This window comes from Silene latifolia, chromosome 6, assembly GCF_048544455.1.
Source record: "Silene latifolia isolate original U9 population chromosome 6, ASM4854445v1, whole genome shotgun sequence".
NCBI classification, from domain to species: domain Eukaryota; kingdom Viridiplantae; phylum Streptophyta; class Magnoliopsida; order Caryophyllales; family Caryophyllaceae; genus Silene; species Silene latifolia.
Window position 1 is genome coordinate 25,956,693 of NC_133531.1, and position 144,179 is coordinate 26,100,871.

General features: G+C 37.8%; 9 protein-coding genes across 12 annotated transcripts; 4 read left to right on the forward strand and 5 right to left on the reverse strand.

The window, feature by feature from the left end:
- Nucleotides 1–2,973: 2,973 nt before the first annotated feature.
- LOC141586568 (putative cinnamyl alcohol dehydrogenase 6) lies at nt 2,974–32,145 on the reverse strand. Of its 2 annotated transcripts, none has more exons than XM_074407854.1 (7): nt 31,963–32,145; nt 31,685–31,798; nt 31,351–31,578; nt 30,982–31,276; nt 28,639–28,792; nt 27,369–27,551; nt 2,974–3,244 (listed from the first exon to the last, which is right to left on the reverse strand). In XM_074407854.1, exons 1-7 carry the CDS (start codon nt 32,055–32,057, stop codon nt 3,165–3,167), a joined length of 1,149 nt encoding a protein of 382 aa, XP_074263955.1. In that variant the 5' UTR covers nt 32,058–32,145; the 3' UTR covers nt 2,974–3,164. The 2 variants fall into 2 exon arrangements, with proteins under 2 accessions (XP_074263955.1, XP_074263954.1); XM_074407853.1 differs by lacking the exons at nt 27,369–27,551; nt 28,639–28,792; nt 30,982–31,276; ... (1 more) ...; nt 31,685–31,798; nt 31,963–32,145 and adding exons at nt 3,746–3,928; nt 4,208–4,361; nt 5,482–5,776; ... (1 more) ...; nt 6,926–7,039; nt 7,349–7,543.
- Nucleotides 32,146–50,827: 18,682 nt separating this feature from the next.
- On the reverse strand, nt 50,828–51,592 carry LOC141587905 (uncharacterized). Its single transcript, XM_074409369.1, has one exon. The coding sequence runs from the start codon at nt 51,590–51,592 to the stop codon at nt 50,828–50,830; it is 765 nt and encodes a 254-aa protein (XP_074265470.1).
- Nucleotides 51,593–82,861: 31,269 nt separating this feature from the next.
- Nucleotides 82,862–85,657, forward strand: LOC141658676 (bZIP transcription factor 27-like). The gene is made up of 3 exons (XM_074465563.1): nt 82,862–83,431; nt 84,051–84,128; nt 85,261–85,657. Exons 1-3 carry the CDS (start codon nt 83,114–83,116, stop codon nt 85,330–85,332), a joined length of 468 nt encoding a protein of 155 aa, XP_074321664.1. The 5' UTR covers nt 82,862–83,113; the 3' UTR covers nt 85,333–85,657.
- A 3,679-nt stretch (nt 85,658–89,336) lies between these two features.
- Nucleotides 89,337–92,987, forward strand: LOC141586570 (uncharacterized). Of its 2 annotated transcripts, none has more exons than XM_074407858.1 (3): nt 89,337–89,673; nt 91,420–91,863; nt 92,139–92,987. In XM_074407858.1, exons 1-3 carry the CDS (start codon nt 89,572–89,574, stop codon nt 92,802–92,804), a joined length of 1,212 nt encoding a protein of 403 aa, XP_074263959.1. In that variant the 5' UTR covers nt 89,337–89,571; the 3' UTR covers nt 92,805–92,987. The 2 variants fall into 2 exon arrangements, with proteins under 2 accessions (XP_074263959.1, XP_074263958.1); XM_074407857.1 differs by having other exon boundaries at nt 89,338–89,673; nt 91,396–91,863.
- On the forward strand, nt 92,832–98,864 carry LOC141586569 (uncharacterized). 2 transcript variants are annotated; one of them, XM_074407856.1, is made up of 3 exons: nt 92,832–92,861; nt 92,989–93,054; nt 96,812–98,864. In XM_074407856.1, the coding sequence occupies exon 3, from the start codon at nt 96,814–96,816 to the stop codon at nt 98,725–98,727; it is 1,914 nt and encodes a 637-aa protein (XP_074263957.1). In that variant the 5' UTR covers nt 92,832–92,861; nt 92,989–93,054; nt 96,812–96,813; the 3' UTR covers nt 98,728–98,864. The 2 variants fall into 2 exon arrangements, with proteins under 2 accessions (XP_074263957.1, XP_074263956.1); XM_074407855.1 differs by lacking the exons at nt 92,832–92,861; nt 92,989–93,054 and adding an exon at nt 95,904–96,137.
- A 698-nt stretch (nt 98,865–99,562) lies between these two features.
- Nucleotides 99,563–101,777, forward strand: LOC141586571 (GDSL esterase/lipase At1g20120-like). The gene is made up of 5 exons (XM_074407859.1): nt 99,563–99,887; nt 100,105–100,235; nt 100,361–100,594; nt 100,683–100,938; nt 101,083–101,777. The coding sequence occupies exons 1-5, from the start codon at nt 99,602–99,604 to the stop codon at nt 101,265–101,267; spliced, it is 1,092 nt and encodes a 363-aa protein (XP_074263960.1). The 5' UTR covers nt 99,563–99,601; the 3' UTR covers nt 101,268–101,777.
- On the reverse strand, nt 101,349–105,067 carry LOC141586572 (uncharacterized). The gene is made up of 6 exons (XM_074407860.1): nt 104,648–105,067; nt 103,304–103,438; nt 103,117–103,201; nt 102,756–102,850; nt 102,116–102,283; nt 101,349–102,011 (listed from the first exon to the last, which is right to left on the reverse strand). The coding sequence occupies exons 1-6, from the start codon at nt 104,961–104,963 to the stop codon at nt 101,851–101,853; spliced, it is 960 nt and encodes a 319-aa protein (XP_074263961.1). The 5' UTR covers nt 104,964–105,067; the 3' UTR covers nt 101,349–101,850.
- Nucleotides 105,068–106,559: 1,492 nt separating this feature from the next.
- Nucleotides 106,560–108,946, reverse strand: LOC141587906 (putative pectinesterase/pectinesterase inhibitor 51). Its single transcript, XM_074409370.1, has 2 exons — nt 108,166–108,946; nt 106,560–107,248 (listed from the first exon to the last, which is right to left on the reverse strand). The coding sequence occupies exons 1-2, from the start codon at nt 108,944–108,946 to the stop codon at nt 106,560–106,562; spliced, it is 1,470 nt and encodes a 489-aa protein (XP_074265471.1).
- Nucleotides 108,947–111,052: 2,106 nt separating this feature from the next.
- Nucleotides 111,053–113,519, reverse strand: LOC141587907 (putative pectinesterase/pectinesterase inhibitor 51). Its single transcript, XM_074409371.1, has 2 exons — nt 112,662–113,519; nt 111,053–111,738 (listed from the first exon to the last, which is right to left on the reverse strand). Exons 1-2 carry the CDS (start codon nt 113,440–113,442, stop codon nt 111,053–111,055), a joined length of 1,467 nt encoding a protein of 488 aa, XP_074265472.1. The 5' UTR covers nt 113,443–113,519.
- Nucleotides 113,520–144,179: the final 30,660 nt, after the last annotated feature.

Below are 144,179 nucleotides of genomic sequence, written 5' to 3' on the forward strand. Positions count from 1 at the left end.
GCGCAGTGCTGTCCCTTTATCGAGGGCCTCGGCTTGCATCGAATGCCAAGCCAGGATAGCTCTCTTGCCCATTTGATGAGCTGCGGATTGCTCAAATTTTTCAATGCTTTCTCCAACGGCTGGTCGGTTAGGACCGAATCACGGATGTGCGTCGAAGTAGGGCTTGATTTCCTTGCGGCGACGACGGTAAAGGCGCTTTTTCAATCGGGTAATTTTCTCGGCGGGCAACAGCGTATGGCCGACAAAGTAGATTGAGTCTTGTTGCTTGTCCTCTTCTCTCGACGATCACGGCGACCGACCAGTGGCCGAGGTTCTTATGTCTGGATATAGTGTTTCCCAAAGATCGGCACAGACGGGGGTTGGGAGAGTCCGAAGATGAGCTTTCGATTGTTTGAAAGGCGTGCTCGCTCCTCCCCCACCAAGTCTTTATTCCCCTTCAACACCTTGAAGAATGGGGTGCTCTTGTCGGTTGACCGAGAGATGAAACGGGCTAGAGCCGCCATCCTCCCGGTCAGCATCATGACCTCCTTTCGGTTCCTCGGCTCTCGACTGGGTCTAGGATCGCCTGGACTTTGTGCGGATTGGCGTCAATTCCCCTGGCACTGACAAGTACGCCGAGGAATTTACCTGCCCGGACACCGAAGTTGCATTTCATTGGGTTGAGCTTCATCTTGTACTTCCTTAGTGATCATTCATTTATAACTTATTAATGATTAAATCTTTAAAAGCCTAAAATTCGGTCCGGACTTAAATTAATCAGTCTTAGACCGGACCGGACCAAAGATCGAAACTTTAAAAACTGTGGACTCGATACCCGATCTAAAAGAATTCGGTTTGGTTTCGGTCCAGACCAAATGATTCGATCCATTTTTCCGCTCGGACTTAAAGCTGCTCACCTCTAAGAAAAATAATGTAAAACAACTTAAGAGTTCATACTTTTAACTGAAAAAATTAAAGCTAAATATATATGCATAAAATCTTGTAAGGGGCCTAGAAAATGAGTATAGGTCTCATGTCCGACCCATACCCATACCTGAAGTTTTATAAATAGACAATATTCGGCCCATATCCATACGGGTCCAAAATAAGAAGACTCATACCCGACCTATTAGGATAAGATTCAAAGAATTTAGATAGGGTTCTGAATCCACTACCGTTCCTACATGGGAAAATATTTTGCTATGTTGCTCGGACTCTTTAATATTACCTTGCGTACTCGTGTTGGACATTGGACACTCAGACGGTAGGACACTCCGACACTATTTTATACCAAAAACATGATTTTTTTTCACAAAACAACCATATTCGATACTTGGACACGCACCCGTATCGGATACTTCTAATCAAGTCCAAGCAACATAGATATTTGGGTAGAATGGCTATAAGGTAGCGTTTGAAAACACGGAATTGATTTCATTTTCATGATTTCAATTGTATAAATTCAAATGTTTGAATTCAATTCCAAATCCAATTCCAAAATTGCGTTTGAGAAACCTATGATTGGAATTGGAATTGAACTTGGGCGAGACGGATATGGGTCGAGGTTATTGGATGTTTTATATTTGAAAAAATTAAATATTGTCTTGAAAAATATTTGCGATCGGAAAAAATATCATAAATAAAAATATTTTGATGAAATTTGCTTCCCAAAATAAAACGTAAGAACTAAGAAGTGATGGAATTGAAATGACTACCATATGTCCATATGGTAGGTATTTGAAAACCCCAAATTCTAACTAGCTTGGAATTGATAAGGAATTGAGTCAATTCCAATTCAAAATTCTAGGGGTTCCTAAACACTTAAAATATCTCAATTACGGAATTCAATTTCAATTTAAGGTTCCAAAACATACCATAGAATATTAAATAGGATTCAATTTGTTCAAATGGAAGGTTAATAGGTGCTAAGGCCGCTCAAGTGATAGGTGAAAGTCTCTTTCTAACGTACGAAATTGATCTTAGATCATTATTTCTACCTCATCCTCTCGATCGTCACCACCAAGTAGATATATATGATGATGTCTTACTTTTGTAATATAACATAAGTGATGTCTTTGCTAATTTACTTTCTAAAACCTTGTATATATAATCTTTTAGCCCTCTTTTATGAGAATTTGTGATATTTTATCATTTTCTTAAACATTCTTTTCATCTTTCACTCGTATGTGATATACGCTCAACAAGTTAATATTACAGGAGAGACTATTTCAGATTTGAAATCCGTCTACAGAAACGTTATAAATCAATATCGAGCTAAACAAATCTCTGTATTACCAAATCATGATTCATTAAAATAATGAAGCAACGACTTTAAAAAATTACAGTACTAAGTAAATAATGAAATAGATGTTGCACCCTACCTATAATTTTTTTTTCTTGTCGTCAAATGAGCCATAAAGGCAGTACAATATCAAAAATAAGGAGATTCGAACTTGTAATCTATTGTCCACTAAACCTCTTTCTTAACCTAAATTAAGATATTCGATACTTAACTATGATTGTAGATCCGTACTGTAGAAGTTTTAATTTAATATTGCATGGAAGTGGTACCTATGATTTATGTTACAACTTACAACACCATCTAAGATATTTATCATAGTACTTACTACATAATCTTAGTTTAGGATAATGATATTAATGATGACATGGACATAAGAGGAAACAATCAAAAAGATGTCATCCTACCCAAATTATTTTGGCTTATTCAACAATTGATTGCTTGACGCCCCAATCTAACTATCCACTTTTCATCATACCACTTGTTCATTGCTTTCACTTCTCCAATATTTCTATTTTTAGTATCTACACCTCCCAATTAATTTGCAAGACGTTATGTTCTTAATCTTTGACTAACCGGATTAGGACAATATAATTAGGATAAAATGTTAACTATGTTTGTGATATTTACTAGATATTTAGAAGGGCATTAACTTTAGGTAAATTGAAAAGGAAATAAAAACAACATAACTGGAATGGAAGAAATATAACTTTTACGTTAATGTGAAAATAAAATAGAGCTCTCAGTATTTTGATACATAAATCATTGATCATTGGGCAAAAAACAACACAAGAAAATGAAATAATCTCTTAAACTTGTATTACGGTACATTAAAATGAGGCGTTCATCAAAGAAAAATATTTAAAATTAAATAGTTTTCAAATTCTTATTGTTGTTGAGTCGTCCCATTTCCATTTTCATTTCCATTTTCATTATCAAATCCATTTCCATTCTCATTTTTATTACCTACAATAAAAAAAATCAATACCAAATTATCAATATAATTAACTTGTAGATCAACAATGTAGCATACATAAAATTAAAATCAAATATTGTTATAAGACTAAATGAAGTTACCGCATATTATTTATTTATCTCATCATAAAGAGTTAAAGAGACTCATTGTCTTAATTATGTTTATGATAAAGTTAATTATTTTTCACTCGGGAATTACAAGATTATAGCAAAACAACAAAAATAATTTGATATAAATAACAATTTATCATTCAACATATTTCTAGCCTATTAAGCATCGGGAATGTAAAAAAACGTCTTGACTAGTCACTAGGATAATGCTTGATTATTTTGTAAAAGAAAAAAAATACTCGTAATTTATTTCAATTACTGTATGATATTAATTAACATTCCAAAAGTACCCTTCACACCAAATTAAGTATAAAGTTAAATGAGCAAGTTAAAATCCTAGAAGCATCCCAAAAGAAGAAGTTCAAAGGCTAGAAGACTTGCCAGCAATATCAATGACAAAGCGATATCGGACATCATTTTTAGAAAGACGGTCCAAAGCCTCGTTTATTTGGTCTGGTGTAACAAGCTCTATGTCACAAGTTATGTTGTATTTCCCACATACGTCCATCATTTCCTGTGTCTCTTTCATTCCACCCGTCATGCTCCCTTTTACCACTCTTTTTCCTGTTACAAAAAAATATTTACATTCCAATTGGTTAGATAATAGCTTCCATGATCCGTTCGCCGTTCGGTTTGATCCAGAACCGGATTAAAATAAAGTATGGCCCGATCTGCTCCAGACCAGATCGCGCGGTCAGGTCTGATCTTTGGTCCGGACCATTGGATGAACAAACACCCCTAGCTTTCTGGTTAGTAACTTATGCATAGTGATTGAAATAGCTATACGGTGAAAATAAGTGGAACTTGGTTATGGTAGCAAAGTAGTTTGAGAAAGAATGGTACCGAAAATGAGAGGGAAAGAGGGTAGGGCCATGGGCTTGTCAGGAGCCCCAACAATAACAAGAACTCCATTTACTTTCAACAGCTCTAAAGTTGGCCCAAGAGAGTGATAAGCTGATACTGTGTCCAATATGAAATCTAGGCTTCTTCTTTTCGCCTATTTACAAATTAAGATGCAAAAAAGTGTCAAATATTCTTCAAAAAAAAAAAAAAAATCACAAAATCGACGGCACATATCCGTCTGTAGCAAGACTAGCTGAATATAAATACAGAGATATCGGAAGATAAACGAGATAACATTATCTGATGGCAACTATTTTCATTACTCTTTTACAACAATGTACTGTAAAATCTCTATACTATGGGTCCAACGTCTTAATCTTGTAGTTGGCTGTCTAATGTTCCATAAATTGAGTCACTTATTATAAAAATAACTGCTCAGTACTGGCGCAATATCGACAGGGCCGGCCCTAAGGAGTAATTAGAGGGGCAAATGACAAGGGCCCATGTCTAGAAGGGGTCTATGAAGGTGGATTAGGAGTCTGCTAAATTGGCTATAGCTCGAGGCCTTTATCAAATACTCCCTCCCATTCATCATAATCTTCCCATTTGGTTTTGGCACAATACTTTAGGAAAAGTATTAAAATAGGAGTAAAAGAGCTATGTGGGGTTGGTGATAGGAGAGAGGGATGAATTATTAGTAGTTAAATAAAAAATTGTGGGGCCAAAACATAAAGGAAAGTAATAAAATAGGAGTAAAAGAGTTGTGTGGGGTTTGGTGATAGGAGAGAGAGAAATGAATAAAATAAGAGTAAAATTTTCTAAAAATAGAAAGTGGAATATTAGTTGAATAATCCGTTTTGGGAAAGAAGGAACATTATAGTGACTGGGAGGGAGTAAATTTTATTACATGTAATTATCAAAATAAGAGAAGTAGCCTAGTGGTTATTTATTCTAAAGGTTTGTGTTGTTTCGTTTATCAAATTGTATTAGATAGTGATACGTGAATTACTTGAAGAGAACTTTTTAAAGAGTCGGGGCCTCCATTTAACAATTTGCCTAGGGCCCCGAGATGTTCAGGACCGGCCTTGAATATCAATCACCAACTATAAGGTGTCGAAGATGTCTTAGCCTGGTGGTTAAGATGAAAGTATTATGAACATGTCTTATAGTGCTCTTATGACTCATTTGACACCATAATAAACGATATCAAGATTAAGGTGCACTTATATGTATATCAAGCATTTAATTTATGGGGGAAAAGAAGTGAATTAAACCTTCATTTGAGAGGCATCAGTGCTGATAACAAAATCATCAGCACCAAGACGTTGTTTAGCCTCAACCTCCTTAGAAGGGGAGGTACTAATGACGGTGACATGGTGACCAAATGCCTTGGCAAGCTTAACCGCGACATGGCCTAGACCACCTAGCCCAACTATCCCGACTTTCTTTGGACTCGTTGATTCCTCAAGCAAGTTGTTGTCCTTCATTGGGCTGTACACTGTTATCCCGGCACATAACAGTGGTGCTGCTGCATCCATTGGTAAACTTTCCGGCACACTTACCACATACCTGTTATACATCGTAACTAAACCTGTCAAACGGGTTTTGTCACTTACTAATAGAACAATACAATATCATGTTACTTCAACAGTTCGACTTTTCAGATATGTTTCAGAAAGTGTGATTTGGAATCAAAATTTTGTCAATTTGATATTTACTTTAAAACATTTTTTTTTTGCAGCATTTACTTTAAAACATTGTGGACATAGGACTCACATGATTAACAACAAAAAATAGAGATTGAAAATGATGTATCATAATTTTGGAAAACATTCCCCCACATTTGTATCCATATTTTAGAACATAATCCACATGCCGGAAAATTCAATTATCTAGTGCTACATTATATCAAAACTAGAACGATTGGGTAGAGAATGGGTTTATGTAGGATTTGAGAGTAAAGTCGTTCCTCCAAATAACGACTTTGCTATGTACACAGAATTAAACACAGATCAGTGTGAGAAATTCTGACATAAATAAAGTTGATGTACCAAATAGCGGTTTTACTTATGGCGTATAATTCAGTGAAATTATTGAAGTAAAAAAAGTCAGTTGTAAAAAGTAAAGCCGTTACTTCAAGTAGCAACTTTAATTGCCTCTGTCAGCAGATTTTTCTTACTAGTCTGTGTTGTTTTGTGTATACAGAGCGAATTAGCGACTTCACTCCTTATCCTACATACAAGGACCTATTCCTTACACGTTACAACTAGTTTCACCCCATCTCCATTTCCAAATTCTTTATCATTAATCCTTGCTTTACCAATTCATCCCTACAATTAAATACACTCCTCCGATCCATCTTAACCATTTGTTTATCTTTGATTAATAATGAAATACGTACCTTTGATCCGCAACGAGCATGTTAGAGTAACCACCGTAAGTAATACTACCATCCCAGAAAATACCATTGTAGGTAAACTGAATTTTATCGCAGTAATTTTCCTGATCATCCTTGCAAAATTCACAATCTAAGCATGACGCTGCCAAACATCCAACACCTACTCTGTCCCCTTCCTTTAATTTTGTCACATTTTTTCCGACTTTCGTTATTATCCCCGTTATCTCGTGCCTGTTTTTACAGTCGATAATGTGCAACTTCAAATTTTCGCGAAACCATAAAAGAAATTTTTAAAATTAATTAGAAATTTTAAAACTTACCCTGGAACAACAGGGTACATAGTGATACCCCAGTCATTTTTAACATGATGAAGATCAGTATGGCACATTCCACAAAACAATACTTTGATCGTCACGTCGTTATCGCCATTTTCTCTGATCATGAAATGGTAGCTAGGTTAGTTATTATATTAGCGGAATCACAAATTCTCATTTAAGACCGAGCTTAAGAGGATGTTAAGTAAGACTAGTGTCATGTCAACTTTAGGAGTTTAGGGTTTAGGCCATTAAATTACGATGGCTAGATAAACTAGTGTGTGGATTTGAGTGAGCTTGAGTTAGTAACTTAGTACTATATACTCCGTATATGGGATCTTATGTCCTAATAAAATCCCATACGGTTACTAATTAATAAATTAATTCAAAAGTATTTCGGAAACTATAAGCGAAATTATATACGAGTACCTTCGTTTAAAGATATACGGAGTGATTTTTCCGGATGTATCGTGAGCTGCCCATCCCGACACTATTTGTGTATGGTTCGGAGTTGTTTGAGTCATTTTTGTATTGTTGAGTTATAATACAATGTTTAAAGTTTCACTTCGAATTTATAAGCTATGAAAATGAAGACGTTGGGTAAAATATAATTGTAAATTTCATTAAAATTAAAGGTGGGAGTAGTTGGTCGTTATAAAAATGTGTTTTGTTGTTGAAAGCAATTTATTTGGTTACATAGACCCATCATCTGGAGCCATAAAAAATGAGAGATCAATTAATGTTTACACCCAATAATAATAATAATGTGAGATGAATCGAACCTTATTACTTTCTCAACTACTTATCACTGTCGTCTTGGTGTGAACTAATGTACTCTTACTCAACTCTTGCATTTTTAGCTCCCTAATTTAGTTAGTTACTTAGTCTCCTAAAAAACCGTCTCATATAATCTCAATTAAACATGTTGATTTATTTATCAAGTTAAATTAAAGTTGATTGATGTGTCGAGATAGAATTAGGCACGCGGGCTGTTGGGTCGACACATCCCATGGTCCATTGTAGCACGACATAGATTGGAACGCCAAAGACAACACGCCATTGGCCATGCGTGGCTGAAGTTTGAGAAAAAAATATCATACCTAGCCCAAGCAAGATATATAAGGCCCACTTGGACACAACACACCTAGGCACGCTCAAAATACGAGAAAATAAGGCTAATGTGGAGGATTTGCATGAGCACACCCAAGTACAACACGACACACTATGGGTCGTCGACTGTGCCTAGGTCGCCATTTCCATTTAACCAGCACGACACAACACCCACCTTCCCGTGCCTAGGCCGTGTCATTTTCTTACCTAGCATGGCAGGCCGGCACGAGGCACGACTCGGCAATACCCACTTTCATCTCTGTTGATGAGGACCGGTAAGACAACTCACCTTTTAATCAAGGATCATGGTTTGAACTTTTTTACGCGAATGGAAAAGTCAAACTTGAGAGAGTTACCCATCCATCGCCTTCCATTTCAACGTCGTGCCCAGCCTCCCATTTTGGCCCGGCCCAGACAGGGCCGGTCATGCTTTCGGGCCGTGACGTGCCAACCCGCTTGTCCCCCCTCCCCCACCGTGGTCCGCGCAATGTCTGTTCGAGCCGTGCTTGGCCCGTGAGCCAGCCGGTTATTAATAATTTTTTAAAAAAAATATGTTTCGATTTATAAATAGTTAATATAAGTAATGATTTAAATAAATGTATGTCTAATTAATGTATTTAATAAGTAAAGTTAAAATATGTATTACCAGAAGCTTGTTGATACGGAGTTCTTTTGCCTTTTCCAGTCCGGTTAATTAGGCGAGCATTTCTGCCCTCATAAATAAACAATACCCACACGAAAAAGAATAAGCTGAAAGAGTAAATTATCAATTACATCCACACTTAATCCACTCTTTTATATTTACTCACACGTCAAATTTTTTTAATATTTTACACCCAAAATAATTGCCCAGTTTACATTTTGCACCCAATATCGGATTCTGGACATATTTCCGTCAATTTTCAATTTTTTTCGGCAAAACAATAATTTCATGACTATTTTACCCTTCCCTCTTCTATTATTAAACATAGTTATTTGCCCTTCTTTTTCCTCATTCATTCATTCCCTCTTCTCTCATTTTCATCAAATTTATTTGAAGAACTCATCCTCAAGGTAAGTGTATCCCCATTGTTTTTGAAGTCATTTCCTACAATATATCCACAACAAGGGAGAATTTCAAAGATGGAAAAACCTAATTTAAGGCACAAATATGCAAAACTCAGAAATTTCAAATACAAAACCCAGGAAATAAGTAGCAGAAATCAAACAATAAACTACAAACAAATTAAAAGAATAAATAGAAGGACAACTTACATAAATTACTAAAGTGATAGTGGTGATGGATTAACAATCTCTCAATGATTAAGATATTACGACGGAAATTTGAGGGAATTTTTAGGGGGGGATTTTTTGGGGGATTTTTTGGGATAAATTAGGTTAAACAAGTGAAAAGAGGGGAAGTAAATGAAGAATCAAAAGCCAAACGGAGAATTATAATTTCGGGGGCAAATTCGTCATTTCATGAAAATTTTCACTTGAAAATGCCATTAGGTGCAAAATATAACCTCAACTATTAATTTGGATGTAATTTAAAAAAAAAAATTGACGTGGAAGTAAATGTAAGAAAGTGGATTAAGCGTGGGTGTAATTGTTATTTACTGAAATTTGAAATGAATTTACCGGTCTCATCTCTAATAATTACTCTGCATCCCGCTGGTCCCGGATTACCCTTTGCCGCGCCATCGATATTTAGAATATGCCATTGGGGAGGTGGCTGCCATCTTATATAAATTTCTTTGTGGCTTGTCCCAGCGAGGATATAGAATAAATTGCGAGAATTTATCGAATACAGTCTTAGATGTCTCGAATTGCTGAAGTAAAAGTTGGATAGGAAAAATAGGATTGTCGTCCCCCCCTCCCGATAATAATCCACCAACGCCAAATCCATCAACGTCTAATTGCAAATTTCGTCGACCACTCGGATAAACCCAAGCAAGACAAACTATTGCTTGCATTTTCAGAGATCCAATCATAAGACATGTTGATTGCTTTCACTTTGCCAATATTTCTATGTGCTCAACTTTTTTACTAATTGTTAACAGTGTTTAACTTGAGATAAACTAAAAAGGAAATAAAACAACATAACAAAAATAGAAGAAATATAATTTTACATTTCATCACCTCATCCCTTTTCTTTTATCTTTCTGTGTTTCTGTAAAAAATTCAAACCTAAAAAACTAATCTCTAAAAAACCTAGAAAATTTCACGTTCTTTCAAAGATCAATTTGATGGATTTCGAAACTCAATTTGGGAGATTTGCTAATGGGATGACAAGCGATGGTCAGGAAGGTGGGCCTGATGTCCATCAAAATATTTATAACCATCAACCCCACCAAAATGCAGAGTTCAATCCTATGAATCCCTTGCATGCAAACTTATGGCGTTATCCTCGTAGGGGGGGGAGGGGGGTGATGAATATTGATCCTGGGTCTTTGGGTCAATCTAGGAAGTATTGGGATAAGTGTATTTTGGGGTTTCTAGTTGATTACCGTTTGTTTGAGGCTGCTTTGGTAAATGATGTCATTAGAAAGAAATGGAAGACGAAGGGTCGGGTCAAAGCTCATAAGATGGGGGATATCTATGTCCTTCACTGTGATGAGGAGGATGACAAAGAGGGTTTGTTAAGGAGAAGCACCGCTACTATTGATGGAGCTATGATGGTGTTTGCTCGGTGGTACCCGGATACTGTCCCACGCACTATACGCTTTCCTTATGCTGAACTTAAGGTACATGTGTGCGGGCTGCCGTTCGAGTATTTAACCATGCATGTAGCTCAGTTGGCTGGTAAGCTTCTTAGTCACCATTTTCAAGTGGAACCTTTTGATCCGGTACCTTCTAATGACTATTTGAGGTTGAAAGTGTGTGTGAAGTTGAATGAACCGCTGATGTCGGGGTTTTTTATGGCTATGGAGGGAGGGTACTTGTTGTGGATCCAGTTTAGGTATGAAGAGATCTTTAAATAATGTGTAAAGTGTGGGAAGGTAGGACACCGGGGGGCTCAGTGTAGAGAGAGTCTTATGACCATTGTTTCGGGTATTAATGGGATGCTTGATAGGTCTATGGAGAAAGGGTTTGTTGTTTTTCATTCTCGCAGTAATCATACTATGTTCAACTTGGACCTTAGGGCTACCCCATCAACCACTCATTTTATTTCTTCGCGTGTTCGGTTAGTGAGTGAGGGGGACAATAGAGTGCGTCAGAGAGAGGAACCAGAAAGATTTGTGGATTTTGAGTTGGGTCTGACCCCAGGGGGTAGGGTTTACCCAGGATGAGCTTTTCTTTATTCTTGATCGACCTTTTCTTTGGTCCGGTTGTTTTTCAAGTGGGTAATGGTAACGTGGGGGTGGCTGCTGCTGGGACACAAACTGCTCAGGGTGCTTTTGGGGGAGTGAATCTTTGGGGGTGATCTTTGTTATGGAAGATGTTCGAGTTCGGTCTACGAATATGGTGGGTGTGGATGGGTGGTCCCTAGGCTTCTCATATGCGGGTTAGCGGGGAAAAGTACCAAGGGGTGTAGGGGAGATATTGGGCGATCCGGTGGAATGGCGAGTTAGGGAGTGATTTGGTTTGGGGTGGTTATCCTGGGAATGACAATGTGTGACACCCCATACTCCAAGTGCCTTACCAGGACCACTCGGGTATAAAGATGTCACCATCTCGGTTTCCCGAGGCAATGATAATCAAAAGACAATAAAGAAACAACATTTAAAAGTATAAAGTTTAGTGATTACAACCCAAAACCAACTGAAAAAATGCGGGTTACATGTTCTCAAACCAAAAGTCTAACAACTAATCAAAATGTCTGACAACTACTCAAAACTACAGCGGAAGACTCTATCATCTCGTGGTGACACATCCCATGTAGCCCATATGTCTCGACTCATACTGCTCAACAATCGCTCACCATCCCTGAATGGATCACCACGGTTTTCAAAACAAAGACGGGTCATTACTAATCACACAATCATATATGATTACAATAAGACAGAAACCAACACATCTCAATCGTCACATAACCCAAACTCCATAATCAACTCCTCATCACTGACTACTCACTAAAGTGTGTAGTCCTGCCAGAGTACCCATCGCAACAGGTTACTCCACACCGCTAGTGGGGGACCGCAACCGTTCCCACCTAAGCCCCGCTCATACCATAGAGCGATAAACCCAAATCCATTAATGTGCACATCCCTTCTGTGGCGGGTTCCACAGAAGGCGAATAATGGGCGTGAAGCCACTCCCGCAAGTGACTCCACTCAGCCAGGGACGCACCTCGAAGAACACAGACGGATACAATCACAACAATCAACAACAACCAAATCCAACAACCGTCACAATATAAATATGATACTTTAAAACAATCACAATCAACAACAAACCACATTATGTGACTAATACTGAGTAGGGAAAATCCTACCTGGAATGCAACACACGCAGACGATCTCAACAGCTGTATCAAAATGCCTCTTCTACGAATCCTTCTCCTAACACATAATTACATAATCACTAACCATACAAAAACTAACACAAACCCCCAATCCCCCAAATTAGGGTTTAAACAAACTTAACTAATTACTATAAAATTGGTACGTAGATCTTACTCTTGACGCAAGGATCACAAGGATGTAAAGAACGATGAAATCCGACCTCTCAAGCTTCGGGATTTGTCAATAACACGGATGAATGCGAAGAACGTAACTTAAATCTCTTTTCAATGTGATTAGGTTTGTAAAAGTGTATTATGAAGATGACGGAAAAATTTATATACTAATCCGTGTTATTAACAAAACCCGACAAAACATTACCCGTAAACCGAGCTACTCGATCGAGTAACTGACGTACTCAATCGAGTGCCACTTACTCGATCGAGTGTCCAGGCTACTCGATCGAGTACCCTATAGGCAGACTACTGTTTCTTAAATCAAAACACCCTTACTCGACAAAGTAAGGCCCACTCGATAGAGTACCCAGAGACTCATAAAACCGTAGTATTACAGTCTTCCCTCCTTAAAAAGAACTTTGTCCCCGAAGTTCAAACCACAACAAAGAAAGACATACTACCATACTCCCGACACAACAACCAAAACAAAACTCAACATAAAACATGCTACCAACCAAACTCAACCCGACTCAAACCACTACTAACTATACCGACACAACACAAAAAAGTGCAAAAACTCTTCGCGATCATCTCCTACCCCCCGAAAAGAAACAAGGTTACGTCCCCGTAACCATACATACCTGATAAAAAAGGAAAGGGTAACGCTCTCTCATGGCCTCCTCTGCCTCCCATGTAACTTCCTCAACCTCATGATTAGACCAAAGGATCTTAAGCAAGACTGTCTCACCAGTCCTGGTCTTCCTAACTTTCCGATCAAGAATCTGCTTAGGCACCTCAAGATAAGACAAAGACTCATCTAACTCTATGCTCTCTGCCTCTAATACATGTGACGGATCACTTACATACTTGCGCAGCTGAGATACATGAAACACGTTATGTACCCTATTCAAAGAAGACGGTAAAGCCAAACGATAAGCAACCTCTCCAACCCGGTCTAGGATCTCATATGGTCCTATGAACTTCTGACTTAGCTTGCCTTTCTTCCCAAATCTCATAACCCAACGCATAGGAGACACTTTGGAAGAACCTTGTCCCCAACCCGAAACTCTATGTCCCGGCGATGTAGATCTGCATAACTCTTTTGCCTATCCCGAGCTGCTCTCATCCTCTCTCTGATCATCTTAATCTGCTCAACCATCTCATGTACCATCTCTGGTCCTAAAACCACTACCTCAGCACTGTCATCCCAACAAATCGGACTCCTACATCTCCTCCCATATAAGGCCTCAAATGGCGCCATGCCAATACTAGTGTGATAGCTGTTGTTGTAAGAAAACTCATTCAAATCTAACCTCCGTTCCCAGCTACCACCAAAATCCATCACACAAGCTCGTAACATATCCTCAAGAGTCTTGATTGTTCTCTCTGTCTGACCATCTGTTGCAGGATGAAATGCTGTACTCATCTTCAAAGTCGTTCCCAAAGATTCCTGCAACTCTTTCCAAAACTTTGAGATAAACCTCGCGTCTCTGTCAGATACTATGTCTTTAGGCACCCCATGCAACCTCAACACATACTTCCGGTAAGCCATAGCTAATTGTGCCTTAGTCCATGTATCTTTCATTGGCACAAAATAAGCTGACTTGGTCAGTCGATCTACTATAACCCATATCATATTGTTACCCGACTGACTCTTTGGTAAACCCACGATAAAATCCATAGAAATGGATTCCCACTTCCACTCAGGTACTTCAAGAGACCGAATCTTACCTTGTGATCGTCATTTTGTTCCTTTTAACTCTCGACATGTCAAACAACGGGCCACGAACTGTTTGTTTTTCTTCATCCAGGCCACCGAAAGTCTTCTTTAAGTCCTTGTATAGCTTGTCACCACCTGGATGTACCGAATATGGTGTACAATGTGCCTCTGTCATGATTGTCTTTTTGACTTTTCATCATTAGGGACACCACCTCCCATCAAACCTCAAACTACCGTCTGTATGAATAGAGAATCTAGACACTTTGTCCCTTTCTCTACTCCACTCTCCACTTTACCATCTTAGGATCCAACACTGTTTACCTCGAAGGTCATCATAAAGATCAGCCGCACTTTGTCAAATCTCCCATGACATCCTCTCTCTGCATCATGTGTATCCCAAACTTCCAAACCTCATCTCTCAATCTCATCAAGGATATGGCTGTGCATAAGGAATGTACACTCTTCCTGCTCAAAGCATCTGCAACTACATTGGCTTTCCCTTCATGGTAGATAATATCCATGTCATAATCCCTAATCAACTCCATCCACCTGCCGTGTCTCATGTTCAACTCCTTTTGAGTGAAGATGTACTTGAGACTCTTGTAATCTGAAAATACCTTAAAGGTCGCCCCATAAAGGTAATGTCTCCAAATCTTGAGAGCAAACACCACTGCACCCAACTCTAGATCGTGCGTAGGATAATTCTCCTCATAAGGCTTCAATTGCCTAGAAGTATAGGCAATGACTTTATCGTTCTGCATCAACACACATCCCAACCCATTCTTTGAGGCATCTGTATAAACCTCAAAGTTTTCACTCCCTTCAGGCAATGCTAAGATTGAAGCTGTGGTCAAACGCTCCTTTAATGTTTGGAACGCCGTCTCACAACTCTCATCCCAACGAAACCTGTTCTCTTTCCTCATCAAAGCTGACATAGGTCTAGCAATCTTGGAGAAATCCTTCACGAACCGTCTGTAATATCCAGCTAAACCCAAGAAACTCCGGATCTCAGCTACATTCTTTGGTGCTTCCCACTTGATAACTGCCTCAATCTTTTGGGATCCTGCCTACCTCATCTTTAGAGATCACATGCCCTTTAAAAGCAACTTTATCTAACCAGAACTCACACTTGGACAACTTAGCATACAACTCATGCTCCCTCAAGGTCTGCAACACAATCCTCAGATGCTCCTCATGTTCCTCCTTAGTCTTGGAGTAGACTAAGATGTCATCGATGAAAACCACCACAAACTTGTCCAGAAACTGACTGAAGACTCTGTTCATCAAATCCATAAACACATCTGGTGCATTAGATAACCCAAAAGGCATCACCACATACTCATAATGGCCATACCTCGACGTGAAAACTGTCTTTGGTATGTCCACCTCTCTAATCTTCACCTGATGGTACCCCGACCTCAAATCGATCTTAGAAAAGACTGATGCACCACTCAACTGATCAAACAGGTCATCTATCCTTGGCAAAGGATACTTGTTCTTCACCGTCACTCGGTTCAGTTCCCTGTAATCTATGCACAACCTCAAACTCCCATCTTTCTTTTTCACGAAAAGGACCGGTGCTCCCCACGGTGATACACTAGGTCTAATGTATCCCTTCTCTATCGATCATCTAATCGCTTCCCGAGCTCCCGCAACTCCTTAGGACCCATCCCAGTCGTGCCTTAGAGATTGGCCCGTCCCGTTTCGATTCAACACTGAAATCTATCTCCCCTTCGGCGGCAACCCGGAATCTCCTCTCGGAAAGACATCTCGAAAACTCTCCCACAACTGGTATCTGATCAACTGTCGAACTCTCTATCCGGTCATCTCTCACATGGCACAAGATCAACGGGCACCCCTTTCTCAGATAGGACTTCAAGGTCACAGCTGCAATCAACTTAACTTTGGGTTTGACAACAAACCCATGATAAGACACACTAATGCCCTTAGGACCTCTCAAAGACACTTTCTTTTGATGACAGTCTATCTTAGCTTTGTACTTTCCTAACCAATCCATCCCGACTATCATCTCAAAACTGTCTAAAGGAAACTCTAGCAAGTCTGGGTAGATCAACTTGCCCAATTATCATATATACATCCCTAAACAACCTCCCACATGTTGAGACTCTCCCGAAGGTATAAAAACTCTCTCACTTATGGACTCATACTCTCTCAAACCCAATGTTTAACATGACTCAAGATACAAACAATCGAGATGCCCCGAATCAAACAAAACAAAGGTGTAAACACCATTAACAAGAAAAGTACCAGTGATAACATGTGCGTCGTCCTCAGCTGCTTGTTTCTCCATCATAAACAGATTTCCACTGGTCTTCTGCCCACCTCCTTGGACAGTACTGGCAGAGGTAGTCGGCTTAGCACCCGACCCCGGTTGTTGTTGGTGTTTGTAGTCAAGCTCGATAAGAATTACCGCCATTGCGGTTACCTCCCCCATTGTTGCTCTGACCTCCCCGGTTGTTCCATGACCCAGCTGGTCTATTGCTCGCAAAACTTTGTGCCGGCCCCTGAGAAAAGCTCCCCTGTCCCGGCCTCTGGTAACCCCCGCTCACCGCACTGGTGCACTCATGTCTCTTGTGGCCTACACCGCCACAGTTAAAGCAGGTCATACCCAAAATACCACCACTAATACCACGGCCACGCCCGTATGAAGCCCCAACACTAAACCCTAAACCAGAAGAATATGCTCTAGCCTGAGTGTGGTTGCTCTTCTTGTAGTTAGATTGGCCACCACCCTCGCTCTCAGCCTTTCTTTTCTCAGAACCTCTCTTTCGGGTCATCTCTACCAGCCTCTCAGCTCTCCCAGCCCTCTCATAAGCTTCCTTGACATCTGTAAGGATCCCCACGGGTAACTTCTCCACTATCTTGGGGGATCAACCCCTTCTCAAACCTCAGAGCTAGGTTCTCATCACTCAATCCCATATCCTCAGCATACCTAGCCTTCTCATTAAACTGTTTGTAATACTCAGCCACAGACATCTCAGAGGTCATCTTGAACCCATCAAACTCCTCCCTCAGCTTACTCCTCACATGCTCCGTCACGAACTCCCTCTTCATAGCTTTCCTAAACTCTTCCCAAGGAATAGCAGGCAGCCCCTGCTTCTCATACATACCTCTTGCACTCACTTTACCTTATCCCACCACTCTCCTGCTGCCTCCCTCAAGTAGAATGCAGCTTGTTCTATCCTCATCTCATCCGGACAATGTACCAAATCCATAATATTCTCCATCTCACGATGCCAATTGTCGAGAAGAATTGGCTCCCCGGTTCCCTTATACTCCTTCGGGTTAAACCTAGCTATGCAGAGACTGATCTTAGAATGATCAACCTCCTTATCCTTCCCCACTCTCTTTAGCGCTTCCGTAAGAGCATCTTGATGCTCCAACATCTTAACTATGTTATCAACGTTCATGCTCTCAGCTCTCGCATACAAGGCGGTTTTCTTTGGCGGCATCTTGAATCTATATAAGAAAAGGTAGATATAAACATACATACCATAACCCAAAACACGAAAACAGCCTGTCCGGACCCCACTCGATCGAGTGCCAAAACCTACTCGATCGAGTTGAGGCTACTCGATCGAGTGCCCAACATACTCGATCGAGTGCCCCGACACCAGACCCCAAACAGACCTTCTGATCTCTAACATACTCGACCGAGCTGACAAGCCACTCGATCGAGTGCCTCCTACCCGATCGAGTGCCCCTATGTACTCGATCGAGTACCCAAAAACACGGTTCTGACCATAAAAATATCAAACTATCCACTCGATCGAGTTAGGCCCACTCGATCGAGCACCTCACCTACTCGATCGAGTGCCCCCCACTCGATCGAGTCATGCTGACTCGTATACGCTACTCGCATGTTATCTCACTTACCCCAACATAATACGCAATCTTTATAATCTCGGCATTATAATTATAACTACGCATGCAAATCTACAAAATTTCTCATATAATCATTAAAGCAATCTACTTCATATTATCGAAATGCCACATTATAAACACCCAACATGCTTCTTCATTCAATTCACATATAAAACATATCTTTTCAACCTTTAACCATACTTTCAATCCTCCACTCCCAACATCCAACAGTTCACAACACATACCGTTATGTACACATTTGAACCAAAAGACAACACATACGACCTTGACACATACCCCCCATGTGACTGGTTTAAAATTGCAGGGCGAGTTCGCGACTTTAGGACGTCTCCCAAGCCTTTGCATTAGCTCCTACAACTTTTACCCCGGGTTCATTTTAATTGACTCCCTATGTTCATTAGATTCATTAGTTACAGGTTTCAGGATCGTCTCTCTGATACCACTTTGTGACACCCCCATACTCCAAGTGCCTTACCAGGACCACTCAGGTATAAAGATGTCACCCTCTCGGTTTCCCGAGGCAAAGATAATCAAAAGACAATAAAGAAACAACATTTAAAAGTATAAAGTTTAGTGATTACAACTCAAAACCAACTGATAAAATACGAGTTACATGTTCTCAAACCAAAAGTCTAACAACTAATCAAAATGTCTGACAACTACTCAAAACTACAGCGGAAGACTCTATCATCTTGTGGTGACACATCCTAGTTAGCCCATATGTCTCGACTCATACCTGCTCAACAACTGCTCACCATCCCCGAATGGATCACCACAGTTTTTCAAAACAAAGACGGGGCCAGTACTAATTACACAATCATATATAATTACAATAAGACAGAAACCAACATATCTCAATCGTCACATAACCCAAACTCCATAATCAACTCTCATCATCCGACTACACACTAAAGTGTGTAGTCATGCCGTAGTACCCATCGCAACAAAGTTACTCCACACCGCCAGTGGGGGACCGCAGCCTGCCGTTCCCACCTAAGCCTCGCTCATACCATAGAGCGATAAACCTAAATCCATTAATGCACATCCCTTCGTGGCGGGTTCCACAGAAGGCGAATAATGGGCGTGAAGCCACTCCCGCAAGTGACTCCACTCAGACAGGGACGCACCCCGAAGAACACAGACAGATACAATCACAACAATCAACAACAACCAAATCCAACAACCGTCACAATATGAATATGATACTTTAAAATAATCACAATCAACAACAAACCACATTATGTGACTAATACTGAGTAGGGAAAACCCTACTTGGAATGCAACACACACAGACGATCTCAACAGCTATATGAAAATGCCTCTTCTACGAATCCTCCTCCTAACACATAATCACATAATCACTAACCATACAAAAACTAACACAACCCCCAACCCCCAATCCCCTAAATTAGGGTTTAAACAAACTTAACTGATTACTATAAAATTGGTACGTAGATCTTACCCTCGACGCAAGGATCACAAGGATGTAAAGAACGATGAAATCCGACCTCTCAAGCTCCGGGATTTGTCAATAACACGGATGAATGCGAAGAACGTAACTTAAATCTTTTTTCAATGTGATTAGGTTTGTAAAAGTGTATTATGAAGATGACAGAAAGATTTATATACTAATCCGTGTTATTAACAAAACCTGACAAAACATTACCCGTAAACCGAGCTACTCGATCGAGTAACTGACGTACTCGATCGAGTGCCACTTACTCGATCGAGTGCCCATGCTATTCGATCGATTAACTGACGTACTCGATCGAGTGCCACTTACTCGATCGAGTGCCCAGGCTACTCGATCGAGTACCCTCATGTGCAGAGATCACTTTGTTTCTTAAATCAAAACACCCTTACTCGACTGCAGTAAGGCCCACTCGATAGAGTACCCAGAGACTCATAAAACCGTAGTATTACACAATGGATCTCAAAGCGGTAAATCTTTGAAGCTATGGGTAATGGTGATAATCCTAATTCTAATATCGGGAACAATAACAACAATAACTCAAGATTTTCTTAGTGTGGGTGAAGAGTTTGAGAATCGGGGAACCGTGGGACAACCTAGTTTCTTGCATCGGTTCAAGCAAATTGATCCTTATTTGCTTTATACCGGTCTTTGGTGGGTCCTGGGGGGGGGTCCTGGATCGTGATATCAGAATTCAAGAAGCGATTCTTAATAGGGTTGAAGCTGATGTGAACTGGGCTAGGTTAGAGGATGATCACCGTGGCTATAATCAAACGTTTGATTTATCTCCTATGGGTTTACCTGTGGTCTACCATTATCCTGATGATGGTCATGTTCAACATGGGGTGGGAGAAGAAGGGTCTGGCGATATGGATGCGGGTACACCCACGAAAATATGGAAGCTTCTTCTGAGGATGATGTGGTTGAAGTTATTAATATTAGTGATGATTCTGAGGGTAAACCAGTTCCACCTTGCTCTTGGGTCATTAATTTGGCTGTGTTGGGCCCAGAATCTGAAGACTCTTCTGACTTTCACCATAGTGCAGCTATTATTCTGATCTCCACGTCTAAGGATACTACTGAAGTTAGTCATGCTTTGTAGATTAACAAGGATGGGTGTGAGGAGGTAGGGAAGGGGAAGGGTGTTGTTGAGGGAGTGGCTGCAGGTGTTGGGTCCTCTCTGTCATCTACTGCTATAGCTAGGGTGGGTGTGAAGTTGGAAGCTGGTATGGCTGCTGCTATGCAGAGGATTGAGGAGCAGATTGATGCTGTTTCTATGATAAAGGATAAGGCTCTTAAGGGTAAGCAGGTTGTGGATGGGCTGCCTGTTCATGATGGGGCATTATTTTTTAAGTCTTGTACTGGTCCTTATGCTACTTTGATTGCAAACATGGATGAGGGTATTGGTCCTAAAACTGGTTTATCTGATGGCTTTATGGGGTTGGCTGACTTGTATCACAAGTCTGAGTTTTTGGAAGTGAATAGGGATGCTGTTTTACGTGCCAAGAAAAGAAAATGTTGTACTGAGGTTCAAGTGGGTTTGGTTCCTGATGCTGCCATGGTCACTATTGAGCATGCTAAGGAGTATCTTACCCATCTGGCTAAGAAATCGTGTGTGGGCTTGGGTATTTAGATGGATCAAGGTGCTGGTGTTGAGGTTGGTTTTCGTGTGAATGTTGATGGGCTGGACTTGTAAGAGTCCTCTGATTCTTCTGTTAATTTTGGAGCTGCTGATGATGATGTTGAGGGCTTTACGGAGGTTGGGCCTGCACAACCTCCTATTTCACCATGATTGGATTGGCTTGGAATTGTAGGGGCCTAAATAATACGCTCTCCCCTACAATTCCTAAACTAAGAGCGTTATTAGGGAATAAATATTATGATTTTGTTTTTATTATGGAATCGAAATGTAATGTTAGTTCTATTAGCCCTATTTTTCGACCTTTTGGTTTTAATAAGTGTACGGGGATTGATGCGGTTGGTTCATCCGGTGGTTTATGGGTAGGATGGCATAATGAGGCTAGGATGAGCCATGTCTTTTCTTGTATGAATTTTGTAATCCTCCTTGTCGAGAAATTTAATGGACGTTTGTGGTATTTGGTTTTGTTCTATGGTGCTCCAAAGACTTCTATGCGAGCTTCCGTGTTGAAGGATTTGGAGTCTTACTTAGCTACTCTCTCGTACCCGTTGTAAATTCTTGGTGATTTCAATCAAGTAGAATGTTCGGATGATAAATGGAGTACCGCTACTTCCTCGATTAATGGCGTAATGGTTTTTGATGAGTGGCGTGTGCGGAATGATTTAGTTGATATCCCGTTCAAGGAGCCTCGCTTTACTTGGTGCAATAGTCATAGAGGATATCAACGTGTGTATGAACGATTGGATAAGGCGATGGGTTCTAATGATTGGTTGTCTCTTTTTTCAAATACTGGTTTACGTCATTACCTGATCCAGATCTCTGATCACGCACCAATTGAGCTTGATCTTAATCTTGTGAGTAACACAAACAAGAAGTCGTATAAAATTGATGCTTGAGCTCTTGACCACGCGCGTGTGCGACAACGCGTTAAATCTTGGACACTTGATAAAAAACTTTCATGGAGACAAAAGTGGGATGATTTTGATGATAGACTGGAAAAGGGTATTGAACTTGCTATTCGTGAAGGAAAGGAGGACGAGCACATTAAAGTGGATAAAGAAGTACGGGAATTTGCCATTGCAGCTGCTCACTTTTGGAAACAAAGGGCTAAGTTGCGGTGGGCTGTGGATGGTGATACTTGTACTAGATATTTCTTCAATTGGGTAAAAGGTAGAAGGGGGAGGAACTTTATTCATGGGATAAAAAATAATGATGGCTCTTGGTCTTATGACCCGGGAGAGGTAACCATGGCGTTTCAACATTACTTTAGGAACTTGTATGGGGTTAATGAGATGGAGGTGGAGCTTAATGTTGATGATGAGATTTTTAGGGTGCGGTTTTCAACATTACTTTAGGAACTTGTATTTTCGAGGATGATGTGGATTGGCTACGTAGGTCGTTCTCTGCAAAGGAAGTGAGGGGTGCGGTTTTCCAGATGGGGGCTTTAAAATCCCCAGGGCCAGATGGGATTCCAGTCGTGTTCTTCCAAAAGTGTTGGGGTCTCATAAAGAAGGACTTTACAAAGGCTATTTTGTCCATTTTAAACTCTGGGCAGGTCCTAACGGAAGGTAATCGGACTTTTATTGCACTAGTGCCGAAATGTGGAAACTCGGAAGTGGTTCATGACTATAGGCCAATTAGCCTCTGAATGTTTTCATGAGAATTGTCTCTAAATGTATTGCGAACCGGCTTGCTAAGATTATGGGGTCTTTGGTTGGAGAGTTTCAAAATGCTTTTGTACCAGGAAGACTTATCAGCGATGATATTCTTTTGGCTCATGAGCTCATCCATAACATCAACTCCCATAAACGGGGTGGACATGGTAAATTTGCGTTCAAGGCGGATATGAGTAAAGCTTATGATAGGGTCCGATGGCCTTTTCTTGAGGCCACCCTATGTAAGTTTGGGTTCCCAGAAAGCATTATTTGACTTATTATGAGCTGTGTGACCTCAGTTTCGTATGAAGTTTTATTTAATGGGTCTCCTCTTCCGCCTTTCAAGCCGAAGTGTGGGCTTCGTCAGGGGGATCCGTTGTCTCCATACTTGTTTATTTTATGTATGGAGGTTCTTTCCAGGAAGATTATTCAGGCGCAGGCGCAAGGCTTACTACAAGGGATTAGACTGTGTCGTGAGGTACCGCCTCTAACGCATCTTTTCTTTGCGGATGATGCGGTTTTCTTTCTTCAATCTAATGGACAGTCTGTGCATGGGCTGAAGGCCATTCTGGAGGCCTATTGTAAGGCTTCGGGACAAATGATTAATGATTCAAAATCAGGAATTTTATTTAGTCCAAGTACTACTTTGGCTTAGGCAAAGGTTTGTCTGCAAGTTCTCAATATTAGAAATAATAAGGGCTTTGGAAAGTACTTGGGCCTGCCCACGGATTTTATTGGGTCGAAGCGCGAGTTGTTTAAAGGTCTCATTGATATGGTGACCAAGCGTATCTCTTCTTGGAATGTGATTTTTCTGTCTCCAGCTGGAAGGCTTACCTTGATTACGTCCGTCCTATCAAATATTTCAAATTTCTATCTATCGGTGATTAAAATACCGGTAAGTGTGACTCTTAAGATTAAATCTTTATTGTCACATTTTTGGTGGGCTAGATGTAGGGTGGGTAAGAATGTCCATTGGTGTAGTAGGAATTTCTTAAGCTTGCCAAAGAGTGCGGGTGGTCTTGGGCTGCGTAATATTGAATGTTTAAACCAAGCCATGCTAGCCAAACATGCTTGGCGAATTGTGTCGGATGATAAAACTGCTTTCTGTAAGATTTTTCGGGCTAAGATGTTTGGGGATTGTGGGTTGATGCATGAATTGGTTTGTTCGCGGAAGAGTAATATGTCGTGGGGTGAGCGGAGTCTTCGATATGGGTTTGCGCTCCTTTCTCAACATATTGCGTGGAAACCAGGGGTGGATTCTAATCTTAATGTTTGGACGACGAAGTGGGTGAAGGGAGAGGTGCCTGACCCAAGTAATGCGGCAATGTCGCCGGTTAATGCGGGTTACATGGATCTGAAAGTACGTGATCTACGATTGGACGATGGAAGGTGGAATGCGGGTCTTCTTCGGTACTTATTTGAGAAGGATGTAGCTGATAATATCTTAGATATCCCACCCTGCGATTCCACAATCTACGATAGCATCTACTTGAAGTATACTTCTTGTGGCAAATATTCAGTCAAGAGTGGTTATGGGTTGACTTTTAGTTCCTTCATGGACCTTCATGGGACTATGAAGGATAGATCTCGGATAAGTACAAAGGGTATTGCTTTCTGTAGGAGGAAACTTTGGAAGCTACCGGGACCAGCGACTTGGAGGGTTCTTATGTGGAGAATTTTGGCTGATTCGTTGTCCTTGGGGTGTGGGCTTGCTAGAAGAAGTATTCCTGTGGATTCGCATTTTTCAAGCTTTGTAATCTGTCTGATGGAATTATTGAAACTAGGGAGCATATTTTCCGTGACTGCAGCATTGCACAGCGTATCTGGGCATGTGGTGATCTGGGCATTCGTACTTTTGGTTGCTCATCCATTGAGATTGGAGACTGGATTATCAATTGGGTGAATTTGTTGGAAAAAATGGATAATGCGACGGAGAACATCGTTAAGTTCATGGCTACGTTGTGGTGTTTGTGGGCTGTTCGTAGTGGAATTTTGTTTAAAGGTGAGCCATTTAATCCCCATTGGTTTATCTCATTGTGGTCTTATAATGTGGATACGGCTCTGAGGGTTTTGGATGAAGTTGTGGGGACCCGACAAATGGTAAAGAATGATGGAAGTAGCCTGGTTTCACAAGGTTTTAGGGATGGCCAACCTCTTTACGTGGTGGGAGGGGAACATACTTTGTGCGCTACTATGAAGGTTATGGTAGATGCAGGTTGGAAGACTCCAAGGAATGCGGCTATTTGTTGGGTGGTTTATGGTCATTTGGGTGAGACGGTGTGTTCAAGGGGGGTTAAGGTACGAGCGGAGTCCGCACTTCAAGCTGAGGCTTTGGGTCTTCGGAAGGTTCTACGGATGGCCACGGGAATGGGCTACCTTCATCTGGAAATCATGACCGATTGTCTGCAAGTAATTCATCAATTAGCGGGAGTGGAGATGGAACATCATCTTACGAAGGGGCTCCTTGATGATATGCGGCTAATGTTTCCGTTTTTTCATTGTTTACGCTTTTCTTATATTCCTAGGAGTTCTAATGTGGTGGCTCATGATCTTGCTAAAAGTGTCATGACCACCTAGTTGTTTTTGTTTTTTTATGTTAAAACCCTTTATTTACTGCTGCCAAAAAAAAAAAGAATAATTTTACATTAATGTGAAAATAAAACTCTCAATTGATACATTTTGCCACATAAATCATTAATCATCGGGCAAAAGCCAACACATGAAAACTGAAATTGATCTCTTGAGCTCGTATTAAAATGGGTCGTTCATCAGAGAAAAATATTTAAAATAAAATAATTTTTGATTTCTTATTATTGTTGAATCGTTCCATTTCCATTCTCACATCCATTTTCGTTCTTATTTTTATTACCTGCAATAAACAAAAATCAATATAGTAACTTGTAAATCAACAATTGTGGCATACATAAAAAAAACTAAAATGAAATATTGTTTTAAAGCTAAATGAAGTTAGTACGTATTATTTATACGTCATAATAGCAGGCGCTATCATTAGATACATGGACATATAATTGAGTGTGATTAAGTGTTCAATACCGTGACAATATAAATAGTCATATTTAGAGATTTGAATATTTGATAAATATTAGATTTGAATATCAGATAATATACAATTGTCTTTTATCAGAATTATATTTAAGGTATTTGACGTGTTAATTAGACCCGTTGAATGTATGTAAATTACAACATTTTATGTAAATTGTGATATTTTAACTTATAATTTAACATAAGTACTTAAAATAGGAATAACAGATAGAAATAGGAATTGAATTGAGGAGAGATGGTAATTAAATAAAATAGAAAATATAAAGGGACCCACATGTGAAAACTCATCAACCAATGAGAAATATTTAAAAAACTCAACTTTTATACTATGTAGATAGAAAAACGGTGAAAATAATTTGATATAAATAACAATTTATCATTATTTTTTATTCAATGAATTATTCTCTTTTAAAAAAGTTACTCCGTATTTGTCATCGAACAATATCTTGCTAACCTAACAATCTAAGAGTACCCTTTAGATCAAATTAAGTACTCCCTTCTATTCTTTATTAGGTTTGGTGTCCGGTCTCGCCTGAACAATCTCTATTTACCTCAAATTTTAATTTCTAAGAAATAAAATTACGTTAGACTAGCTTAACTCGTATGTTTACCATTTATATAACTTGTTACACCCGACCAATTCCATCCCCTTTTATTTTTTCAAACTCGTATTTAAATAAAGAATTTTTTTAAAATCGAATTGTTAGCTAATTTTTCATACATTCTCCGTTGTTCCTACTGTTATTTTCATTACATTTGTTGTGACTACTATTACTTTCACTACTCCCGCCGTCATTATTGTTTCTTTCACAACTCCTGCATTTAATAATGTTAATTTCACTACACCCGTTGTTACTATTACTTTCACTACTCCGATTTTTTATTATTGTTACTTTTATTAGTCACATGACTGATTACTATCATATTTCCTACATGCAATGTCCCTGCAATTATTTTATCAAATTTATTTATTAAATCAGTTGATTATCTAATTTTATAGAATATAGTATCTTTGAAATTTAATTTTTAAATCAGTTGATTATCGAATTTTATGAAATATACAGATTATGGAATAATATTGCATCTTTTGAAACAATCCTGATTTATTTTGATTTATTTCACTTTACATAGTTTACAAAACATAACCTACTTATATTATATTTGTCTATGCTAAACATCTTTGTATATCTAATAAACTATACAATATAATGAAACTGGAGTATTTTTTTTTTTTTGAGTCGAAGGATAAATATGAATGAGCAAGTTCATTCGCTAGAAGACTCGCCAGCAATATCAATGACAAATCGATAGCGGACATCATTTTTAGAAAGACGGTTCAAAGCGTCGTTAATTTGGTCGGGTGTAACAAGTTCTATGTCACAAGTTATGTTGTATTTCCCGCATACGTCCATCATTTCCTGCGTTTCTTTCATTCCACCCGCCACGCTCCCTTTTACCATTCTTTTTCCTGTGAAAAATAAAAATGTTTATATTCCAATTGGTCAGTAGTTAGTGTTGAGGTTTTTGGTACAAATAATATAAAAGTGCAAAGACACAATATTTTGTTATGGACTTAACCACACCCCAACCTTGTATTATTATTCAAACACAAACAATAATACAATTGCAATCCTCTAACACTTAGCTAATAGCTAAGATTTCAATTTATGCTTAACTTGGGATATTAAGCACAACACTACACTTATCCAACACGACTAGTGATAACCTTTACATACAAGGTCCAAGTCCTAACTCCAACATAGCCATATTAAGAGTTTTAGGGTCCGTTTGGATTGAAGGAATTGGAGAGAAGGGGAGGGGAGGGAAAGGGAGGGATTTAATTTCCTTTGTTTGGATAAAAAATATGGGAGAAAAGAAATGGAAAGAAAGAGAAATGAGAGGACTTATTTTCCCTTCTATAGAACAAACTATAATCTTTCCAATGGTGGCAAGATTTAGAAAGAAAACTTTATTTGGACTCTAATTATACCACCCACATCCTTCAATCCTCCATCCATTCTTCATCTCCCTCCTTCCTCCCCTTCCATTTCCCTTCATAATTTTTGTTATCCAAACACCCACATCCCATTTGCCCTCCCCTTCTCTCCCCTCCCTTTACCTCCCCTCACTCCCCCTCCCCTCCCCTTCCCTCCTAAAATTGTATCCAAACGGACCCTTAATGTCTTACTAATTTAACTCCTAATATTTATACTTAGTAACATATAGTATTACTTAAGAATAACATTAGTAACGTATCTACAAACTAGTAACCATTAAAGACTCTAAATACTATATTCAAAACCTTGACTTTAACTTATGCCTTGGATTAATGTTGGGATTACTTTCCCAACAGTTAGTGACGATTCGCGTCACCCTATTTAGAAAGGAACATGAATACACGATCGAGATAAATTCAGTTTTTACAATGTTTCATTCAAGTTGAATCGATATCAATTGAGAAGAAGTCTCAGCATAGTAATTGAAATAGAGATACGGTGAAAAATAAGTTGAACTTAGTTATAATAACACAAATTGTTTGAGAAAGAAGTATGTACCGAAAATCAGAGGGAAAGAGGGCAAAGCCATGGGCTTGTCAGGAGCCCCAACAATAACAAGAACTCCATTTACTTTCAACAGCTCTAAAGTTGGCCCAAGAGAGTGATAAGCCGATACCGTGTCCAGTATGAAATCTAGGCTCCTTTGTTTCGCCTATTTACATATTAAGACATAAAGAAGGGTTGAATGAGAAAATAATATAAGGGTGTGTTTAGATTGAAGGATTTGGAGGGAAAAGAAAGGGAGGAAGAGTAGGAGATTTAAAATCCCTTGTTTAGATAACAAATAAGGGTGAAGAGAAATAGAGGGGTAGAGATTTGGAGGGATCCAATTTATCTCCTCCAAGCCTAATCAAAATCAGATTTGAAAGGAAATTGTATCCAAAACACCTACACCTAGACCTGTCAAAACTCGGCCCAACCCGAAAACTCGACCCGACCCGTTTTTAGGGTTACAAACCCGGTTTTTTCGACCCGTGACCCGTTTGACCCGAACCCGAAATGACCCGTTATTTTAGGGACGAGACCCGACCCGAACGGGTCGACCCGTTGGGTCAAAGGTAAATCAAGAATTTTATTAAAATATTAATATTTATATATTATATTTGAAAAAAATAATTAAAAATTTATTTTTTTTGTTACTGAAAATTATAAAAATAACTAAAAATTTATTTATATAACTTTTATAATATTTAATAATAAAATAATTATTAAAAAAATTTTATTTTAATAATTATGTCAATATAATTAATATAAACGTTGAATATGATTAAAATATTAATTTTAAATATGATTTACATTTTAAAAAAATATTTTTTAAATTAAAAAATCATTTAAAAAAGACGTTAGAAATTATTTCTTGACCCGTATCCTGACCCTAACCCGACCCGTGACCCGTATAACCCGACCCGTATTTGACCTGACCCGGGACCCGACCCGTTTGACAAGTCTACCTACACCCCATTCCCCTTCCCCTCCCCTTCTCTCCCTTTCTCTTCCCTCCTTCCCCCTCCCCTCCCTTTCCCTCCACTTTTACTATCCAAACACACCCTAAGTCTTGAGATATCAAAAAAAATGAGATAACATAATCTGATGGTACTTTATTTCATTACCCTTTATAAGTAAGTATGTACTCTAAAACCTCTATCTTCGGAGAAATCTTATTATTAGTTGGTCGTTTAATAGAGTCACGTGTAAGAATAACTTCTCAAAATTGGCGTAATATCCCCAACTAACAGGTATGTTTGGATTGAAAGATTTGGAGGAAAAAGAAAGGGAGGGAGAGTAGGGGATTTAAAATTACTTGTTTGGATAGCAAATAAGGGTGGAGGGAAATGGAGGGATCAATTTTCCCTCCTCAAAAGCAAATCAAAATCTCTTCATAATAGGCAAGATTTAGAGGAAAATTGTATCCAAACACCCACAACCCATTTGCCCTCCCCTTCTTTTTCCTCCACCCCCCTCCCCTCTAAACCTGGCAAAATTAACCCGACCCGATTGACCCGATCCGAAAAGGATGACCCGAGATGCGAAATTGACCCGAACTACCGCACCCGAATGACACCCGAAACCCGAATTAACCTGACCCGACCCGAAAATGACCTGAGCTTTCATAGACAGGAATTAACCCGACTCGAAATGACCCGACCCGAAACTACCCAACCCGAAAATGACCTGATAAAACATAACTTTAATTGGCCCCAAAAGACTTGAAATGCCTTTTTTCCTTCTTAATCATTGACCCGAAAATGACCCGACCCGAAATGACCCGAGCCGCTTGACCCGAAACAACCCAACCAACAAACCCAAAACAGACCCATAAACCCGAAATGACCCGACCCGGCCCAAACTAACCCGAATATTTTAGAAACCCGAAATGACTCGGCCCAAATTGGCCCGACCCGAACCCGAGCCGTTGACCCGATTTGCCAGGTCAGCTCGGATCCCCTCCCTTTCTCTCCAATTTTACTATCCAAAAACACCCTAAGGTGTCGAAAATGTCTTAACCTGATGGTTAAGATGAAAGTATTATTGACAATAGACCTTAGGTTCGAATTCTCCCCTCTCCTATATTGTTCTGCTTTTATGACTCATTTGACACCAAAAAAAATGATAACAAGATTAAGGTGCACTTTTGTATATCAAACAAGAGGTCTTTCAACCTTCTCTTCCACCTACTCTCTTTACCCTCTGACAATTAATTTATTTAGTATATATCGTGTGGGGTTAGAAAACAAGTGGATAAAGCAAAATAATCCATATTTTAATCGGTTGTAAAAGGAGAAGGTAGATACTATTTCTCATCAAACATTTATTTTATGGTGGAAAGAAGTGAATTAAAACCTTCATTTGAGAGGCATCAGTGCTAACAACAAAATCATCAGCAACAAGACGTTGTTTAGCCTCAACCTCCTTAGAAGGAGAGGTACTAATGACGGTGACATGGTGACCAAATGCCTTGGCAAGCTTAACCGCGACATGACCCAGACCACCTAGCCCAACTATCCCGACTTTCTTTGGACTCGTTGATTCCTCAAGCAAGTTGTTGTCCTTCATTGGGCTGTACACTGTTATCCCGGCACATAACAGTGGTGCTGCTGCATCCATTGGTAAATTCTCCGGTACACGTACAACGTACCTATTATACATTATCTTAATTAACCTTAGATAAGGTACTAGTCGTATTAGTACACGTACATACATGATACATACCTATGATCAGCGACGAGTATGTTAGAGTAACCACCGTAAGTAATACTACCATCCCAGAAAATACCATTGCAAGTACACTGAAGTTGATCACAGTAATTTTCCTGATCATCTTTGCAAAATTCACAATCTAAGCATGACGCCGCCAAATATCCGACACCTACTCTGTCCCCTTCTTTTAATTTTGTCACATTTTGTCCAACTTTCGTTATTAACCCCGTTATCTCGTGCCTGTATTACAGTCGATAATGCTCAACTTTAAATTTCCGCCAATTTTGAGAGGTAATTAGAAATTTAATTTATTCGAACAGTAGCCAAAAAAGTTGAGAGAACTTACCCTGGAACAACAGGGTACATAGTGATACCCCAATCATTTCTAATCTGATGTAGATCAGTATGGCACATTCCACAATACAATACTTTGATCGTCACGTCGTTAACTCCATTTTCTCTGATCATAAAAATGGCGAATTAGCTTAAATAATTTTACTATCATTGATGAAGACGTGAACGTACAAGTCTACTTAGCTTATACAAGCTTCACATGACTTTATCTATACAATATGGTGCGAAACAGAAGTACGTGATTTAGAGTATTTACGAGTATATACGTACCTTCTTTTAAAGACGTATGGAGTGATCTTTCCGGTTGTATCATGAGCTGCCCATCCCGGCACTATTTGTGTATGCTTCGGAGTTGTTTGAGTCATGTTCTAAAAAAAAAATTGTACAGTATATGCCAATATTTGGGATTTTTTGGTGCTCAGAATCGGATTGTTGGGTGGTAATGCCAATGTTTAAAGTTTTCCTTCGAATTTATAGGCAACCAAAATAAGATTTTGGTACGATTTTATTGTAAATTTCGGCTCTATTTGGTAAATGACATATTGGCCAACTTTCAAAGCATATTGGAGAGGTTTAGCATGTTTGACTTACTTACGAATATCTTTATTTAGAAGCGTTTGGTTAATGACATATTGAAATAGCATATTGGGGTCCAATATACTATTTTGCAATATGCTGCTCCTACTAGCATATTAGGTTAGCGGATTAGAATGAAAAAATATTGTCATATTTACCCAAGAAAAAGGAACATACATCGGATGTACTACATCCAACTTTTTTATTTTTTGAGCATATATGTATTTTTTTTGAGCTTATTGCCTCGAACTTTATTTGTTTTTGAGCATATGTATATTTCTTTGATCATATTAAAGTTTATAAGTTAGATTTTAATATTTTTTTCGTCAAAACTCAACTTTAACTAAACTAATATGTAATGTTTTTGAGTTTTATTGTAATTTTTTAGAGCTTAATTTTTAAATGAATAAACTCAGAAACTTTATAGTGAAACTCAAAAACTTGATTAGAATACACAAAAACTTGATTAGAATACTCAAAAACTATAGAATTGAAGGTAATACATTAGATGTATAATCCTCTTACTGATATTTACCCCCTTAAAAAATACTAACATTCCTTTTATATATTTAATAAATAATTTATTCATATCCTTATTTGTCATTTTACAAAGAATCTAAACAATCTGCTAATATAAAATTGTCAATTAGCAAACACCTCTAAAACAATTCTGCTAAATAAATTTGCTAGTCAAACCCGCTAAATTATTATGCTAGTTAAATCTGCTTTCTAAATCTGCTTCTGCTAATATTAATCCGCTGTTTACCAAACAGGACCTTCATAAAAATTAAAGGTAGGAGCAGTTGGACGTTAGAAATTAAACATGTGTTCTGGTGTTGAAAGCATTTATTTGGTTATGTAGGCCCGTTCAGTTTAGTTCAACTCGTTACAGCCAAAAAGAATAAGGGTCTTAGTCTCCTAAAAAACAGTCTCATATAATCCTAATTTTATCATGATTTATTTATCAATAAATATCATAGTCAGAGTTTAAGTTGGTTGGTGTGAATGACTAGTAAAAACTCTTATTTCTTAATCAAGGGTCCTGATTCAATTCTGACTTAGGCGAATGAAAAAGCCAAACTTACTTAAAAGTGTTTATTCATTACATTGTCTTCACTACTCCAAAAGAGTAGTCTATAGAGGATACTTTTAGTGGACACCAAAAAGCCAAAACTGGTAATGTATTGGTTCAACTTTATGTATTTGTCATTTGTTTTTTTTTTTCGGTGGTTAAAAGCGGATAATTCAAATTTGGCAACGTCAAATGTCAAATATTTAAAAAGGAAAATGAGTTAGAGACATTCGGTATCATTAGATTTCGGTAACACCCATGGCTAATTGTAATACACTAGTCAAATATGTCAAATTAAAGCTGTCATTTGTAATCTACCTCACCAATCTATTTCTGTTAATTATAATCTGTTGAGTACCAAACAAGGCCTTAAGCTAGTTGATAATGGAGATTATCGGATTTATCATGCTATTATTCGCCAAGTCAATCAATTTGATCCTCCTTTTTCTTGCGTGGTTCCGCAAATCTCCTCACATTCTAGCTTGTAATTCTTTTTCGATTTGTTTGTTCAATGGACATCTTTTGTGGTCTTCTTCTCAAATTTTTGTTCGCAGTTTCTCCAGAAAAAATAAAATACCCAAAAATTAGGTTTTCTTCACTTTCCGCTGTATTAGTTTCTGATTTCTAGAAAATACCTAACAATTAGGTTTTTATCATCTTTCGCTGCATCAATTTCCGCTTTCCAAAAAAAACCTAAATATTAGGTTTTCATCTTCCGCAGCATCGATTTCTGATTTCTTTCATCTTCGACAATTTTGATTGAAATCATTATCGTCTTTCGATAATCATGCCAAAAATATTTCCAAAATCCGTTTATAAAGATCCTCTTTTTCTTACAACATGCGATCAATCTCTCCTCCAATTAATTCCACAAGTTTTTGAAGAACTGCTTTTTTGCATTGGTCGAGACTAATGAAAATGGCGTTGTTACAATTTTCTTTAGAAAAGAGTTTCCATCATTGTTGGTAAGATTGAGCAAAAAAAAAAAAACGACTATTGGAATAACACTTATATTTATCTCGAATTTGATTTGAAATTTTTGGGACATTAATATGGATAATAATTTTTGACGCTTAGTTATCTGATTCTATCAGAATATACACGGTAAGTGGATTATATATCCGATGTATTACCACCAATTACTTAATTTTTGAGCATTACAGTAAAATTTTCGAGTTTTCTTTTAAAGTTTTTGAGTTTTACTATAAAGTTTCTGAGTTCATTCAATTAGACATTAAGCTTAAAAAATTAAATATAACTCAAAAACATTTTATATAAGCTCAGTTAAATTTGAGTTTTGACGGCAAAAAATTAAAATGTACTCCGTAACTTATAAACTTTAAAAAGCTCAAAAAAAATACACATAAGCTCAAAAACTAATGAGGTCTGAGGTAGTACATCCGATGTATGTTCCTATTTCTCGAATACACATTATATTTCTCTATTACTAACTAATTATTTTGTAGTTTACTATTAATTTTTTATTTTTTGAGTGTATTTGGACAGTGATCTTTATAATGGAATTGTTGGAATTTTCTCGTATTTTGGAAATTTCATATTGTTCGTATTTTTTTAACTTTCACCGCTATATAAGTATTACTTATGAAGCTTAATACTTTTACTAGTATAGATGCCGCACATATATGCGCGGTATATATAAACTTTTTACTTTTTAATGTATTATTTATAGATTTTTACTATTTACATGTCATTGATTTTTCATATTACACCCCTCTTATTTTAATATAAGAAACAAAATTGAACTAGGAAACTAATCAAGAAAATTGACTAATTGGGTGAAGTCATGAAATGTGCATTTTAATGAAAATATTTTTTAACAAAAATTAATGATTTAAGTTTATAAATTTTGAAAAATAATCTTAATGATTTGTTTTGTCATAGAACTAATAATATCAATTTATAATTTTTTTTTTATACAAAGTAAGTTTATGTTAAGTCATTCTATAATATACTGTATAAAAATCGAACTAGGAAAAGATTTAACCATTTAAAATTTTTAGATTTATACCAGTTTTGTCTTTTTTCTAAAAAAAAAAATTATTGTAATTTAGAATTTATAAAAGATTATAGTGATTAAAACATTTAATGAAAAAATAATAATGATTAATTGAAAGAAAGTCTTGCATGTTTCCTTATTTAACCGGATTCCTTTTGGAGGGAAATTTTTTTGAAAATTTTATTCTCTTGGGCTCTGTTTGGTAAACTAGCTGAAAAGTTAGCTGAAACCTGATAAGCTACCTGAAACCTGAAAAGATAACTGAAACCCGAAAAGGTAACTGATAAGGTAACTGAAAAGTAGGAGCTGATAAGGGAATTGATTATAAAAAAAATGTTTGGCAAACTACCTAAAAATATAGCTGTTTTTTGGTAAAAGGACGTAAAAGGTATGATAATTATTTAATATTATAAATTTTAGGGGTAATAAATGGAAGATAATTTATTTCAGGTACCTGAAATCTCAAATGCTACTCTAGGTAGCAGTCAAATAAGCTACTTGTCAAACACGTGCAAAAAATCAGGTAAGCTACCTGAAATGTCGTGTCAAACAAACCTTCATGAGGCGGTTTACAAATACTATTTGATATCCTCCATGTCTATCCTATCTCCTAGCTACGTGATGATTAATGAAATGGATAAATGCATTTGTTACGCACTTACGTAGCACGTACTCAAGTTTACTTTGTCATCTTATGAAAACTTAGGTGCTAAGTAATGTAATACATATCTAAGAAGGTAACAAGTCTATCTATTCAAAATATCTCATATATAAGACTAATATATGATATGTCGTCTTACGCAATATGATACATCCGTATAACACTTTGTGTATATTATTTTCACTATTTTTTTTCCGGGATATTACAACATGTAATAAATGTCCCTTCGATATTATGTCAAAAGTATTGGCGTAAGGAAAAAAAAACTCTTTATGCAAGATTATCAATACTCCCTATAAGAATATTTCTGTAACACTCAGGAGTTTTAGGAGCGTTGTTGACCGATCTTGTTGACCAAACAGACCTTAGGAATGATTGGGTGAGGGATCAGTCTGGTAATAGGAGGTGTAGAGGTTAGTTACTCGACCTAGCAGAGGCCACTCGGCCGAGTATCACCAATACTCGACCGAGTGGAGTCTACTCGGCCGAGTGTTCCTATACTCTACCGAGTATGACTGCTGTCGACGCGTTATTATAAATGCGAGTTCGCGAGATTCATTTCTATTTTCTCATTTCCTCGACAGTTTCTCTTTCTCTAACCCTAGACCATCACCCCTACTCTATTACTCCATAGCCTCATACCTCTAAAGAGTTAGCTTAACCCCTACCATGGGAATGTCGGGACTCGCGGAGCAAGGAGGACGTGGATGGTGGTTGTCTAGGTCGTCACCGATGTGCAAGGTTAGGTAAGTTGCTGCCTTGCGTCCTTTTTGAATGATTATTTGAGTATAGTCGTGTAATAGGATTTGGTTGTCATTGTTAGGATGCTTAATGGAGTCGTGCGTGGCTATAAATGGAAGTCTTTCATGCTTTGTTATGAGGTAGGGTCTCCCTACTCAGTCTACTGTTAATTGATTTGAGATTTTGATTGTATTGTGATTCATGGTTATCCGCTGATCATCGGAGTATAGTGGTTGTGGTAATGACGGCGTTGTCATGTGACAGATGCGATCTTTGTGATTGGGATTGTGGTGGAATCACTTGCGGGAGTGGCTTCACGCCCTAGTTCGCCCTCCGTGGAACCCGCCACGGGAGGGGATGTGCACATTAAGGGACAGGGACTGTTAGTCGCTCGTTGAGGAGCTGGACTAGGTGGGGATGGGCTGCGGTCACCCATGGCGGCGAGGATTACCATTACGATGGGTAATCAGCGGGGCTACACGCTTCGTGTGTAGTCGGTGTTTGTACGAGGTGATGAGTGTGGGATAGTGGATGATCAGCCATTTACTTTATTGTCTTGTCTTACATTTGATTAGTCAGTACTGACCCCGTGTTGTTTTGTGGTATCTGCGGTGATCCATTCGGGGATGGTGAGCGGATGGTTTAGCGGTATTGTTGATTCTGCTGCCGGGATTGGAGGGATCGAGTCATCACGCCACTTGGTCTAGAGTTGTAGAATCACAAGTGTTGTATTTGGACTTTATTCTAGGGACTTGAATAGAATGGTATTGTGACAGATATTTTATTAATGTAATATTGTCCTTGTATTGTCTAATTTGATCTACTTCCTCGGGAAACCGAGATGGTGACACCGTCATACACTGGAATGGTCCTTGGTAAGGCGTTCTGGTGTGCGGGGGTGTTACATAGTGGTATCAGAGCCGACGATTTTGGAACCTGAACTAACGAAATTAATGAACATAAGGTGTCAATTAAAATGAACCTGGTGTATGTACGTTGGGAGCCCCAGCCGATGCTAGATTTTGAGTGAGTAGGCGCCCTCATTTCAAAATCATGGCCCCATCGGACTTAAGCCAGACACGGGAAAAGGGTAGCTAGTGTGAGTCGTGGATTGCTAAGTGTTGTGTGTTGTGTGCATCTATTGTGTGCGTATCTATTACTGGAGTGGTATGTGTTAGTTAGATGTGTAGAAAAGTGGAAGTGAATATGGAATTGTTGCAATGTGTGATCAGTGACAAATTAATCAATTTGTTTTATGATGAATGTGTTAGGTGTGAAATCGATTGTGTTACAAATGTGAATAAGGTGTATGCCTGATGATTAGCAGAAGTAGAAATGATGTGATATAGAGCTAAACCTGGTAGGTACCGTGGTTAGATTGTGACATATGCCATATGGGTACAGTAAAATAGTTTCTTGGCATAGTGAGGGATGAAGGTAGAAGTGATGATTGTTTGGAGATGAAAGTGCGGATTTACGTGTTGTTATGTGTTTACGTGGTAGGAATCAGCTTTAATTGTGACGAGCCGGAATCCCGGAACTCCGAACGATGTTATTTGATTTTGCAGAACAAAGTGAAGGGTTACGACTCCTTCTTTATTTCGAAAACTAGATCGAGTTGATGCGAGTACTCGACCGAGTAGACCAAACTCGGCCGAGTATCATGTTACATAACCGAGTGCCCATTTTGTTAGAATAATAATCTATTAAGTCTTCAAAACTCGACCGAGTAAGAATGGTACTCGACCGAGTAATGCACACTCGGCCGAGTATCCTAAATACTCGACCGAGTAGTGAACACTCGGCCGAGTATTCCCAACACTCGACCGAGTGTTTCTGTAGCAGGCCAATTGCGGGTTATACAAAAATCCTAATTTCGTGCCTTTCTTTCTTATTTCCGCCTCCCATCTTCATCTTTCCTTCTCTCTAAAACTCCATACTCTTCCTTTCTCAAGCTTTTGGGTAACATCTTGGTGTCACACTTATTCTTGCTTGTCCTAAATCAGTTTAAGGTAAGATTTAAACTCAATCTCTTATGTGTTTTCAAAGACATTGTGTATTAGTATGATATATTTCGATTGCTTGTTCCAAACGACCAAAATTTGGTCTTAAACTTATTGATTTTCGAATCCAATCACATATAGAACTTGTGTATAATTTGGTTAATTAACTTCATGGGGAAAAATTCAATTTCTAAATTCTAGGGTTAACAAAAACGAAATTCTTCTTCTTTGTTGATGAGTATTTTCTGATTTGAAGCGATTTGAGAACTTAGAACTATGTGAATTTTAAGATACATGGTGATTTTTGATAGTTTATCTTACAAAGCTTATCCCAAACTAGATATACAAGTAAAACAGTCCGTCCTTTGTGTTAAGAACTTTCAAGTGTCAATCCTTTGTTAAATATGATTTTCTTGCAGTATGGTGAAAACTAGAGGTTTACCCAACAAGAGATCTCGCGCGAATGCCCAACTCGAGGCTGGGCAATGTAGCAGTGGACCGGTTGTACCGCCGGTGGAGGCACATCCATCGGTAATTTTTGCTAATTTCGATCATCGTAAGGCTTTCGTGGCTCTTATGCGTCGTCCTTTTCGCCCCACCCGTTGTGTCAACCCTAGTATCCTTGAGACTTTGAGGATTAAGGAGGACATAGTTCACATTTTCAAGATTTTGGGCATGGAGGGGTTGTATCACTTGAGAAAGAAATCATACCCCCACTTGACCTTAGAGTTTTTGAGCTCTTTTGTTTATGATAGGAAGGGTAAGACCGTCTCTTTTCGTCTCATGAATGAGGATCATGAGCTTACCCTTGATGAGTTGGCTGACCATTTGGGTTTAGAGGCCGAGGATGATGACTACATTAGTGACGTGGCCAAGAACAGTGGCGCACCTCAGTACCTTCCTTATTTGACTGGCAGACCCGCCCCTACCGTCAGTGCCATATTGATTAATGATATCCAACACGTTTCCCTTCGTATGTTTCTAAGGATGTTGACCATGCGCTTTACTCGAGAGAGGACGTGAGTAAGCTCAATTCTCACGAAGTCATGCTTCTTGTGTCCTACCTTAACCTCCACCGCCGGAAACCGTTTTACTACAAAGGTGCTCTGGTATAGTGTGCTCTAGTCTGGAGCGCATGGCACTGACTGAGACCCGATTTATTGCTTGCGGGGCCATAGTGACCCGCCTAGCTCAGCGGCTGACCGACTTTGAGGCCCCACCTCCTGAGGGGAATGAGTATGTTGAGGTTGTGCCCACCATGGACGCCCAATACTGGCGTCAGAACCGATGGTTGAGGAAGATGGATGATGGGTCGTATGCTTGGAGGGTGAGAGGTACTATGTGGATGGTGCTTCCGGACCCAGCTCACCTCCCTGTTGTTGATCATTTGGCCGAGTGGGAGCCTTGTGGCATTCCTAGACCTGAGCCCCAGTCTTACCTGATTGACCCGCGGATCCTTCCGGGACTTACCCGAGCCTCGTCACCGTGCATGAGAGGGGCGCAGCAGCACCTCCCCCACCTAGGAAGCGTCGTGGAGTTAGGCGGCCCTAGGGTAGACCCGGTTGTGTCCGAGCCCTCTTACTCGCCCCGACTCTTACCCTTACCACCCTTACCAAGACTCGCCATACCCTACGGTGCGGGACCCTAGGATGCGGCCTCATGAGCCGGGCCGAGCGGATCTCTTCTACTTTAGTGCTCCGCAACCTTCACGAGATGACCCTTAATCGGGGCATCGGGGACCGATTTGGCACACCTGTATGGTGGAGAGGACCGGGAGTGGATACGGGAGTGTTCCACAGTTATGGGGTGGACCCGAGTTTCTGGAGACCTCCGGAGGAGACCGAGTTTGGCTACCTCGCGGGACCGTGGGGAGCCAACTCCGGCAGTCAGCTGGGAAGGGATTACTCAGCAGCAGCAGGTTTTCCAGGTGCAGGGAGTTCAGGTGCAGGTACTTCTGGCGCTGGTGGTGGTGATGACATGGAGGAGGGTCCTCGATGCTGATCTTGGATGTTAGACTTATTTAGTTGATTTCTTAGATGTTAGACTTATTTAGTGTTGATGGACTTGTTTTGTTGTGTCGGATTTATTGCCTCTTCTTTAGATGTTGCTTTCGGTATTTGGTATTTTCCGTTGGATGATTGTATTTGGCCATAAGGCCGTTACTTAGTTAACGTATGGAGACGTGTTTCATGTCACTTCAGGTAGAAATTAGTGAGGTATTAAAACCATTGTGAAGAATTGTTGCAGGTTGTTAATGATAGCTAAGTGATATCGACCAAAACGCTCTCTGACGGCATCACTCGGCCGAGTATAGACTACTACTCGACTGAGTAGAGCTCACTCGGCCGAGTATGCCTATACTCGACCGAGTAGAGCGTACTCGACCGAGTTGTCTTTCATACTCGGCCGATTATTGCGACTTCAGAGGGACATTGGAAATTTGTTATGAGAATTTCATAATTACGTGATAATTGTGTGACAAAGCTTGTTAGATACTTATTTTATTATGTCATACTAAATGACGTCCCTCAGTTAGGTCATAATTGTATCATGGAATTGTGATTGTTAGTATCAGCTATGAATTTATGAGTGTTTCGTGGCATAACATAGGTTGGTTACCAGGATCTTAAACTGTTTAGGGGTGGAATACCCTAGACAATAAATTATACGAAAAGTAACACTTTACACATGCAATGTGGTAACTATAAGAGTCTTATACATACGTATATGTTTGGTTACAATGATAATTGCCCCAACGAGTTTACGCATAGAGCTATTCTTCCTTATTTATTCTATATATAATAATTGTCACGCTACTAGAATGTACATATTGGTCAAATTGAAACCATTGGTCTTTAAAAATCGCAAATGTGTAAGGTCGTAAAACAAGCTGAACTACATGAGTTTATAAGTAATGTCACTGTCATGTGGTACGTTTTAGCGTTGGATTTGGGAAAATGATTACTGGTGAACTTCGGGGACGAAGTTCCTTTAAGAGGGAAAGAGTAATGTCGCGGAATTAAGTATTTAATTATGTAAAATATGTGTTTAGTTATACCTATGATTTTGGAATTGCACGTATGTAGTTAACATTCGGAACTTATGTTCATGTTTCCTTGAAGCGATAGCTATGTTGTATTCGGGTAATATAAAGATTATACTAAACACGGATGTCTCAACTCAAGTGTTATGATAAGTATTTTATTTGTGATATATGTATTTTGTTTATGAGTAAATATTTAATTTTATGAAATACTTGGAATTATATGTATGTTAGGTGTTCACATTCGGAGTTACTGGATTACAATTATGTTTTCTTTAAGCCGCGTCTATGTTGTATGGTGCATGGGTGTCAAGTACCATGAAGATTCGGTTCAGTTGATGATAATTGGTATACGTGCTCGGAAGGTGGTGATTGTCTACTTAGGTATCTTATAAGGGTGTGTCGCTTTGCTTTTGTATATTTAGTATAAGCGCATTTTAACGTGGTAGTTTACATTCGGGTATGGTTTCTTACATTGTGTAAAGCGTTTCAATTGCATACTTGGGTAAGTATAGGGTTGAATGCTGTTTTGACTAATCTCTGTAGGTAAATGTGTAAGTTGTGAGTAGCATTATTTGGGAAGGTAGCGGTGGTAAACAATTGTTGTTGAATAAGATGGTTTGTTGTTGAATAAGATGGCCGATGATAATTGATGGATAGTGTGAATTTATGTATACGGGTAGGTGGTTAAGACCATGGTACTTTTGTGTCGACGGGCTGAACTTCGGGGGACGAAGTTCTTTTAAGGGGGAAGATTGTAACACTCAGGAGTTTTAGGAGCGTTGTTGACCGATCTTGTTGACCAAACAGACCTTAGGAATGATTGGGTGAGGGATCAGTCTGGTAATAGGAGGTGTAGAGGTTAGTTACTCGACCTAGCAGAGGCCACTCGGCCAAGTATCACCAATACTCGACCGAGTGGAGTCTACTCGGCCGAGTGTTCCTATACTCGACCGAGTATGACTGCTGTCGACGCGTTATTATAAATGCGAGTTCGCGAGATTCATTTCTATTTTCTCATTTCCTCGACAGTTTCTCTTTCTCTAACCCTAGACCATCACCCCTACTCTATTACTCCATAGCCTCATACCTCTAAAGAGTTAGCTTAACCCCTACCATGGGAATGTCGGGACTCGCGGAGCAAGGAGGACGTGGATGGTGGTTGTCTAGGTCGTCACCGATGTGCAAGGTTAGGTAAGTTGCTGCCTTGCGTCCTTTTTGAATGATTATTTGAGTATAGTCGTGTAATAGGATTTGGTTGTCATTGTTAGGATGCTTAATGGAGTCGTGCGTGGCTATAAATGGAAGTCTTTCATGCTTTGTTATGAGGTAGGGTCTCCCTACTCAGTCTACTGTTAATTGATTTGAGATTTTGATTGTATTGTGATTCATGGTTATCCGCTGATCATCGGAGTATAGTGGTTGTGGTAATGACGGCGTTGTCATGTGACAGCTGCGATGCTGTGATTGGGATTGTGGTGGAGTCACTTGCGGGAGTGGCTTCACGCCCTAGTTCGCCCTCCGTGGAACCCGCCACGGGAGGGGATGTGCACATTAAGGGACATGGACTGTTAGTCGCTCGTTGAGGAGCTGGACTAGGTGGGGATGGGTGCGGTCACCCATCGGCGGCGAGGATTACATTGCGATGGGTAATCGCGGGGCTACACGCTTCGTGTGTAGTCGGTGTTTGTACGAGGTGATGAGTGTGGGATAGTGGATGATCAGCCATTTACTTTATTGTCTTGTCTTACATTTGATTAGTCAGTACTGACCCCGTGTTGTTTTGTGGTATCTGCGGTGATCCATTCGGGGATGGTGAGCAGATGGTTTAGCAGGTATTGTTGATTACTGCTGCTGGGATTGGAGGGATCGAGTCATCACGCTACTGGTCTAGAGTTGTAGAATCACAAGTGTTGTATTTGGACTTTATTCTAGGGACTTGAATAGAATGGTATTGTGACAGATATTTTATTAATGTAATATTGTCCTTGTATTGTCTAATTTGATCTACTTCCTCGGGAAACCGAGATGGTGACACCGTCATACACTGGAATGGTCCTTGGTAAGGCGTTCTGGTGTGCGGGGGTGTTACAATTTCAAACTTATTTATTCAAGTGCATTTCAGAATATGGATGTCCAAATACACTTATTTGATGTTGATACCCGACGCAAATCATCATACTATATATTAATTTTCTAATTCACTGCTGACATGACATTCTATATGACAAGCTTAATTGACATGGCAATCAGAGTAATTGCTTAGGAGAAATATTATTATTGATAATCTTCAATTAATAGCATTGTTATATAAGGAAATAAATATTATTAATTATAACAATATATTACTTGTTTTGATTGATCCTATCGCAAACAAATAATCCTCATCATTTCCTTAATTTACGCTTTTACTTAGGGAAATAAAACTAAATACTTCCTCCGTTCTAAAATAATTGACGTTTTCAATTTACGAGGTGAGCTTTTGAATTCAATTTATACAAAAATATATTGGTCGGAAAATTATAAAAAATACACCATAAAATTCCTTACGAATAGAGCTTTAATATGATTATACATTTCAACATATTTAGTCATATATTTTGAGAGATATTGAAAAGAGAAGTGAGTGTCTCGAAAAGTGAGAATGACAACTAAAAAAAAATAGAGGGAGTATAATACGTTTGGTGATACATATAGGGGTGTTTATTGGTCCGGGACCGGACCGGACCAAACTCTTTGGACCGAAGACCAAATAAGGGCTAAAAGGTGGACCGAGGACCGGACCATATTAATATTGGTCTGGTTCGGTCTGGACCAGAAAAACGTGTGGATCGGACCGGACCGAATGGACCAAAGTGGACCAAATATGATTGTCATTGACATGGTTTAGCATATAAATTAGAATTTGAAAAGTTCATAACGATAAAAATAAACAACATTTTCTTTTTACTAGATTTGAGTACATAATTACACATCTTATAATACGTGTGAACAAAGAAGAAAATAAAATCAATAATATTACAATTTTAAAGATTATTTTATCATATAAGTTCGGTCCATGGTCCGGTCTGTGCTCCATTTGGTTTGGTCCAGGACCGGACCGAAGACCAAAGTAGAGTAAATAGGTGGACCGTGAACCGGACCAAATAAAATTCGGTCCGGTCTGGTCCGGACCAAATGGTCCGGTTCGGTCTTGTTATTGGTCCGGACCACCGAGTGAACAACCCTAGATACATATAAGAAATCAAGAAATTGCATGTAAGAATCTATCATACGTGAGTAGTGCTGTTGTTTGAGCAAATAAAATCAATCCATGACAATTATATAAAGTCATTGATCATAGTCGGCAAAAACAACTATACAAAGTTACTCATGACAACCATCACCATTTGACCTATCAAACAGCTCGGATGAGTAGGGTCATACGGGTCGGGTCATTCGGGTCACGGGTCGGGTTAGGATCAGAATACGGTCAAAAAAATAGTTTCCAACGCCTTTTTCCGATTTTTTTAATCAAAAAATATTTTTGACATATTCAAAATTAATAATTTTAAAATATTCAATGTTTACGTTAATTTTATTCAACCTACAATAAGTATATTGACATAATTATAGAAAGAAAGCTTTTTTTAATAATTATTGTAAAAGTTATACTTAGTATAATACTGATTTTAATATATTATATAATAAATAATAATATTTTAATAAAATTCTTGATTTATCTTTGACATAACGGGTCGAGTTTCAACCCTAGAATAACGAGTCGAACGGATTGCGAAGTCGAAATTTCGGGTCTTGACCCTGAAAAACCGGTTCGAGTCGGGTCCGAGTTTAACCGGCCTAATCACCACTACTAAGCATGGGTAACAACCACCACATTATATAACTTAAGTTTTAACTGATTTTCAAAAAACATGAATAAAAAATCTATAATGTGGTCTAACAATATCATAAATTAGTTTAATTATTGACGGGTAAACAAGTAAATATGAATCGCGTATGAAGTCAATTCAGCCTCACTCCTCACTACATTTTTAATTGAAGGGGTCCCCACTCACCCCATGTGAAAGGGTGGCGCCCAAATTTCGTTGGTCATTACATTTTATCTGTTTCCCCATTTTCACATGCACTCTCTTTTTAAAACCTCCAAAAATCCCACAAAATTAATTTAAATAAATAAATAAAAAATAAAAAAAACAGAGTAAATATAAAAAAATGTCTATCAAAAATTTACACAATGATGTTGATATAGATAGTGAAAAAGATGTTCTTCAAAGTGTTAACACTCCATCATTCATAGCTTCACTAAACACCCCATTTGAAGGGTTGGCTTTTGGTGCCAGTCCCGTTGTTGTTGCGGTTGTTGTCAACTGTTCTCCGCCACGACCGATGTTGTTTTTTGGTTGTTTTATTAGTAAGAATAAAAGGGTTTCTGAGGATAATCATGATATAGTTGAAGATTCTTGTGTTGATCGGAGGCATAAACGTATGATGAAGAACAGACAATCTGATAAACTATATATGAAAATATTGTAATATTAAATGAGAGAATTTGTATTGAGTATAAAAATTATGAATTGTATCTTACAAGGATACATCTCTTTATATACCGACTTAGTGTTAGGCTAACAGAATAACTAAAACTTGTAACTAACTTGTATAACAGACTGCCTTAACTACTAGTAACTAACTAGCTAGTAACTAACTTTGTGTGTATATATTCCAACACCTCCTCAAGTTGGAGGATGTGTTGTATAGCCCCAACTTGGACTGTAGCTGTTGATGCAAAGGTCCTATAAGAACATTTGTGCCCAAGTCTGCTGGTTGTTGTAAGGTAAGAATGTAGGACAAACTTATCAATCCTTCAAGCAGTTTTTCACGAACAAAGTGACAGTCAAGATCAATGTGTTTAGTCCTTTCGTGAAAAACTGGATTCTTGGCTATATGTACTGTTGATTGGCTGTCACACTTGATAGGTATAGCTGCAATATTAGGCACATTTAATTCAGATAATAACCTACTTAGCCATGCCAATTTTGATGTAATGCGTCTCAAAGATATGTATTCTGCCTCTGCGGACGATAAGGAGACTGTTTGCTGCTTCTTGGACTTCCAAGAGATTAAACTGCCTCCCAGAAAAACCAAAAAACCACTGATAGATCTTCTGGTTTAGGGGCATGCTGCCCAATCAGCATCACAAATATCTTCTAAACCATAATCAGGTCTATTGTTCAGCAAAATTAGGGATGGCAATGGATCGGGTTGGATCGGGTTTTGCAAGATCCAAACCCAATCCACTAACTTAGTGGATCACCGATTCATATCCAAACCCGTTCCATATCCAAAATTTTAAAATTCACCCAACCCATTATACTTTTTTCTGAATCCATACCCGCTCCAAATCCATACCCGATCCACCATATAATCCAAAACCCGATCCAAAACTTGATTTGACAACATAAAAAATTCATTTTACATGACAAAATTGAAATTTCAAGTACAATAAAGCCTAAATTTCCAAAAATACTTGATTGGATCGGGTTCGGATACGGATGGATCGGGTATGGATTTGGTTCGGGTTTTTCAATTGTGGATTTGGATATGGATTTTTAAATAGTGGATCGGGTATGGGTTATTAAGAGTTGGGTTTGGATCGGATGTTTTCCTTCGGGTCGGTTCGGTTTTGTTTCGGTTTGAGCTATAATTGCCATCCCTAAGCAAAATTCATTGTGCAACATCATTAGGCAAATACTGTAGGACATGAATAGCAGCCTTCCAATGATCATCTCTAGGGAAAGCCATGAAATGACTTAAGAGCTGTACTACAAATGTAATATATGGTCTTGTGTGAGTCAAAAAATTCAGTTTGCCTACCAACTTTCTATAGTCAGCTGGATTATCTATCAAGTTGCCTGACTTTGCATTGAGTTTTAAGGAAGCATCTAGGGTGAAGAGACTGGTCTGCTATTTAAACACCCAAACTCTTGCAAAAGGTCTGTTGCAAACTTCTTCTGAGTCACTACAATTCAATTGGACAGGTGCTTGAATTCTCACCCCAGAAAATAATTAATGCTTCCCATATCCTTAATTTTGAAAGTAAAATCCAAGAATTGTTTTAGAGATGCAATTTATGATGCATGATCTCCTACAACCAGGATGTCATCAACATAAATGGCCAAGAAGACAACTTTGCCATCTGTTTTCTTAGTGAACAATGAATAATCATTTAAAGATTGTTTATACCCTTTGGACCTAAGAGCAGTGCAAAATTTGGCATTCTATTGCCTAGAGGCTTGTTTGAGCCCATATAGTGACTTTTGCAACTTACAAACCATATTTTTTCCCTTACTAGTCAGACCTTGAGGAATTTTCATGTAAACCTCCTCATTCAGATCACCATGTAAGAATGCATTATATCTAGTTGTGTCATTGCCCATCCTTTCTTGACAGCTACTGCAACCAAGGTTCTGATGGTGGTCATCTTGACAACAGAAGAAAAAGTTTTTGTATAGTCAATGCCTTCTCTCTGTGTATAGCCTTTAACTACAAGTCTGGCTTTATATCTTTCTATGCTACCATCAGCTTTATGCTTGACTTTGAAAACCCATTTACTAGCAATAAAATCTTTCCTGCAGGTAAGGGAACAATGGACCAAGTGTGATTGTTATCTAAAACTTTGAACTCAGCAGCTATGACCTCTTGCTATTCTGGAAAGACATATGCTTCTACATAGGACTTTGGCTCTTGGACTAGACTAACTTTGTGTGTACCTGGTGCTGAGATAAGAGAAGCACATAAGCAAGCAAAAGTAGGAGAAGAGCAATCCTGACACAAAGATGTGAGGGTATGACAACAGAACTTATTAAGTGCAGCGTTGCAGGATTTTGGTGGCAATCTGCACACATATTGTTGAAGATAAGAAGGAGTCTTAGTATCTCTACCAGACTGCCTTGGCCTGTTAGTAACTTGATCAAGGCTTGTGACAGTCGTATGTGTAATATTCCCATTATTGATAGCAGTATTGTTTGGTAAAGTATCAGTAGTATGTACAGAAGCTTCATTAGAATTATCATGACTGCTACTAGCAGTATGTATAAGACTGTCATTATTGACAGTGTTACTATTATTGCTTAAATGATGAGTAGCTGTAGTGGTGGAACTGTCAGTATCAAGAATAGACAAGGGTATAAAATTTGTAGATGTATTTTTGATATATGGAAAAATGTCCTCATGAAAGAGTACATCTCTTGATTCTATAATAAAATGACTTTCAAGATTCAGTAAATTGTAAGCCTTCTTACCAAAAGGATACCCCAATAATACACATGAAATAACTCTGGGAGAGAACTTGTCCCTGCCAGGTTTAGGAGTAAAAGCATATACAAGACAACCAAATTATCTCATATGACTTAAATTAGAAAATGTACCAAATAATACTTGATAAGGAGACATATTTTGTAAAAATTTGGTAGGTAACCTATTAACAATATAAGTGGCAGTCAATAAACAATATCCTCAATATTTGGTTGGGAGATTAGACTGAAATTTCAAAGCACGAGCAGTTTCTAAAAGATGTTTATGCTTTCTCTCAACCACACCATTTTGTTGTATTGTGTGAAAACATGAAGTCTGGTGTAAAATGTCATGGTCTGCAAGAATTGATCAGTAGAATTGCTTGTACCAAGTTCAAAAGCATTATCAGATTAGATCTTAACTTTCTTGTTAAACTGAGTTTGAATCATTTGGAGAAAGGTTTTTAGATATGTAAAGGCATTGCTCCTATGAGTCAACAAATATGTCTAAGTACATCTAGAAAAATCATCTACTATAGTTAAAAAATACTTATATTCATTATAGGTTGGGGTATGATAAGGTCCCCAAATATCAATGTGTATAACCTCAAAAGCAGAAAAAGATATAGAAATGCTAACAGGAAAAGACAGCTTGTGTTGCCTGGCTTTAGCACGAATAGAACAAAACATCAAACTAGTATTATTATACTGATCATTACACAAATGTAATTTCTTTAGCTGATACAAGGGTAAATGACCTAGTCTTTGATGTCAAACATCATTTGAAACACAATTAACTAAACTAAGGCTATTATTACATGATATGAGAGGTTGCTTAATAAATGTTTTATTAGTGATATCATTGTAATGCTCCTTGTCAGAGTTGGTGTGCAGCAAAAATAGGTCATTAATGTTACTACCAAGGATCAAGAGCCTCTTAGAAAGTCCTGCAAATAGCAAATAGTAGGAGTAAAATTCACTACTGCATATAACTGTTTAACTAATTTACCTATGGATAGTAAATTAAACTTAAAACAAGGCACAAATAACACATAACTCAGAGATATTTCAGGAAAAATCTAAACAGTCCCTATATGCTCAATATTAACAATGTTATCATTAGGTAAAGATATTGTGTAAGGTGTGTCAATAGCCTTAAGTTCAGAAAACAAATCTTGATTTGAATACATATGATCACTTGCCCCTGAATCTAATATCCAAGTAGTAGAACTGACAGGAGAATGTAAAACATAATGAGAATGAGAAAGACTGTTACCAGCGAAATTTGCAGAATAAATATGATGCTCGGGTGCACCAGAAGTACCAGATCCAGAAGCAGAAGAATGCCCTTCAGAAGAATTGCCTTGAAGGTGAGAAGCAAGACCAGAAGAACTACCCTGTTGATAGCTTGTTGGACCCAATAAAGAACCATTAGAAATATTATTATTGTTCTCATATGAACCAAGAATGTTGGTCTGTCCCTGGAATACATTACGAGCAAACTTCCTATTCTTATTCATGACATGATAACAGTTCTCTATAGAATGCTCAAACTTCTGACAATAATTGCATAATAACCTTGATCTATCCTCATAGTTCTGAGTTTTGTCCATGTAATTGTTGGGTTGCTGAGAAGAATTGGTGGGTTTAAAACTATTTCCTTGAGGAGAAGAAGAAGAAGCACCATTGAAATTCTTGTTGTAATTCTGAGAATTGAATTTTTGTGCATTTCAGTTGTTGTTCTTGGCAGAAGTCGTGTTGTTGTTCCTTGCATACAGTGCAGCTGAATTAATTTGTACATGTACTGAAGTTTGAATTTCCCTTTGTCGTTCTTCCTGCGGCAAGTTATTGTAAACAATGGCCATTTTTGGCAAGGGATTTTGCATCAAAACTGTTCCCCTGATCACCTTGTAGGAGTCATTCAAACCTATGAGGAATTGTATTACACGCTGATCTTCTTGAAACTTATCCTGTTTCACCTTTGCACCACAATTACATGTGCAAAAACACTTGAGATTCATACCCATATCAGCAAGTTCATCCCATGTATATTTGATCTTAGTAAAATATGTAACACTGCTATCATTACCTTGGGAGAAATCACTTAGATTCTTTTGAATACCATATAATTGTACTCCATTAGATTGACCAAAACGATCTTCCAATTCCTGCCAAGCTTCTTGAGCAGAGTTGCTGTGGAGAACTGAATCAGCAATTTCTGGAGATAAAGAATTAAGAATCCAAGAAAAGACAATATTGTTGCAACGACGCCAATTATTGGCAGTGGGAGCATTATCAACAGGTTGAGGGATACTTCTATCGATAAAGCCAACCTTGTTCTTGGCTGACAAAGCAATGAGCATACCCCGTTTCCAATTACCAAAACCAGTTCCGTCAAAAAGATTATTCATGAGTTTAGTACCAGTGATTTCTGAGTTGTGGATATAATAAGGATCATTGACATTGAGAGCAGAGTTAACTTCGTTTTGAGGCATATTGTATTGAGGGATTTGGAAATTTATTATAGATAAAGAATTGAAAGAAGAAGTTTATGAAGATTTGAAAATGTGAAGGTTAAGGTTGAAGATATGAAGATGAATGTTTGAAGATTAGGATGAAGATATGAAGAGTAGGATGAAGAAGTGTTTGAAGATTGCTTAAAGAAAATATGCGGAAACTTTAACCGAAAAGCTCTGATACCATGATAAACTATATATGAAAACATTGTAATATTGAATGAGAGAATTTGTATTGAGTATAGAATTATGAATCTATAAAATATTATTAAAAGGCTAGCCTAAAAATGCCACGTAGACAATGCCACATGGGATGAAAAAAGCCACGTACACAATAACAATGTGACTTGGCAAACTAATATGATATGGATTATCAATTTATTATTATATTGCATTAATTTAATTCACTTATTTCCTTTAAAAATCCATCCATATTCTATTAGCTTAAACTTAATTAACTCAAAAAAAAACTACATTAAAAAAATACGCATTAACTATAAGTTAATAATTTTAAGATATTTCATATGGAATAGTATTAATTGTATTATATGTATTCGAAATTAAAAAAAAAACTGAATACATAATAAATTAAGAACGAAGAAGAATAAATGTAGTTGAAAACAAAAAAAAATTGTATTGTCACTAATTCACTACTTTTTTTTGAAAGGCACTAATTCACTATTGTTGTTATTATAACTTTGTTGTATATAGAAGATGTTTTACAGAGCTAATTAATCGACAAATGAGTATTAAAGATCATATAAAATATTTTCTTAGGAAAATATAAAATATATGGAAAAGAAAATATTTATTTAATTTAAGTAATTTACAAACAAATTCTGTAAATACTTAAGTGAAATTAAACACTAATAATAGAATTTTAAAAGGGTAGTAGTACCGTGTATTTAGTTCATGAAATTATTTCACGTAAAGGATAAGGTTTTGGTAAATATAAAATATATGGAAAATATAATATTTATTTAATTTAAGTAATTTACAAACAAATTATGTAAATACTTAAGTAAATTAAACACTAATAATAGAACTTTAAAAGGGTAGTAATACCATCTATTTAGTTCATGAAATTATTTCCTAAAAGAATAACGTGTTGTAAAAAAAAAACAAATTGCATTGTTTAGCAATATATTTAGTAAGTAAAACTAAAATAATTATATATATAATTTTGTGTTCATGGTGAATTTAAATGAGACCTTCCCCATTCCACTTTTATTGTTTAATTATCCTTTAAAATTTATTCTAAATTAATTGTTTTTTCGAAATTTAGTATGATAAATGACTTAACTATTAGTATCTATACAATATAATAAAAAGGCAAGATGATTAGTTTATTATTTGACCTGTGTCATTTTAACCAATTTTAAGTGCCACATTTTATGTTATTTTTCTTTGCATTTTATTACGAATAATAAGAGACTATGAGTTGGTATGTATAAATTATGACACAATAAATTATCATAATTACGTTTATTAGTGAAATTATGATACAATGAATTTGCATAATTAAGGATATTAATGGTGACTTTTCAGTTGTTCACTGAGTTTTTACAAATATCTCCTCATAGAGAAATAAGAGAACCAACCAAATACAAAAGCAATATTGTAACTCTCTAAAGTGAAACACATTTTATATCACTCATTCTTAATTCTTCATGGGTCATGTGAAATATACATTGAAGACAAACATTCCATCCGCCTCCGTTTTATTGTGCTTTGAAAATTAATGGTTCGATTTCATATAAATTTTGGATCTCAAAGGCGCTACATTGCTACTAAAGTTTAAACTTTTTAGTTTGTTTGCATGTTGATTTCTCCTGATTGTTCATAGTTACAATGACTTGAGGCAATAAGTTACTTAATCCTGTTTAGAATGTTATGTAGATTATAACTTTAATACAACTCAAATTCACAAGATAGTCCATCAAAATGAATTTAAGTTTGCATACTTTGTCATTAACGTAAAAATTTTCACGTAAATAAAACTATGTGTTCCTTCTTGTCATCACATTAAGTACACGTCGACTAACTAACAAAAAAGTACATTTCGATTTCGCAACCAACTTTGAACAAACATATGCATGAATAAGCTTTAAGAAGGATTATACTCTGTATTAACTACCCACTTCTCAAACTAAATTCTTCCCTATTTTAAATCTTACCACAACATGGATTATTTCACAACATGTATCAACTATTTTACATTTTATCTTAAAATCTTTTAATTATAGTTGAAAAAAAATTGGGCTCCATTTTCCTTCCCCTCCATTAAATTTTCGTATCAGAATAAAGTTTTAAGAAAGCGTCTTGATAAAACCCATGCATTGCACGGGCCACAAAACTAGTTGTATCTTACAAGGATATGATACATCTCTTTATATAGACAGATGCAATGACTTAATGTTAGGCTAACAGAATAACTAACACTTGTAACTAACTTGTACAACAGACTGCCTTAACTACTAGTAACTAACTTTGTGTGTATATATTCCAATAGAATCTGCTGCTAGGTCTCGATCTCGACGACATGTGTTTCTTTTTTTTTTTTTAAAGATTCTTTATAATGTAATTGTTGGATTGTGATCTTTGTAATGTAATTGTTGGAATTTTCTCGTATTTTGGAAATCATACTTTTCGTGTTTTTTAACTTTCACTTTTATATAAGTATTAATTATGGAGCTTGATACTTTTAGGTGGTACACCAGCCTAAAAGTGGGTTAAAATATATGAAGATCATGTACATGTAAATGGTCCTTCGATATTATATCGAAATCATTGGAGTAAGGGAAAAAAAAATTATGTAAGATAGTGAATACTCCCTATAAGAATGTTTCAAACTTATTTATTCAAGTGCATTTCAAAATATGGATGTCCAAATACACTTATTTGATGCTCGTACCCGACGCAAATTTATCAAATTTCGAAGTTTTTTAGAAGAAAAGTGTAATTTTATGTTTATAATGTGTAATCTCCAAGACGCTTTATTGAGTCTTGTCGTAGGTATTTCTCTGAAACTGTATTGACTAAGACGATTAGTAAGGATAGATTTATGGGGGTTCGTTGGTTCCCAGAGGAAGATTATCATAGCCAAGGAGATGAATCTCCTAGACTTTTTGGGCTCATTGCGTGATTTTCTCCTTCATCAATCAAGACTAGCAAAGATGGGTGTTTTCCTATGGCCAACGCTACTCGTCCATTAAAGATTGTTGTGTATGTTGAGGTTGAAGTTCATGTTCAGTCATCCGTCGTACGCCATCAACACGTTATAGATAGCCGATGCAATTACCTTGTTGTTTTAGTTTATGTTATTAGTAGTACTTTGGGGTTTTATGTTGTAGTTATAGGTATGGCCTAGTGGGCTGTACCACTAGAATGTAAAACACTTTTTTTACTGCTGTCAAAAAAAAATGTTTATAATGTGGAGTAGTATCTAACTATGGCTTTCGTTTGCAAAATATTATCAAGAAAGCTAGATTATTGTAGAAACGTTTATTTTATCTTTCCAACCGTATAAAAATATGAATGTCTAGTCTGATTATATTTGAATATCCAAAACATATGAACGAGATATGAATATCTAATTTCAAGGATATCTAATATCGAAGGGCCATTTACATGTATCGAAGGACCATTTACATGTACGAACTAAAACTTTGAATCAAATATCCGATCCGTACTCTGACTAGTGACTACTTGGATTGGTAGGGAACTAACAGTCTATGAAAGACTAAAGTTTGTTGTTCTGAATATATATTGGACGCTTGATGGACTTTCTTAGTAAGGAGCCGAGATCTATCTTTCATGGGGTTAGAATTTGGGAAAAGGAGGTAGGTTTACTATGTAATAGACCCACAGGTCACATCCGCTCAATCTTATGCGAATTACCTTTTATTTCGATGGATAATTTACGTTTATTTTATTTTGTGAGAGAAAAATAAAGCAAACGTGAATTATTGACTGGGAGTCTAGGATAGAGGGAGTAAGCCATAGTGTTATTTGATAATGCATTTAAAAGATAATCTTTCGTAATTCTCTCAAGTCAATTTAATTCCTTAAAAATTAAAAAGGAAAAAAATAAGTAAAAATAATCAATTACTCTTTCCTATTTGCATGTAAATTTTGAAATTATTACTTTGTATGACCTTGTCACTTACCCTTCTCGAGTTTTTATCATATAGACCTCATTTAATATAACAAAAATAAATATTTTGTTCATGACTAACCATTTACCGTATGATTTATCTTAGGTCTAATCTATCTCTCATAATATCAATTAGACAATTTATCAATGTTATACCATTTGCATAAAAACGAATTAATACCAAATGTGAACAAAAAAAAAAGTTTATTGAATGCGCAAAAGTACTATGTAAAATTGATAATAACATATTATATGCATAAACTTAATTTAGAGTTATATCACGAAATCACACGAGTTAATTTATTAACCTTGCATCACACGGACTACCATCCTAGTAGATGATAGTTAGAGAGAGGAGAAGTAAATCGTGCTCCCTCCGTTCCGGTCATTTGTTTATCTTTGGTTCGGTATAAAGACGAATAAAAAAGGAAGAGGGCATTTGTGGTAGATGTTAATGCAAGTGGACTATAACGAATGTGTATGATTAAATTATCCATAAAAATCTACCTAATATAAAAAGATAAAAAACGAACACAAATTATTCTATAAGACCTATATTTAGGTAAGACTAACCCAATAGCATAAGGCCCAACAAAATTACTTAATAAAAATATGAAATAATACTTTTATTTTAATAACCTAATATTTTAAATTAATAACTTACATATTTAAATAGGTTAGTTTTCATTATAAAGTATAAAGTTATCAAAATAAAATCAAAAATTTAACATCTCAATGTTTTTGCTTGGGCTTTTCTTCTATTGGATCAGTCTTATGCTATAAGACGGTCCTATAGGAGAGTTGCTGAAAAACGAATAAGATATTTTAAAATGAAATAGATAAGCAAATTGTCTGGACAGAGTAAATTGTAACGTTCGGAAAAATTATTCTACCATGTAAAAGTTACAATTTACAAATCCCCTCAACAATAGGTCATGTTATGATGGTTCAATGTCGACAGAGGGTGTGTGGCCCAACCCAATCTAAATCCACATGGTTTGCGGGCCCAGGATGACTTAGATTGGACCAAAACGACCGATTTAGTATAAGTGATGAAGGTACAAAACAACATTTGAGGGCTTATTATTAGGGGTGAAGGTACAAAACACGATTTGAGGGCTAATTATTAGTGGTAGGAGTCTTCATTATCCGGTATGGACCTGAAAATTGGACCGGACCGAATCGGATTCCACTAAAACGGAACCGAAATTAACAATTTCGGTTCCGTCTTCGGTCCAAGCTTTTCAACATTTTGGTCTATGATTTTTTGTCATCACCCCTTCTCCTTCTTCGGTCAGGACTGGTTCACAGAAGGGTGAACGCTAAAGCCTAAAGAGCTAAAGGTATGTTAAAGATTTAGAGCTAGGTCATAGATGTTATATTGCTATTGTAAATTTCAGAATATTATGATAGATAATTTGCGAACTTGAAATATACTATAACGTAGTAATAAAAGGAGATTATAATAGCGTCTTTATGCTATTGTAATGACAAGTAAATAGTATATGGTCATATAGTGTCCAACTTTTAGGGTATGTACAACTAGACAATGTTAGGGGAGCCACCTAATAGTACTAAATCTTGGTATGGTTCTCTAACATGTCCTTATGTAGGGTATATTATTTTACACCGCATGTTATATCTTGGAGGATGTTGCCAAGATTTGATACTATTCAATTACGCACTCACGCCATCTCATTTTTCATGTAAAAATATGTAACCTTTTGATGATATTCAAATTGAGTAAGAAATTTTCCAATTTTTTTTTTTTTGGCAGCTGTAAATAAAGATATACCTAATTAGGGTTTATACAGATGACATTTGACTCATTTGGTCAAATGCACTTATTTTAGTAATACCACCATAAGCTAAAACAACAAAGTAGCTACATCCGCTAACATAAGAGTGTTGATGGCGTACGGCTGACTGCACACAAAGATTATCTTCATCATCCCCATCATTCATGATGGGGCGGCTAGAGTTGGCCAAATAGTCGATCATACCTTTTCTCATCTTAACAGACAAAGTTTCGGAGAAATACCTGCAACAAGACACAAAAATGTGTCTCGGAGATTCATCCCCTTGGCTATGATAAAGGGCATCTGAAGACCAACGAGAAGCTTGAGCCATCAAGAAAGCACAAAGTGCACTTACGCCACTAGAACGTAGAAGGAAGAGGCGGAAAGCAGACCAAAATCTGTCTCCAAAGGAGCAAAAACTCCTGCACTTTAGAGGACAATCCCTATAGACAAGAAACTCGTAGCCTAGAAAAGCGAGAAAGTATGTAACCAACGATAAAGTAAGCAACTTGCACAGACCCCAAACCAAAATCATCTCAAAAAGCCGGAAAGAGATGGACACAACACCAGCCGGATGCAAAATTACATTTGTTGTTATTGACTCCCTAATAAGGTGACAAACTATCCCCCGAATAGCTAAGAGACATGACACCCTCAGCCAAAAGAAGGTTATTATTTGAATAAATAAAAGACACAAACATTGATTAAACATAAGAAAAAGGGGAACCACCGCAATCGACACAACCACCATCACCACCAGACCCTAGCTTCCCCAACCAGTCCCAACAAAGACAGTGCAACCCTCACAATCAGACCTCACTCCAAACGAAAACGGTGGCGGAGACAACCGTGACTTCACAAAAACGCAGCAGCCCAAATCAAAGACACCCATTTCAACTAACGAAACCTCCCAGGACCACCGCCTTACATGCAACAGGACCAAAACAAAGTCTACCATTATCAACACAACAGACAGAAAATGGAACGAAAACAAACCCCATCAAAACCTACCCGATCGACAACAACAAAACGAAAAGACCTGACCCAGGGATGGGGGGGAATGGGGGGATCACCCTGGGTTAAAACAGACCGACAACAACAAAAACTAAAAGACACGAACCAGGTATGGGGGAATTGGGGGATCACACCTGGGTTGCATGCAACAAAAACGGTGACAGGACAAGGATCCGGAAGGACAGGTCGTCTGTCGACAGTCTCAACCCGAACATGAACACGGGTCCCAAAAACTTATAAAATCTGATGCGAGCCTGCCCGGAGAGATCCATCAGATTGTCGATGGAACCCACAGCAAGGGCCACTGGCTGATCCGCTCACTAAACCGACGAGGGAGTGAGATCTTACAGGAAGAGCATTAACCGAGGGACAAGATGAGATGAATCGCCGGAAATAGGCCATGGGGAGGACCCATCTCCGGCGATTAAGAAGAGGAAGAAGGGTTGGCGATGTGGGGAAGGTGATGGCGGCGGAGCAGTAGGATGTTTTTTTAGGGTTTTTTAGAGAGAAATGTTAGAGAGAGAGAGAGAGAGAGTATCGTTTTACATCTAAATTTTCCAATTTATGAAAGGCCTTCTTTTTAAGGAAAATAAACGGTTCAATTACTCAATACATGTAACACCCCGTATTTTATTAAGTTGGATAAAATTCTTTTAATTGCTATTTTGAATTTAATTACATCATTTAACGATTTATATATTTATGCTTAGCTAATTAATTAATTTCATCATAATTCGATACGTTAATTTTAATAATCATTAATAAGTTTATTTAAAGTTAGTTCGAGTTTATTGAAATTAGTTTGAGTTTATTTATTTAATAATTTCCGTTTCTTTACGAGTCCTTATGAAAGTTGTTTTAAGTGAACCCGAGATGGATTTTGGGAACAAAACCGTCCAATTAGCTATTTTGAGCTTATTTCACTAAATTATCAATCTTTTATTAATATCCGTTAGTTTCGTAAAAATCGCTAATAATTCCGTTTCAAGCCGATTTCTTATTATTTACGTTAACTAGCTGAGTTTATTTTATTTTCACTCATTAAATTTATTTATTATTGATTCCGTTTTATTACTGAAACTTTTACTTAAACCGGTTAAATTTAACTCGAAACGGTTTTAATAACTATCGAAGTTTCTTAATGATGAAGAAACGTACGTATAATAAATAGCAGCGTGTGCAAAAGCTGCTCCTCATTTCTCACGCAAAGCATTCTTTCCTCCCTCCCTTTTTCTTCTTTTCGTTCGTTTTGATTTTTTTATTTTAAATTGATCCCGCCACTCCGTTTGTCATCCGTTATCAATGATTTTCGTTCCATATTGCTCCCATCGTTCTGTCAATCCGTTTGTAAGTAAAATTCATTTTCGTTACGTATTTTTACAAACCCATTTATATTTTCAGCTTTATTTATTATAAGACGGTTGTATGTTCTAAAATAGATGGTCTTGTAGAAGATTTGTTAGTCATAAATGATTAGTTCAATCGGAAAAAGGTAACAATTATAGATTACTCGATATTACTTGTAAAATATGTTTATTTCGAATGCTGGTTAGTCTGTTTTATAATTAAGACGGTGTATAATTATATATAGGGATCCTTATGGATGTTAATTAGTCAGTTGTATAGTTGAGACGGTGTATACTGATATGTGGAGATAGTTGAGACGGTGTATACTGACCTCTAGGGATCATTTGGGATGCTAGCTAGTAAGTGGTATATTTAAGACGGTGTATGCTGACATGTATGGATTGTTTTGGGTGATAATTGGTGTGTTTTATAGTTGAGACGGTGTATACTGACATGTAGGGATTGTTTTGGACTAATTTGGACTCGTGTTGGGCGATTTTTGTAGTCTTTAGGGTCATTTTTGAGTTACTTTATACTTGTGGATTTCCGCTCTAAAATCGTTTTAAATGCTGACTTAGTTGGATCGCCTAGGACTGTTTTTAGCGCGAGAATGGAGTCTTAAGGGGACGATTGGTACTGTTTTGGCGAGGACGAGAGCCGTCATCGTGGGTTTTCACTTTGCATTTGAGGACTGGAGTTGGGGTCGAACTTAGGCATCTTTTGGGTTCTGTTTTGGACTGATTTTTGGGTCAGGTTATGAAGTAGGGTGAAGGGTGGCTATGGGTAGTCAGGTGGTGGTCGTGTCGGACTCCTTATGGCTTGCTTTTAGGCGAGTTTGATGGCCATGGCCTAGCTAAGTCACGAGTTTGAGGCCATGTGTAGTTGGTGGTTAGGCCGAGTTTGTGGTTGTCATAATAACTTTTGAGCCGTGTCTATAAATTGTTTTGACGCTAGTTTGGTTTATTTAAAATATAATTAAATTAATTTCTGTCTCATATTTTATATAAAGATAATTCGTTAATATCGTCCTTTCACATAATTATTTTAGGTGGCTCATATGTGGTTGAAGATGAAGAGTAATTTTGGGTTTTAGAAGCTTTCTCAAGTTATTACTTGTCTCTTTGCTAGCGTAAGGTAACTATTCCGAATTACTCGATGAATTAATGTCACATTAGTAGTTAATGTTGTGCTGGTTGTTTGTTAAGTGTTTAGGTGATTGATAATGTGTTACTTTCGTTTTTCACATGATAGAAATTGGAAATAGCATGAGAATAATATTGTGATAAATTTGTGGTTTGGGCCAAAGTAGGCCAAGACTCTGAGCTGGGCCAGATTGACCGAACGAGTTTGGTCAAACTAGGTTTAAACCAGTCAGCCTCGATTTGACCGATGACCCGTCGCGGGACTCGGGTCGAGGGTTTGTCTTTGAGGTGAGATTGGTTGTTATTGGAAATTTTATGTTATGCCTTGATATTTGTAATTATCATTTCACATGTTGGTTGTTGGATGAATTTGGTTGCCTTATACTTCAGTCTTCTTGTCTTGTTGCCATCTTAGCTTGTTCTCATGAATTATGAGATTAACGGTTAGCTGGAATTTGGGTTATTATTGATATTGGAGATATTGTTGGATTGTCAGCTGAATATGCTCTTGTGTAGCCTTTCATATACTAGGGTGTGTATGATCTTTTGTGTGTACAAGTTTGGACTCTTTGTCCCTTTTATGGTTAATTGGGTATCCTACTTGTCTTGTGTGGTGTGGGCTAAAGTATTCAAGCTGGGACTAGCTGGGACTAGGTCCTAGGTGAGTATTTCGGCCTTCATCATAGATAGGCCTTTATAGTCTTTGACGAGTATATGTTCACTGCTTAATAGCCTTTGTGTTCCTGACTTGGTGGGTTTATATCCAAGTTGGGCATTACCTCGTTTCTTATTTTGAGAGTAAGTGGTCAGCTTAAGTACTAGCCAACCCTTTGGTGGACTCCTTAGGGTACTCACTTTGTTTTAAAAAAATTGTGGGTCTTGGGTGCGGTGGTGTGTATCCGCATGTCTAGGTCTCAAGGCAGATTTTAGGCTAGGGTTGTGTTGTGTCTTGGCCATGTTTTGATAGAACCTCTGAGCCAAGATACCGGTTCGATTACCTTCCCTACCTCGTGGTATAGACTCGAGTTACAGAGTGACTATTGACCGTACTAAGAACTTATGCCTGTCTTTGATATATTGTCCTTTCTTGTATGGTGATTCTATGAATCATAGAAGGTGAGATGCAAGCCGGCTATGGTTGTTAGAGTTTGGATTCCTGGATATTATGTGATTCACATGATAGTGTAGTATGAGTCGGTCTAGTATTCACATGCTAGGACTATGTGGTGTTATATTGTTGTTCACATGATAAGCACGATTGTCTAGCATCTATATGCTAAGGCATTGTGTGATTCGTATTCATATTCTTATGTTTACATGTTATATTAATTATGACATTTCGTGGCTGGGAGAACTCAGAGTTACTCCCCACTGACTGTGGCTTTCGTATTTGTATAAAATGCGATTGACAGGTAGGTGATGCATATATGGGGTACATGGACGAGCTAGCGAGCAAAGTAACCTTGGGACCTAGATTGACTTTATTATATTGTGACCCTTAAATATTTTTATGTCACATACTTTTTAGGGACATATGTCTCCCTTTCTCATATTTGGTTTGTATAACTTTGTTTCGCGACTTTAGCGATGTTTCATTCATGAGATTTATTTTGGACCTTGCATGTTTGACACCTTCCCATTTGGATATCTTTATAACAGGTTCAGGTTTTAAAAATTACAGGTTTTTACTATAATGAACCTATTACAAACATATCCATGCAGTTTTATTCTAGAATTACGTGTTTACTTTTCCGCGATAAGTGAGGGTGTCACAGTTGGTATCAGAGCATAGTTGCTCCCGACGCACGTTTGTGCACCCCAATATAAATAACTTGACCTTAAAATAATAAACTTGAGAGATGGGTAAGATGGGTAGACTTAGGACCTTATGTTGTAGTCTCTTTGTGTTTGCTCTTTGTTAGGTACTAACCTGTTTGTTGATTGTCATTTAATAATTGTTGCGTTCTTGGATCAATGACCGTGAGCTTATCTATAGCTAATGGAGTTATTACCCTTATTATAAAAAGAAAAATTTGAACTAAAGGTTTTGAAAATATTTTAATGTTTTTCACTGGTTTTAACGTCAATTAGTGTTAAAGCTTGTTATTGGAGACGTCTGATAATTAGTTTTATCATTTGTTGGTGTAAAAATGTATTTTTATGTCTTTGAATTGGAATATTGATGTTCTTGAGTGATCGCCAAGAGTATCTCCGTTCCATTGAAAGGACGCTTATATTTTAAGAAGATCAAGATTTAGTGCCTATTGCTGAGGATTGAAGATTTGTTCAACCTTTGAAGAATGCTTCTACTTCCTTGAAGATGTTTCTCGTTCTTTTTGTATCTCGCCTTATTCTTAATCTCTTGGTGCCTATCCTTCTTCTAAACTCTATATTCTTCTTCCTAGGAAGTTACATTTGTATCCTCCCTTAACGCCTTTTAGATAGTTCTCTTTCTTTTGTGGGGTGTTAACCTTGGTTGGATAATTTGGCTTGTGGAGTTGTTTCTGGTTGACCTATAACCCCGGTTTTGAGAAGTTGTGATATTGGAAGGACTTAGGTAGTGTGGTGAGACGTACTTGGTGATTCTTATACCTAGTTCCTTGACAAAGTGAGTATAATTGATTGGTAGATTCTTTGTGTTAGGAATGAGTTGCCTATGTGATTAAAGTTATAGAACTTGGCTTTGTTGTTTATGTTTGGGATTTGAAAGCTTAGTAGGTTGAGCGTTGTTACCTTAGGAGTAAACATGAGATAAGTTTAGAATATGAATTTGGAATGTTCCGGGTGTAATTCCAGAGCAAGTATCGTTACCACTCGTGGCTTGTAGAATAATGTCTTTGGTTGAACCCCTCTCGCTCCTATCGCCTCTCTCGGCCTTTCCTGCAACAATGAACGAACTGAGGGCTTGGCTTTGTGCCAAGCGCACCCACTCCGACGCCCAAGTCAGTGAACTTAGAGGTATAAGTTGTATACCAATTGGCTAGGAATGTATTGTAGAGAGATAAGGGAGATATTACCAGATGAATAGTGTATTTTAGGTTAAGTTGTGGGATCCTTTCCTCAATGAAGGTTGAGGAGTATTTATAGGCTTTCACCTTTTGTCACGTAGTGGCCAAGTGGCCAAGTGGCTTATCAGGTGGAAAGACCGTTCTACCCTCGGCCGATGTACCTACGGCAGGCCGGCAGAGGGTCTTGGATGTGAGTACGCGGACATGTGTCCCGGCCGGCGAGCTGTCTGGCCGAGACCCTGGCTATCAGGCCGATGGGCTGCATCGGCTAGGCAGTCTAAGCCGTTGACTTGCTGTGGATATCCTTGACCTTGCTCAGTGTGTTGACTTGGTCAGCGGTGCAGAATATGCCCCATCATGGAAGAAAACCCATTTTTAGATGTCAACAATCCCGTATGGATTGGGAATGTGATTTGGTGTTAGTTGTTTCTTGAGAACTTTGTTGAGAAGTCTTTGTCAATTGATTCTTTGGTTTTTAAAACATTGAGGTTGTGTCGAGTGCTTGAGATAAAGAGATGCTTTTATACTTGAGTGGTAGATTTGCTTTAGGGAAATCCTAATATGTGATAAGATAGGTGGAAGAAGTATCTAACCGATTTATCACCCCTTAAGCGAGCGTTTATTTTACCTTGACCCTTGTTTGGGATTTAGTCATTTTGTCATGAAGGTACAATACCCTAATAGGCGTGACCTTGTTAGAGAGAACCTTAAGTTTTAGGAAGCGTATGGTTTAAGCCTTAAAATCCTCTTTCATACCTTTAATCGTTTTCCTCCCTTTCGTTCATACCTTGGTTGGATTTGATTCTTAAGTATAAAAGTTTACTCGTTATTTCCTTGTCTTGAATACCTCCCTAATTCTAATATCTCTTACTGGTTGTTAACTAGTTATATTTATGATTCGACTCTTTTAGGGGGTGTTTGGTTGGAGCTTTTGGAATGGATTGGAATGGATTCAATCCATTCTAGTGTTTGGTTGGGGTGATTTGGAATGGAGTTAGATACCCAATGGATTCTAACTCCACCCCAACCCCTTGGAATCCCATACCCACCCTCCTACCTTGGATTCAAACTCCATTCCCCCCTTCTATAATTTATGGTGAACCAAACAAGATTAGGCAAGTATGGATTTAGAACCCCATACTACTATACTATCAAACTCCATTCCATTCCATTCCAACTTGTTGAACCAAACGACTCCTTAGTCTCACATCTTGACATGTTCATATATTGTTTTTTAAATTTCCTGTCATTTCCTGACCTGGTTATTACCCTTTTGTTTCCTTAGTGGAGTGATGACATTGTTGTTTGAGATTTGAGTATCTGGCGTTTCCTTGTTGTCTAATTTTCCTTTCTCCTTGATCATAAGCGTTACCGTTCATACCTCTTTTCTCGCTTCATCTTGCTCCTCCTTTAAGTTTGACACTCGTATCTTGTGAAACTCTATCTTTGACATCCTTGTAATTTTGACTTCAATTTCTACCCTATGAAATTCATTATAGCTCTCTTGTTGCTTAAGTTTGAGCTCTCTTAACATACTTTGTTTTTATGCTATCTAAGTTACTTTCCTTTTTATACAACTTCTAAACTTTCAAGCTACCGTTTCGATTCATTCTTAAAAGTTTATGTCACTTCTGCAAACCTAACCTATTTTTAAAGATCTGAAAATGAAAATTTGATTTAGTTCCCTATTCCTTCCTTGAATATAAACTCATTTATCGTAATTTTAATTACTAGACCCGAGATTTCGTTAAGTTTTGTCCAATTTCTATTAACTTTGATCTATTTATGACTTCTTTGTCAAAGTTTAATGTTACACTTTCAGGGATTTGACCCCCAATTGTGTTTAAAAGTGAAACCTTTATTTCTATTTTGCCTTTTTGCAAAAGAAAATTTGAGTAGATTACCTTTCTCTTATTTTGATTTTAACGTTGATCGGATGTTAGAACTCGTTATTAGAAACGTTTAATAACTTGTTCTACTCTTGTCGACGAGTGATTTTCGGTTTTAAATTTGTCTTTGACTTAGAAGGTTAGCGTTCTTGTGTGCACAACAAGAGCAATTTCGTTCCATGAATGAGACTTATACTTTTGAAAACTTTTCATTAATGTTTCTGAAAGTATTTTGATTTTCGATTTATACAAATAATTTGCTTTTTGACCTTATCTTTGATTTGGAATGTGATGTTCTTGAATGCGCAACGAGAGCACTTCCGTTCCTTTGATGAGAATCGTTTATTTTCGGAAAATTTTATTTGAAACTTTTGAAAGAATTTTGATTCTTACGATAAATAACCTTTAAAATGTTTTGGTTACCGATTCCAATTTCAGTTTTATTTTTATAACCTTTCATTTATACTTTCAAGTTTCGAGGACGAAACTTTTTAAAAGATGGGGTGATTGTAACACCCCGTATTTTATTAAGTTGGATAAAATTCTTTTAATTGCTATTTTGAATTTAATTACATCATTTAACGATTTATATATTTATGCTTAGCTAATTAATTAATTTCATCATAATTCGATACGTTAATTTTAATAATCATTAATAAGTTTATTTAAAGTTAGTTGAGTTTATTGAAATTAGTTTGAGTTTATTTATTTAATAATTTCCGTTCTTTACGAGTCCTTATGAAAGTTGTTTTAAGTGAACCCGAGATGGATTTTGGGAACAAAACCGTCCAATTAGCTATTTTGAGCTTATTTCACTAAATTATCAATTTTTTTATTAATATCCGTTAGTTTCGTAAAAATCGCTAATAATTCCGTTTCAAGCCGATTTCTTATTATTTACGTTAACTATCTGAGTTTATTTTATTTTCACTCATTAAATTTATTTATTATTGATTCCGTTTTATTCTTTGAAACTTTTACTTAAACCGGTTAAATTTAACTCAAAACGGTTTTAATAACTATCGAAGTTTCTTAACGATGAAGAAACGTACTTATTATAATAAATAGCGGCGAAGTGCAAGTTGCTCCCTCATTTCTCACGCAAACATTCTTTCTTCTCCCTTCCTTTTTCTTCTTTTCGTTCTGTTTTGATTTTTTTGATTTTAAATTGATCCCGCCACTCCGTTTGTCATCCGTTATCAATGATTTTCGTTCCATATTCTTTGCTCCCATCGTTCTGTCAATCCGTTGTAAGTAAAATTCATTTTAATTACGTATTTTTACAAACCCATTTATATTTTCAGCTTTATTTATTATAAGACGGTTGTATGTTCTAAAATAGACGGTCTTGTAGAAGATTTGTTAGTCATAAATGATTAGTTCAATCGGAAAAAGGTAACAATTATAGATTACTCGATATTACTTGTAAAATATGTTTATTTCGAATGATGGTTAGTCTTTTTTATAATTAAGACGGTGTATAATTATATATAGGGATCCTTATGGATGTTAATTAGTCGGTTGTATAGTTGAGACGGTGTATCGATATGTGGAGATAGTTGAGACGGTGTATACTTGACCTCTAGGGATCATTTGGGATGCTAGCTAGTAAGTGGTATATTTAAGACGGTGTATGTTGACATGTATGGATTGTTTTGGGTGATAATTGGTGTGTTTTATAGTTGAGACGGTGTATCCTGACATGTAGGGATTGTTTTGGACTAATTTGGACTCGTGTTGGGCGATTTTTGTAGTCTTTAGGTCTTTTTTTGAGTTACTTTATACTTGTGGATTTCCGCTCTAAAACCGTTTTAAATGCGGACTTAGTTGGCTCGGCTAGGATTTGTTTTTAGGCGCGAGAATGGAGTCTTAAGGGGACGATTGGTACTGTTTTGGCGGGGACGAGAGCTGTCATCGTGGGTTTTCACTTTGCATTTGAGGACTGGAGTTGGGGTCGAACTTAGGCATCTTTTGGGTTCTGTTTTGGACTGATTTTTGGGTCAGGTTATGAAGTAGGGTGAAGGGTGGCTATGGGTAGTCAGGTGGTGGTCGTGTCGGACTCCTTATGGCTTGCTTTTAGGCGAGTTTGATGGCCATGGCCTAGCTAAGTCACGAGTTTGAGGCTGTAACAACCCCTCATACCAAGGTGCCTTACCAGGACCACCCTACCATGAAAGTGCGTTACCATCTCGGTTTCCCGAGGTTAGTATATACCAAAGCGTCTGAATTGAGCATTATTATTAAAGTAATGTGAAATGCAAAGTTTACAATATCCAAAACCAAATACTGTCTAACGAAATACAACTTCAAAGTCTTAACATTAAAAGAGAACTCGCTAAGACTCAGACGGTGATGCTATGACTCGTGGTGGCAAATCTCCCAAGATAATCCCCAAGCTCTCACTAGCAAAACCTGTCAAGCCTGCTCACCATCCTCGAATGGATCACCGCAGATTCCACAAACAACAACGGGGTCAGGATTATGCAACTAACAAGACAAACAAATGCAATATTCGTCAGATCATCACCAACTCCCAAACACCCAAGCTCACATAGTAACCGACTACACACCAAAGTGTGTAGCCCCGCAGATTACCCATCGCACGGGTAATCCTCGCCGCGATGGGTGACCGCGGCCGATCCCACCTAGTCCGGCTCCTCAACGAGCGACAACGATCCTGTCCCTTAATGTGCACATCACCTCCCGTGGCGGGTTCCACGGAGGGCGAACTAGGGTGTGAAGCCACTCCCGCAAGTGACTCCACCACAATCACAATCACATGACATCACAGTCATCTCAATCCCCTCACACCAACACTGTCACAAAAACCTTCATTCTACGATGCTCAATAGACGACGATAATTACAACAACAAGTCATGTAAAGCACGAAGAACGAGTAGGAAACCCTACCTTAGCAATAACAAAGAAGATGCAACACGAACAATCAAAAAGGCTCCTCTACGAAGTCTTCTCCTATACAATGATCATGCAACACGATTACACTTTGTACAATTCCCAAAATCTTCTTCTCATATAAATGTACAGTAACTCACAACAATACAAATAATCATGAAGATAGAACTTACCAACGAAAGCAACGAGAACTTATACGCAAGGACCACGACGATTATCCACACAATGACGCTACGAAATGCTTAAGAGGAGGATTAGGGAATGATTTGGGTGTGATTAGGTTAACGTAGAAATGATAACGCTTATGAAATGATATTAGAAACTGACGCGGTTGTATAAAATACCCTAAACATTCCCTAATCAAACCGTCGAAATAACACTCCGCCAAACCGGACACTCGGTCGAGTAAGTGCATACTCGGCCGAGTGTCCAATACTCGGTCGAGTATTCACTATACTCGGCCGAGTATTCCTCGGCAGAACCAAAATAACACGCACCCAGAGCACTACTCGGCCGAGTAGGCTCCAAAGAGAATCCGTAGTGTTACAATCTTTCCCCCTAAAAAGAACTTCGTCCCGAAGTTCACACTCTACTACACAAGCAAGCACAACACTACGTCACAAGACTATAACAATTACATGAGACAACTCCAAGGAACTATACAAGCATCACAACAAGTTACCCCAAACTCATCTCCCGAATCGAACCAAACAAAGAAAACACAACAAAACACCATCGCGACCATCTCCTACCCCCCTAAAAAGACAACGGTTACGTCCCCGTAACCAAACATACCTGATAAAAAAGGTTAGGAAAACGTTCTCGCATAGCTTCCTCAGGTTCCCATGTGGCTTCCTCCACATTATGATTAGACCAAAGGACCTTGAGTAAGACCATCTCACCATTCCGGGTCTTATGAACCTTGCGATCAAGAATCTCCTTAGGAATCTCGGCATAGGACAAGGATTCATCAAGTTCGATGTTCTCCATCTCGAGGATGTGCGACGGATCACTCACATATTTCCGGAGTTGAGACACATGAAAAACATTGTGCACTCTATCCAAAGCTGGTGGTAAAGCTAACCTGTAGGCTACCTCGCCAACACGGTCCAGAATTTCATAAGGACCTATAAACTTTTGGCTTAGCTTACCCTTTTTCCCAAACCTCATAACACCTCGCATAGGTGACACTTTCAAAAGCACCTTGTCACCTACCGCAAACTTAATGTCCCTGCGGTGTAAGTCGGCGTAGCTCTTCTGGCGATCTTGAGCTGCTCTCATCTTTTGGCGAATCAACTGGATTTGCTCAACCATATCTTGAACCAATTGTGGCCCTAAAACCTTTGCCTCGGAACTATCATCCCAACAAATGGACTTGGCATTTTCGGCCATACAAAGCTTCAAAAGGTGCCATCCCAATGCTTGTATGATAACTATTATTGTATGAAAACTCGATCAAATCAAGTCTGTCTTCCCAATCGCCCCAAAGTCCATAACACATGCCCTTAGCATGTCTTCTAAGGTCTTGATGGTCCGTTTCACCGACCATCGGTTTAGGATGAAAAGTTGTGCTCATTTTCAACGTTGTACCCATCAACTCTTGCAGTTCTTGCCAAAACTTTGATATGAACCTCGCATCACGATCGAAACGATATCTTTGAATACCATGTAACCGAACCACATGCTTTCGTAACCCAATGCCATTTGCATCTTAGACCAAGTATCCTTCATGGGGACGAAATGGGTTGATTTGGTTAACCGATCCACAATCACCCAAATCATGTTGTTACCTTGTTGTGACCTAGGTAACCCCACAATAAAGTCCATGGAGATCGACTCCCACTTCCACTCACAATCGACAAAGACCTGAATCTTACCTTGGGGTCTCCTTTGTTCACCTTTGACCCTTTGGCAGGTCAAACATCTAGCCACAAACTCTGCTACATCCCTCTTTATGTTCGGCCACCAAAAAGTCTTCTTAAGGTCTCTGTAAAGCTTGTCACCACCCGGGTGAACTGAATAAGGAGTGCAATGAGCTTCTGACAAGATCATTCTCCTTAACTCTGCATCGTCAGGAACACACCATCTCCCATCAAAACGAACACTCCCATCTGGATGTATAGAGAACCTGGAAGTCGCTTCACTCTCTACCTTTGACTTCCACTCCGGATCTTAGGATCAAGCTCTTGCTTACTTTTGATGTTTTCATACAACTCTGGCTCGATCGTCAAATCCCCGATGGTATTCCCCTCTCGAATCATAAAGATCCCCAACCTAGACATCTCATCTCTCAACTTCAGCAAGGACATAGTTGTACATAGCGAATGGACGCTCTTCCTACTCAATGCATCTGCGACAACATTAGCTTTACCCTCGTGATAGATGATCTCCATATCATAATCTCCAATCAGCTCCATCCACCGCCTCTGTCGCATGTTAAGCTCCTTCTGAGTGTAGATATACTTTAGACTCTTATGATCAGAGAACACCTTAAAAGTTGCGCCATAAAGGTAGTGCCTCCAAATCTTAAGAGCGAACACAATCGCACCTGACTCGGATCATGAGTAGGGTAGTTCTCCTCATATTGCTTCAAGCGCCTCGAAGCATAAGCTATCACTCTCCTCCCCGCATCAAGACACAACCAAGACCGTTCTTTGAAGCGTCGGTATAGACCTCAAAGTTCTCACAACCCTCCGGCAAGGCTAGGATAGGAGCTGTGGTCAAGCGTTCCTTTAAGGTCTGAAACGCCGTTTCACAACTCTCATCCCAAACAAATCGACTTCCTTCCTCATCAAGGATGTCATAGGCCGCGCTATGGTAGAGAAATCTTTCACAAATCTCCTGTAGTAGCCGGCAAGGCCTAAGAAACTCCGAATCTCAAGAACATTCTTGGCGATTCCCACTTGGTAACGGCCTCAATCTTACTAGGATCCACAGATACCCCCTTCTTGGAGATTACATGGCCCAGAAAAGCCACTTCCTCTAACCAGAACTCACACTTGGATAACTTGGCATAGAGCTGATTTTTCTCAAAGTCTCAGAACTATCCTCAAGTGCTCTTCGTGCTCTTCGAGTCTTAGAATAAACTAGGATATCGTCGATGAAAACAACCACAAACCTATCCAAAAACGGTGTGAAGATCCGGTTCATCAAATCCATAAAGTTTCTTTGGCGCATTGGTCAACCCAAAAGGCATCACCACGTACTCGTAGTGACCATAACGAGATCGAACATTTGTTTTAGGAATATCCTCATCCGCTATCCTCGATTGATGATACCCCGACCTCGGATTAATCTTAGAGAACACACCGGCTCCACTTAGGCGATCGAACAAATCATCAATCCTCGGCAACGGATACTTATTCTTCACTGTGACCCGATTGAGCTCTCTGTAATCAATGCACAGTCTCATACTCCCATCTTTCTTCTTTACAAAAAGAACGGAGCTCCCACGGTGACACGCTAGGCCGATATAACCCTTGTCTAACAACTCATGTATCGCTTCTTCAACTCACCCAACTCTTTAGGTGCCATACGATAAGGTGGTTTAGATATAGGACCGTTCGCTTAAGCTCCACGCCTGAAATCGACATCCCTCTTGGGAGGCAAACTCGGTATTTCCTCAGGAAAGACATCTTTGAATTCTTTCACCACGGAAATCTCAGAAGTCGTCGGCGGCTCTACTCGGTGATCTCTCACATGACAAAGAATTAAGGGACACTTCTTCCTTAAACATGACTTTAAGGTCATAACCGCTATAAACCTACACTTAGGCTTTACCACAAACCCTCTATAGGACACCCTAACACCCTTGGGACCCTTTAAAGACACTCTCTTTTGTCTACAATCTATCCTGGCATCATACCTACCTAGCCAATCCATCCCGACAATCACCTCAAACCCATCCTTAGGAAACTCTAACAGTCTCATGGTAAATCTACCCCTCCAATCACCATAGATATACCCTTATATAACTTGAGACACGACACATACTCCCCCGAAGGTATGAACACATCATCTTTTACAACCTCAAACTTTCCCAAACCCATAGACACAAAGATGACTTTTAGACACAAAAGAATGTGTAGCCGGAATCAAACAAAACAAAGGACGGTACATTATTAACAAGAAAGGTACCGGTAACTACATGAGCATCATCTTGTGCTTCCTGCTTGTCCATCATGAAGAGCTTTCCACTATTTTTCTCGTCCTCCACCACCGAATCAAGCATTGGAGGTACTTGGCTTAGGCTTAGAATCTGGGTGTGACATTGTTATTCCGGGCGCCGATAAGATCCACCACCACCGCGGTTATAACCGCCCGGTTACCCTGTCCACCTCTGTTGCCCCATGAACCTCCCGGTCGGTTGCTAGCAAAACTCGAGTCGGCCCCCGAGAGAAATTTCGATCGAGCTCTGAACCATTGCCGGGCTTATAGCTCGTGCATTCCCGCCTTTTGTGGCCTATCCCACCCACGGTTGAAACACGTAAGGTTGGTGTTGTCTTACAGCCCGACCTCCATTCTTTCCCGACCACGAGAACCTCCAGAGAAACCACTCCACTAGAAAAAGCCTTAGCATGGTTGAAATTCCCTTTCTTGTTGGTTGGTTGATTGTTGTTCCCGCTTATCGGCCTTCCTCTTTTTCTCAGTGATCCTCTCCTCGATCTCCTTGAGAGATCCACCATTCTCTCGGCTTGACCCGCTCTCAGATACACTTCCTTGAGGTCGGTAGCAACCCCAGCCGGCATACGACTCACGATCTTAGCAGACAAACCCCTCTCAAAACGGAGAGCAAAACCTCTTTGCCCGAAAGCCGCATATCTTCCACATAACGAGATAGCTCCAAAACCGATGATAGTAATCGGTGGTTGTCATCTCCTCGGACATGGTGAAAGAATCAAAGTCGGATCTCATCTTGTGTCGGATATGCTCCGGCACAAATCGCTCTCTCATAGCACTCTTCAACCCAGACCACGGAATAGCCCCTTCCGCCGGGTAGTAAGCTCTAGCATCATCCTTGACGTTCGCCACCAAAAGCTGCGGCTTCTCCTCTTAGGTAGTACACTACCGCTCAACAATCATGTCCTCGGGGCACTTAACCATTTCCATGAGAGCTTCAATCTCACGGTGCCACTTCTCGGGCAGCTTTGGTTCACCTACCCCGTCATATGTGGGAGGGTGGAAACGAGCAATGTTGATGCTACGTTTGGGTTGCATCCATCGTCTTCTCTTTCCCTTTTCCCACATTTTTGAGAGCTTCAAGGAGAGCCTCTTGTTGCTCAATCATGCGAGCAACCTCATCAAGAGTCATCTATGAAGCTTGGATCTGCGCGGGAGTTCTTTTGGGCGGCATTTTTGGTGATAAGAATGAAAGAAACGTAAACACATGCTCAAAATTTAACACTCTTCCGCCATAAGAACACTCGGCCGAGTATACATCATACTCGGTCGAGTAAAGCTAACTCGGTCGAGTATCCTCCCAGATACTCGGTCGAGTATCGACTCCAGAGACAAACGTCAAAACACAAAAAGAACACTTGGTCGAGTGTAACAACACTTCGGAGTGAACGCGCTCGGTCGAGTATACACTCATACTCGGTCGAGTTATCACAAACAGTAGCAATGCTACTTTACATCAAACAACACTCGGTCGAATTTTTGGCTACTCGGCCGAGTACTCCATACTCTCGGCCGAGTGCCCCGCCCGCTCGGCCGAGTTACGCTATAAACAGATTCTGATTACGATTCCCCTATCATGCTCACTATTCCGCAGACAAATACTTAAGGACTTAAAACCATGTTATAATCACGTCAGCATGCAATGCATATATTAAAACTTTAATACCATATTGTAACCATATCAGCATCCAATTTGCACATATGCTAAATCCAACGTTGAAATCACAACCCATTTCATCTACTACTCCTCCCATCACAACAATTAAGAACTTCATCACACATATATGCAACTATCGACTTTTACCAACATGTATCTTCACATACGTGCACATACAAAGCCTAGTTCTCATCACACTCCCCCCATGTTACCGGCTCGAGTTAGTAAGGGCCAATGTGCGACTCCGGACGTCTCAGGAGTCTTTGCGGTAGCTCCAAACAACTCTCCCGGGTTCATTTTATTTAGACTCCCTAGGTTCATTAAATTCATTTGTTTAGGTGCCGGAATCTTCGGCTCTGATACCACTTTGTAACACCCCCTCATACCAAGGTGCCTTACCAGGACCACCCTACCATGAAAGTGCGTTACCATCTCGGTTTCCCGAGGTTAGTATATACCAAAGCGTCTGAATTGAGCATTATTATTAAAGTAATGTGAAATGCAAAGTTTACAATATCCAAAACCAAATACTGTCTAACGAAATACAACTTCAAAGTCTTAACATTAAAAGAGAACTCGCTAAGACTCAGACGGTGATGCTATGACTCGTGGTGGCAAATCTCCCAAGATAATCCCCAAGCTCTCACTAGCAAAACTGTCAAGCCTGCTCACCATCCCCGAATGGATCACCGCAGATTCCACAAACAACAACGGGGTCAGTATTATGCAACTAACAAGACAAACAAATGCAATATTCGTCAGATCATCACCAACTCCCAAACACCCAAGCTCACATAGTAACCGACTACACACCAAAGTGTGTAGCCCTGCCAGATTACCCATCGCAACAGGTAATCCTCGCCGCCAGTGGGTGACCGCAGCCGATCCCACCTAATCCAGCTCCTCAACGAGCGACAACGATCCTCGTCCCTTAATGTGCACATCCCCTCTCGTGGCGGGTTCCACGGAGGGCGAACTAAGTGTGAAGCCACTCCCACAAGTGACTCCACCACAATCACAATCACATGACATCACAGTCATCTCAATCCCCTCACACCAACACTGTCACAAAAACCTTCATTCTACGATGCTCAATAGACGACGATAATTACAACAACAAGTCATGTAAAGCACAGTAAACTGAGTAGGGAAACCCTACCTTAGCAATAACAGCAGTATGCAACACGAACAATCAAAAAGGCTCCTCTACGAAGTCTTCTCCTATACAATGATCATGCAACACGATTACACTTTGTACAATTCCCAAAATCTTCTTCTCATATAAATGTACAGTAACTCACAACAATACAAATAATCATGAAGATAGAACTTACCAACAGTGCAACGAGAACTTATACGCAAGGACCACGACGATTATCCACACAATGACGCTACGAAATGCTTAAGAGGAGGATTAGGGAATGATTTGGGTGTGATTAGGTTAACGTAGAAATGATAACGCTTATGAAATGATATTAGAAACCGACGCGGTTGTATAAAATACCTAAACATTCCCTAATCAAACCGTCGAAATAACACTCCGCCAAACCGGACACTCGGTCGAGTAAGTGCATACTCGGCCGAGTGTCCAATACTCGGTCGAGTATTCACTATACTCGGCCGAGTATTCCTCGGCAGAACCAAAATAACACGCACCCAGAGCACTACTCGGCCGAGTAGGCTCTACTCGGTCGAGTAGGCTCCAAAGAGAATCCGTAGTGTTACAGAAGCCATGTCACCATGTGTAGTTGGTGGTTAGACCGAGTTTGAGGTTGTCATAATAACTTTTGAGCCGTGTCTATAAATTGTTTTGACGCTAGTTTGGTTTATTTAAAATATAATTAAATTAATTTCTGTCTCATATTTTATATAAAGATAATTCGTTAATATCGTCCTTTCACATAATTATTTTAGGTGGCTCATATGTGGTTGAAGATGAAGAGTAATTTTGGGTTTTAGAAGCTTTCTCAAGTTATTACTTGTCTCTTTGCTAGCGTAAGGTAACTATTCGAGTTACTCGATTTAATTAATGTCACATTAGTAGTTAATGTTGTGCTGGTTGTTTGTTAAGTGTTTAGGTGATTGATAATGTGTTACTTTCGTTTTTCACATGATAGAAATTGGAAATAGCATGAGAATAATATTGTGATAAATTTGTGGTTTGGGCCAAAGTAGGCCAAGACTCTGAGCTGGGCCAGATTGACCGAACGAGTTTGGTCAAACTAGGTTTAAACCAGTCAGCCTCGATTTGACCGATGACCCGTCGCGGGACTCGGGTCGAGGGTTTGTCTTTGAGGTGACATTGGTTGTTATTGGAAATTTTATGTTATGCCTTGATATTTGTAATTATCATTTCACATGTTGGTTGTTGGATGAATTTGGTTGCCTTATACTTCAGTCTTCTTGTCTTGTTGCCATCTTAGCTTGTTCTCATGAATTATGAGATTAACGGTTAGCTGGAATTTGGGTTATTATTGATATTGGAGATATTGTTGGATTGTCAGCTGAATATGCTCTTGTGTAGCCTTTCATATACTAGGGTGTGTATGATCTTTTGTGTGTACAAGTTTGGACTCTTTGTCCTTTTTATGGTTAATTGGGTATCCTACTTGTCTTGTGTGGTGTGGGCTAAAGTATTCAAGCTGGGACTAGCTGGGACTAGGTCCTAGATGAGTATTTCGGCCTTCATCATAGATAGGCCTTTATAGTCTTTGACGAGTATATGTTCACTGCTTAATAGCCTTTGTGTTCCTGACTTGGTGGGTTTATATCCAAGTTGGGCATTACCTCGTTTCTTATTTTGAGAGTGCTCCTGTTTTGTTCGTCAAGAAGAAAGATGGTAGTATGCGGTTGTGCATTGACTATCGTGAGCTGAACAAGGTCACTATCAAGAATAAGTATCCATTGCCGAGGATTGAGGATTTGTTCGATCAACTCCGTGGTGCTAGTGTGTTCTCGAAGATCGATCTGAGGTCAGGTTACCATCAGATTCCAGTTAGGAATGAGGATATTCCTAAGACTGCATTTCGTTCAAGGTATGGCCATTATGAGTTCGTGGTGATGCCGTTTGGGTTGACGAATGCCCCTGCCGTTTTTATGGATCAGATGAACCGCACTTTCAGTGAGTATTTGGATAAGTGTGTCGTGGTGTTCATAGACGACATACTGATTTACTCGAGAGATGAGGCTGAACACGAGAATCACCTTCGTGTTATCTTGGAGACTCTGCGTAAGCAGAAGTGGTATGCTAAGTTCTCGAAGTGCGAGTTTTGGTTAAAGGAAGTTACCTTCTTGGGTCATGTGATATCTGGCGATGGAGTTATGGTTGATCCGTCGAAGATTCGAGCCGTAGTCGATTGGGAAAGTCCAAAGAATGTGAACGAGGTTCGGAGTTTCCTTGGTCTAGCTGGGTATTATCGTCGGTTTGTTCATGACTTCTCTAAGATTGCGAGACCGATGACTCAGTTAATGAAGAAGGAATCCAAGTTCATTTGGACTGAGGCCTGTGAAGCCGCTTTTCAGGAGTTGAAGAAAAGGTTGACTACCGCTCCTGTGTTGACTCTACCAGAAGATGGCGTTGAGTTCGATGTTTTCTGCGATGCGTCAAAGTTTGGGTTGGGTTGTGTCTTGATGCAGAAGGGTAAAGTTGTGGCTTATGCGTCCCGTCAGTTGAAAGTTCACGAGATGAATTATCTGACTCACGATCTTGAGTTAGTAGCAGTGGTGTTTGCACTTAAGCTGTGGCGACACTACTTGTATGGGGTCTCTTGCAACTTTTATACGGATCATAAGAGCTTGAAGTATATCTTCACCCAGAAAGATCTTAACATGAGGCAGAGACGTTGGTTGGAGTTGCTTAACGACTACAAGATTGAGCTGTTGTATCATGAGGGTAAGGCAAACGTGGTTGCCGATGCTTTGAGTCGCAAGGTGTGCCATGGTATGAGATCTGTGTTGGTGTTACCAGATGACTTGAGTCGAGAGTTCCAGAAGATGAGCCTTGAGGTAGTTCTTCCTGGTACTTTAGATTTGAGTGCGATGGTTGCTGAACCCGAGATCCTTCATGAGATCCGAGTTAAGCAAAGAGAGGATGAATACTTAGAAGGAGTTCGAGTCGCTATAAGCGAAGGACGTGCCAAAGACTTCGACGTTGGACCTGATGATGGTCTACGATTCCATGGTCGTTGGTGTGTGCCTAGCTGTGAGGTCTTAAAATGTAAGATTCTCAAAGAGGCTCATAGTACTCCCTATTCGGTTCATCCTGGTGGTGATAAGATGTATAAGGATACGAAGCTAAAGTTTTGGTGGCGGGTATGAAGAAAGAGATCGCCGAGTTTGTGAGCCGTTGCTTGGTTTGTCAGAAGGTTAAGTTCGAACATCGGAGACCTGGTGGTCTCATCGCAACCTTTGGAGATTCCCACATGGAAATGGGATTCGATTTCGATGGACTTCGTTATGGGTTTGCCGAGGTCGTCGAGGGGAATGAATGCGATTTGGGTCGTGGTTGATCGTTTGACTAAGGTCGCGCATTTCATTCCGATGAAGGAGACTTGGAGTCTCGAGGAACTAGCGAATGCTTATCAACGAGAGATCATTCGTCTTCATGGGGTTCCTAAGGATATCATCTCCGGCCGTGATCCGAGGTTTTGTTCTCAGTTTTGGAAGAAGCTTCAGTTGGCTTTGGGTAGTGAGCTTAAGATGAGTACGGCTTTTCATGCTGCAACTGATGGTCAGACTGAGCGTACGATTCAGACGCTTGAGGATATGTTGCGAGCTTGTGCGTTGGAGTTCCAAGTTAGTTGGGAGAAGAGTTTACCGCTTGTGGAGTTCTCCTACAACAACAGTTATCAAGCTAGTATTCAAATGGCTCCGTTTGAGGCACTTTATGGAAGAAAGTGTCGTAGTCCTTTGTGTTGGGACGATTCTAGTGATTTGTCATTCTTGGCCCGAGTTGGTTCGGGAATCGATTGAGCAAGTGAGGTGGATCCGCGAGAAGCTTAAGGCGCCCGGGATCGACGAAGACGTATGCGGACTTGCGGCGTAGGCCGATTGAGTTTGAGGTTGGCGATAAGGTTTTTCTTAAGGTTTCGCCGATGAAAGGTGTTAAGAGATTTGGACTTAAGGGCAAGCTTAGTCCTAAGTACATTGGACCGTATGAGGTGCTCGAGAGAGTTGGCGAGGTAGCCTATAGGTTGGCTTTACCTCCGAATCTGTGGAAGGTTCACGATGTGTTTCATGTGTCGCGATTGCGTCGTTATCGTGATGATCCTTCTCATGTTCTGGTGATGTTATCGAGGTTGAGCCTAAACGACTTATGAGGAACGTCTGTTCGCATTTTGGAACGTCGGGAGAAGAGGTTAAGGAATAAGGTTGTACCTTTGGTTCGGGTCCTATGGAGGAGTCAGAAGTTTGAGCAAGAGACTTGGGAAACCGAAGCGTCTATGCGAGAGAAGCATCCACATCTTTTCGAGTGCGGTAGTTCTCTTACCAAGTTTCGAGGACGAAACTTCTTTTTAGGGGGTTGGATTGTAACACCCCTAATTTCCGTAATATAATTTTATAATTTTATTTTCCCATATTTTATATTTTATTTTCGGGAAAATATCCGTTTGTCGTCTTTTGGGCTCGTTGGGCTCGAAAAACGGTGAAGATCCGTTTCCTCCTTGGGTCTCACGTGATTTTTAGTGTTGATGGGTGAGTTTTGGGCCTAAACCTAGAATAAACCCATGAGCTTCTCTATAAATATGAAGGGAAACCAAACCCTTGCTCTTCTTTTTTCATAATCTCATAAAACCCTAAACCTAATTCTCTCCTCCTCTCTTCCTCCTCGTGCCGCGCGCCACCCTGCCTAGGGTTTCGTGCCATCCTCTTTTCTTCTTCGTTCTTTCGTGCTTAGATCGATCCTACTTCTTGGATTTATCTATCCTCTTCGTAAGTTTTTATGTTTCGCGTAGTTTTTATAGTTTTATAGTTTATATATATATATATAGTTAGTATATTTATTAGATTTGTTATCTTTGGCACGTGGATGATTTAATGAAGGCGTGGAAGTTGCTCCTGGAGAGGACGTTTATATCGTTGAAGACGATCTCTAGGGTTTTATTTGCTTAATAAGGTAACTAGGTGTTTCTCTTTTAATTGTGTTTATGCCAATTGATATAATTAATATGATTTAATGATTGTTTTGCATGATTGGTGCATGTTTGATTATTTGTTATCATGATTAAATATGTTTCACATGTTCGTATATGTTTTTATGCATTAATTATATATCATATGTTGCTTATGCATTAAATTATGGGTGTCATGAGCGCAATTAGGGTTTACGAATAAACCCTAGTGGCGGCATGATAGGCGGCCAAGGGTTCTTTCCAAAGTTATAACTAAAGCTAGTATAACATTGATGATGATTCAAGAGTTATAGCTTAAGTTAATACAACTTTGGGTAGCTACTCTAGTTATGGCTGGACCTACTATAACATTGAAGTACGAGATAAGGTTATAGCTATAACTAATGTAACCCTGAGATTTATGGCTCAAGGTTATGGTTAATGCTAGTATAACTTTGAGTTTCGTATCAAGGTTATAGTTGAGGTATGTATAACTTCAAGTTATATATACTAAAGTTAATGTAGAGGTTACTATAACCTCGCGTCCGGAGTTTATGTTATGGTTAGGGTTACTATAACATTGAATGGTTAATGTTAAAGTTATAGCTGAGGTTACTATAACATTGAATGGTTGATACTTGTTTCACATGTTATGTGGTGTTCAGTTTCATTATATAACGTTATGTTTGCATATATCGTTTGTTACTCTTGTTTATATAGTTGTAGGATAGTTAGTTATATTATCCTATGATTTGATAGTGATGTTATTCACATGTATGTATGGTCAGTTATACTGTGCGTTGTTTGTGGGCTGGTTGTATAGATGACGTGAGGTATCAGTTATATACCGAACGGAATGAACTAATGCAACCCTGCGGGTCCAGTGTATGGTCTATGGTCGGGGGTAATGGAGGCGGTTGTTATACGCTTTATTCCCGAGTGTCGTTCGGTGTCTGATTATTGCACCGAGAGTCCGCCAGTCTTAGACATATAGGCAAAGTGGTTATACGCTATACATAGTACCTTGGATGCGATTGTTATACGGTCCACACCGATGGAGGCGATTGTTATACGCTCCGTCAGTTAGAGGCAGTTGTTATACGCTCTAAGGCGTTCATTTTATACACCGTGCTTGTGATTAGAGGCAGTTGTTATACGCTCTAGTAGGTTATTGGTTTGGTCACATGTTATCTGATTTGGAGTAAACATTTCGAATACTTATCTTTTTATGCCATTATTTTGGTAGTGAGTTGTTGTCAAGTTTTTCATGAGTATAGATGGTCTCGCATGTTTACTAGTTTTGCATTTCAATTGTTAATAATTGTTAGTTATATTCAATTGTTGTAAACATGATTGGGAGAGCATCTAGTTACTCCCGATCGATTGTCGACCGCCCCCCCCCTTTCGGGTTGTTCGATTCGTTCTTTGTTTGGTTGATGCTTGCTTGGGGAATGTGCGAAGCGAGCTTAATAATAAATTAGGACCTTATTTTATGTTTTAAGAACCTTGAATAATGTATTAGTTTGTTTTGGAGTTAGTAGCGAACCGGATTGGTCAGGTGTTTCCGCCACCTTGACCCTTTTATCAGTGTCGTACTCTGATATTCATTTTATATAAGTTTTTCCTTTGTTTTATAATCCGGGTTGTTACATAGGCTCTGTTCTTTTCGACTTAATTTACTCTTATTCATTTCACTCAGTTTAGCTCAAGACAATTCAAATTGACCACTTGGTTCAACTTTCTTATTTATTTTTATTCATCTCAAAGAAATTTCAATTCGAGTTTAATTTCAATTCAAGATCTGAGGTTCATTTCTATTTATCCAAAAGGTCTTGTATTCGAGCTCTGGGATTCTCAGAATGTAGAAATAAATGTTAAAACTCATAAGGATGAGCTTTACCACCCTAACAACCTTAACCGATTCGAATCCGAACTAAGCGTAATCTATACTAAAAACTCGATTCAATCTTAATTCTCATATTAATCAGTAGATCAAAAGCTAATTATTAATCATCTATTTGCAAAATAATTAACTCAGTCCCTCCCCCACTTCATCGTCAATCACTCCAACTCCCTAATTTAATCTACACTCTTACCTCACCCACTCAAAAGCAACTAAACCATCTCTCATTCTCAAACAAATTTCATTGGTCATTACATTTTATCTGTTTCCCCATTTTCACCTGCACTCTCTTTTCAAAACCTCCAAAAAAAATTCCATAAAATTACAACCAAATTTAAATAAATAAATAAAATAAAAATAAAAACAGAGTAAATAAAAAAAAATGCATATGGAAAAATTACACAATGAAGTTGATATAGAAAGTGAAAAAGATGTTCTTCAAAGTGTTAACACTCCTTCATTCATGGCTTCACTAAACATCCCATTTGAGGGTTTGGCTTTTGGTGCCAGTTCCGTCGCCGCCGTTGTCGCTCCTAACTCTTCTCCACCGCGACCGATGTCGTTTTTTGGTTGTTTTAGTAATCAGAATAAAAGGGTTTCTGAGCATCATGATATAGTTGAAGATTCTTGTGTTGATCGGAGGCATAAACGTATGATGAAGAACAGAGAATCTGCTGCTAGGTCTCGATCTCGACGACAGGTGTTTTTTTTTTTTTTTTTTTTTTTTTTTAAAGATTCTTTTTTCTTTTTGAAAAAAGTTTTTAAATTATTGATTGCCTCAAAAGCTCCCGTCAATTTCGGTTGACATTTAGGCTTGGTAAACGGATCATTCATTTTGGGTTCAGGTCATGTCATGTTGTATTTGCTAGGTTTAAATTATTTTTGGTTGAGTCATCTTGTATCTGATCTCGTCGAGTCAATTTGGTTTCCGGATCATATTAGGTTTAAAGTTTGCCATAAAAGGGACATTTCTCTAGGTAAGACACATCCGTAGCATCTTACCAATGAGAGAATGCACGATTTTATTTCACTTAGATTATGTTATGTTATTTATGAAAATATTACCAATTCCAAACTTGTTACTCCCTAATTTAGTGGTATGATGACATGAGAATGTAAATGAAAGTAAGGGAGAGAAGGTGGGGTCATAAGTTATGATAACCACAAATAATATACTAATAAGGAAAGTGAAAGATTTTTGTGAATTTGTCGTTTTAGGAATTGTGGAAGATCTTAGAGAATATGAGGGGGTATTATTTAAGGAGTACGGTGACGTGATACACAGATGTATTAACGAATTTGATTCGAAATTGTTGCAGGCTTACACAAGTGAACTTGAAAGGGAAATTGCGGAATTGTTAGAAGAGAATGCTAAACTCAGGAAACAACAACTAGAGGTATATCTCTAATTCTTTCTGATTCAACTTTTTCAGCTAATCATATACTTCAATTTATTTGATTTTGTTATAACTTGGAAATGTCAAATAATTTGAGTACGAACAATGAAGCATGCTATTGATTTTTTTTTATTTTTTTTTTCAAATGAGCGTACTATGTTATAGGTGAGAATCGAACCCCCAACTTCATGGAAGTACTGCATAAAATGATAAAAAGTGTCATCTAATAGAAGACTATAAGACGATTCATTATTGGATTTTTAGCCAACCAAATTCATAAAGTTTATTCCATAGATGATAATGAAAGTTTATTCAGCAAGTTGCCCTTAATGATAGTATTAAATTCGGTAAACTAACTAATAAAAAGACGGATATTAATATGTTTTACTAGTCACTTTTTCTATGGTTGCACACTCGCACCATACGATGATACGAATACGGATGTAGCTAGTATACTACTCCCTCTGTCCTCAGTGATATATTTATACTTTCTTTATTTTATGAGAGAAAATAAAGAAAGTGTAAACATATCAGTCGGACGGATGGAGTATAATTTGTGCATCTTGTAAGTATACAAAAGAATATATTAGGGATTACTAGATGAGCAGATGCTAAATCCATGCTAGCACATTTGCACATGACATTGTTAAGGACTGTTATTTTAAGACTTATCTAATTGGCATTCGTGTTAGGGAAGCATAATGAGTTTTGCCTCAAATGAAAACCTTGATTATGTTATTAAAGTAACGTACAAAACCGTTAGTTTTGTTTAAAACGATAATATTTGTTTTAATGATAAACGGATTAATAAGAAATTTGTTTTGCTATTAACTAGGGTAGTGAATACCTATTTTGATCCGTTTTACCATAAAACAGATATTGCCGCCTTAAATAAAAATCTGGATAGTTCTATGATTTTGTAACAGCCATATTTAAGATAAGACAATATTAACCATAGTGCATTTGTAATAGTACATTGAAACGGTTTTAAGCAAGAATACTCGAAACAATCAAATAAATAAATAAACCTGTGTTAGAAATTATTGGAGGGACCGGGTAGTACTAGTACTATGCAAAAGTGTTGAAATTTCCAAAAAGTGAAATTGAATGTGCAAAATTGGTGTGATTGCAGTTGGTGTTATCTGCTCCAGCAAGGATTCCAAAAAAGAACAACCACAGTAGATCATTGACAGCACCATTTTGAGTGAAGGAGCTACTAAAGTACTCTAGTCTCTATGTATATATATATGTAACCTTTCTTTTCTTTCCTAAATTAGTCCCGTAAACATATATGCGTTTTTTTCTGAGCTTTTTAATTGATAATTGGAACGATAGAGTATGAGTTAGATTATGTCAATGAAAACGTGTGTCACGTTTGAGTTTCAGCATTAATTCATTCAATTCAAACCCAACAAAAGTGTACCATTTTGCAGCCGAAATATAAAACTGTAGGACAGCCTTGCACCCAAAAGGCTATAAACATGTTGTACCACTTGTGTTTGGTCCAATTCAATGTAAATTTTATGGCCTACGTGTCTGGTACGAGTGGTACGAATTAATGAGTTGGGTTTACGTAAATTTTGAAGATGTGTTTATACTCCCTTTTTTTTTTTTACTAATTTTATGTAAAGTTTTGAAAATATGTCAATAAATATACCCGCTTTTGTTGTCGGTCGGACAGGATGAATCCTGCATGTACCATCAACAGTTGTAACTTTATTGGGGTATCTTTATAATGAATCATAGGCCTTTTGTATCCATCAATGACAGCTTAAAGGGTGGTAGTTGTACGGATCCATTGTCCCAAATTTGTCTCCTTGATAAATAGGTAAGGACGTGCCTTACTACACATGCAATGGTACCTTAGATGACTTGAGGAAATTGCATAAATTAAGACTGTAAAGCTCATTCTTTAAGTCCCTAAAGATGAAGGCGTGCATATGACAATATATGCTCAAGTTGAACATCTCATAAGAGGGTATAGGTAAAAAGCGAATTAAATTTTTAGGAAAATGAGTTGGCGTCACCGGGTGACACCCAATCTCGGCGCCACTTTCTCACATGCAATAAGTAATGACCCTTCAATAAAGGATGCATGTGAGAGGGTGGTACCCAATCTTGGCGCCCTATCATTCAAATCTTTAATCATCAATGAATAATGTAAAGTAGCAAGCCAAGCAAGGTACATACCAATATACCATAACATCGACAACGTCTTTTTTTCTCACCCTTCTGAATTTGAATTCCTCTTCTTCAATGTCCTCTCCAATCTCAACGTCGACCTTAAATTAGGGTTGTGATATCGCCACAACAACAAATACTAATGCCACGAATTAATAAGGGCAATTATTAAAGTCAACTCTTCCCATCACTCTTATCTTTCGTGGCATTAGTATTTTTTGCTGTGGCAATATCACAACTCTTAAATTACATCCTCTAATATTATATTTGAAGAAAATATAATGGTATACAACCAAAATAAAATCATTACATGACTTTTTGTAGGTGAAGAGAGGGGGCGGGGGGCCTAGGAGAGAATCCAAGAAAGAGAATATGAATATGAATTATTGATAAGGATGAATAACTAAAATCGTGTATGTTAACTGAAAACGAAATGAAACATATGGAATAAAAAAAGGCCTAATTTTAGAAAGTAGAGAAGATGAATGTGAAGGCATAAGAAATTACACGATCCTTCAAGGAAACAATAAGTCTCCCTTGTGATCCGCCACAAGCTTACGACGGATCATCAAGTATCTCCCATTTGTATAGATAAGACAAGTTTAGGGAACTACAAAGTGTAAAAGTGTTTGTCTTTATCTACTCAAGTGGGTAATATTTAGTCCATCACAAGCTTGTGACGGATATATCCGTCACAAATGAGAATTTGTGCCAAAGAAATGCTCTAGTCAAGATTTAAGGTCTTCAAATGGCATCTTCCGAGTACTCATCTATAATCTATAAATATAATTAAAAGGCATGACAATTGATTACATTACACCATTCCCTCTTTTATAAGTGTTTTAAAAAGCCACATCATCTCCATTTTATAAAAATGAAAATGTTTAAGAAATTTGTAACATTAAATGCAAGTTAAAACACAACAAAAATTTAAATTTGTTTTTTTATTCCTAAAGCAAATTAAACAACAATTAAATATGAGGGCAGAGTGCGTGAAGGGGATGAGGCTGTGTCGAACGTTGCGAATAAATATTCTCAGCAGCTATTGTGACACCCCCATACTCCAAGCCTTACCAAGACCACTAGAGGTATGAGAACGCCACCATCTCGGTTACCCGAGGCAATGATAATCAAATAGACAATAACGAAACTTACTTAAATGATTACAAAGTTTAAGTGATACAACTAAACTCCAAAACTGTTAAAAGAAAATACAACTGTTCTCAAATGTTAAACCAACTAGCTAAAGAACAACGTTCGACACAGCGGAAGACTTCTAAAACATTTCGTGATGACTCAAACCCGGCTATTCCATGCGCATCAACCCAACTCGCTCAATAACTGCTCACCACCCCGAATGGATCACCACAGTTTTTAAAACATTTAAACGGGTGATCGCGATTACACAAAACAATAGCCACAATGAAAGTAAACACAAAAACAGTCAAACAGCTCAAACAATCCTCAGTCTCCATCTCCAATCTCCACACAACTGACTACACACTAAAGTGTGTAGCCCTGCCAGAGTACCCATCGCAACAAGTACTCCACGCCGCCAGTGGGGGACCGCAGCCGTACCCACCAAATCCCCGCTCATCTCCATTGAGCGATAAACCCGAGTTCATTAATGTGCACATCCCTTTTCTGTGGCGGGTTCCACAGAAGGCGAGTCAAGGGCGTAAAGCCACTCCCGCAAGTGACTCCACTCAGCCAGGGACGCGCCCCGAAGATCACAGACAGATACACAACAACAATCAACGATATTAATCAACAACCGTCACAAACACCAACAGTATACTTTAACAATAATCACAACCGTCTGAATCAATCAACAATACGAAATCACAACCGTCTGAATCAATCAACAATCACCACACATTATGTAATTAATACCGAGTAGGGAAACCCTACCTGAACAGCAATCATCAAGATCGTCACAATCAGCTAATCAACATCGTCCTTCAATGAAATTACTTCCTATCAAACATACAATCATACAATCATAATCTAACATCAACAATACTCCCCAAAACCCCCAAATTACCCAATTATGGTTTCAACTAAAATCAATGAAACGATATAAAAACTATACTAGGATCTTACCCACAATGCGACGGTCTCAACGGCGTAAAGAACTCAACGATCCGACGACTCCAGCCCTTAGGATTTGATAGCAATGTGAGAGAGGAGAACTACGTAACCTTGTTTTCTCTTTTGTGAAACTTATAATGAAGTAAGAGTGAAAAGAAATGCCGAAATATATTTTTATAACCTTCTCGCGTTGCTATATATCAAACCCGACAAACAACCCATAAATACTCACTTACTCGATCGAGTGCCACACGTACTCGATCGAGTACCCATCAGGTCAGCTACTGTTTTGCGTAAAAACATACTTACTCGACAGAGTAAGTCCCACTCGATAGAGTACCTAAAGACACAGAAAACCGTAATATTACAGTCTTCCCTCCTTAAAAAGAACTTCGTCCCCGAAGTTCAACCCATACTCAAAACAAACATACTAACTCGATCAAGACACAACAACGCAACTAAGACCCGACCTGAATATTTATTGTTGGCTTGTTGCATACTAGTTATATCCATAAATAATTTAACACAAATTGTTCTATAGGACCATTTTTAGAAAAAGACTAGACTAATGGCACAAAGCCCAACTAAGTAAGTTAATAAATGTGTAAAAAAATTATTTATTTTGATAACATAATACTTTATCTTGATAACCTGCATATTTAAATATGTCGGTATTCATTATAAGATATTGGGCAATCAAAATAAAACTGAAATATAAATGTAATTATAGGTTAACTTTGGACTTTTCTCCTTTTGAGCCAGTCATATACTATAGGACGGTCCTATAGAAAAGTTGCTGATAATTTAATAATTGTTGACCCAAAAATAACTCGACCTAATTCCACCTTTTGCAAACCAAAAATTAACCCAACCCGAATCGATTGTCCCGTTTACCAGGTGTAAATGAAGACTACAAAAATGGGCCAAACAGAGATGACTAAAATGGGCCTCATAATTGACACAATCTCAATTCACAGTTCATCTTCCCCACTCTCTTTCCACTTCCATAGCCATTCCTCTCTACCCTCGCCTTTCGAGCTTCCCAAACCCCCAATTCTCATACATAACATACCATTTAAACCCTAATTTATCCTAATTTTTTTCATGTATTGGTAGTTACTCTTATTCTTTTATTCATTGTTTACAAATTGAATTTTATATATTTCGGAGTATGGAACAATTCGCCTCAATTTCCGATCAATTTAACACAATCCTGAAATCCGGTCAAGATTTTTTTACTGGCAATCGACATAACAAGTCGTCCCGTAATCCCGTATGTTTTTTTTTCTAGTAATTGTTCAACTTTTTAATTTTCATTGCTTTTGATTTGTTTTGTATGTATTTATTATTTAGAGTGTTTAATTAAAGTGAATAAGCATGTTTTAATTATTTTCATTGTTTTTGATTTCTGTTACATTGGTAATGCGTAATTACACTTCGCAATGTTGTTACATAGAGTATTTTAATTGTTGCATAAAGTTTTTGGCTTTGAAGCAAGATAATTTGATGCATTTCTGAAGGCGAGTCTAAACGGATATTGTGTAATGTGTGGGAAAATTGCGAAAATTAGGAATGTGCCATGACCTATGTTACTCAGACTCGTTTAGAAGTATCCGACACAAGTGTGTCCAAGTGCCGGACTCGGCTATTTTTTTTGTTAAGTATGCATTTTTGGTCTAAAATGAGGTGTCCCAGTGTCATACCCATGTCCGAGTGTCGAGTGTCGGACATGGGTACTCGAGGAAATTAGAAGAGTCGGAGTAACATAGGTGCCCATGACTCCTTTATATGCCAAAGTGGTTGCGTTTCTTTCTATTATTGTGAAGTATCAGTCCTAGAACTGCAAATTTCACCTTGGGTCATTCAAAACAGTCTCTTTGTTTTGCTAACATAAGGCCGATAAGGGTAATGTGCGTACATCAGACCCCCTTTACCCCGTAATTTGCTGGAGGTAATGCTACTGTTGTTTGAATTGCACTTTCAAGATGCCTTGCTGTTGAAATGGTAGACATGTGAAAGTACAAAGTAGATTTCTTATGGCCCTCCCAATAAATTCTTTTTGTGCTATAAGAGCATAAACTAGAACCATTTATTTAAGAGTGAGAGTGGATTGGGGGTTTGAAGAGAAACACCATAGGTTCTAATCCTGTCAACCTCGAGTGATGGGCTGATGTGCATACACCTGTAGGCGTTACGGCTGCTAGCCAACATTTGTGCAAATGTTGGGAAAGGTTTCTATGCACCAATTGTTCAAGGAATTTCCAAAATGTAGATGATGAGTAGACTTAAATTTTTTCTGACTGAGGGCGCATCATCAGAGATGATGTTAGTTCTCTATTGAGATGAAGTCCTTGAAGTTTTATTCTAGTATGCCTACCGGGTTTAGCTTTCTCAGGAGGATTGTTATAGGGTTTTGAGATATTATGGCCCATGGGTATGGTGCAAGAATACGGAAGGCTGGCAGTCCAAAGACCTCGATCAGATGCTAATCATGCTACACTATGAAGCGGAAAGATTTATTGATTTTCGGGCACATATTTAAGTTTCAGTTAGTTTAACTATGTAGTGACGAAATGATCAAGCACCACTAGATTAGATGGGGTGTATTTGGCCGTTGATTTAATTCTACATGTACTGTAAGAAGTAGGGGAGTATGAGTGAAATTTTAGAAAGTAAGAAGACTATAGTCTGATAGAGAGAGTACCCTGGCTTTTCTCGGCTAAACTCTTTGCTATCATAAAGCAATTGAGTATTGATTTATCGACTACCATACATTGGTGATCTGTTCTTTCTAGACTCTTGTGTGACTATGGACAACTAGATGGCTATGACATATTTAATTACTCGTTCCGTCCCATTATTATTGTGCCCATTTGCCTCTACATAATGTGAACTTTGACCAATGTTTGTTCATGATGTATGTAATGTTTGGAATAATAGTTTGAAAATACATTTGATCGAGCTTTGCGACTTGTCCCATGACATGATTTTTCAGATTGAAATTTTGAAGCGATTGCAGAGAGAAGCATTTTCAGACTTAATGAAGCTAAGAGACAGACAGGACAAAGTCGAAAAAATCCTAACTTTCTACAAAACAGCAAAAGGGAGTCCATTTGAAGAAAACGGTACAGTTGTGAGGGCAGAGATTGGTGTGGCCGGAAATATGCTATTAGTGGATAATTTTGATCAAGAAAAGGTGGATACAATTAAAAGAGCAGGCTTAAGAACTGGATATGACGCGAGAATCACTTTTGAAACCAAAGTCCGTCAGACAGATGTTCTTGAGGCAGAGTTCATTTGTGGTCAGCGGAACCAAGTAGATTCAGGTGACGTACTAGAGGGCGCACTTTCTCTTGCAAGAGTAAGTTATGCGGCAAACATGACAGACTGGCTATCAGTAATTGCAATTCCAATGGGGGCTCGATGTAAAGACTTGACAACTTCAACAGGTTCTTTATTAACGGTATAGCTATACCTCCAACTATTTGAATTCCGATGTACTCCCTCCATTCATTTTCATTCACAAAATTTCAAATGGATCGTGTTTTAAGGAATGGGCAAGTGGAAAGTTATTTTGTCTATCACAGCCAGAGTTCATTCCAAGTGAAAATGGATTGAATTTTTGGAATGATCCAAAAAGGAAGATATAGGTGAATTCAAATGAAGGAGGGAGTAGATGTGAGTTTATATGTGTAGATTGTGCTTTTAGGTTGACTGACAGGGTTTTCCATTTGTCAGGAAAAAGGCTTAACCGATTATTCTTCTTTTGGACCGCCACTTTTGCATCAAAACCATGGAAGCGCAATTGGTCTAACAGTAAAGAGTTCAAACATTGTCGGTTCTTTAGCTCAGTTTGTTGTTGATTTGCCTGGGTCAGTTGGGCAATGCTTCAGTACCTTTGGACAGATTGTTTATCAACTTCCTCGAGCATCAAAGCTCTCTCTGTTTGGACTCCACCAGGTGCCTAAACTAGGACTACCGGTCATCCCTGGATCCTTAACTATTCCTTCAAGCATTTGGCGACGCCATCAATATCCTGAAACTTCGTCAGAAACGTCTTCTCGGCCCTTGGAAATTATGCTAGGTGACTCGGTTGCTGTTATGCTTGAATCAGAGATTGATGAGAGCACAAGAGTGAGAGGCTGGGTGCAAAAGAGAAATGGTAATCCATCATATCTTCAGTGGTCAGTCGGTATGTCTGATTTTCCAGAAGAAGAAATCGGGTGGGGATTGAATTTGGGCGGATCAATCCTAGGTCCGAAAAGTTGGGATCATTTTCAGATTGAGGCATTTCTCAAGTTCAATCTAGGCAAGAGACTATCCGTACAGCCAGGTTTTATTTATCTTATGGATGGTAACAATCAAATGCCAGTTCTTACAGTTCGTTCAACGTGGTCTATTTGATCACTTCCTTGGTACATCTTCGCTTTAGTTTCTCACCAGCTCTCTCACTTAGTTGAGGTTATAACTCTCTCAAAAAATTACGTAGTTCATATTATTGTTATTTTCCTTTAGAGTTAGTCACTTATTGTCATTGTTACTGTGAAAAACGATTCTTTACTGATGGAATGTGTTGGTTTTGCTCAAGCACATGGTACGTATGTGTCGGGACAGCTTCTACAGCTCTACGACATGCACTGAAAGCTGCTATATGGTACGTATGTACATTTTCTTTCTGATCCGTGCATTGAGGATGTATCATCTTGTATTCTTGTTGTCTCTGTTTAGAAATGTTTGAAAATGAATCACTTAAAACTCATAATGGGTCAATCCGAAAACCCTCCCACCCAACTCTCCTTAGCTTATCAGGGACAGAGTCATTTTAAACACCAGTTGAATACAGTGTTCGAATCCGACACTAAAAATGTTAAACAAAGACAAAGACTAGGTCAAGACCTTTTTCTTTCGGCTCTTTCCCCATTTTTCTTGGGTAGGGACGGCAGTATGATGGTGGGTTGCGCACTAATAGCATTCATATTCTCGTATGTGTCTCTATTTAAGCCAAAATTATGCACTAATAGCATTCACCAGTGCCGTCCCTGACATTTTGGGGGCCCCATGCGAAATTTATACGAGAGGCCCCTTATTTACTAGTGATAATTTATATTTTATAAAGAGAATAATTTTTAAATAAGCTTTTGAATTTTTCTTACAAAAATACAAGCATTTTATTCTAATTGGGTGAAAATAAGACACCTTTATATGGTATAAATAAACTTTTGGATCTTATAATAACATCAAGTTGTTGGTAATGTTTCACTGGCTCTAATCGACGCAGGTTCGAGCCTTGGTTTAGGCTTATTTTATTTCATTTTCAAAAGCAAACTAAAGTTCAAATACTCTCCTAGTGAGAGTCGATCATGGGATGTGGCAAGATAATGGGACGCTACCTTACCAGTTGCGCTACAATAGCTCCGATGATTCATATGTACGTTAAATGCTATATATCGTTAATGAACAGTAACCCCGTCAATGTTGGGGCCCCTCAAAACTGGGGGCTTGTTCCGCTGCACGGGTTGAACACCCTCTGGGCCGGTCCTGGCATTCACACACGATTTCTGAGTTTTCCTTAAAACTTGTTGGCGACTCCTTTTTCAAAACTCCAGTGGATACGAATTCCCACACCCACAAAAAACCGCTTTAAAAACTCGAAACTTCGAGTTAAATAAAACGAGAAATAAAACCATCACAAAAACACAGTTTTTGATTTTCCAAATCAAAATAAACAAACTTTGAATTAAAAATCAAATTAAAACTTTTAAAACAATTATAATGATAAATTGTAAATAAAAGCTCGAAATTTAAATTAAATTCAAATCGAATGAAATAAATTCCATTTATTTCAAAAATCATTAAAACATAAATAAATGAAATAAAAACTTTTTTTCATAAATTTTCAAAACCAAAATGTAAAGAAACAAATAGCTATTTATTTCAAAACAGTTCAAAATGTCAATTTAAATAACTATTTAAATTAACTAAAACCATCGACGTACCTTGCTTGACATCCATATGACATATCCATATCACGAGCAAGTCATTTGAGAATACATGTGTCCTATCGTCATCGGATGGCTGACGGGATTTCTGTAAATTACAATATCGACAGATACGGGTATGTACAATTTTGTTTATGCCCAGGTCTTTCAGGTCTGAGTTCCTATCGTTTGATCCGAATTAGAGAAGACTTTCCGAGCTAGGCGTAATTTAGCTTGTTGATTTGATTACTGTTTGGTTCATCAAACCCTAGATGAAAGACTTACGTCTTGGTACTTTATGTGATTTGATTACTTATTATTTATCACAAATTCTTGTTTGTGACGGCACATATCCGTCACTTTTGAGTGACGGATACCATTTTAACTCACAAAGTACCCACTTTTTCTCTCTCTGCAACACTATTCATGTGGTCCCCTTTCTCCACTAACCCATTTTGAGACCAATTGTTTATTTATGGGTTTGCTGTATTTTTGTTTAATTTAGCTTGTTTTGTACTTAATTTTGGATTAAAGGCGTAATCCCCTATTTACTAAAAGAATAAGTATTTTGAAAAATTTCCGCGCCAAAGTGCACCTACACAAATATGCAAATAAATGTTTCTTTCATCAAACAAATAATCATTTCCTTAAAATAATAGTCTTTTTTATCAAACTATAATAGTTTCTATAAACTCTAAATTATACTCCTTTAATTAAATTAAAATAAATAGGTATCAAATTATAAACTACAAATGGCTAAATCTTTCATTTTTTTTATCAACAAAGCATGATTTGCGGCTTTGCGCATACTTTATAAAACTAAACTATAAACGATTATTACTAACTTCACGACAAAAAAGGAATTCATTATAATAATTTGATAAAATCGATAAAATGAAATCATTGACTTTGATGTATAAAAATTATTTTTATTAAAATACATTAAGGTGAAATATGAAAATTAATGTGTTAATTTAAGTTTTTAAAGTAATAAATCAAAAATTAAAACTTCTATATATACCGCGCTTTATTACGAGGGATTTAGACTAGTTTTGCTATTATTAGTTTGACAATAAAACTCAGAGTTAGTTTCTCATGAATTAGAGAAATTACTTTGTAGATTTGTAAGTATGATATGATCAATTAATTTGTACGTCTCGCTTAAAACCGTCTTAAGTGTGAAACGTATTCAAAAACTTATCTTTAGCACTAGTTAATATTCCGTACTATGCTACGTTCTTGTGTAGCAATTAGACAAATTTTTGCATATGTTTAGATTTTATCAACACTATATATTCACTACATATATCAAGTTATAACTTGAGATTTTGTCATGGAGTATTTGTTTATCCCTATTAAATACCCACCAAAAAGGAAAAAAACGAACCAAAAAGAATATTTTTTAATTGAATTGGATAAATTTATTAAAATTTAGGCGGTTTCTTGGGCAGCAAGTAAATTATTGTTATTTATTTTGGGAATGATCTTTTCGATATTCTATTTTCCATATCTTTGTCAAATTAAATTCCAACAAAATCCCTTCTGTGTCAACCTTAAAACCCTAGGAAGGACTAAGTTGTGTTGTGCACAAATTCTGTGCTATCCTATTATATAGTAACTTAATTAAATTCCAACTTTTACACCAAATCCTACCTGCGTGTTAATTGTGAAACCCTCCTCTATTTCCACAGCCATTTCACTGCTTCACTAGTGTAATTTACCTTGCCAAAATTCGGACTACTTCGTAACAATCAATAAGGTAAAAAATCCCACTTTCTTCATCGTTTTGTCTATGCGTTTGGTTATGTGTTTGGTTGAGACGATTTAATTATTCACACGTTTTACATGTTTTAATCACGTTCTTTTCTACGAGTAATTGTATTATTTGTATAACCTATAAAAAAAATTGATTAATACGGTCACGCAACATGGTACTTGGCTAATAATTCTTTTACGAAGAAATCAATCAATTTTGTTTTGCTGCTTTTGATTTACAAATTTTGTTCTTTTCTAGATGAAATTGAATTGTAGTATTGCACATTTTGACCAATTGTACTGCAATTAATACGTTGACTTCAGTCGAATCTTAAGCAATTTGATGGTGACCACTACCTCCAGCCACCACCATTTACACCCATAAACCCTAATTACATAATTTAATTAACAAGCTTAATTCCACAAACACTAATTTCATAAATTTAATTAACCTGAAATTAATAATTTTAATAACTAGAGCAGTTTGATTGATATTAAGGGAATGGAGAAATAAGAGTTTAGGAGTAAAACCCGTATGTGAGAGAGTAATTCCGTACCTTTTTTGCTGGTCGCTCTTGTTTTGCTGCCATCGAGGATGAGCTACAGGTGTATACTAACCTAGTGATTAAGACGGAGTTAAATAGGTTGTAGATTTGAGTCCCCTTTTTGCTTGTGTAGGCATGACGATGATTCAAAGGTTGTTTGGAGGCTTGCCCAACTGTTCGAAGATCTTCCGTACTTACTGCACATTAGCTTGTGGTATGAGATCAGCCTACGATGGCCAGTTCCGTATACTTGGACCTCCTGAGTTGTACCGCACCCAGCCGTCTAACAATAATGATATAAATGATGTTAAGGAGGAGGCGACACCAAAATCCAAATCCAGTACAGGTAACCCATTCATGGATGCAATGATGAACAAGTACAACGCCTACAATCAAGTACCTCTAGGAATGGGATATACAGAAAACCGCTCCCCAACTTACCTGACCTCTGGGAATCCCTGTCTCGATTATTTCTTCCATGTGGTCCCGAGTACACCAGCTGATCAAGTCACCAAGCGGTTGGAATCTGCATGGGACCAGGACGCATCAACTGCACTCAAGCTTGTGTGCAACCTGAGGGGCGTTAGAGGGACCGGTAAATCTGACCGCAAAGGCTTCTATGCTTCTGCTCTGTGGATTCACCAGCACCATCCCAAAACCCTGGCTGGCAATGTTGAACCCATTGCTGAGTTCGGATATTTCAAGGACCTTCTAGAAATCCTGTATCAGCTAGTCATGGGCCCTGAAGGTCATAGACGTCGGATAAAGCGACTACCCCACGGTGCTGACCCCACAACTTTGAAATCCAACTCCCGAGAAGAAAACAGACTTGAGGCAGGCCGAAAGGGGATGAGTAAGTACAACGACGATCCTAACTATCGTTTCTTGCATGATCAGGTATCTCAACTCTTTGCCTATTATCTGAAAGCCGACATGGAGCAACTTAGATCCGGGAAGTGCAACAAGTTAAGCCTGGCAGCGAAATGGTGCCCTTCGTTGGACTCATCTTTCGACAAGGCCACTTTGATGTGCGAGAGCATAGCGAGAAAGCTATTTCCCCGTGAAAAATACCCCGAATACCAAGGAATTGAAGAGTCTCATTACGCATATCGAATTAGAGATCGGCTAAGGAAAGAGGTTCTTGTCCCTTTGCGTAGAGCACTAAAGCTCCCTGAGGTATACATCAGTGCCCACGATTGGAGCTCCATCGACTACTCACGGGTCGCATCCATTGCCATGAGCAACTACACTGACCTATTTCATAAACACGATGAGGAACGGTTCCAATTGTTCCTCAAGAAAGTCAAGAAAGGGGAGGCAAAGATAGCAGCTGGAGCGTTACTCCCTCACCAAATAGTCAACAAGGTCAGGCACGAAAAAAACGAAGTTGCTGAGCTCCAATGGAAGACAATTGTGGAGGACCTTTCTGCATTGGGAAAGCTCAAAAACTGCCTGGCTATATGCGATGTATCAGGGAGCATGTTCGGAGAGCCCTTGGACGTGAGCGTTGCTCTTGGATTGTTAATTTCTGAACTGAGTGAGGAGCCATGGAAGGGGAAACTAATCACATTTAGCGAGTCACCGCAGTTTCAAGTCATCATGGGTGAAACACTTCGTTCTAAGATAAACTGCATTGAAGAAATGAATTGGGATATGAACACGAATTTCCAAAGGGTGTTTGATAGAATCCTTGAAGTTGCAATTGAAGGGAAACTCACTGAAGACGAGATGATTAAGCGGCTTTTTGTGTTCAGTGACATGGAGTTTGATCAGGCATCGGCTAATAATTGGGAGACGGACTACCAGGCAATTGTGAGGAAGTTCAATGAGAAAGGTTTTACGAGGGTCCCTGAGATCGTGTTCTGGAACCTCAGGAACTCAAGTGCTACCCCTGTTCCGAGCCATCAGCCAGGGGTAGCCATGGTCAGTGGGTTTTCCAAGAACTTAATAAAGGTGTTTATTCAAGAAGACGGGTGTCTAAACCCCGTGAAGACCATGGAAGCTGCCATTTCGGGCAAAGAGTACCAGAAACTTGTTGTCCTGGATTAGTATCACCTCTTTCTATGATTTTCTTGTGTTTTTTTTTTATTTGTTTTTAGCGAATAATAATCCTTTACTTTAATTTGTCTTCCTCGTTCTTTTTATTTCGGGTTGTTATAGACAAGTTATTTCATCCTTCAGTACTGCTTTTGTTTGTACGTTCGTTCGTTCTCAATTCAGGTTATAATGCAAACTTAAGTGTTTCAGTGCAATACATAAGTGAAATTTTGCCTCTGTTATTTCAATGCTAGGTTATGTGTTCAAGTGGAAAACCGTTAAAATAATACTGTAAAAGATGTAAATAAGTCATTTGGTGCAGCATCAAAAAACTATATTCCTTGAAACTTTGAGGTAGCCAATTCTATCTACGCAAATCATTATCAAAGTACGAAAATAAAGGCGTAAATCCGCAAACTGAAGTTACGATTTTTTTTTTTTTTTCATGCTACTCGTAATCTTGCCTTTTGGATGTAACATTGCTTGCCAGAACTAAATGTTATTCTTTATGTAAAATCTATACAGTCGTCTCGAATGAATTTATTTAGTCCTATTCATACCCCATAACAATATTCGAACATTTCGGGTACTTATTTTAAGAGGCGTAAAATGTACCACGAGGCGTTCCTAGGAGGTTAGTCATCAATTATCACTCATCCTAGTAGTTTTTTCGTCAAACATGCTTAACTGCGGAGTTTTGATGGACTCCGCCATACTAATGCTTAATTGTGAGCAAATGAATAACTTGCCGTAATAGAAATCTAAAAAGTGCAGAAGATATGATATATCAAAGAAATTCCATAACGCAAGGTTAGGTTTGCAAACAATAAATACAGTCCATTTGCATGGTGCAAGAATTTAAGTTAAATACAAAGACGCCATAACCATGTCGTCTGTTAGTTGTACATGGCGAAGACAGCGTCATTCAAATGGTATATTAGCCATGGGGTTCCAACTGTGCATACTTGTGTCATGTTATACTATTGCTAGGGCAAAAATGAGCAGTGTACCTGCTGTGTTTGCATTCGGAGACTCGATTGTCGATTCTGGTAACAATAATCACCTTCCGTTAACATTCATCAAAGCCAACTTCCCTCCTAATGGCAAGGACTTTGAAGGTCGAAAGGCTACTGGTCGATTCTGCAATGGCCGTCTTCCTACTGATTTCCTAGGTTTGTCATCCTCTTCAAAACGCGCGTTGGCCAAAATGTAACTCTTACCTATTCTCTTTTTTTTTTTGGCAGCCGTAAAAAAAGTTCTTATACAGATGATATTTGACTCATTTGGTCAAATGCACTTATAAGTTAGCGCTACACAAATTTAATTGCAAAAGGCGTAATTTTTGAGCTGCATTCCGTAATTACAGATCAAATATTTCCCAATTTGCAGCTGAGAAGCTAGGTGTTAAGAAGTATTTGCCAGCATATCTTGACAACAGTATAGAAGAAGAAGATCTCGTCACTGGCGTCAGCTTTGCTTCAGCAGGTTCTGGGTACGATAATATGACCGCTTCTCTTGTTGTGAGTTTCATCTCTCTTCCTTTTACGCTTCTTTCACCCTTAAAGTATGTTACTTCGACTTTTCACTCCTAAGAACACTGCGTTAGATCAGTGAACTAAGTGCGAATGTTGTTGCTTGTTTTCAGCTGACGAGGTCGTTAGAACATCAGCTAGAATGGTTCAAGGAGTACCGCGGGAAGATGAACAAAATAGTCGGAGTTGAAAGAACAGACTTTATTATTAGCAATAGCGTCTATTTCATCGTAACAGGAAGCTGTGATTTAGCAAACACTTACTTCACCTTTCCGTTTAGGAGAATGTTTCAAGATGCTGATTCTTATACAGATACCATGCTCCATGGAGCTAATACCTTTGTAAAGGTATTACCACGCCTTAAGCGGTCACTCCTCACTCGACTTCCTAATCTTGCCTTAATTGGTTCCTCTAATAAATCTCTGAATTTATCAGCTCTTATACGAGATGGGGGCACGGAAGATTGCTGTTAGCAATGTGCCACCATTGGGATATCTGCCAATACAAAGGACACTAAGAGGCGGTCTAACCCGACAATGTCCCCGGTACTCCAATGAAGCAGTACAGTTATTCAACAATAAGCTGGAGTCTAGTCTTCGGAACCTCAGCGCCCAACTCCACGACTCTTCTCTACTCTACCTCGATACATACAATTTTTTTCTTGATCTCGTGGTCAATAGTACAAAGTATGGTACGTTTTCTCCCGCTTTTTCTTTATATATTGTTCAACACCAACAGTCACCGGAAGCAAATTTCAACTTTATTCTCAAGTTTTTTTTTTTTTTTTTTTTTTTTTTTGTAATGTTTCTCTATTGTTTGCGACATGTTTGATCAGGATTCGAGGTTGTGGATAGAGGATGCTGCGGATCTGGACTAGTAGAGGCAGGGCCGCTATGTAATGTGTTTACTTTAACATGTAAAAGAAAATATTTGTTTTGGGATAGCTTCCACCCTTCTGAAGCGGCATATGAGCTCATTGCTAGCCGGACAATAGAGACATACTTCCCTCATTTCTCATGACCACATCAGGCATCAACTTCGCTTCAACCACTTTCAATATCAATCATCTTACGTTCTCTCGAAAGCAAGCCACAAATTTTCAAATATAGTTCTTAAATATAACCCAACATGTTGGCACTGCCACAAATTGTATGATTTTTTTTTCCTAGTTTACAGATATATTAAGGGCGGAAAATGAGGAAACATCAAGGGTCTATAACAGTGTTGAGTAACCGTAACAAAACAGCAAGAGATCAAACAGCCTTGAACATTCACACATACGGAAATTGGATGCAAACAAAGTAGAGACAATGCTTAAAAATTCTGCAGAGAACATAACATGTAATCCTATGAAAGTGAATTTAGTCCGTCTAATAGGACTCTTCACTGAGTTCTAGCATTCCATTCCGGGTACTTCCATCTCCCCTTAAATGCCAAGGAAGTAAAACGAATGTTGTCGTCTAAACATGTTCATTTGAGTATATAAGGCAAAATAGTGCCTATTATTAATTACTAAATAATTTGAATTAATTTCCGACTTTTGGCAAGAGGAGGACAAAAACAAAAGGTCAGGAAAGAAATCTTCCACCTTAGTTGAGTAAATCTACGCAGTTATTCTGGAGGACTCTCCCACCATTTTCTCCATTCGAGAGTACCAATCACCAATTCGTGTATTCTCTATCATATCTTTCCCTGATCGTAGGTATCGGATTGGTCTCAGGACGCCAAATACAGCCAAATCAGCAAGATTAGGTTCTGAGCCTCCTGTCAGTTTAAAAAGGGAATTGGAATCATCAACAATAATACTATCGATGCTTATATATCACTCTCTCTTCCATTTGGACAAATAATTATAGTAGAGTATTTACCGAGGAAAGGTCTGTCCTTCAGAGCATCTACCCATGTTTCTGCAGCTTGATACAATGCACCACGTTCATCAGTTATGTTATACTTCTTCTTCAGTTTTTTGGACACAAAGTACATGGCAGTCGCACCAGCATACTTTGCCACTAGCCTGTCCATATACCCAAAATTTCCTGCACATTTTGTATGCAATTAAACTATGGCCCCAAAAAGACATGTTGTAGCTGCTAATAAATATTCACCAAGTGAGAAACTTAGTTCATCCTTGTACTCATCTAGTAACAACCAATCAACCATTTGTGCATAATAACGTGACATTCGTATCCCTTTTTATGGAAAAGAGAATTTTGCAAAATATCAAAGCATTGGTGGATATGGTGATCACCAAGCTGCAAATGAGCGTCAGATTTGTTTGAAATTATTGTCGGACATAGTTATCGTTCTAATGACAGCAAATATGAAAAGTTTATAATGAGATTTTTTTGGGGTATAACTGTGGAAGTAACAAAGTTATGGAAGGACAAAGTGTTGCACACGCTTGTAAAGTGAAAACGGAAGGAAACATTGACTCTATCTCAAATTCTCAATGATAGATGACAAATGTTAACTACAGTTTAAATTTAAACAGAACAACAAAGGACTTACCATGGGTTGTGATATAGTCAAAAGACTCAAGGGCTTCACTCGTTGTACGGTAAATGTTTGGTGACAAGACATGCACCAGATGATCATCCACCCACCTACAGCCAGTTGGCATAAATATTCAGTTAATGTGTGGTGCAGAAAGCAAAGAATGAAGTGTTCGTGATAGTTAAGTTATGGAGCGAAGATTTTATGAAGCATTGCCAATGAATCGACATACATCATCCATAAAATGCAATGAACTGACTATTGATTAGCAGATCGAGCACAGATAAGTAGCACAAAGTTTTTTCAACTGAATAGCATGCGACCATTCTAGTCACAACAGATAAATAAATGGAAGTATAGAAGAAATAGAGATTACCCCAGCCATTGCTCTTCTTCAGAAGATCTTACAGCACCAGAAGATTTCTCAGAATTCATTTTTTTAAACAATGAAGTGATGATATCTGCAACCACATAAACAATATTCAAATATAAATGCTTGGATTAGTTAATGAGATAATGAGATACTTTACAGAAAGTGGGTGTGGGATATAAGAATAAAAAACCTGATGAATTTACAAGCGTTTCGCCCTCAACAGTCAGTATAGGCACCTTCTTGTATTCAGACCACTTGATCTCCTTCTTACTGAAAGGATGGACTTCCACAACTTTGTACGGTATCTTATAGTAATCCAGAAATGCTGGCACAAGGAGCAACAATGAGGGAGGGAGAGACAAACAGGGTACAGACTTTCTAGACTTTCAAATTACAGAAACCATAGCACACAAGGCCGACAAACTTCAATCCACACCACATAGGCATATAGCAGCACAATTCAAACAATCTAACTTCAAAAAAGATGTGGAAAAATAAATCTTGATACGCAGATAACAATCATCTTAAGTTTTAACATCCTTTTTTCCTAGGCCAAACAATCCCAATAACCACATATGAAGTTATATACTAGCTATGGATGCAAAAACTTATACTCTGTGAGACAATCACAAATGTAAGACCAATCCATTAACACCATAATTAATTGAGGAACACACAAGGAATTGAGTTGGTTGGTCTCTCATATAAGACTCACTACTCTACTTAAACACAAAGGGTGGGTAGAGAAGCACGCATTTTCCAAACGCTAGACTTATCGACAAAAGGAGGAAACCGCAACATTTAAAGTATACAATACACCAAATGGTTACTGAGATTTGTATATATCTAAGAGCCTCATAGTTGATGAAATCATTATCTGACGATTTCTACTAGTGACAGGATGCCCATTTAATCAACTGTAAACTACTAAGTCTCTCGATCCCAGGTTTTTCACAAAGCAAACTCTCAATCCCCAATTCCCCTCGAGACGGACAAACTCAAAACACTCAAAATAAGGCTGAGAATCACCTTTTGGTGTCATTTTCACACTCGAAACTCTGTATCATCAACCATGCTTGCCAAACGCGTTGTTTTATTTCAAAACATGGTTACCTGATACCCTCCAATCTCAGCGAACTGCAAACGGATTCTTACCTATTTCAAATCCATATTACCATATGTCCATAAAGCAATGTACAAGACTACAAGTTCCATATATTATCGCTGTGTAGGCATATTACCTATTCATACCGAAGCGTATAGGCAACCATGTTTCAATCAAACGTAAACAACTGATTGGGACGAAGAGATACTCTCTTTCCGTAAAATTCATTTATTTACCTTTTAAAATATATTAATTGTAAGGGTATTTTAATCAAAGCTAAATAGATGATTGGGACAAAGGAAGTACCACAGTCAATTAATTACTTTTTATATTAATTGCACGCCATATTTTAATCAAATGTAAACAAATGATTGGGCGGAGGGAATAACAATAATTCAATTAACATAAAAATGAAAAGAAAAACAATACCTTTAACCTTATTACAAAAAGGGCAAGCTTCATACTGATAAAGAACAACATCATTAAACTTATGAAAGTGTTGTTCTTTAGCAACAGCTTCTTGACTAAGTGTCGTAGCGGCAGCGGCAGCGACGGAGAAAAACATAGTTGTCTTGGCTCCAAATCCAAGAGAATTAGCTGATGGAGCCGAGGCGAGAGGCCATTGACGATGCGCTGACGACGAGAGCGGAGCTGATTGGCGGAGGGAATACTGCGCTTGCGGCTGCGACACCGTTGCCGCCGTCGCGGCACGGCGGAGCGCGGCGAGGGTGATTGCTCTTTGCATTTTTGCGATTGTTATTGTGTATCAGTGTATGTAGATGTGAATTTGGGAAAAGTGGGAAGGGTTTTAGAAATTGATTGAGGTTTGGGAATGGGGTTTCTAGAGGAGTAGAGAACGGGTCCTAAATCGTGCACGTCATTAAGTACAAGAAAAATTTAGACTACCGATCATTTTGTATGGGACGGTCTTATAATATTTTATTTTAAATATAGAAACATTATTATTGTAGACCGAACTTTGAGTTAAGCCAATTAAGGCGGCCTAAAATTGAACTTGACCCGACTCCTTGTTTTAACTCGGTCTGATTCGATAAAAAAGATAATATGAAACTGACCCGAAAGATTACTCGCTCCGAAAGATAACCTGACATTGACTAAAAAAAATATAAGTCAGTCAATCCAATAATGAACCTGGTAATAACCCGATAAATCATTAGAATGACATGACTTGATAATTACCCGACCCAATAACGAACCAGATAATGACATGACCCGACCAATACCTGACTCGACCCGATAAAATCTGTCTGAATGACCCGATTTGATAACGACCTGAACTCGACCAGGCCCGATCTCAAGCTAAAACTTGACCGACCAAACCAAATCTGACTCAATCTACCTGATTGCCACCTCTAGACTCTTGGGGATGGTATGCGAGTATATATATAGGGGTGATAACGACATGAGCCGATGAGCGGGATCTCGAGTTCAACTCGAGCGTATATATAATTTTGTTAAATTATAGAGTTTTCTTCAGATATTTTTAATAATAGGATTCAATAGTCATGTATAAAAATATTGGCAAATCAAAGAAACCATTTGATAGAGTTATACAAAGAAATAATATCATAATAAATCTTGTTTTTATATATATAAAATAAAAGCAAGATGTTATTTTATCACACAAGCTTGAGCCGCTCGCGAGCTTTTTGAGCCGAGCCACCATTAATTCAGCTTGACTCGTCAGTTATCGAGTTTAGCACGAGCTCGAGTCGAGCTTTGACCTACCCAAGCTCGAGAGCTGTCTCGTTTCATTATCACCCCTAATATCCGACTACAAGTGTAAGATAATCCGCTAAAAAATAACTAGAAACAACAAATCTGTAAATAATTTCTCATTTGTGACTATTTCACTTATTGATATGCTCTTTGGTGAGAATAAACCTGACAAAACCGAAACGGCCCAAATAACCAGACCCGAATAACTCTACCTGCACCCAAATTGAAGACGCAAATTGACATCGAAACCCAACTCTATTCAATCCCACCTGAATGTTTATTATCGCAACCAAACTGACCCTTATCCCATATAACGCGAAAACAACCCACCAAAAATGACCCGAACCCCAATTCCGAAATTTTGCAAACCAGAACAACCCGAATCTGAATTGATCCAACCCAGTACCCGACCTGATTGACCTGTTTGCCGGGTCTAATTTAGACCACTCTATTCATCTAATAATGACTCAACAAGACATCCTTTCATCAATGAACATCTCAAAAAGAAAAAAAAAATCTAGTATTTTTGATGCTTGTCAATGCAAATACAGAGTAATTGAACAAGTACGGTATTCAACAACATCATCTTATGCCCCTGAACTCAGTAATCCGTAAGAATCCAGTCATTACCTTGTAAAAAGTTTTCAACTGAATAAACAGAGAGATGTTCTTCAGGAATCTGGCTACTCCATTTAACCCTCTTAGATGTATCAGCACCGGGACCCGAATTGCCGAACTCCCCATAGTAAAGAGTCATCAGTCCGAAATCTCCGTCTTTTGGAGCCCACCCATCCGGTTTTATTATCACTTCCATAGTACAGTTAATGTAAAGAGTCCTAGAATAAATCTCCGACGGCCTTCCTAAGTAATTGGTATGCAAGTTCGGGTTAGCATTGTACAACTTCAAGTAGTCATTGGTGCCACTGATTACGCAACCTAAAAACACGAACCCTGTAGTTTGGGCCGGGTCGTTTCTACCATGAGCAGCGATGACATTGGTCTCTTCCGTCTCTGGGTTAAGTATGCGAGGACGGACTAAGATGGTGCAGTCCTGGAAGATGGCTGCACCATTTCCGAAGATGAAATCCACGTTCCCTTCAATACGACATGATTTGTACAATTGACGACTTGAGTGAACATAGAGCGTGCCGTGATAACCTAAGAACTCGCAATTTTCAATGTAGGAGAATTCACTGCTTGAATGGAAGGCCACTGATTGAAGTTCTTCAGCCGTCCCTGCTGTGTTTTGGAATGTTATGTTCGTTGCAAAGAATCCATCCCCGAGAACAGCTGCACCACAATGAAAAACCGTCTAATAATATTAGGAAACCGCGTAAGTGATAATTTTTTTTTTTTTTTTGGTGTTGACCGGAGAGTATCCCCACCGAAGCGGTGCAAATCTCCTTCGAGTCGAAGGCAATTTAATGGGTTGACCCCTCCCAAGTTTGGCTTTTTCATTCGCAAGAGTAGGAATCGAACCCCTGACCACTTGTTTAAGAGATGAGAGCCCTTACCACTCACACCAGCCAACTTTGGTGCGTAAGTGATAATTAAACCCCTTAATTTTGTTCTATTATGAAATTAGACCGCATATGTTTTATTTGGAACAATCAGTAAAAGTGAAATTCAACTCCATTTTCATCAAATTCTTATATTCAAATCACTTTTAATACAATTATAATTTTTTTTTATAATTTTAGAACTTTTATTGTAATTTTTTTAAAATTTTATAGTATATAGACAATTTATATAAATTATAAATTATAAATAATTTACTAAATATATATGTATGCAGTAGGTCTCATGAGAGACAGACCATCTCTCCGAAGTTTTTGTTATATGCAAAAGGATTCTTTAATGATTAATAAATTATGTAGAAATTTGTAAAGTTACAATTAGTTATTTCAAGTATTTAATAAATTGTTTAATACTAATTTAAAATATTTTTAATTAAATTTCTTGTGAAAATTTAAAAAATGGGATTGAATTTCACTTTTGGTGAAACTTAAGGGCTTGATTGCTCCAAATGAAACTTATAGGGTTTAATTTCACAATTGAACAAAGTTAAGGTGTTTAATTACCACTTTCGCAATTATAAAACCGTCTTACATGAAATGTTAGATTGAATGATAACTTTAATCAACACTATAGTTCAATAAAACTGAAATTGAAATTGAAATCGGAATTAGAATTGGAATTGGACTTACAAAAAGTAGCGGACTCATAGACGGTAGATCCCGGAAAATTAACGGCGTTGGTAATAATAGTTTTACCAATACCATCCCCTATCAACATCAAATTGGTCTTATCGAACGGAACTCTCACAGTCTCTTCATACACTCCTTCCTTAATTCTGATAACAAACCGATTTTCCTTCTTTAAATTCGACAACGCGACATTCACGGCTTCCTGCACGCTCGTAAAACAAGCTGTCCCAGCTTCCTTACACACTGTTACGTCTGGTGTATGGTCTGCAAAGTCGAACAGAGGTTGGAGATGTAACGGCTTCACAAGGGGGTCCCACTTTTGGTTGCGTTCGGTTTTGGCCTCTTCCCACATCATGGGATCAGTCCCGTATGTGTCCCGGGCCCATAACAGGCCCATAACGTTGCTGGTGGACGGAATGAGAGTGGTATAAAAGAAGGCCAACGTGGATTGCACCTCGGTGGAGTTCTCATCATTGACGCGCGTGAGCTTCGACGCGCAGTCATACTCATTGGAAAGTATTGAGGATGCACGCGCGCGTGCATCTCGCCACGCTCCTTTGGATATAGGTTTGTTCATTAATATGGACCGGTTCGTGGCCATGGAAATATAGTCCTTACACAGTGTTACTGTTTCAGTCCTCGCGGTGTTGTTTTGAAAGTCGGGAATATGTGTGAGTTTCTCAAGTCCCGTCTTCATGGTCTTCGTCATGGCAGTGAAAGCGGCATTGATCACGTCTGTTACATTTGATTCGTCTTTAATGGTACCTGTGGCCGAAACCATGGACTGGCAGGCTTCCTGGTATCTCCCAGCCTTACATGCCTGCTGGATTAGGTAGTCGGTTTTAGAGATGATCTCGACCGATACTGCCTTTGATGATAAATCGGGGAGGCGGGACGAGGACGAGGATGAGACGGAAAAGAAGAGTAGTAAGGTACAAAGGAGCAATGAGGTTTCCATGGCAAGGGGGGGAGCACAAGGGAATTGAAGATTGAAATTGAAAATGTTTGTGCCAAATTTGTAGTTATTTAAGTGATCTAATTAGGAAATAAATTGAATTGATTTCGAGGGTGGATCATTAAATTGAATATGGATCATCTGTCCCATTTTCGTGTCCTGTTGATCTTGTGTTCCAATATTTTTATCATATGACACATAATCGTCTTATCGTATTTACACAATTATTTTTAATGGTTAATGCTTATGTGTCAAATAGAGAATTAATGAGACATAAGATGAGACACGGAGACATAAATATGGGACAGATAATCCGAACTCCATATGATTATGCCAAATCTGTTTTTGATATGCTATATGTTTCTTTAAATGTCAAAAATCATATGCTCAAGTGTATTTTTTACTAATTTGGGAAAATCATTTACTTCTATTAATGATTGTTTGGATGCAAATTCATGTCTCATCTCGGCAGTATAATGAAAACAGGCTAGAGTTATGATTTAGGATATGTTAAAGCGTTAGTTGTGTTTTAGGCGTAATTTGGCTTTGTTGAATTATCGGTGAAAAGATTTTGGGAGCGAAAATTTTGAAAGTTGACATGTTTTGGGTTTGGTGAGTACGTTTGCTTAACGATGGTTTGGTACTCTGCAGGTCAAGCTAATTGATCCTCACGACAAGCTTACATCTGTTTTTGCGCTCCAGTGGCAGTTAGGCGATTTGGGCTCCGGGAGCTATTTGGCTTCTTTAAAAAGACCCGTTGGGATCTCATAAGGGGTCATTTAAAACTTCAACGAACGTTTGTTCATTGGAGCGTTGGGTTAGACTTTTAACCATTTGCACCTTTGATAGAGGTGATTTGTGCTCGCTTAGAATGTTGTTTTGGTTTCAACTTCAGTTTTATTGCCTTGGTGTACGCGCGTTTGTGGTGGTCATGACATCTAGTATACTTAAGTGAGACATTTATTTTGATCGAAGCTCATTATTTCATTTTATAAATGTTATCAAATTATTATAATGAATTCTTATTTTGTCACAAAGTTAGTAATAACAGTTTATAGTTTAGTTTTATACATAACAAGTATTTGTCAAATCCTTCTCTGTTAATAGCACAAATGAAAGATTTAGCAATTTGTAGTTAATAATTTTATATCTCTTTTAATAATATTTTAACTAAAAGATTATAATTTAGAGTTTATTGAAAGATTGTAATTAGATGATAACACTATTATTTTTTTTAATGAAAGCGCATTAGTTTAATGAAAGAAACATTTATTTTCATAATTGAGCGGGTGCACTTTGACCGGAATTTTTTTTCGGTTGCCTATTCTCTTATTGTATCGAGTTATGAATATAAAGCAAATTTATAATCTGAAATTGACTCGATTTGAAAAATAACTGCTAGTTAATTAGAAATGTAACCCCAACATTGAACAGTCAAATGATGATGACCCAACAAATTATCAGAATGACCTGCTCCAATAATTACCCGACCAGTAATGAACTCCATAATGACATGACCCAACTAAAAGTGACTTGAGCCGACCACATTATAGACCACATAACAGCCTGAACCCTACCCGACCCGAATCCAATCCAAGAAGTGACGGACTAACCCGACTCATAATCGACCGAACCCGGCCTGATTCGAGTGTAATCCTAACCTAATATATAACCTAACCCGACTGAACTCAAACCGACCTACGTCCTACCCGATATGGTATACGAGTATAACCCATTACCACATGGAAAAAATCCGTTAAAAAAAAAAAAGAACAAATAGACACACCAAATCGTGACTCAGCGAGACATTTGAAGTGGTACGGAGTATTAATACGTTGATAATGTATAGTGGTATCAATGATACAACAGTCTTACACAAGATTAACCGCTCGTTCAAATAACCGTGTATATATGTTTTGGATGCCCTTAAACTCAATAATCTGTAAGAATCCAGTCATCGCCTTGTAAAAAGTTCTCAACTGAATAAACAACGATATGTTCTTCGGGAATCTGGCTACTCCATTTGACCCTCTTCGATGTATCCGCACCAGGACCCGAATTGCCGAACTCCCCAAAGAAAAGAGTATCCAGTCCGACATCTCCGTCTTTTGGGGCCCACCCATCCGGTTTTATAATCACTTCCATAATACAGTTAATATAAACAGTCCTAGAATAAACCTCCGCCGGCCTTCCTAAGTAATTGTTATGCAAGTTCGGGTTAGCATTGTACAACTTGATGTAGTCATCGGTCCCACTGATGACACAACCCAAAAACACGAACCCTGTAGATTGTACAGGGTCGGTTCTACCTTGAGCAGCGATGACATTGGTCTCGCCCCCCTCTGGTTGAAGTGGGCGTGGGCGGACTAAAATGGTGCAGTCCTGGAAGATGACTGCACCATTTCCGAAAATGAAGTCCACGTTCCCTTCAATGTGACATGATTTGTACAATTGCCGATTTGAGTGAACATAAAGCGTCCCGTGATTACCTAAGAACTCGCAATTTTCAATGTAAGAAAATTCACTGCTTGAATGGAAGGCCACTGCTTGTCGATCATCCGGCCCTGCCGTGTTTTGGAATGTTATGTTCGTCGCAAAGAATCCATCCCCGATCACAGCTGCACCAAAATAACGAAAAATTTATCGAAAATTAACATATATGAAACCGTCTTATAGGAAATGTACGTTAGAGTGATGTTTTGGCTGAAATACCTAATTTTTTTATCCGAAAAACTTTAAGGCTCCGTTTGGCAAGATATTTCTGGTACCAGATTTGGTCAAAGTAGTTTATTTGACCAAAATTTTAGGTACCTTATTTTTTTCTAAGCGTTTGACCAAATAAGCTACCTGAAATGAAATGCTACCTAGAGATTTCAGGTACCTGATTTGGTTTGATTTTCCGTTTTTACCCTTTAAATCTATACTACTCCGTATTAAATAATTATCATATCCTTTTACGTTATTTCATCAAAATCAGTTACCTTTTCAGTTAGTTTGTCAAACACTTTTTTATATAATCAGTTACCTTATCCGTTCCTAATTTTCAGCTAGCTTATTAGTTACCTTTTCAGGTTTCAGTTACCTTTTCATTTTTCAGCTACCTTTTCAGTTAATTTTACCAAACAGAGCCTAAGAGGCTATAACTCGTGTTTACGAGCTCAGAAAGTGACGATTTTTTTTCAAATTGATTATTTTTGCGAGAACTACGATTTGAAAAGAAAATTGTCGAGTTTGGAATTCGTGACTAAAAGATATCGTTACTCAAAGTTTGTTCGGTAAAAAAACTTTTACGTACAAAAACTCTAGCCACGGATCCAAATACGACAATTTTTTTTTTAAATCGTAGTTCTCGGAAAGATAATCGATTTGAAAAAAAATCCACTTTCTGAACCCCTAGACACGAGTTATAGTCTATTAAAGTTTTCCGGAACAAAAAATTGGCTCTTTTGAGCAAAATTCGAAACTTAAAGACACCGCGTGCATTTTCCCAAATTAAAATGGATAAAAATGAAATTGAAATTGGAATTGGAATTGGACTTACAAACAGTAGCGGATTCAAATACGGTAAATCCCTCAAGATTAAAGTTGCTCGTAATAATAGTTTTACCAATACCATCCCCTATAAACATCAAATTGGTCTTATCGAACGGAACTTTCACAGTCTCCTCATACACTCCAGCCTTAATTTTGATAACAAACCTATTTTGTCCCTTTAATTTCGCCACCGCCGCATCCACCGCCTCCTGCACGGTCTTAAAACACCCAGCAGCGTCCTGACACACCATAACGTCAGGGGTATGGTCAGCGAAGTCAAACACAGGTTCAAGATGTAACGGCTTCACAACAGGGTCCCACATATGAACCCGTTCGGTTTGAGGCTGAACCCATCCCACGGGATCCGGCCCAAATGCGTCCAAGGCCCATAACATGCTGAGAATATTGCTGGTGGAGATAATGAGAGTTGTGTAAAAGAACGAAATTGTCGATTGTACGTCGGTTGTGTTCTCATTATTAACGTACTGGAGCTTCGACACGCAGTCGTTCTGATAAGAAAGTAATGAGGATCCGTACGCGCGTGCGTGTCGCCACGCTCTTTTGTGGATAGCGTTGCCCATTGAAATGGCACGGCCCGCGGACATGGTTATATAGTCCCTACACATTAGCGCTGTTGCGGAAGTTGTCACGGTATTGTTGGGGGAGTTTAAAATATGTTGGATATTTTCAAGGCCTGTTTTACTGTTTTTTGACATAGCAATGATCGCGGCGTAAATCACGTGCGTTACATTTGCTTCGTCTCCGATGTGAAAGTTGGCCGAAACCATGGATTGGCAGGCTTCCTGGTATCTCGTAGCGCTACATGCCTGCTGGATTAGGAAGTCGGTTTTGGAAATTTCCTCGACCGCTATCGCGTTTGATGATAAATGGGGGAGGCGGGCCGAGGACGAGGATGAGAAAGAAAGGATGAGTAGTAAGGAACAAAGGAGGAAGGAGGTTCCCATGGTTAAGGGGGAAATAAGGAACTTTGAAGATAGGAAAATGTTGGTGTCAAATTTGTAGTTACTTTTAGATTAAGTTATGTACTCCCTAATTAGGAAATAAATCATATTAATGAATGAGGTTGATCATATAATTAATTAGAGTATATTAAAAATTACTCCATTTGAAATTCTTGTTTTCTAAAATTATTTTCTTATATAATTTTTTTCGTAAAATTACTTCTTAATATTTACTTTTATCAAAATTTGCTTCAAAACTCCAATTTAGGCGATTTATTACGTCTGTTTTTGAATTTATTCTTCATTGTTATACGTTTCAAAGTATAAATTGCCTAAGATACAAACGAAAGAAGTTTATAAAATGACGGAATAAATAACTTAATTGGTGTTTTGAAACAATTTTTAAAAAAAAGTGCATTTTAAGAGAGATTTTAAAAATCTGGATTTTAAAAGGGAGTAATTTTGTGTGTTTCATTTCCTCAATTATATATAACAAATTATTTTCTCAATGTAGGTTCCGGAGTTGAGATTTTATGAGATACAAGATGGAACACGAATTAGGTTAGAGAATTCGCTTTTGTTTCTGTGTTATGTAATCTTTTCTTTTATAGTAATTTTGTACGAGTACCTATTATGTAAATAGGTACGAAATTATTATGTCACCAATCTCACCATTAACAACAAAAGGATCAAAATAAAAATAAAAAGGTACGTAAGACGGGTCTCTCAATAACTTATTGAAAGACCGTCTCTCCCAAGTTTTAGCGTAAAAGAATAATGGTTTAAATGGAATAAAATCAATTTTATTTATTTCCTTGACAAAGGAAGTGTTTTCATATGTCAAAACTCATGTATTGTTAACTAATTTAGGAGAATCAATTACTTCTAATAATGGTTTTATTGGTAATTAATGTACACAAAAACAATGCATTTTAAGATGATTAAAGAGAAACTTGGGTGAAATTTCCAGGAGACCCAGGTTCAAGCCTCTCCAAGAGCAAAATTTTGTGGAGCATTTTTGGCATGAGTCCATGCCTAATAGACTTCGAGCCTGTCACCCTCGGGTGGTTTACCTGGTATACGTGGTTTGCAGGCTATCACGTACACCCGCGGGTTTACCCAGTGCGCACCGAAGGTAGCGGCTGCGGGTTCCTCGTTACCAAAAAAAAAGAGAAACTTCTTCATGTATTACCGCTTTATTTTCGTTCGCTTAGCTTATTCTTATGCCCTGTTTTTTTAGACTGAAACGGATCTGATCTGAACTGAATTAAGCTTATAAGATCTCGAATCAATCGAATCGAATCGAACTTATATGATCTCGAATCGAATCGAACTTATAGGATCGAATCGAATCGAACTTATTAGATCCGAATCGAACTTATAGGATTTGAAATGAATGAACTTATAGGATTTGAATCGAATCGAACTTATAGGATCGAATCGAACTTACACGATTCGAATTTAAATTAACTTAAATATTATTATTATTATTATTATTATTATTATTATTATTATTATTATTATTATTATTATTATTATTATTATTATTATTATTATTATTATTATTATTATTGTTCTTGTTGTTATTTTTATTTTTATTATTATTTATTACTATTATTTAAAACCGCAACTTTTATTATTATTATTATTATAAAAATAAACGCCAACTTTTATTGAGATTAAACAAATTTTTTACACGAAATTACTGGGCAACCAAGAGAGAACACTGATAAGAAAATATAGTCTAAAACACAAGGTAAAATAATAATATTTTTCCGCTTTATATACATTGGTTTGTTCATATATTATACTACGGTTACATAACGATAAAAACTTATGAGAAGAGTATTTCTCTTACCAGAAGGATTCATTACAGTCTGGTCTTCTTAGGACATTAGTGAGGAATGTGTCCTGATACCAACGATAATCACTTAGTGTTGGACATCGTAGGTTTGTAAGAACAAATTTTTGAGCTGAAAATAATTCAAGCTCCTTCTTCTAAACATCGTAAACACAACAAACGATTTAAGAAACATCGATCTTCTCAAAAACTACCTTATCAAAATCCACCTCCATATTACAAAAAACGTCATCCATATAAACGAAAGAAGCCTTCAAACTCAAATTCAAAAGAAATTATCTGTTATAAATGTGGCAAACCTGGCCATAAAGCAGATAAATGCTTTACAAAACAAAAAATTAAGGAATTGTTTCAAGACGATTCCCTGCTCTGTAGCAAGATTTCCAAGCTACTTCTCACGTCTTCATCATCTTCTTCTGAAAGGGAGGATATTGACCACATTCAAAGTTCTTCGGATTCTGAAACTCATGATTCAGCTTCCTCTTCACCTATTCAAAAGATTCAAGTTACAACAGACAAAGATAACAAAGAGTTCCTCTTTGACTTAATTGATTCTATTGATAACCCCGAGATTAAGAGAGATGCTTTACAACGTCTCAAATCTTTGGTCCTAAAAGATCAAAAAATCTCTGCTACTGAACCATTCAGCATTTCAAAGCTTCTCAGTAAATGTCCTGAGAATCCCATCAGAGGAAAATCTTTTATAGATCTAACCTCTTCTCCTACTAAGCAAATGCAACAAGAGATTAACTCTCTAAAGGTTCAAGTTAATGAAATTCAAAACTACCTTCAGAATCTTGAGATTAGAGATTTTGAAATACAAGCTAGATTAACTAATCTAGAAAAATCAAAATCTACGGAAGAACCAAGACCTTTAGAAGAAGTCACTATTGAGACTAATTCTGATGACATTGGCTCATCTAAAAACGATTTAAAATTCGTCAAAAGTATTGAAAGTATAAAATTTCAAAAATGGTATTCTATAGTTACCTTTCAAATAAGCGATTATAAAGCTAATCTTTTAGCTTTAATCGACAGTGGTGCAGATCAAAACTGCATCAGGGAAGGTATAATACCTTTTTAATATTATACAAAAACAAAAACTCAATTGTATGGTGCTAATGGAAGCCCATTACATATTGAACATAAAATTTCAAAAGCAAAAATCATAAATGATGATTATAGCTTCAAAAATACTTTTATAGTCGTAAAAGATATAAAAGAAGACATAATCTTAGGAACTCCGTTCCTAACTCAAATCTATCCCTTTAATGTTGATAATAAGGGTCTTCATACAGACATTTTGGGAAGACAATTATCTTTTAAATTCATCAATCCTATGATGCAAAAAGATATTTCTCTTCTTCAATCCTCCACAATTTATCAACATATTAATACTATCGAACATAAAAGAAGATTAATATCTCAACTCAAAGAAGAAGTTTCTTATACTAAGATTGAATAAAAACTTCAGTCACCGGTTATACAGAAACAGATTCTTGATTTGGAAAATTTATTCAAAAGTAAAGTCTGTGCTGATATTCCTAATGCCTTCTAGGATAGGAAGAAACATGTTGTCAATCTTCCTTTTATCAGAGACTTTTCTGAGAAACTTATTCCAACAAAAGCACGTCCCATATAGATGAACGCAGAACTCTTAGAAGTCTGCAAAAAAGAAATTCAAACTCTTCTTGATAAAAAGCTCATAAGGCGCTCCAAGTCTCCTTGGAGTTGTGCAGCTTTCTATGTTATGAACAATGCTGAAAAAGAAAGAGGAGTACCTCGTCTTGTCATTAACTCTAAACCTTTAAATAAGGTTTTACAATGGATTAGGTATCCCATACCTAATAGACGAGACCTTCTGAAACGTCTTTATAATGCAAAAGTATTTTCAAAATTTGACATGAAGTCAGGTTTCTAGCAAATACAGATTGCGAGAAGAAGAAGATGATTTAAGACAAGCATTCATTCTTTGTTCCCTTTGGACATTACGAATGGAATGTAATGCCTTTTAGACTCAAAAATGCTCCTTCAGAATTTCAAAACATTATGAACGATATATTCAATCCTTTCTCTACATTCTCAATTGTCTACATTGATGATGTTTTGATTTTTTCTCAAAGTATTGAACAGCATTTCAAACATCTTCAAACTTTTCTTTATACCATTGAGAAAAATGGTTTGGTTGTCTCTGCCCCAAAAATGAAACTTTTTCAAAGCAAAATCAGATTTTTGGGACATGACATATACAAAGGAACGATTAAACCTATAGCCAGAGCTATAGATTTTGCTGATCGTTTTCCAGATCAAATAAAGGATAAAACTCAATTGCAAAAATTTTTGGGATGTCTAAATTATGTTTCAGATTTTTTCCCAAATCTCAGACAATTGTGTAAACCTTTATTCCAACGACTCAAAAAGAACCCTCCTGCATGGTCTGAGTCTCATACCAGCATAGTCAAACATCTTAAGGAAAAGGTCAGGTCTTTACCATGTCTGGTTATCCCTGACCCAAATGCTTTCATGATCGTTGAAACAGATGCTTCTGATATTGGTTATGGAGGGATTCTTAAACAAAAGAATCAAAATACCGAGTGTCTTGTTAGGTTTCACTCTGGAGTCTGGACTGACCCTCAAACAAATTATTCAACTATTAAGAAAGAAATTTTATCAATTGTTTTATGTATTTCAAAATTTCAAGATGATTTATACAATAAGAAATTTCTTTTAAGAATTGATTGTAAATCAGCAAAAGAAGTTTTAGAAAAAGATGTTCAAAATATTGTTTCAAAACAAATTTTCGCAAGATGGCAAGCAATATTGTCAGTCTTCGATTTTGATATTGAATACATTAAAGGAGATCAAAATTCTCTCCCTGATTTTCTAACAAGTGAATTTTTACAGGGACGAAATGTCGAGCAAGAACAAGGGAAAAGGAAGAGCTCAACAAGCTCAACAAGGAGGATATCAGTCCTCTGATGATTATGAAATGAATATTCAAATCACAAAACCTCCCACTTCAAAACCATCTACATCAAATTCCCAAAACATTCAAATTAAAACATCCAACCAATTCATACCTTTAACTTCAAATTTTCCTTCATTACCTTACAGTCAAGCTGTGAAAAACGAATCAAAGCTTTCAAAAGCCCAAAAGCAGCAAGAAGAGGTAAAAAACAGTGCCTCATCTTACTACTTCACCAAACCGGCAGTTGAACCTCTCTGCCTCACCAAATTCAAACAAGTTCCATCCGTTCAGGAAATCAGGAAAAATACTTACAAAACTTTTCCCACCAATCTTCATTGGTTTTCTGACAATACCTCAAAAACTCAACGATTTTATGAGTTCATCCTAGTTGATTCCGGTTCAGCTGACATTAAACATGACCGATCAACAAACGGTGAAATCATTTATTCAAAATTAATAATCAAAAGGGTTATTCATTCCGATGAATGGATTGAACCACACACTGAAAAGGATTTTTCAAAAAGATTTATCCCTCAAACTTACTCATATACCGACTACAAACTAGCATGGTCAAGAGCTCTGCTTTTCCGAGACTTTGACCACTCTTGGTTTATAACATTCAACAAAACATTCAATAAAAATGTCCCAATCTGGTTTTACAGTTGGTGGTATTTCTTTGGTCCTACGCAGGACATTTACCCCATTTCATGCCAGAAGGGCTTCGACACCTTTGTCGCCAACACCAAAGGCGAACTTTTTTCAAAACCACTCAGCTTTCATGCTGAATTCAAATTACCCTGGATTCTTTGTTGGAGTTATACACTTCGACAAGACCTTCCACCTCCCTATCCTTTATCTCTGGTTAGGGAATTCAAGATAAAATGGTGGAACAAATTCATGGTGGAACTATGTTCCCCTGAGAACGTTCAATCATTTTTAACCACTGGCAAGAAACTAGAATGGAGCATCAATAATCTTAATAAAGACGCTTCATCCTCAAAACCCAAAACTCAAAAAACCCAAACCTCAAAAATTAATGATCAACTCATCCAACAAATGATAAATGATCCAAACACCCGACGACAACTTATCGGTGCCCTTAAATGTCAAACCTCTGATGACATTGTCTCCTCCAGGTCCAGTACATCAGAATTTTATGAGGAGTCGCAAGACCCTTACGAATTTTAATTAAAAAAAAATAAAAAAATAAAAAATAAAATATAAATATAAATATAAATATATATATATATATATATATATATAGTGAAAAGATCAAATGAGTCCTCCTCTTACATTTGAGTCCATAAGTCTCATTATGGGCCATTGGATCTTTAAAATGGAGGGCTAAGATGAGAACCAAAAAATTAAGGTTAATCCTCTAATTTTGCCATCTTCCTCTAATTTTCTCATTAACTACATTAATCCTCCTCATCTTTCATTCACCAACTCATTATCACATCTCCTCATTCTCTCTCTATATCTCACTCTTCCATATTCTCTCCAAAAAAACCAAGAAAAAAAAAAACCCAAAAAACTAAACAAATAAAAAACCCAAAAAATCCAAATAAATCATTTACTCATCTTTTCCTCATTCACCATCCAACTACCACCACCAACCGGAAACCACCACAGTCGCCAACCGCCGCCACCACCGCCGCCGCTGCCGCCGAACGTCAATTTTTTTTTTTTTTTTTTAAAAAAAAAAAAACTTGATGTTTGGGTGTTCTTTTTATTTTGTTTGTTGTTTTTTTTTTCTCCTTATATCGTCTTGCTATATAATATTGTTTTAAATTTGAGAGTTTTTTTAATTTTAATCTTAGATCTACTAAAATAGATAAATTTTCATTGACCCGTTTTTTTTTCTTCCATTTCCGTTTTTTTTTTTCAATTTTCATGTTTTGGTCTTTTTTTTTTTTTTTCCGGTTATTGACATTCTTACAAATTATAGTTTTATTTTAGTACTAAATCTATTAGTTATGAAATCTCATTTTTTACTTTTTTCTTGTTGATATCACTTTGTTAATATTCGTCTTGTTATATATATTTGCCAAATTTCGTATTTAAAATTTTCTTTTGGTATTGTGTGATTTAGGATCTATTAAAATTACTTTATCGGTTAAAATTACACTTTTTTCGTTAAAATTACACTTTTTTCCGTTAAAATTACACTTTTTTCCGTTAAAATTACACTTTTTTTGGTTAAAATCACAGTTTTTTCCTTGTTAAAATCACACTTTTTTCCGTTAAAATTACACTTTTTTCTGTTAAAATTACACTTTTTTTCGGGTTAAAATTACACTTTTCCGTTAAAATTACACTTTTTTCTGTTAAAATTACACTTTTTTCCTTTAAAATTACACTTGTCTTCATTAAAGTTACATTTATCTCTACTAAGGTTATCTTCTCAATGACTAAAGTTACGATTTTGGACTAAAGTTAGAAGAATTTGGACTGAAGTTACAGAAATTTGGACAAAAATTACACAATTTGGACTAAAATTACACAATTTGGACTAAAGATACACAAATTTGGACTATAGTTATACATTTGGATTAAAATTACACTTTTATGGATTATAATTACACTTTCGTAGACTAAAATTACACTTTTGTAGACTAAATTTATACATTTGTGGATTAAAGTTACACATTTGTAGACTAAAATTACACTTTTTTGGACTAAAATTACACTTTTGTTGACTAAAATTACACTCATAAAATGATAAAAGATACACACTATCAATTTACTAAGTTACACTTTAGTGGACAATGATTGGAATTGCACAATCTAAATGACTCAAAATAAATGAATTGTGTAACTTTAGTTCTAATTGTGTAATTTTACTCTAAATTTAGTTGTAAATAGTGTACTATTAGTTCAAAATTATTCGTAAATAGTGTATTTTCAATCCAAAAATGTATTTTTAGTCCAAAATTGTATAATTTTATTCCAAATTTAGTTGTAAATATTGTATTCAATTTAATCGTAAACTCCATTAGTTCTTCCAAATAGTCCAAATTAGTTAGTCCATATTGTCCAAAATGTCCAAATTAGTTAGTCCATATTGTCCAAATTAGTTAGTCCAAATAGTCCAAATTGTCCAAATAGTCCAAATTAGTCCAAATAGTCCAAATTAGTCCGTCTAACTTTAGTCATTAATAGAGATAAGTGTAATTTTAACAGGAAAAAGTGTAATTTTAACCGAAAAAAGTGTAATTTTAAAGTAGAAAGGTGTAATTTTAAAAGAATAAAAATGTAATTCCAACAAGAAAAAGTGTAATTTTAACAGGAAAAAGTGTAATCGTAATAGAATTGAGTGTAATTTTAACATAAAAAGTGTAATTGTAACAAAATAAGTGTAATTGTAAGAAGAAAAAGTGTAATTGTGACAGAAAAAGTGTAATTGTAACAAGAAAAAGTGTAATTCCAACAAGAGAAAGTGTAATTTTAACAGGAAAAAGTGTAATTGTAACAGAATTGAGTGTAATTTTAACATAAAAAATGTAATTGTAACAAAAAAAAGTGTAATTGTAAGAAGAAAAAGTGTAATTGTGAGAGAATTGAGTGTAATTTTAACATAAAAAGTGTAATTGTAAGAAGAAAAAGTGTAATTCCAACAAGAAAAAGTGTAATTTTAACAGAAAAAAGTGTAATTTTAACAGGAAAAAGTGTAATTGTAACAAGAAAAAGTGTAATTCCAACAAGAAAAAGTGTAATTGTAATAGAGAAAAGTGTAATTTTAACAGGAAAAAGTGTAATTATAACAGAAATAAGGGTAATTTTAACCAAAAAAGTGTAATTTTAACCAAAAGAAGTGTAATTTTAACCAAAAAAAGTGTAATTTTAACCAAAAAAAGTGTAATTATAACAGAAATAAGGGTAATTTTAACCAAAAAAGTGTAATTTTAACTAAAAGAAGTGTAATTTTAACCAAAAAAAGTGTAATTTTAACCAAAAAAAGTGTAATTTTAACCAAAATAAGTGTAACTTCAACTTTACTAGAAGTTAAAAATCAACCAATAAAGAGAATCTGAAAAAAAAAAAATAGATCTAGTTTTAACTTTTCAAAACTAAATCTAAAAATTACTCCTATATCATAATTTATATCAAAAAATAAATCTAATAAATAAAAACCACAATTTCTTTTCAAAAAACTAGATCTAAAAAAATATAAAACAAAAACGAGTTTTGGGTTCACTGACCAAAAAAAAAATAGAAAATAGAAATATTACAAAAAACCAAACACACAACCGAGATTAAAAAAATATTTAAAAAAAACATAATAACACACAACTATATACTTAAAACCGAAAAAAACAAAAAAAAAAAAAAAAATATCAAACAAACAGATCTGGAAAAACCAAAAGAATAAAGAGAAATATAAGACGGGTGGCGGCAGTGGGCCGTGAAGGAGGGAGGAGTGCCGGCCTGGTGGTGTTGTGTGGAGGAGGAGAAGACGGTGGATGCGGTGGTGACTCACATGTTGGTGGTTGTTGCAAGTGGTTTCGAGTGGGGGTGGTGGCTGTCGACATTAAATACGTAGGGGACGAAGGGAGTGGTTGGTGGTCCGTGGAGGTCGGGGCCGTGAGTGGCAGGCGTCGGTGTAGGGGAAGTAGGTGGAGTTTGGTCGTGGGTTGGTTGTGGTTGTGGGTCGGTTGTGGGTCGGTTGTGTGTCGACAAGGGGGTGGTTGTGTAGGAGGTTGTTGAGTGCGGTGGTGGGAGTAATGAGGGGAGATGGTGGTGGCGGCAAATCTGAAAAATGAGAACGGAGACGGGTCGTGGGCTAGGTGACGGTGGTTGTCGTAGTGTATATGGTCGGAGTGGTGTGTCGGATGGTATATTAGTGCGGGCTGGGAAAGGTGGCGGTGGTCGGGTGCGGGGTGGTTGTCTTGAGGGTACGGGAGGGATGGAGGGAGGGAAGGAGGGAGATGAAATTGTTTTTCAAATTTTTGTTTTGGTTTTTTTTGGTTTTGGGTTTTTTTTGTTTTGGGTTTTTTTATTTTTGTGGTTTGGTGATGAGAGGAAGAGAGAAAAAGGAGAGATTGTGAGATTTAGAGAGATGGAAGAAGTTTGTGATAATGAGGGATGAATGGATTAGTGGGTAACTTAATTGCAATGAGGAGCTAATTAGACTAGGTTGATTTGTGGCCATTCATTGAGATGTAATCTCATCCTTTCATTCCCTTCATCCAAGAGCCCTTATAAGGACTTAGGGACTCAAAAGATATGAAGGACTTAGAAGAACTTTACTCTATATATATATATATATATATATATATATATATATATATATATATATATATATATATATATATATATATATATATATATATAGAGGAAGGATCAAGTGAGTCCACCTTAAGACATTAAGTCCATAAGTCCCATTTAGAGCCCTTAGATTGTGAGGATGAATGACTAAGATTACACCAAAAAGCAACTTATAACATTAAAATAATATGTAGACTAATTACCTCTCTCCTTAGGCTATTAGACTTTTTGTTCATTCGCATGTATGTTCCTCATCGATCACTTGCACGTTATTCAACTTCCTTCACTATCTCATACAACCTCCTCATAATTTCAAAAAACCGTCCTTCCTTATTCCTGCCTTTCATCTCACATTTCTTCATTTCTTTTCTATTCATTACTGTTCCATTTCTCTTGCTTACCAAATACAACAATTCCATTTCTTTTCTATATTTTATCGCATTCAAACCCTTGTAGTTCCTATCTTTGTTTCTTTGCCTCACTTTGAAGGTAATTCACTGATCATCCTTTATTCTTTTCTTTGTTTAACTTTTTTAATTTTGCAAATTATGCTTGAGTCGTAATTTTTATATTGCGTGTTTCAATTTTATTGCGTGTTTCAATTTATGTGATTTTATTGTGTGTTTGAATTTTTAATTAAATTCATAGTGTAAATCTGAATTGATGGGTAGTGTCAATGTATTTGTTAGGGTTTTAATCGAGCCTGTTTTTGGGCATTGTAAATGTGATGTAATTGGGACTGTGAATGTGAGGACATGCCAAGTGTAAATGTGAAGCAAAAAAAGTGTAAATGTGAACAAATAGAAAGTTTAAATGTTATCAAATAAAGTGTAAATCTGACCCAATTGGAAGTGTAAATGTGAAGATATTCAATGTGTAAATGTGAGGATAGAGTAAGTGTAAATGTGAGGATAGGAGAAGTGTAAATGTGAAGAAATAAAGTGTAAATCTGACTAAACTGTTAGTGTAAATGTGAGGATAGAGTAAGTGTAAATGTGAGGATAGTAGAAGTGTAAATGTGATCAAATAAAGTGTAAATCTGTCTAAACTGTTAGTGTAAATGTGAAGATAATGGAAGTGTAAATGTGAGGATAGAGTAAGTGTAAATGTGAGGATAGTAGAAGTGTAAATGTGATCAAATAAAGTGTAAATCTGTCTAAACTGTTAGTGTAAATGTGAAGATAATGGAAGTGTAAATGTGAGGATAGTAAAAGTGTAAATGTGATCAAATAAAGTGTAAATCTGTCTAAACTGTTAGTGTAAATGTGAAGATACTGGAAGTGTAAATGTGAGTATAGGAGAAGTGTAAATGTGAACAAATAAAGTGTAAATCTGTCTAAACTGTTAGTGTAAATGTGAAGATAATGGAAGTGTAAATGTGAAGATAATGGAAGTGTAAATGTGAGGATAGTAGAAGTGTAAATGTGATCAAATAAATTGTAAATCTGTCTAAACTGTTAGTGTAAATGTGAAGATACTGGAAGTGTAAATGTGAGTATAGGAGAAGTGTAAATGTGAACAAATAAAGGGTAAATCTGACTAAATTGGAAGTGTAAATGTGAAGACACTGGAAGTGTGAATGTGAGGATAGAGTAAGTGTAAATGTGAACAAATAAAGGGTAAATCTGACTAAATTGGAAGTGTAAATGTGAAGATAATGAAAGTGTAAATGTGAGGATAGAGTAAGTGTAAATGTGAACCAATAAAGGGTAAATCTGACTAAATTGGAAGTGTAAATGTGAAGATAATGGAAGTGTGAATGTGAGGATAGAGTAAGTGTAAATGTGAACCAATAAAGGGTAAATCTGACTAAATTGGAAGTGTAAATGTGAAGATACTGGAAGTGTAAATGTGAGGATAGTAGAAGTGTAAATGTGAACAAATAAAGGGTAAATCTGACTAAATTGGAAGTGTAAATGTGAAGATAATGGAAGTGTAAATGTGAGGATAGTAGAAGTGTAAATGTGAACAAATAAAGTGTAAATCTGACTAAATTGGAAGTGTAAATGTGAAGATACTGGAAGTGTAAATGTGAGGATAGTAGAAGTGTAAATGTGAACAAATAAAGTGTAAATCTGACTAAATTGGAAGTGTAAATGTGAAGATACTGGAAGTGTAAATGTGAGGATAGAGTAAGTGTAAATGTAAATGTGTAGACTGTTATAGGTTGACTGATATTGTGCATTTCTTATGTACTTTTTGTTCCTGATTCAGATGGTATTTGATGGAGAAGTAGCTGGAAGTGAAGAACAACCACAAGTTACCCCTCTTGTTTTCCGTTAAGTGTCGCCCAACCGGCTTCACAAGCTTATTGGTAAGCTTAACATTGTCCAACGAGCATTGTACGAGAGGATTGGATTTGGGGTCTGCTTCATCTTAAACTCGAACTTTCCCGCTTTCACATGTTCTGAATTTCTTGAGGCTTTCATCGATGGTTCTCATGTTTTCAGGGCGTCGGAGTTGAAGGAGTTTATGGTTACTAAGTATGATGTCTATGACTGTTTCATGTTACCTCTTGGTGAGAGAGAGATGGAAATAGTACCTCTTTGGACATATGCCTGGTTCTAAAGATGAAAAATATGTGCGCATAAAACAAGCGTGGCGCAAAAAGTTCAAAGTGAAATCAAATTCGATTCTATTCCTTTAGGAGACGTCTTCAATTATATTGAGTCAGAGCAATTCAAAGATGGAGGTGATGAATTTACGCGCTGTTTGTGCTTCTTAGCATTTCATCATTCCTTGCGCCGACATTGAACAACGACATTGAAATCAAACTTTTGAAAGTGGTTGAAGATGTGAGTGCCATACCGGAGTATGACTGGTGCTCGTATGTATTAGAATGTTTAGCTAATCTTTGCAGCCGAGGCTCGCGTGCGATGCGATCACATCTGCTTGGTTGTATCCCTTTCCTTATGATTACTTATTTTCAGCGGTATGATTACCGTGGCAAGAGTTCCCTAGATGGCCTTCCACTTATTCAAAGCATTGGGATCGAAAACTCTATCGAAGAGGTTAAAGGATGAGTGGACGTGGGGCCACTTGGTTGACTAACTTTGTCGAAGGTGAAGTACCCGCGATGTCAAAACAGGACCCACGATGAGAAGGACACGGTAATACGATGTTGGCTATAGCTGGCGCGCCCAAGGCGCCATTGGCAAGCCCTACGCCTCTTCTGATTTCAACGTCGGGTACATCACCCGATAAGAAGTTTATTCAGATTGAACTCCCTCCCGGTGTTGAAGATGACGATGAGTTGAAAGCTAGAAATTTTGTAGATATAAGATTTATGTTATGAATGTTTAATTAATCGCATATTTTTTTTTAATATATATATATATATATATATATATATATATATATATATATATATATATATATATATATATATATATATATATATATATTGAGAGGTATATTTTGTGTATCTAGACTCTTAAATCTTTTTTTGTTACCAACTGTAGGGTGTACACGAGCTGTACTTGAAGATTCAAAGGAATGCTGTGGCCTTCTATTCGTGGTATACGGATGCAGCTGCATTGCTTAAGAATTTAACAACAGGTGCTTCTTCTTCAACTGATCTTGTTCCGTCACAAGCGACGCAAGCTTTTTTTGAAGGTGCAAAGGTGAAGGAATATGTTGAAGAAGTTGGAAATTTAGCGTCCCAAATGAAGAAGTATAATGATAACGCTCCCTCATTGTCAGATGTTGGCCAAGAAAAAAAACAGGCGGCCAAGAAACAAACAAAGGCAAGCAAGAAAAGAAAGACCAAGGTTCCTAAGTTCGAGTTTACGCCTACTGTAGAGCCTGTGTCACTTGCAGAAGATTCGATTTGGGTGATAAAGCGGTGATGTGGCGATGTCACGGTAATGGAGACCGCTGGTTTCTACAACACCGCTGAACTTAACGAAGCCTGTCGACGAGAGGAAGAGGAATGTGGGCTAGATTTAACCGACGACTTGACTCAATTAAGCGATCGGCAGATTCTTGAGAAAATTTATAGCCCGGATGAAGTTGAAGAAGCTTACACAAAGCCCTCATTGAACGAGGAGCAGGAAAGTTTGGGAGGGGAAGTGCCTGACACTAGTGGTGCCCCTGAGAAAGCTGAACATGTTGTTGAGAAGTGTAAGTCAGAAGCAACGAATAAGGTTGATGCGGATGTGGTAGGTCACTCAACTGAAGATGGCTCATCTTCAGTTCAACTAAAATTTATTTCGACTGCTGATATTGAGAACGCTGCAAGGTTTGTGAGATATTGGTCACGGTGGTGGTGAAGCGGTAGAGGGTTGCGTACAGATAGGTGAGGATGAGATTGTGCGGGGGTATGGATATGGAGTGGCTCAAGAACAGGGGCCATTTCGGTGAAGGGGAGGCGTCTTTTTCAAAAGTAGCAAACAAGGTGGATGCGGATGTGGTAGTCCCGACAATTGAAGATGGATCATCTTCATTTCAGTTGAAATTTATAGCGACAGCTGATATTGATAACGCGCTGAAAAAGTTGTCGGTGCGGTGACGGTGAAGTGGCACGGGGTGGTGCACCGAGAGAACAGACGAGGCAGTGTGCGGGGAATGGATATGGAGCCGCCTCAAGATCGGGGACCGCCGTGGGCCTGAATCGGTGGTGGTTGGACTAGTGCCAGGCGTGGATGTGGATGTGGATGTTAGCGGTGCAAGCGTCCGGGATGAGGTTTGTGTAGGGCATGGACATGGAGCCGCCCGAAGACCGGGGACCTGCCGTGGGCCCGAACCACTCGTGGTTGGACTAGTGTCCGGTGATTTGTAGATGTTAGCGGCGCGGGGAGTGGAACGGCCCGTTGACCGACGCCAAGTTAGTCGCACGAAAGCAGGATTGTGAGCATGGCGTTGTTTTGACCATAGTCCGTGAAGATGCATCGCAAGAAGGGTTAGAGATTGGTAGTGGCATGGTCAACGAGCAAGGTGAGGGCCCTCTTGAACAACCCGGTTGTCTGGTCCATTTCGAATGATGACAAGCTCATGGATGTTGCGAGAGGGAGCGAGATAAGGTGGTTGTTGAAGCACCCTCCGCCTGAGTTTAAGTTCGGAATTTCGGTGTACGTTTATATCTGCAGAGCTAGCTGAGGCATTTAAGGGGTTTTGGTGAGGATTTTGGAACGACCGATGTGGCGAGGCCCTTCTCAACCAGCCGTGCCGCGGATGGTCGGGAAATTTATGTCCCAGGAGAAATATGGATCACCACCCTTTCCTATTTCATTCAGTGAGCCCTTACGGTGCATGGAAGTGGTCCCCGAGAATCGACTTGCACCATGGATTGTGGGGAACCCATGCCCGAGCAGGGCTTTGTTCTCAGAGACCTGAAATTTGAATAAGAAGTTATTTAGGGGTGTTTTTAAGGAAAGGAAATACGTCATGGACTACGTATTTAACAAATCAGAAGCTTGGTTGAAAGGGTGAGTCGATTAATTTCTATGTCAAACATATTAATACTTATATGTTGTCGTAACCATGTTCGCCTTATATAATTTTTTCTTTTTTTGTAGGGAAGAATTGGCGGTTTTTCGGACTTTTTCTTCGTGTCACGGGAAGACATGTTAACCCTTGAACCTGGACAGGAAGTTATGAATTCATGAATCGATTGTTGGTGCCTACTAATCAATAAGATGATGTATGACCAAAGCGCACGATTTGCATCCTCTCGTTGTTTCTTTGGGCTTAGTCACACCGTACTTGTCCTATCCTCACTCAATGCAATTTTTATAGTTCCAATTTAATTGTAACGTAAGTTTCTAAATTTAATAGCGCTGCCCTTCGTTTGAACAGAGCCCTGCACTGGATATTTGGAAAGCGAAGAAGAAAGGAATTGTTCTTGACAAAAAGGACGAAATCTGGGCTGGGTGGGATGCTTGGATTCAATCCTGTTTGTCTCCATTTCAACTTGGATCTGATATGGTAAGTGTAAATGTGACCTATTGTGAAGTGTAAATGTCATCACACCGAAAGTGTATATGTGATTTTCACAGAAAGTGTAAATGCCTGGATGTGATTAAGAAGAAAGTGTAAATGTCATGAAATATGAAGTGTAAATGTGATACATAGTGAAGTGTAAATGTCATGATGTATAGTGTAAATGTGATTATATAGAAAGTGTAAATGTGAAGACATAGCGAGTGTAAAGGTGACTAAATAGAAAGTGTAAATGTCAGCACATATAAAGTGTAAATGTGAATATATGTAAAGTGTAAATGTCATGACATATGAAGTGTAAACGTGAGACATAGTGAACTGTAAATGTCGTGAGATATTGTGAAGTGTTAATGTAATGAAATATGAAGTGTAAATGTGATACATAGTGAAGTGTAAATGTCATCACAAAGGAAGTGTAAATGTGAGATATAGTGAAGTGTAAAAGTTATGACACAAGGAGTGTAAAGGTGACTAAATATGAAGTGTAAATGTCATGACATATATAGTGTAAATGTGTATATGGAAAGTGTAAATGTCATGACACAGGGATTGTAAATGTGACGAATTATTGAAAGTGTAAATCTGTATTTTTTATTGAGTGTATCTTTTATGTCTTTTATGTGAAGACATAGCGAGTGTAAAGGTGACTAAATAGAAAGTGTAAATGTCAGCACATATAAAGTGTAAATGTGAATATATGTAAAGTGTAAATGTCATGACATATGAAGTGTAAACGTGAGACTTAGTGAACTGTAAATGTCGTGAGATATTTGTGAAGTGTAAATGTAATGAAATATGAAGTGTAAATGTGATACATAGTGAAGTGTAAATGTCATCACATAGGAAGTGTAAATGTGAGATATAGTGAAGTGTAAAAGTTATGACACAGGGAGTGTAAAGGTGACTAAATATGAAGTGTAAATGTCATGACATATATAGTGTAAATGTGAATATATGGAAAGTGTAAATGTCATGACACAAGGATTGTAAATGTGACGAATTATTGAAAGTGTAAATCTGTATTTTTTACTGAGTGTATCTTTTATGTCTTTGTTGTCACACCCGCCAAGTCTTCATCCCGATCTTATCTGGCAATAATGATCATTACAGCTGTGCATGCATAAACTTCGTTTCCGAGCAGATAGAGTATTTGGACAACCGTCGATACGACGATGATTTTGAGAAGCTTCCATATTTTGGAATTTCCCGTATTGCGGTAATAATTATAAATAGCATACCTTAATTTGTTCTTGGTGTTGATGTATTACGGAATTTTAAACACTTTGTTTTTAAATTGACTTTTTTTAAATTCCTTTTTAAAGTGTGATTTAATGGGTGCGTATCGGAGTCTAAAGGGTTTGTCGAGGTTCAAAGGTTGCCGGGTTCAAATTTGTGAATGTCGAATTTAAATGGCAAGGTACCGGTTATTCTGCGTTTGATTGCGGGGTGTACATGATGATACACATGCTGCTTTTCAATGGGAAGCTATTTGACTGCGCCTTAGGTGAGAGGGACGTTCTGAACCCCGTCCGTGCTGAAGTGGTGTCGATTCTTATCCTGAGTGACCATAACAAAGTGAGGGAGAGCGTTCGCTCAAGGATAACCCAATTCAGGGAAAAGTATGGTCAAGGTGTGAACCCGGTCTCCAATGTTGCACGAAGCGGAGCACGGACGATGAGGAAGAGATTACGTACGAGAACGTCCCCGTGTTGCGTCCCACCCCTAAACGCATAGAAGGAAGTCCGGTGGTCAGTGCAGCAGCCATACTGGCGGAAAGCGACCCCATTTGTTGTTGAGCGTCAGTAGTGATCGTCAGTAGCCAACCTTTGTCGGTAAATGCGGAGCCGTCCCCGGGCGGGGGGATGGCTTGGGTTGCTCAATTGACGTGGGCTGCTTTGGTACACAGACTCTTGTTGTCTCGACCTTCTTACGGAACAATCAAAGCTTGGTCAGGGGTATTCGATCACGTCGAAAGCATGCGGTGGACTATTGCTTGTTAGACGACTACAACTTTGAAGATTCGTTAGTACCTGCCAGACTCTTATAACAGGGCCAATTAGTTACGATATTTAATTTGTAACTACTTCTCAATTTCTTACTATTATACGTGTGTTTTATTGCAGTGAATCAATCTCTTGGTACAGTGGGCATGCGCATGCCTGCGCCGGTCCGACATCATGACCATGCTTCCCGAGGTTGTAATGTCGCCTGTTGTCATTGAGTCGTGGGCTGTTTTCTTTGAACCATTTGGAGCCTGCTTTGAACACTTACTTCCTAGGATGGCCTTCTTTGGGATACGTCATATGGTACACCCCCCCTGCACAAAGCCTAAAAGTTATACATTAGTTCTTACTTTTATTATGTAGTCTCACTCACTCCTCCGAACAGGGAATGTATCATGCGGCTTTTGGATATACGTGAAGCGTGCTCACGATCTAATGACATCACGATCGGTGTATCACATTTGGGATACCTTCATCCAGGACTGTGATAAAACTTTCAACCTGAATGCCGAGTTTATCTTCGTACCTGTCAACATTGGTGGGCACTTTGCATGCGTGTGTATAAATTTTGGACAACAAACTGTTGATCTCCTTGACTACCAACATCATGCCAAGCAGGATCGATCTGAAATGTGCAATGTTACTCGCCAAGTGGCATCGGTTTGTTAGCGATTATTTGGGACGTCGAACGGACAGGGGATATGAGATTACTAGCTTTCAAAGATCGGCAAATCCCGTTCAGGCGGCAAACACCCCTTCCTAACATAACGAGAATCGGGGATTTTACGTATGATGTATATCTTTGATGTACGAGGGTCAACCTTTTGAGCATCCAGACTTGGAGAGGAAGAGGAATCAACGGTACTTGGTAGTCGAGTTGGTGGCGACGCTTGTTCTAGCTGACATAAATGTCAACAGAGACATTTTTGAAGCAAAGTTGAATAGGTTTATCGCTGGAAAAGAAGATTTATGGGCCAAGTTACAAAAGAAGCGCAAAATTAAATTTGTGTTGTCGAAAAAGTGAACAATTTGTGGACATATTTTTTTTTAAATGTATTTTGTTTGGCAATCTTGAACTTAGAAAAGAAGGTTTTTGTTTGTGGTTTGCAATGTTTGCAAGTGTAAGCTTTACAGTAATGAAGTGTAATGGTAAATTACACTAATGAAGTGTAATGGTTGACTATTTTTTGGCATTTATAATCATAGTTTATTCAAAGTGTAAATGTGACTAAACTGCAAGTGTAACACACTTGTAATTTAGTGACATTTACACTGTAAGTGTAAATGTTAACACACTTAAAGTGTAAATGTTAACACACTTAAAGTGTAAATGTGGTGACAGCCCAAGTGTAAATGTGAACAAAAAAAAAGTGTAAATAAGAACAATTAGAAAGTGTAAATTTGAATATAGGAGAAGTGTAAATGTGAACAAATAAAGTGTAAAACTGTCTAAATTGGAAGTGTAAATGTGAAGATATTCAAAGTGTAAATGTGAGGATATAGTATGTGTAAATGTGGAGTTACTGGAAGTGTAAATGTGCTGACATGGGAAGTGTAAATGTTAACACCAGTTATTTGAAAATAAGTGTAACTGTTACTTGAAATAACATAAGTAATCCAAAATAAGTTCAAGTAACACAATGTTTGGCTATCTAATAAAACAGAGAGATTTTGGTCTTATGACAGTGTAACTCTAACGTTGGTGTTACGAAAATTTACACCAACCTGCTGCAGTTCAAATTCTGTTGCCATGAGACCAATTCCTTATCGCCCGCTCCAGTTATAGCACATCAAAGTTTTAAGTTACACACTCAAAATATATAGAGCAACACTTGTCACCGATCGACGCGTCTATTCTTGTTCGACTCAGCTCTTCCTCCTCCTCTCCCTCATCCTCTTCTCTCGGGTTCAGACGACCCTTCGCACAATGGCGTGTGTCTTTGAGAAGGGGTTAGGCGATTTCTCTTGTCGTGATTTGTCATTCTCTTGCAATTCTTACACTTACGTTTGGGTTTCCTAGCCAACACCATTGCTTTTGTTTTGGTGACAAGAATCTTTTCCGGTCCCCTTGTTTTTCGAATTCTTTGGTGGCAATATCGTCACTACCTCACATGCCGTACAATTCAGAAATTTCTCCATTTGTTGATTTTTATTCAAAACTTCCCCTAATGGTGACAGGGACTGTTTAAATGATCTTATTACAGCGGAAAAGCTGTCAACATCAGCTATTCCTTTGTCTCGAAGGAGCCCTACAGCTTCATGAACTTCTGACCACATTATTGACATTGCAATTTGTTTTTCATCGATGACTTGCATGTTTTTTTGTTCCTTCACCATTAGTATTGAAAATCCTTAATCGGAGATACTCTTTCATCCATCTATTCGAACATAATCTTCTGGTATAGTCTTTATCCCACTTGCTGAAAAAATCCATATTATATGGCGGCATAGGATTCCGCTTCTTTCGAATATCGTACAACTGCAGCTTGCTTTACGTGTACCTGTGTCATCACATAAAGCTAGCATGTAAGTGTGAACGTTAAAAATAGTGTCACTGATGTAAAGTGTAAATGTATTGAATTGTAAAGTGTAAATGTTAAGTTATTAGAAGTGTAAATGTAATGATCTAAAGTGTAAATGTCATGAATTGTAAAGGGTAAATGCTAAGTAATTAGAAGTGTAAATGTAAACTAATAGGAATGTAAATGTTAAGGTACTAGAAGTGTAAATGTTAAGTTATAGGGGATTTAAATGTGTAAATGTCATATGATGTAAAGTGTAAATGTCATGAAATGTAGTGTAAATGTCAATAAGTGGAAAAGTGTAAATGTTAAGGTATAGGAAGTGTAAATGTTAAGGTATTAGAAGTGTAAATGTTAAGTTATAGGGATTTAAATGTGTAAATGTCATATGATGTAAAGTGTAAATGTCATAAAATGTAGTGTAAATGTCAACATGATGTAAAGTGTAAATGTCATAAAATGTACTGTAAATGTCAATAAGTGGAAAAGTGTAAATGTTAAGGTATAGGAAGTGTAAATGTCATAGGATGTAAAGTGTAAATGTCATCAATTGTAAAGTGTAAATGCTAAGTAATTAGAAGTGTAAATGTAAACTAATAGGAAGTGTAAATGTTAAGGTATTAATGTTGGGGCTGGTGTCCTTTACAGTTAGTGCAAGGACTTGTAAATCTCTAAAAGGATCAAAGGGTATACTTTTGTATTATAATCAGTTGGTCCACGTTTATCAATAACGGTTGGCTTGCTAGATAAGTTTGACGTTATTGTCATACAGATGGCGGTGATCAACTGGTCCCTAAAAGTCACACCTATAGGATACGTTTGAGAGATGTGACGGTATGAAAATACAGTCATATTGATGCCAAATTGACTAACCAGTTAGTCCGAGTTATTTGACTAATAATTAGTTAAAATGTGATGTTGAGATATTTTATTTAATACGGATTAAATAAAAATGGCTAAGACGAATTAAACGGTTAATTCGTAAATTAAATATAAGCGATTTATATTTGATTAATTAATGTATATTGGATAAATTAATTATACGATATTGTCTTTGTCGGACATGTATTAATAATTCAACTAATCCGTGTTATTAGTTGATGCTTTAATAACCGATAACCGATGACGATTTATAATGAAACCGCGTCATATACATTTAGTAATTGGGAATCGGACCACGAGTTAAAATGAAGAGGAAATGAAAAAGCCCAAGCTTCTCCTCTCACTCGGTTTTGGCCGAATCAAGTGAACAAAAAGGGAGCCCTCTCCTCACTTGTAACCTAATTGTCATTTGCAAAAGAAAATTAGGGTTTTGAGAAACATTTCTCTCAAAACTTTAGATCTCACATCTAAACAAAACTCACATAACAATCCTCTCAATATTGCAAGGCAATTAGAGGATACATTCTAGCACAAGGGCATTTCTCAGACGATCTTGGGTGCAACAATTAGGAGGAGGTCTACTTTGATCTCTCATTGCCGAATTGCACTAGGACCGAAGGTTAATTCTTGTGCTTTATCATTTTTCATTGTTTTTCGTTTATGACAATAAATCACGTATTAAATTTGCGTTATAATCCTATAATTTAAGGGTTTTATACGGATATTACCCTATAAGTGGTATCAGAGCAAGGCCACGTAATTTTTTTTATGTGATTTTCATCAAACGAATTGGATCGATAATTTTTTTGTTGCTTAAAACCACACGGCTGAAAAAAATTTTTAGCACGGCTATTTTTTTTTGCACGGCTGCCTTGAATTCCGTGCATTGCTTTATTGTTTTTTGTTTTCGATTTTGATCTTTGCATATTATTTTGTAATCGATATTCATTGTAATATGTTAAAGATCTATCAATTGCAAATTCATTTCTATACGGATTAGGTGATATCGCAATTGGTTTTTATCAAATCGATAATTTTTGTATAAAAACTTGATAGACCGTGTGGCCTTTAGGTCTCGGCATTTTTTTTTGTGCCACGGCCTGTTTTTCTTTGGGAACCGTGTCCAGCTTACACGGTTGCATTGTCGATCTTTTGTTGTTTTTTTATTCTTTGCATATTGTAATTTTAATCGATAATTGTTGCAATATGTTAAAGATGTATCAATTGTAGTTTCAATTCTATACGGATTAGATTAAAATTGCAATTGGGTTTTAACAAATCGTTTTGTTTTGATCTTTGTTGCTCACGTTTTGAGCCGTTTTGTTTTTTTTTTTTGTTGCTCTCGGTTTTCAGCAACTTTATAAAAAAAAAAAAAAAATTTTTACTGTTCACGGTCAGACCGTGAAGAAAGAAAAAAAAAAATTTTCAGTTTTTTATTTTCTTTCGGCCAAAACATGTGCACAATACGAATTTTGTGCATTCGCTTGATAGTGAAACGGTTCACCCACGAACAATTTAGTTACTTTAAAACGATTTAAAGTAACGGATTATCACGGATTAAAATTAACTTGACTAAAGCGGTTTTGTCACATAATTTTAATCATTAAAGGTGGTTTGGATTAAATTTGACACAATTACAGAATTATGTCACGAATAAATTTAAATTTTAGTTGATGCATTTTATTTAACGTTATTTAGATTGTTTTGAATGCTTTTAATTACGTATTTATTTATTTATTTTTACAAACTGTTGTAACTTAGTGTGGCCTTAGTAGAACGTGTTACCGTAATGATGGAACACGGTCTTGGTTGTATTTTGAGATCTCGTATCTCCCTTTTTATTTCTTTTAATTACAGTTTTTATTTAGAATGTAAATAGGTTTATATTTTGTAAATTTTAATTGTAATTTTGAGAAGACTAAAGATGGAGATCGGATGCTCACTCCCGCTGCATGGACATAGATGGAACATCAAGACAAGCTTCTCGGGTCCAACGGTGGATTCCAAAGTTGTATTATGTTCTTTTTACTAGGATAGGCCACACTAGGAATTTTTATTTACGTATTGCATTCATTTATTTATTTTATCGTATCGATAAATTGCATCATATTCCGCCTAAAAACCAAACCACCTAATAATTGCATGAAAACTGATTCATGTAGAGGTCACGCGTTAGTTTTCTATGACATTCATATGTCACACGATTTAAGCCATCATCTAAATTAATTCATTCACGCAGTTGCTAGTTATTTGTTCACTTAAAATGAATTGAAACTTAGTTGATGGGATCTTCCTCGTATAAACCAAAATTGAGAATGGTCTTTATAGGTCAAACTCCAATGAGTCCCTTCTTCGTCGGTAGGCATAATATGACCCCTTCTACGTCGGGTAAGTTGGAACCGATTGACCTATTTTATCTCAACGCTATGGTCACTCAAATGCGATCCTGTGATCATGGTGGATTATAGATAGGATTTACGGAAATCTATCGACCAAGAGTTCTTACGGAAGAATTAGCTAAACAGTTGGCTTATCAATTTACGAAAATTGAGTCTTGGGATCACTTGTATTATTCTTGAGGGAGATCAATTATGCAAGTGCAATGAGTCTACACGATTAAAATGAATTTTAAATAGACTTAAATCACCTCGATGAGTTGCTTATTTCGTTTTTGTTTTTCTTTCTTTTTCAGCGTAGATCACGTTTTTTTTAAAAACTGCTAATAACATAATGGCTGGCATCCTCGATGACCCAATGCCAAGTGCCACATTGGACCGTGAGTCCGGCCGGATCTTCATGAATCGGATGAATCAGTCCACTAGATCAAGAATGATGGATCAAACTTCGCGGAATGGGAGGCGGCATTACGGAATGCCGCCACCGCCGACGGGAAGCTCAAGTATCGACCGAGCCCCTCCCCCAGCCCCAGGCCCCACGGCTCGAGTTAACGAGGTCTCCACGTATAGCGACTTCGTCATGGAAGCGGGTGCGATTAAAAACGTACTCATTTTTGAAATGGAATCCAATTTGCAGAAACGCTTCATAGCCCAAGGTGCAAACAAGATTTTCACCACGCTCACTAAGGAATTCTCGAAAGCACCGAGAATCGTGACCTATGAGCATACCACTCGCTTCTTTGATGCGAGACTCCAGAAGGGCCAACCGGTTAGCCCACACATTCTCAGCATGATTGAGAATGTCGAGAGACTGGAGGCGCTTGATTGTAAAATCAGCAAGAACATTGTTATTGACCGCATGCTTCATTCACTCCACGATGGTTTTGCGCTCTTTAGAGCGAATTACTATATGAATGATTTGAAGAAAAGTCCCCATGAATTGCACTCCCTTCTCGTAATGGACCGAGAAGGACATGAAGTTCGGTGGGAGCTTGAAACAGGATGTTCTCGTTGTAACAAACAAGGGGAAGGGTAAGGGCAAAGCTCAGGCAAACCTAGCGTGAGGTAAACCGAAGTTCAAGAAGTCGGGTTCAGGTAAGAGTGGGCCTGGTGAGTCGAGCACCTCATCAGGCGCGACAAAGAGCAAGAATGAAAACATGGAATGCCATCATTGCCACAAGACTGGGCATTGGAGGCGTACATGTCCTGTTTATCATGAGGACTTAAAGGCAGGTCGTGTTAAACCTGTTGGTATGTCTTCATCCTCTTCTACTTTTATTCATATGATTGAGATTAACCACGCAAGTTACGGAACTTGGGTACTTGATACTGGTTGTGGTTCTCATCTGTGTAATCATGTGCGGGGGCTCCGAAACATCGAACCCCTCGTAAAGGGTGAGGTGGACTGCGTGTCGGGAATGGAGCACGAGTGGCTGCCGTCTCAAGGGGAACATATGTGATCCAGCTTCCTAGCGGATTTGAGTTATTTTTATATAATCGCTTATTATGTACCAGATCTTTCCAAAAACATTATTTAGTTTCGCACTTGACAAACTTGGATTTTCATTTGTAATAGAGAATAATACTTGCATTTTCTCATTACACGATATGATTTATGGCAAGGCAGTCTCCATGAACGGAATTTATGTTTTAGATCAGACCACCGAAATATTACACGTAATGAATAAAAAGTTAAAGGTTGGTGACAAAGATCAAACGTATCTATGGCACTGCCGTATGGGACACATTAATGAGAAACGCGTTAAACAGCTCATCAAAAATGGAGCTATCTCGGCCTTTGATTTTCAATCATTTGGCACGTGTGAATCATGTCTCATCGGTAAGATGACTCGTATTTCCTTCAAAGGTGTTGGAATGCGCGGCTGCGACCTATTAGGACCCATACACACGGATGTATGTGGACCTATGTCAATCACCGCACGAGAAGGCTATAGGTATTTCATCACTTTCACGGACGATTTAAGTAGATATGGCTATGTCTACTTAATGAAGCATAAAAGTGAATCCTTTGAGAAATTCAAAGAATACCAGAATAGGGTACAGAACCTATTGGGTAGAAAGATTAAAACACTACGTTCAGATCGTGGTGGCGAGTATCTTTCTCACGAGTTTGATCAACACCTTAAAGACTGTGGGATTGCCTTACAATTAACTCCACCGGAACACCTCAATTTGAATGGTGTGTCCGAACGGAGAAATCGAACACTACTTGATATGGTTCGATCCATGATGAGTCACACCGTGTTGCCTGACTCATTGTGGGGTTATGCTCTTCTGTCAGCTGCTCTAATACTTAACCGAAGTCCGTCTAAAGCTGTTGACAAGACTCCATATGAACTATGGAAGGGAACGGTCCCTAACTTGTCCTTTATACGGGTTTGGGGCTGCGAGGCTTATGTCAAGTGGAGACACGAGGATAAGCTCGGCCCGCGATCGGTCAAGACATACTTTATAGGTTATCCTAAAGGAACACTTGGTCATTACTTCTATTCGCCAACCGAACAACGTGTTTTTGTTGCGGCTAGTGCGACATTCTTGGAGAAGGAATTTCTCGAGAATGCAAAGAGTGATAGAACCTTCGACGTGTCGGAGATTCCAGAACCAAATACCGAGCAACCGTTGGAGGAACCAATTCCTTCAATCCCGGCTGCGGTGAATATTCCTGAGGAACCTAGAAGGTCGGGAAGAGTCTCTATTCCTCCAGACAGATACATTGGTATGGTCGAGGAACATGATATAGATGACGTTCTACTCTTAACGAGTAGTGAACCCGCAACCTATAAAGGTGCCATGACTAGTTCCGACTCAAAGCTATGGCTTGAGGCCATGCAATCCGAGATGGACTCTATGTATGAGAACAACGTGTGGGATCTTGTTGACTTACCTGCTAAGGTTCGTCCCCTTCAATGCAAATGGCTTTACAAGATAAAGCATTCTGTGGAAGGTCAACAAGATATCTATAAAGCACGACTAGTTGCTAAAGGTTTCACCCAAGTGCAGTCCGCACTACGATGAAATTTTTGCACCCGTAGTCATCTTTGCGTTCCATTCGGATTATCTTAGCGATTGCCGCTTTTCATGACTATGAAATTTGGCAAATGGATGTGAAAACCGCCTTCTTAAACGGCTTTTTGGAGGAAGAGTTGTACATGGTACAACCCGAAGGTTTCATCGATCCAGAACATCCTAAGAAAGTGTGCAAGCTTAAGCGTTCCATTTATGGACTTAAGCAAGCATCTCGGAGTTGGAATCATCGCTTCGACCAAGTGATTAAAGAGAATGGATTTACTCGATCGGTCGAGGAACCATGTCTTTATATCAAGTCGAGTGGGAGCAAGATTGTCTTCCTAATATTGTATGTCGATGACATACTCCTGATTGGGAATGACATACCTCTCTTAACTTCGGTGAAAGTATGGTTGAAAAACCATTTCCAGATGAAAGATCTGGGAGAGGCACAAAGAATTCTAGGCATCCGTATCTATCGAGATAGATCACGACGGATGTTATCTCTCAGTCAGGAGTCTTACATAGACAAAGTCCTAGAGAGATTCAGCATGACTAACTCCAAGAAGGGGTTTCTTCCTATGGCTCCAGGGGTGCATTTGAGCAAGTCTCAGGCACCAGAGACACCGGAAGAAAAAGAGCGCATGACACGGATTCCTTATGCCTCGGCTATAGGATCAATCATGTATGCCATGATATGCACACGTCCGGACGTGGCATATACATTGAGTATGACAAGTCGATTCCAACAGCATCCAGGTGAATCACATTGGATGGCTGTCAAGAACATTCTTAAGTACCTACGGAGGACTAAAGATTGGGCATTGACTTATGGAGGCGATCAAAAGCTATGCGCAACCGGTTACGCAGACGCTAGCTTCCAAACGGATCGAGATGACTCCAAATCTCAGCCTGGATTCGTTTTTACTCTTAATGGCGCTGCAGTCAGCTGGAAGAGTTCCAAACAAAGTGTTACAGCAGATTCTACGACTGAGTCCGAGTACTATGCCGCGTCTGAAGCTGCAAAGGAAGCGATATGGATGCGTCAATTCTTACAAGGACTATCCGTAGTGCCTAGTTCGAATGACCCGATCACCATCTATTGCGACAATAGAGGTGCCATCTTCCAAGCTAAGGAGCCAAAGTCTAGCAACAAGTCTAGACATGTACAACGGAAAGCTCATCTAATCCGAGATTACGTGGAGCAAAAGGAAGTAGTGATAGAAAAGATTGCTACTGAGATGATAACATAGCGAGATCCTCTCACTAAACCATTACGACAAGATAAGCATGAAGGGCATGTTAATTCCATGGGAATTAAACGTGTTCCTAAGTTGTAGTACTCTTTTATGGATTAGATTCATTCTCGTTTGTACTCTATACGACATCATCGTTTTGATATTTTATATATTTTGTTTTTCATGTGGATTTGTACGACAAATTTTGAACACCACAAAGTGAACTGAACAAACATTATAATTTTGGTCCTTAATTGCCCACGTGAGCTGATAACTCAAGGTAATTATTTTGTGACGTTGGTTGATGGTGGGTTCAACGAGCCATAAGTCAACCGGTTGACTGACCAATCACAGAAGCGTGTTATACGGATATCTCGTAGGACATAATTGTGACATCAACGTGGAGTCCTAAATGTTTTATAACATTCGGTGCCCGGTCGTGGATAGGACCTCCATGGTGATCCTAAGAGTCGATTCTTTTGACTATAGACTGTCTCTTGAGACTAAGACAGATTTTGGGTGACTTTGGTTTCTTTCTCACGGTCATCCGTAACAGGGGGCCAAGTAGATTGTTTCTGGGTCATTTCATGCTGTGCTTAGATCGGAAGGAGTTCGAGTTGAAGGAAATATTCAGCCCTTATCAGGTACTCGATATTTCTCAGGGCCACTCGAGGAGCCGTAACTGAAATGCATGGCCATGCTCGAATACGAATTCGTTTTATCAGTTAAGTTACTCTCTAGTCGGGGAAACCACTCTAGATACAGATCGATTGTAAAATACGACCTTTGCGGATCCGGATCTGCAAATTGTTTTACATTGAGTGGGAGAAATTTTAAATGAATATGAGAATCGGTTATCGCACATACACTTGTACGGACAAGTGGGAGTTTGTTGATTTGTGTCCTCCAGTTAGTGCGGATAACGTCATTGCACATACACTTGTACGGACAAGTGGGAGCTTGTTAGGGCTGGTGTCCTTCTGATTAGTGCAAGGACTTGTAAATCTCTAAAAGGATCAAAGGGTATACTTTTGTATTATAATCAGTTGGTCCACGTTTATCAATAACGGTTGGCTTGCTAGATAAGTTTGACGTTATTGTCATACAGATGGCGGTGATCAACTGGTCCCTAAAAGTCACACCTATAAGATACGTTTGAGAGATGTGACGGTATGAAAATACAGTCATATTGATGCCAAATTGACTAACCAGTTAGTCCGAGTTATTTGACTAATAATTAGTTAAAATGTGATGTTGAGATATTTTATTTAATACGGATTAAATAAAAATGGCTAAGACGAATTAAACGGTTAATTCGTAAATTAAATATAAGCGATTTATATTTGATTAATTAATGTATATTGGATAAATTAATTATACGATATTGTCTTTGTCGGACATGTATTAATAATTCAACTAATCCGTGTTATTAGTTGATGCTTTAATAACCGATAACCGATGACGATTTATAATGAAACCGCGTCATATACATTTAGTAATTGGGAATCGGACCACGAGTTAAAATGAAGAGGAAATGAAAAAGCCCAAGCTTCTCCTCTCACTCGGTTTTGGCCGAATCAAGTGAACAAAAAGGGAGCCCTCTCCTCACTTGTAACCTAATTGTCATTTGCAAAAGAAAATTAGGGTTTTGAGAAACATTTCTCTCAAAACTTTAGATCTCACATCTAAACAAAACTCACATAAGAATCCTCTAAATATTGCAAGGCAATTAGAGGATACATTCTAGCACAAGGGCATTTCTCAGACGATCTTGGGTGCAACAATTAGGAGGAGGTCTACTTTGATCTCTCATTGCCGAATTGCACTAGGACCGAAGGTTAATTCTTGTGCTTTATCATTTTTCATTGTTTTTCGTTTATGACAATAAATCACGTATTAAATTTGCGTTATAATCCTATAATTTAAGGGTTTTATACGGATATTACCCTATAATTAAAAGTGTAAATGTCAAGTTTAAGGGATTTGAATGTGTAAATGTCATATGATGTAAAGTGTAAATGTCATGAAATGTAGTGTGTAAATGCTAAGTAATTAGAAGTGTAAATGTAAACTAATTGGAAGTGTAAATGTTAAGGTATTAGAAGTGTAAATGTTAAGTTATAGGGATTTAAATGTGTAAATGTCATATGATGTAAAGTGTAAATGTCATGAAATGTAGTGTAAATGTCAATAAGTGGAAAAGTGTAAATGTTAAGGTATAGGAAGTGTAAATGTCATATGATGTAAAGTGTAAATGTCATCAATTGTAAAGAGTAAATGTTAAGTTATTAGAAGTGTAAATGCAAACTAATAGGAAGTGTAAATGTAAACTAATAGGAAGTGTAAATGTTAAGTTATCAGAAGTGTAAATGTTAAGTTATAGGTGATGGGGCATATTCTGCACCGCTGACCAAGTCAACATATTGAGCAAGGTCAAAGATATCCACAGCAAGTCAAC

Coding starts and splice junctions, on each gene's coding strand:
- LOC141586571 (XM_074407859.1), top strand. CDS start 99,602: ATGTCGTCTGTTAGTTGTACATGGCGAAGACAGCGTCATTCAAATGGT. Junction 99,888..100,104: donor TCTTCCTACTGATTTCCTAG/GTTTGTCATCCT, acceptor CCCAATTTGCAG/CTGAGAAGCTAGGTGTTAAG. Junction 100,236..100,360: donor ATATGACCGCTTCTCTTGTT/GTGAGTTTCATC, acceptor GCTTGTTTTCAG/CTGACGAGGTCGTTAGAACA.
- LOC141587906 (XM_074409370.1), bottom strand. CDS start 108,946: ATGGTTTCGGCCACAGGTACCATTAAAGACGAATCAAATGTAACAGAC. Junction 107,249..108,165: donor CTATGAGTCCGCTACTTTTT/GTAAGTCCAATT, acceptor ATTGTGGTGCAG/CTGTTCTCGGGGATGGATTC.
- LOC141586569 (XM_074407856.1), top strand. CDS start 96,814: ATGACGATGATTCAAAGGTTGTTTGGAGGCTTGCCCAACTGTTCGAAG.
- LOC141586568 (XM_074407854.1), bottom strand. CDS start 32,057: ATGACTCAAACAACTCCGAAGCATACACAAATAGTGCCGGGATGGGCA. Junction 28,793..30,981: donor CTGATGCCTCTCAAATGAAG/GTTTTAATTCAC, acceptor ATATGTAAATAG/GCGAAACAAAGGAGCCTAGA. Junction 3,245..27,368: donor ATTTGTCATTGATATTGCTG/GCGAGTCTTCTA, acceptor TTTTTATTGTAG/GTAATAAAAATGAGAATGGA.
- LOC141586572 (XM_074407860.1), bottom strand. CDS start 104,963: ATGCAAAGAGCAATCACCCTCGCCGCGCTCCGCCGTGCCGCGACGGCG. Junction 103,202..103,303: donor AACGCTTGTAAATTCATCAG/GTTTTTTATTCT, acceptor ATGTGGTTGCAG/ATATCATCACTTCATTGTTT. Junction 102,284..102,755: donor TGACTATATCACAACCCATG/GTAAGTCCTTTG, acceptor CAAAATGTGCAG/GAAATTTTGGGTATATGGAC.
- LOC141587905 (XM_074409369.1), bottom strand. CDS start 51,592: ATGCCTCAAAACGAAGTTAACTCTGCTCTCAATGTCAATGATCCTTAT.
- LOC141586570 (XM_074407857.1), top strand. CDS start 89,572: ATGGAACAATTCGCCTCAATTTCCGATCAATTTAACACAATCCTGAAA. Junction 89,674..91,395: donor ACAAGTCGTCCCGTAATCCC/GTATGTTTTTTT, acceptor ATGATTTTTCAG/ATTGAAATTTTGAAGCGATT. Junction 91,864..92,138: donor CAACAGGTTCTTTATTAACG/GTATAGCTATAC, acceptor TCCATTTGTCAG/GAAAAAGGCTTAACCGATTA.
- LOC141658676 (XM_074465563.1), top strand. CDS start 83,114: ATGCATATGGAAAAATTACACAATGAAGTTGATATAGAAAGTGAAAAA. Junction 83,432..84,050: donor GGTCTCGATCTCGACGACAG/GTGTTTTTTTTT, acceptor AAATTGTTGCAG/GCTTACACAAGTGAACTTGA. Junction 84,129..85,260: donor TCAGGAAACAACAACTAGAG/GTATATCTCTAA, acceptor GTGTGATTGCAG/TTGGTGTTATCTGCTCCAGC.
- LOC141587907 (XM_074409371.1), bottom strand. CDS start 113,442: ATGGTTTCGGCCAACTTTCACATCGGAGACGAAGCAAATGTAACGCAC. Junction 111,739..112,661: donor ATTTGAATCCGCTACTGTTT/GTAAGTCCAATT, acceptor ATTTTGGTGCAG/CTGTGATCGGGGATGGATTC.